Source organism: Chiloscyllium plagiosum, unplaced genomic scaffold (genome assembly GCF_037043375.1).
Source record: "Chiloscyllium plagiosum isolate Xiang-an unplaced genomic scaffold, Cpla_swu_hap1 HiC_scaffold_19, whole genome shotgun sequence".
NCBI classification, from domain to species: Eukaryota; Metazoa; Chordata; class Chondrichthyes; order Orectolobiformes; family Hemiscylliidae; genus Chiloscyllium; species Chiloscyllium plagiosum.
In genome coordinates this window covers 19,921,719-20,065,897 of record NW_028270157.1, presented here as the reverse complement: position 1 = coordinate 20,065,897, position 144,179 = coordinate 19,921,719, and the positions used below count along the sequence as shown (strand labels likewise).

The 144,179-nt window shown below is 44.1% G+C and overlaps 1 protein-coding gene across 2 annotated transcripts; it reads right to left on the bottom strand.

The window, feature by feature from the left end:
• Positions 1–51,345: 51,345 nt before the first annotated feature.
• syt10 (synaptotagmin X) lies at positions 51,346–129,766 on the bottom strand. Of its 2 annotated transcripts, none has more exons than XM_087997094.1 (7): positions 129,182–129,766; positions 89,058–89,433; positions 82,713–83,286; positions 79,366–79,486; positions 73,189–73,360; positions 70,102–70,231; positions 51,346–54,733 (listed from the first exon to the last, which is right to left on the bottom strand). In XM_087997094.1, exons 1-7 carry the CDS (start codon positions 129,327–129,329, stop codon positions 54,602–54,604), a joined length of 1,653 nt encoding a protein of 550 aa, XP_087853220.1. In that variant the 5' UTR covers positions 129,330–129,766; the 3' UTR covers positions 51,346–54,601. The 2 variants fall into 2 exon arrangements, with proteins under 2 accessions (XP_087853220.1, XP_043565740.1); XM_043709805.2 differs by having other exon boundaries at positions 51,346–54,673; positions 129,182–129,764.
• Positions 129,767–144,179: the final 14,413 nt, after the last annotated feature.

Below are 144,179 nucleotides of genomic sequence, written 5' to 3'. Positions count from 1 at the left end.
CTTCCTTTTAAGGATTTCCTGATATCTCCCTGATATACAGACTAAATCTGAATTTAACATTTTGCCATCTTGTTCGGAAATATAGCCAGCCAAGGAATTCTCTGCATTTACCTGCTCAACTCCATCAATCGCTTAAATATATGCAAACATATTATCATATCATTCAGAGCAGGAGTAGGCTACTCAGTTGCTTGAGTCTACTTACCATTAAATATGATCATGACTGATCTGATTACTGTAATTTTCCGCCTATGCCTAATCATCTTCCACCCCTTTGCTTATCAAGAATCTATTCAATTTTGCCTTAAAAGTACTCAAAAGCTCTGCTTCCAACACCTTTTCAGGAAGAAAGTTTAAAAGTTAAAACCTGGCTGTTCAATCAGCATCAAGAGTTTGGTGCTGGAAAAGCACAGCAGGTCAGGCAGCACCCAGGAGCAGGAGAATCGACATTAGCCCTCCTATACCCGAAACATTGACTCTCCTGCTTCTCGGATGCTGCCTCTCCTGCTGTGCTTTTCCAGCACCACACTCGCGACTCTGATCTCCAGCACCTGCAGTCCTCACTTTCTCCCTGTTCAATCAGCATTGTTGACAATGCCACTGCGATCAGAGTCAATTGCCAAACAAACTGCACTCTTCTCTCACGCAATATAAATGCTGGTTTCCCACTTGAATCGGTATTCTTGAAAATGATTTCTCCTTACCTCTGTTCCTAACATCTCATTTAGATGTTTCCTGAATAATCTACAATCAAAAGAACAGGAGACTAGTCTCTGCGAGTTATACATTCAGCCTTTTAGCCTCGTCCTAGTGAATCAGTGCTGCACCTGCCACAGGGCCAATCGCTACATGGTACATTATCAGTTTCCAGAATCTCTCGGATTTGGATGATACATACCTCCCAGTAATCAGCCTACACCTCGTATAGTTCCTCTGCAGCTTAATTCAGTAGGCAGGACATGAGAAGGCAATTTCTGCTCTGACATTTGCAGTCTTACTGAGGATTGTAAGGGTCAGCTCTTCATCATCTGCTTTAGGGATGTCTACCAGGAGTTTACTTTGATTTTTCCAACAGCATTCATGATGCTGTACGAATCAGCTGATTGGGTTTTTAAATGTTGCTTATATAGTATCTGATCGGTTTTGTGAGGGCTTGATTCAACAAATTGCTTGCTGTGGTTTTGATTAGCTGACACCCATTCTCTGTTTCAATGTTTGTATCCAAGCAGTTCGACTATGCAGTTAAATGTGTTCTCTGACTTCCTTTTGTGGACAGAGGAGGGAAAAGAGGTAAGAGGGAAGGGAGACAATATTGGGGAGAAGGGAGGGTTGGAGGTTACAAAGGAGAGGAAGAGAAGGTTAGAGACAGGAGAGAGGAGAGGAGGACAAGAGAGAGTGTTGGAGACAAAGGTGAGAAGACAAATGGTGGAAGAAGGGAGGGGAGCTGGGGCAAACAGTAAGGAAAAGAATCATACAAGTGTGGAAGCAAACCATTCAGCCCATCAAGTCCACACCAACCCTCCAAAGAGCATCCTACCTAGACCTGTAACCCTGCATTTACCATGGCTAATCCACCTGACCTGTGCATCCCTGGACGTTGTGGACAATTTAGCTTGGCCAATCCACCTAATCTGCACATCTTTGGACAGTGGGAGGAAACCAGAGCACCTGGAGGAAACCCACGCAGACACAGGGTTTCTTGTCGGAAAAAGTAAGGTTGTGCACCTTTGTAGGAAGAATCAAAATGCAGACTACGATGTACGTGGAGAGAGATTCCAGCACAGAGGGATCTGAGTATTCTTGCACATGAAACACAAAACTTTTAGCATCTAGGTGCGACGAATAATTAGGAAGGCAAATGAAATTTTGGTCTTTTTTTGCTGAGGTTGAACTTCAGAAAGTCCTATTACAACTGTGCAGAGTTTTGTTGAGGCTTCAGCTGGAATACAGTGGACAGTTTGGTTCCCATTTTTAAGAAGGAATATACTGACACTGGAGGCAATTCAAAAGCGGGTTCATTATGTTGATTCCTGGAATGAAAAGATTGACTTATTGAGAATGGCTAAGCAGGTTATGTTTCTATTCGTTAGAGTTTAGAGAGGTGGGTGGTGATCTTGTTGACAGTTTCAAGATTCTGAGCAGGTTTTACAGGGTAAACATTGAGAGATGTTTCTACCAGTGAGGAAGTCTTGAACTAGGGGACATAGTTATAGAGGAATGGGGCACTCGTTTAAAATTGAGATGCAAAGGAAGCAATTTCTTTTCTGAGAAGGTAGCGAAATTTAGGAATTTTCTACCCCAGAGAGTTGTGGGGCATAGTTCACTGAAAGTATTTAAAAAGGGAGTTGGATAGTTTTTGAAATATCAGGGAGTAAAGGGCTATGAGTTGGTACAAAAGTGGAATTGAGGCCTGGGTACAGTTAATCATGATTTTTATAGAATAACAATACAGGCTAGAGGGACAGAGTGGCCTAATCCTATTGTTTCTCATAGATCATAGAGTCATAGAGATGTGTAGCACAGAAACAGACCTTTCGCTCCAACTCATCCATGCCGACCAGATATCCCAACCCAATCTAGTCCCACCTGACAGCACCCAGCCCATATCCCTCCAAACACTTCCTATTCAAATACCCATCCAGATGCCCTTTAAATGTTGCAATTGTACCAGCCTCTACCACTTCCTCTGGCAGCCCACTTCACACACGCACCACCCTCTGTGTGAAAATGTTGCCCCTTAGGTCTCTTTTATGTCTTTCCCCTCTCACACTAAACCTATGCCCTCTAGTTCTGGACTCCCCCACTCCAGGGAAAAGACCTTATTGATTTACTCTATTCATGCCCCTCATGATTTTATAAACCTCTATAAGATCACCCCTCAGCCTCTGACACTCCAGGGAAAACAGCCCCAGCCTGTTCAGCCTCTCCCTATAGCTCAAATCCTTCAACCCTGACAATATCCTTGTAAATCTTTTCTGAACCATTTCAAGTTTCACAACATCATTCTGAATTGCAGGCAATATTCCAAAAGTGGCCTAATCAATGTCTGTACAGCTGCAACATGACCTCCCAACTCATGTATTCAATTCTCTGACCAATAAAGGAAAGCATACCAAACGCCTTCTTCACTACCCTATCTACCTGCAACTCCATTTCAAGGAGCTATGAACTTGCACTCCAAGGTCTCTTTGATCTGCAACACTCCCTCGGACCTTACTTTTAAATGTGTAAGTCCTGCTAAGGTTTGCTTTCCCAAAATGCAGCACCTCGCATTTATCTGAATTAAACTTCATCTGCCACTTCTCAGCCCATTGGCCCATCTGATCAAGATCACATTGCAATCCGAGATAATCTTCTTCCCTATCCACTACACATGACCTTATAAGAAGGGAGAGAATGGAAGGGAGAATAAATGGAGATGGCAGGGCAGGAAGGTAGAGAGATGGAGAGTTTTAGCACATGTTATAAGGTTGCCAATTCCCCATTGCTGATACTTTAGCCATGTGATTCTGTGCTCTAGTTATGGCACTAGACTATTCAGGGTGATATGTTGTCATTCTGCTGGATCTGGCATTAGCACAGTCTAGAGCAGCAGTATTGACTGCAATAGCTGTCCAGTTCTCCCAAGGACAGTCTTGGCACCTGCATTTCAACTGTTCTATAAGTGACCCCAGGTTCACAAACAGTTAAAAAAAGTCCTTGCTTGAGAAAAGCAATGGAATTCTGCTTTGTCTAATATTAATTCCTTAAATGACATTATAAAATGGATGATCTTGGTCTCAATGACATTTTTTGTAGGAGCTTTCTGGGCACAATTATCTGCTGCTTTTCCTACTGAACAACAGCAACTACACTTCTAAAGCTCTCTGTCAGGCTGTGAAGTGGTTTAAGATGCCTTGACGTTGTGACAGGAGCTATAAAAATGCAAGTTCCTTATTTTCTGAGTCAGATAATTGTTGGTACTCAGAGTAAGTCTGTTCAATTCTAATGCTTTGAAGCAAATAACATCTTTTGACAACATCCTTATGCGATTACTCGAGATGGTCAGTGTTGATATTACGGATTGCTGTAAATATTCGTGTCAACACCTGCATTTACTTTCCAGTGCCTTTGCAGATTGCTAGGCAACGGAATAGCAGAGAACATCGCACTGTGGCATTTTAATTCTGGTTGAAAAGTGAGAAAGTTTTCGACTTTCCAAATGGCAGGTGATTATTCACGTACTGGATGGACTTGGGCAAACATATCTGAATCAAAATAATGTGCTGACAACTGTCACAAAACGTTTAACTCTTTGAAAACAGCAAACATCATCCCACTTCACCATCATAGAGCCTGCAGCACCCTGTCAGGAAGGAAATAGAACATTATCGAGAGTAATTTTATTTCAAGCCTTGTAAGTTGGAAATGAAATGCAATTTTGTGCTGTGTTCTGTGATCCCAGTGATTGGTCCGAGAAGGAATTGATACTAAATTATGGAGAACTTAAATAAAAACCTCCACTTTTAAATGGCCCTGAACAGTATATACCCTCACAATCAACGAGGTGACTGATGTGATGATTTAAACTGCCTAAAGGTATCTTTGATGCTATCTGCATTAGCAATGGTTTATCTAAGATTGCAGAACAGGGGAATCGTTTGGGCAAAATAAATCCGTCTAATGCACCATCCTGGTGTTGCAACGTTAACGGAATTATTCACCAATTACAGTGGTTGTCTTCCTGATGCCCTGGCCATTGTTTATCCCTCAGCCAATGCACTTCTGCCTAGGTTCTCTGCCAAAAAGCTCATAGTACTGTGGTTGGGCACAGATTGGGCAAGGAGGCAGATTCCAAATCCACCCCCAGGACTGGGCACGGGTAGTAGGCACCAATCTGATCCATGTTTAAACTATACAGGGCATTGGTCAGGAACATGGTGAACAATTATAGTCTCCTAACATAAGGACCGATAACACACCCATTGGATACAGTCCAGATAAGGTTCTCTAGGTTGATAACAGGAATGGGGGATGGTCTTATGAGGAGAGAGTAAGTGGGTTGGACTTGTATCCATTGGAGTTTAGAAAAATGAAAGGTGACTTGATTGAAATCTGTAAGATTCTTAGGGAGCTTGACATGGTAGATGCAGAAAGATCTTTCCCTTTGTGCGAGAATCCTGGACCAAAGGGAATAATCTTGGAATAAGAGGTTGAACATTTAAGACAGAGATGAGGAGGAATTTCTTCTCTCAGATGGGAATGAATCTATGGAATTATTTTTTACAGAGGCTGTCAAGGCTGGGCCATTAAAAATATTCAAGGCTGAGACATATTTCTAATCAATAAGGGAATCAAGGATTCTGGGGTAAAGGCAGGAATGGGAATGGAGGATTAGTGTGTTTACACAAGAGGTGGGGATAAGTCCCTGTGATGGAGAGCTTCAGAAATCAGGATTCTGTAAGAAAAGGTTACCTCTAATACAAAAACCTGCAGTTTTGCGTAATTAGTTATGAATGATGTAGGCAGTATCTTAAGTTAATTGATCAGCAACTTTATTGAAGCTTCATTATCTCATTCTGCATTTCACTTCAGAATGCTTTCAGAGCATTAATAGCAAGCTGTAAAGATTCTAATTGAATCAAGTTAGTTGGAAAAGTGGCCTTGTTAAAGGTATTAATTTGCTCAACAGGAAATCAGGGTCTCAGAATTAATATTCATGTCATGCTTTAGTTGGTGTCCTCGGTTAACTTAAAAATTCATGCAGTTTGCTGCACTGTGGTACTTTATGATGTTAGTATCCAGCAGTACGATCTCACTGTGGAGGTCCTGTTGAAAGCACTTCCATTCTCTAGACCACTTCTCACAACCTCATGGTCAATTCTTGACCTGAAGAAAATAGGTCAGTTTGTACATGGCAAAGGTGATCCAATAAGATTAATTTGAGATGTTCTTATGTTGTAGTGAGTAATGTCCCTGCCTCAGATCCAGAAACTCTGGGTTCAAGTCCCACTGCAAGACTTGATGTGTGAGGAAGAGGCAATGCCCACAAAGTGGGCAAACAGGTTACATGTCAGCCTGTAAGTCCTACCAACATGTGCCAAATGTAATGGGAGGAAAGATTCTTGGTCAGCCATGTGATGGAAAGGAAATTGAGGCCTCTCCAATCCAAATCCTTAGAACTGGGCTACAACATGGGCATAAAAGTGTATGTTGCCGTGGCAGTCTGGGTTCTGGTGGTTGGATGAGATTGGTGGATAAGATTGGAACCTACAATACAGGGTTCAATCCCCGACCAATCTGGGTGGATTTAGGATCCGTCTCCTTGGTCTATGTGTGGTGGAGGTCATGGTACTGCGAGTCTTTGGGCAGTGAACTCAAGAACTTGGTCTGGCCTACAAGTGTCTTCAGACCCACAGCAGCCATGGTTGACTCGTAACTGGCCTCTGGGCCCTTAGGGATGGTTAATAAATGCTGGTTTAGCCAGTGATACCACATACCACGAATAAAAGGAACTAGGGATAAATGGTAATCAGGCTGTCATGAATAATGTCCCTCCTTTTCTTTAAATTACACTTTAGATCTTTATGCATGCAACTGAACAAGCAGATACTAAGCTGGGTGGCAGGGTGAAATGTGATGAGGATGTTAGGAGATTACAGGGTGACCTGGACAGGTTAGGTGAGTGGTCAGATGCATGGCAGATGCAGTTTAATGTGGATAAATGTATGGTTATCCACTTTGGTGGCAAGAACAGGAAGGCAGATTACTACCTCAATGGAATCAATTTAGGTAAAGGGGCAGTACAGAGAGATCTGGGTGTTCTTGTACACCAGTCAATGAAGGTAAGCATGCAGGTACAGCAGGTAGTGAAGAAGGCTAATAGCATGCTGGCCTTCATAACAAGAGGGATTGAGTATAGAAGCAAAGAGGTTCTTCTGCAGCTGTACAGGGCCCTGGTGAGACCACACCTGGAGTACTATGTGCAGTTCTGGTCTCCAGATTTGAGGAAAGACATTCTGGCTATTGAGGGAGTGCAGCGTAGGTTCACGAGGTCAATTCCTGGAATGGCGGGATTACCTTACACTGAAAGACTGGAGCGACTGGGCTTGTATACCCTTGAGTTTAGAAGACTGAGAGGGGATCTGATTGAGACATATAAGATTATTAAAGGATTGGATACTCTGGAGGCAGGAAACATGTTTCTGCTGATGGGTGAGTGCCGAACCAGAGGACACAGCTTAAAAATACGGGGTAGACCATTTAGGACAGAGATGAGGAGAAACTTCTTCACCCAGAGAGTGGTGGCTGTGTGGAATGCTCTGCCCCAGAGGGCAGAGGAGGCCCAGTCTCTGGATTCATTTAAGAAAGAGTTGGATAGAGCTCTCAAGGATTGTGGAATCAAGGGTTATGGAGATAAGGCAGGAACAGGATACTGATTAAGGATGATCAGCCATGATCATATTGAATGGTAGTGCAGGCTCGAAGGGCAGAATGGCCTACTCCTGCACTTATTGGCTATTGTCTATTGTCAGACAAAACCAGGGTTCAAGGTCTCTCCTGAGGCACAGCAACTCCAACAGTGCAGCTATCTCTGAGAAACCATCAGGAACACCAGGTGGCACGGTGACTCAGTGGTTCGCAATGCTACCTCACAGTGCCAGGGATTAGGTTCGATTCCAGCATCGGGCGACTGTCTGTGTGGAGTTTGCACATTCTCCCCGTGTCTGCGTGGGTTTCCTCTGGGTGCTCCAGTTTCTCCCACAGTCCAAAGATGTGCAGGTTAGGTGAATCGGCCATGCTAAATTGCCCATAGTGTTAAGGTGCATTACTCAGAGGGAAATGGGTCAGGGTGGGTTACTCTTTGGAGGGTCGCTGTGGATCTGCTGGGCCAAGGGCCTGTTTCCACACTGTAGGGAATCTAATCTAATCTTCGATTATGGGCTCAGGTACAGTTAAACAGAAAACATTATAACACAAAGAATGTGTTACCACTGAGTCAAGCTGACCTTGCAAGATCCACATGTTAGAGAATATGTGCAGAAAGTAGCAGATGCAGCATGTCTGCACTACTTCCTGGATTTATTTGGCATCAGCATCATCCAATATCTTCATGATGAGGATCAATCCAAGATCCCAACACCAGCAATCATTCAACACGCACATTAATTGAATTTCTATTTTATGTGAAGCTCAGTTGGAACATGTCAAAGGCTGAAAAATATACAATTTAATATATTAATAACCATCTGCTTTATTTCACTACACAAAGGTGGATCATTCAAAACCTAGAACAGGCCCCTGGAAACTCACAATTCAGAGGGAATCTTTGAAGTGAATATAATTTGGGGAATGGTGTTGACATTTAAGGTGAATTATCTTCAGCGATAGGAAAAACTACCTTTGCCTTTCACTCTCCACGGTTACCCCTGACCTGCCCCTGTTTCCAGCTTTTCTTTAGTTCTTTCAGGTTTGCAATGATCCAAAACTTGAAGCACTGGTGAAGAAAACTATCATTTGTTAGAGGCAAGGTGTGAGCATGGAGGGAAGATTGGATGTCTGGCCAAAAATACAGAGTTGGGATAAAGGGGTCCTTCTCAGGATGACACAAGTGGTGTTCCGCAAGGGTCAGTGTTGGGAACCACAACTTTTCTCTTCATACACTAACGATCCAGATGACGGAACTGAGGGCATTCTAGCTAAGTTTGTAGACGATACAAAGATAGGTAGAGGGACAAGTAGCATTGAGGAGGCGGGAAGGCTGCAGAAGAACTTGAACAGGTCAGGAGAGAGGGCAAAGGAGTGGCAAATGGAGCACAACATGGAAAAGTGTGAGGTCATGCACTTTGGTAGGAAGAATAGAGGCATAAATTATTTTCAAAATGGGGGAGAAAATTCAAAAGTCTGAAGTGCAAAGATACTTGGGAGTTCTAGTCCATGATTCTCTCAAGGTTAACTTGCAGGTTGAGCCTCTCCATTATCCACAAGGCACAAGACCCTTTCCATGCATCTGGTTGGGAGCAGCTCCAACAACACTCAAGAAACTTGACATCGTCCAGTTTGCTACTTGTCCACCAAATTCAACATTCACTCCCCTTGCTGCCAAAGCATCATGGCCATAGCATGTACCATCTACAAGATGCACTGCAATAACTGACCAAGGTTCCTTCAATAGCACCTTTGAAATCGGTGAGCTTTATCACCTGAAAGGACAAGGTAAGCAGATACCTGGGAATGCAACCATTTGCAAGTTCCCTCCCAATTCACTGACTAGAAATTATATCATCTTTCCTTCACTGTCACTGGGTCAAAATCCCAGAATTCCCTCCATAACCTCCCCATGAGTGTACCTCCACCACATGCCCTGCAGTTGTTCAAGAAGATTCCCCTCCACCACCATCTAGACAAAGGCAATATCCTTTAGTCTTATTCATACACAGGCTGTGGCTGCCACTGACTAGACCAGCATCTACTGCCTATCCTTAATTGCCCAGAGTCAACCACATTGCTGTTTGGAGTGACATACAGTCCAGATGCAGTACGAAAGCAGATTTCCTTCCCTAAAGGGCAGTAGTGATTAAGATGGGTTTTTATTATATTTGGCAATTTTTACCATCAGGCTAGCTTTCAATTCTAGATTTTACTGACATCAAATTTCACCATCTGCCATAGTAGGAGTTGAACCCTGGCCCCAGAATATTAGCCTGGATTACCAATCCAGCGATACATCACTCAGCCACTGCTTCCTCTATTTGGGGATGAACAATAAATGCTGACCAAGCCACAGCATCCACAACGCATAAATTAATAATTAAAATAAAAAGAAAACTGTGCCATTTATCCTGAGCCAAAACAATCTCCAAACAAACTCTCAAATAATAGCAAAATATTGTGGGGTCTGGAGATCTGACATTAAAAAAAAAGGAACAGAAGATGCTTGGTTAACTCAGCGGGTCTGGTAGCATCTGTGGAGACAGAAACGGAGTTAATGTTTCGAGTTCAATGAGCTGTGTTCACGCTGAAGAGAGCTGGTAAACAGATGGTTTTATGCTGTTGACAAATTAGAAGAGGAGCAAGTGGAACAGATGATGAAAGCACCTCACAACAAAAGACACAGGGAGTGTAAATGGGCACGACCATTTGTATTTTGCTCTGGGGCATCTTTATCATCTGTTCCACTTGGTTCTCCAGCTTTTTCAACAGAATGGAAACCACCATTTTACCAGTCTCCATCATTGGACTCGAAATATTAACTGTTTCTCTCTCCACAGATTCTACCAGAACTGCTGAGTTTCTCTAGCATTCTCTGTGTTTATCCAAATTGCGAAGCAAACATGGTCTTGTCACCCGGACTCTGGGGCAGGTCTCAGTACGTCTTGTAACACTGAGCTTGGAGGTGTGCAATGTTTCCTTTTCCAGTCCTACTCCTCTGCTGGTCATGATAAATTTGAAATGTTGGTTGTCTAGCTAATTATATAGGTCAGTGCAAAATTCATTGTTAAGAACAACTCACCCAGGTTTCATTCATCAACAGCTAGTAAATATTTTATTGCCCAAAATAAATTCTCTCAAACAAAGATGCAAAGTTTAATGACAAAAGGTTTGGATAAAGCACATACATAAATATAAATTAATTATACACATCAGAAACAGACTTTCACACAGACACTCATACTCATATGCACACACACATAAGCACACAAACACACACATTCTCCTTTACACACACACTACCAATCACTCACACACACACACACCCATTCATTACCAACACAATTACTCACTCACACCCACACACACTGACTCACGGACATACAATCACTCATGCACACACAGTCACACATGCATTCATTCACTCATACAATCAGACACACAATCACTCACACACTCACAGAATCAATTACACAATCACACACTTACACACAGACTCACACACCATCAGTCACTGACACATGCAAGCACACACACACTCACAATCACACACAATCACAATCACACATACACAATCACTCACACAATCACGTACTCACACACAATCACTCATACATCAAGCACTGACACACACTCACTCATACACACGATCTCTCACTCACACAATCACACACCGTCATACACACTGACACAATCACACATTCACACAATCATGCATTCTCACACACACACTCACTCACACAATCACTCACTCACAATCAAGCACTCACACACACAATTGCACTCACTCACAATCAAGCACTCACACACGCAATCACTCACTCACACGATCACACTCACCCTCATTCATAATCACTCACACAATCACACACAAATGCATTCACACTGTCACACAATCATGCATTCACGCACACAATCACTCACACACACACACTTACTCATTCACACTCATTCACTCACACTGTAATTCACACACTCTATCACTCTCACACACCCATATTTATACACTCACATTCACAGACATGCATACTCTCTCTCATTTACATATGAGAAGAAGGTTGAGGGGTGACTTAATAGAGACATATAAAATAATCAGAAGGTTAGATAGGGTGGACAGGGAGAGCCTTTTTCCAAGTATGGTGATGGCGAGCACGAGGGGGCATAGCTTTAAATTGAGGGGTGATAGATATAGGACAGATGTCAGAGTAGTTTCTTTACTCAGAGAGTAGTAAGGGTATGGAATGCTTTGCCTGCAACTAGATTCGCCACATTTAAGTGCATTTAGCCATCATTGGACAAACATATGGACGTACATGGAATAGTGTAGGTTAGATGGGCTTCAGATTGGTATGACTGGTCAACGCAACGTCGAGGGCTGAAGGGCCTGTATTGCGCTGTAATGTTCTATGTTCTATGTTCTATGTTCTATATACACAAACAAAACTGAGGAGGAAAAATAAAATGAAAATTCCGCATGCTCTTAACTTCAACTTTATAGTAATAATGGCCGAGTAGTTGTTAAATTCATTAAATTTAAACAAAGGATAAGTCATGTATTATCCCAAATAATGTTCTGATTCTGAAGTTATTCTGCACACACAAACTGCTGCCACCGGGGTGCCTTCCTGTACCAATTGTAGTGAGTGAATTCCACTTCCTGTAGATGATGGGGTAGATTCCAACAAACCCTCTCCAGGATTCCTCCTATAGTGGTAAAGATAATCTCTGGTGGGTTCTTAGTTCATATACTTTACAGAGGAGTTTGCAAAGGAGGACAGAGGGATCAATGAGATGCTGTCCTTCAGATGGGTCTCGAACCCTCTCTATCTCTCTCCCTCAGATCGAAAATACAATCATTGTAATCCAGCCACAAACTGGGCTGTGTAACCATGTTCCCAAAGTTCTCAAGACTGTGACTCCACCAGAACTCCCTTCTCACAGGTGCAACATTGTTTTAAAGTTCAAGATATGTTTATACAGGGCATGTACTCTTAAAAATAATTTGGACAATGCCATAGTAACAATACGAAGAAACTAAATAGGAAACAAAATCCATTTAGGGGCCACCAGCAAGCAACCTCTTCCCCTGTAAAGCTTTAATAACGAATAATCTTTTTTCTCAATTTTCGCTCTTCAGAATTTTTTAGATGTAGAGTCTGTTTCTGACAACTGTGACATCCTAAGCCCCAGGAAAAGATTGAAATACTCTCATATAATGTGAAGGCTTGACAGCTGTTAGTCATTCTACCCACAGCAGGGTCCTGAACCCCATCATCTGACTCAACAGCGCAAAGCTAACAGTCAATGATCGAGTTTACTTTCTGATTCAAGCATTGCTGTTTTTTTCCCAATTAGGCTGCGCTCAGAGCATTGAAGTACCTTTCAAAAATCACCAGGATACCAGCCCATCTACAAATGTGACTTTCCAAAACCCTGGCTACAGGTAATAATGAAGAGCGAAGAAGGTTAGTGCCCCTATTGAATCATCTTTAATTGTGAGGGCATGACTGAGGAATAGCGTACATTTAACACTGAGCTGTGAACTGTGGCTATTGCTGGAGTCCTGCACTAATGAAACACTTTCCCTCCCGAGTATTTAAATTGATTTGAAACAATAGTAGAACAGATATCTACGAACAGGCTCAATCAACACTTTAGGGAATTATTCATCTCACACTTCCCAAAGCATGTCACCTTGACCCTGAGAATATTCAAACTCTTGGAAAATTTGGCACTGAGGCATCTGAATTTCCACCCCTTGAGGGTGGCAGGCAAGGAAAATAATTGAGCGAGTTGGTTCTGGAGAGAAACGATCCTCCTACTTACTCCCTGAGTAACTCATTTCCGGTTGAGGATTTCTATGAGGCACCTTCTTGATCCAGCACCAGCTGAAGCCTTTGAATTTAAAAAGTGGCTGCTCCACATCCCAAGCCACTGCCTCCTTGGCACGAGAGAAAGATGACCAGCTCTCTGCTGAGGAAATCAAGGTGGCCAGCCCATGCATTAGGAGGTTGGTTATGTCTAGTTCCCCAATTTGCTCTCCTTGCAGAGTTCAGACATGGTGATGGCAAGGGAGCCCAGCGTGAACACAAACTGAGCCCAGCACAGCCTCAAACTGAGCCCAACGCAGACTCAAACCCATCCCAGCACAGACTCGCGCTGAGCCCAGCACAGACTCAAACTCAACCCAGCACAGACTCGCACTGAACCCAGCACAGACTCAAACTGAGCCCAGCACAGACTCAAACTGAGCCCAGCAGACTCAAACTGAGCCCAGCACAGACTCACACTGAGCCCAGCACAGACTCAAACTGAGCCCAGCACAGACTCGCACTGAGCCCAGCACAGACTCAAAGTGTGCCCAGCGCAGACTCAAACAGCCCAGCACAGACTCAAACTGAGCCCAGCACAGACTCAAACTGAATCCAGCACAGACTCAAACTGAGCCCAGTGCAGACTCAAACTGAGCCCAGCACAGACTCAAACTGAGCCCAGTGCAGACTCAAACTGAGCCCAGTGCAGACTCAAACTGAACCCAGCGCAGACTCAAACTGAACCCAGCGCAGACTCAAACTGAGCCCAGCACAGACTCACACTGAGCCCAGCACAGACTCAAAGTGTGCCCAGCGCAGACTCAAACAGTCCAGCACAGACTCAAACTGAGCCCAGCACAGACTCAAACTGAACCCAGCGCAGACTCAAACTGAGCCCAGCACAGACTCAAACTGAGCCCAGCACAGGCTCAAAGTGTGCCCAGCGCAGACTCAAACAGTCCAGCACAGACTCAAACTGAGCCCAGCACAGACTCAAACTGAATCCAGCACAGACTCAAACTGAGCCCAGCGCAGACTCAAACTAGGCCCAGCACAGACTCAAACTGAGCCCAGCACAGACTCAAACTGAGCCCAGCGCAGACTCAAACTGAGCCCAGCACAAACTCAAACTGAGCCCAGCACAGACTCAAACTGAGCCCAGCGCAGACTCAAACTGGGCCCAGCACAGACTCAAAGTGTGCCCAGCGCAGACTCAAACTGAGCCCAGTGCTTCTGCATTGATCCTGTGGTCCTTGCGCCAACTCCTGGCTGCTGCAGCGGAAGCAAGGTTGGGTACTCAACTGTGTCTGTATCAGGGGCAGCTTTATGAAGATACCCAGCATTATCAGCAGCTGCATTGGTGAGGGTGGGCTCGCAGCATGTCATATGGTGGTGGTAGTGGAGTTGAGTTTGGGCCGGTGCTGTACCTAGCAACAACGATGGCTCCTGCATTGGTGAGGTCTAGCGAGAACTCATCCTGGCAAGACGGCACCAAAGAGTGAGACCCTTCCTTCCAGCAGCAACGGCACCATGAAGGAGACTCATGCCTGGCCACCAGCCCCACGGTCCATGGCAGAGCACTTCACACTAAGCACTGTCAAGGGGAACACCATTTGCCTTTGTGTTCCATGTTTTGGTTTATTTTTCTGTGTTTTAAGATGGTGCTGGAGAGGACCGACACTGTACAACACCTTTCACTGTATTTTGTAACAAAACATATGTGGCAATAAATAAATAACATAAAACAAAAATTTGGAGCTGTCTGAGGCATGGATGCTGTCAAGAGTTTTAACTCTGAGGTCAGCACCTGCCAATCTACCTACCCTGTGGCTCCCATCTCATGAGACGAGTGTGAAAAGTACTTACCTTTTGAAAACACATGCCTGGAAGCCACCACCTCAGTGAAGACTCACAGCAAGATTCATAGTGACCTGCTACCTTCGTGGAAGAGAGCCCACCGATATGTCAGACAGGAAGGAGTTTCCAATGGGACCAACTCAAACACGTGGATTATAGCAGATAATATCATTTCTCAGATGGATACAACTAGATAGAGAGTAAATACTGTATGAACTTGGAAAATGCTCATATGGTGTTTTTAAGAAGGAATATTTTGTGAATAAAATTGACTTGAATTGCAAAACCAAATTTTTGCAAAGCCAAAGTCAAAGGCAAATACATGTCCCTTTGTCCACCTCACCAACAAGAGAGCTTGGGTAAAGTATTTTTAATACATCAGCTGGTCAATGTGTCCAAAGCACAGATAACGACCCTAAGGTCTAGTTGGATATCAAACCAGATAATCCTTTGTGCTACAAATGCAGGTGGTAAAGGGTTCAGCAAATCAAGCATAAACTTAGCTCAAAATAGGGGTTGTAGTCTCCAGAATCAATGTAGATCAAAGGAAGACATTTGAGCAGGTATAGGATTTAGAAAATCCTATACTAGTTGTTCTTCAGCATGAGGAAACTGATGCCTTTTATAACTAAAAGAGAGAGAGACAGAGGTATTTTCTCTCTTACCAGATATTTTTAACTGCCCATAGCTTCCAAGACAGTGGCAACTCAGAAACCAGAGTCTGTTGTTAGACAATCTTCAGCACTACTCCCCTTCCAAAAGTCAATGCGTTGGTCTAGCAATTAACTTCATAAGACAACCTCTTGTCTCTTGTTTAATAGCTTTTTTCCAGAGGCCACTTTGCTTTTTGTAAACAGCAGATAATTCTTAGTTCTTTAGCCCTTTTGACATCTGTCTTCCAAAAAGTCACATCGTAATTCCTGTGCAACCCAGGAATTACCTAAACCTAACATTTTCCAGTTTTCACAAAACATAAATATATTTGGTCTTCAAAGTTAATATGCACATGCAGCAAATAATTAGGGAAACTAATAGAATGTAATTGTTTGTTATGAAGGGAATTGAATGCAAAAATAGGAAAGTTATGCTTCAATTATACAGGCCATTGTGGAGGCTACATCTGAAATACTCTTTACAGTTTTGGATACCTTGTTTAAGGAAAGATATAAATTGGAAACAGTTATTAGAAGGTTTAATAAACTAATGGGTGGGTTCTCTTATGAGAAATAGTTGGATTGACCAGGCTTGTATCTGCCAGCATTTAGGAGGCAAATTAGTTAAAACATATGAAATCATGGAAAGATTTGACAAGATAGAAATGGAAAAGATAATTTCTCTTGTAGGAGAATCTAGAACCAGGGACCGATGATTAAAAACAAGAGATTGCAAATTTAAGGAAGAAATGAGGAGACATCTATTTCTCACGGGGATTGTGAGTCTTTAGAATGCTCTTTCTGAAAAGATGATGGAAGCATAGCCTTCAACTTTTCTTTTAAGACAGATGTAGGTAGATTCATGTTAAGCCCTGGGGTGAAAGGTTATTGGAAATAGGCAGGAATGTGTATTCAGGTCAGTCATGATCTTACTGAATGGTGGATCAGGCTCAAGGATTTATATGGCCTACTCCTGTTCCTTGTTTGTACATAGGTGCCTAGTTGATTCCATTCCTGAAGCAGTCAGATAAACACCAGAACAATACAGATAGAGTCATAGAGTCATAGAGATGTACAGTATGGAAACAGACCCTTTGGTCCAATCCGTCCACGCCAACCAGATATCCCAACCCAATTTAGAACCACTTGCCAGCACCTGACCCATTTCCCTCCAAATCTTTCCTATTCATATACCCATCCAGATGCCTTTTAAATGTTACAATTGTATCAGCCTCCACCACTTCCTCTGGCAGCTCATTCCATACACGTACCACCCTCTGTGTGTAAATGTTGCCCCTTAGGTCCCTTTTATATCTTTCCCCTCTCACCTTAAATCTATGCCCTCTAATTCTGGACACCCCCACCCCAGGAAAAAGATTTTGTCTATTTATCCTATCCATGCCCCTCATGATTTTGTAAACCTCTATAAGGTTACCCCTCAACCTCCGATACTCCGGGGAAAACAGCCCCAGCCTGTTCAGCCTCTCCCTATAACCCAAATCCTCCAACCCTGGCAACATCCTTGTAAATCTTTTCTGAACCCTTTCAAGTTCCACAACATCTTTCCGATAGGAAGGAAACCAGAATTGCATACAATATTCCAGCAGTGGCCTAACCAACGTCCTGTACAGCCACAACATGACCTCCCAACTCCTGTACTCAATACTCTGACCAATAAAAGAAAGCATACCAAACGCCTTCTTCACTATCCTGTCTACCTGCAACTCCACTTTCAAGGAGCTATGAACCTGCATTCCCAGGTCTCTTTGTTCAACAACACTCCCTTGGACCTTATTATTACATGTATAAGTCCTGCTAAGATTTGCTTTCCCAAAATGCAGCAGCTCACATTTATCTGAATTAAACTCCATCTGCCACTTTTCAGCCCATTGGCCCATCTGGTCCAGATCCTGTTGTAATCTGAGGTAACCCTCTTTGTTGTCCACTACACCTCCAATTTTGATGTCATCTGCAAACTTACTAACTGTACCTCTTATGCTCGCATCCAAATCATTTATGTAAATGACAAAAAGTAGAGGACCCAGCACCGATCCTTGTGGCACTCCACTGGTCACAGGCCTCCAGTCTGAAAAACAACTCTCCACCACCACACTCATTATTCTACCTTTGAGCCAGTTCTGTATCCAAATGGCTAGTTTTCCCTGTATTCTGTGTGATCTAACCTTGCTAATCAGTCTCCCATGGGGAACCCTGTTGAATGCCTTAATGAAGTCCATACAGATCACATCTACCACTCTGCCCTCATCAATCCTCTTTGTTACTTCGTCAAAAAACTCAATCAAGTTTGTGAGACCGGATTTCCCACGCACAAAGACATGTTGACTATCCCTAATCAGTCCTTGCCTTTTCAAATACATGTACATCCTGTCCCTCAGAATTCCCTCCAACAACTTGCCCACCACTGATGTCAGGCTCACTGGTCTATAGTTCCCTGGCTTGTCCTTCCCACCCTTCGGAAACAGTGGCACTATGTTAGCCAACCTCCAGTCTTCTGGCACCTCACCTGTGAATATAGATGATACAAATATTTCAGCAAGAGGCCCAGCAATCACTTCTCTAGCTTCCCACAGAGTTCTAGGGTACACCTGATCAGGTACTGGGGATTTATCCACCTTTATGCATTTCAAAACATCCAGCACTTCTTCCTCTGTAATATGGACATTTTTCAAGATATCACCATCTATTTCCCGACAGTCTATATCTTCCATATCCTTTTCCACGGATGCAAATACTCATTTAGTATCTCCCCCATTTTCTGTGGCTCCACACAAAGGCCGCCTTGTTGATCTTTGAGGGGCCCTATTCTCTCCCTAGTTACCCTTTTGTCCTTAATGTATTTGTAAAAACCCTTTGGATTCTCCTTAATTCTATTTGCCAAAGCTATCTCATGTCCCCTTTTTGCCCTCCTGATTTCCCTCTTGAGTATATGCCTACTGCCTTTATACTCTTCTAAGGATGCACTCGATCTATCCTATCTATACCTTACATATGCTTCCTTCTTTTTCTTAACTAAACCCTCAATTTCTTTAGTCATCCAGCATTCCCTAAACCTACCAGCCTTCCCTTTCACCCTGACAGGAATACACTTTCTCTGGATTCTCATTATCTCATTTCTGAAGACTTCCCATTTTCCAGTCGTCCCTTTACCCGCGAACATCTGCCCCCAATCAGCTTTTGAAAGTTCTTGCCTTTGAGTGCGAGCAGCAGCTAAGGTAAGACAGTTTGTTTTAAAATTACTTACCGGTAGCGGGCAGCGGTGTTTTTTTCTCTCTTTACAGAAAGAGCGGGAGCAGCAGGGGGAAGTGACGAAGACCAGAGGAGCAGCCGGGTAGGTTATTTTTCCCTTTAAAAGCACGCATGTGTCCCCGTTACTCAGAAGGGAAGGGTGGAGAAAAGCAGAGCAATAGTAATTGGGGACTCGCTAGTTTGGGACACAGATAGGCGGTTTTGTGGGAACGAGAGAGACTCACGTTTGGTATGTTGCCTCCCAGGTGCAAGGGTACGTGATGTCTCTGATCGTGTTTTCCGGGTCCTTAAGGGGGAGGGGGAGCAGCCCGAAGTCGTGGTCCACATTGGCACCAATGACATAGGTAGGAGGAGCACTGAGGATGTTAGGCAGGCTTTCAGGGAGCTAGGTTGGAAGCTCAAAGTTAGAACGAACAGAGTTGTTGTCTCTGGTTTGTTACCCATGCCACATGATAGAGAGTCGAGGAATAGGGAGAGAGAACAGTTAAATGCGTGGCTACAGGGATGGTGCAGGAGGGAGGGATTCCGGTATTTGGATAACTGGGGTTCTTTCTGGGGAAGGTGGGACCTCTATAAACAGGATGGTCTGCACCTGAACCTGAGGGGCACCAGTATCCTTGGTGGGAGGTTTGCTAGTGCTCTTGGGGGGGGGTTTAAACTAACTCTGCAGGGGCATGGGAACCTAGACTGTAGCTTTAGGGTGCAGGACCTAGAGTGTAGGGAGGTTAGGAACATGGCATCAATTTCAAAGGAGGGTGCCTGTAAACAGGAAAGTGGCTTGAAGTGTGTATACTTCAATGCAAGAAGTATACGAAATAAGCTGGTTCTGGGTAATGAACCAGGCCAGGTGTTAGAATTAGAGGTAGGTGAGCACTTTGGGGACAGTGACCACAATTCGGTGACTTTTACTCTAGTGATGGAGAGGGATAAGTGTGCACTACAGGGCAAGAGTTATAGCTGGGGGCAGGGAAATTATGATGCGGTGAGGCATGACTTAGGATGCGTGGCTTGGAAAAGTAAGCTTCAAGGCATGGGCACAATTGATATGTGGAAATTGTTCAAGGAGCAACTATTGAGTGTCCTTGATAAGTATGTACCCGTCAGGCAGGGAGGAAAGGGTCATTGGATAGGCATATGGAGGATAGTGGGCTAATGTAGGTTAGGTGGGCTTGGATCGGCGCAACATCGAGGGCCGAAGGGCCTGTACTGCGCTGTATTCTTCTATGTTCTATGTTCTATGTTCTAATACCGTCAAAATCAGCCTTTCTCCAATTTAGAACTTCAACTACTAGATCTGGTCTATCCTTTTCCATCACCATTTTAAAACGAATAGAATTATGGTCGCTGGCCCCAAAGTGCTCCCCCACTGACACCTCAGTCACCTGCCCTGCCTTATTTCCCAAGAGTAGGTCAAGTTTTGCACCTTCTCTAGTAGGTCCATCCACATACTGAATCAGAAAATTTTCTTGTACATACTTAACAAATTCCTCTCCATCTAACTCCCTAACACTATGTGAGTCCCAGTCCATGTTTGGAAAGTTAAAATCCCCCACCATAACCACACTGAAATCTAAACCAAACCAGCTGGAAGCACTCAGCCTCAGCGAAGAAGGTTACCTCAGAGTACAACGGGATCTTGATCAGATGGGCCAATGGGCTGAGGAGTAGCAGATGGAGTTTAATTTAGATAAATGTGAGGTGCTGTTTTTTGACAAAGCAAATGAGAGCAGGACTTATACACTTAATGGTAAGGTCCTGGGGATTGTTGTTGAATAAAGAGACCTTGGAGTGCAGGTTCATAGTTCCTTGAAAGTGGAGTCACAGGTTCACAGGATAGTGAAGAAGGTGTTTGGTATGCTTTCCTTTATTGGTCAGAGTACTGAGTATAGGAGTTGGGAGGTCATGTTGTGGCTGTTCAAGACATTGGTTAGGGCACTTTTGGAATATTGAATGCAGTTCTGGTCTCCCTACTATTCAAAGGATGCTGTGAAACTTGAAAGGGTTCAGAAAAGATTTACAAGGATGTTGCCAGGGTTGGAGGAATTGAGCTATTGGGAGAGGCTGAACAGGCTGGGGCTGTTTTCCCTGGAGTGTCGGATGCTGATGGGTGACCTTACAAAGGCTTATAAAATCATGAGGGGCATTGGTAGGATAAATAGAGAAAATCTTTTCCCTGGAATCAAGAAGTCTCAAACTACAGGGCATAGGTTTAGGGGGAGAGGGGAAAGATTTAGAAGGGACCTAAAGGGCAACTTTTTCACACATAGGGTGGTGCGTGTATGGTATGAGTTGCCAGAGGAAGTGGTGGAGACTGGTATAATTGCAGCATTTAAAAGCATCTGGATGGGTATATGAATAGGAAAGGTTTAGAGGGATGTGGGCCAAGTGCTGGCATACAGGACTAGATTAGGTTAGGATATCTGGGCGGCATGGACGAGATGGACTGAAGGGTCTGTTTCCATACTGTACATCTCTATGACTCGATGACTCTATAACATCTGAGGCAAGAGAAACAGAGTTAATATCATGGCAATGAGCAGAATCTATAACTTATTTGCTAAAAGTACATTAATATTCAAACTTCTATCAATTGTAACAGAAGCTTATCAACAAGAGACATTCATCTACTTCGTCCCCCTCATTACAGTCTGCCCTCTTGAGCAATTGCCAACATTATCTCCTTTATTACATCAGGCTCTTGGTTCAACACTCTGAGAATGATGTACATATAATGAAGGGAAAGTTCCTTGGGTAGTGATGCTGACTTTGTATACCAGGTTTGTGGCCAGTATGCCCTCCAGCACTGAAATGTCCTGCCAGAGTTCTTGGGTATTGGTGGGGGAGCACCTCATTTGTAATGGGACATGTAGACTACAAGTGCCACTAGGAGCAAATCTTTGGAGTCCATGTGCTCTCAAAGGCCTGCAATATGTAGGATTACCCTCTCCTATCGTTCAGGACAACGGCCCTGGTAGATATTTTCTAGTCTTTTCACTGTCCTTTGCAGCTGTGCCTCACGGAACCTCCCCTTGATGGTGATGCCAATGCTCACTTTTGAAAGGTATCTTACCTTAATAAGAGGCATGTCCATTGTGTCAGAGGTAGTCCATGTACATAGATGGATGATTAACTAGCTAATGGAAGACAGAGAATTGGGATAAGAGAAACACTTTCTGGATAACAACCTGTAACTGCAGGAATCAGTTTAATTATTTACAACGTACATTAATGTGCAGTTTTGGGCCCCATATCTCAGAAAAGATATACTGGCCCTGGAGCATGTTCAGAACAGATTCAGGAGTATGGTCCCAGGAATGAAAAGCTTAACACAAGAGGACTCTGGTTCTGTACTTGATGGAGATTAGAAGGATGAGGGGGATATAATTATAATTTACAGAATACTGAATGGCCTGGACAGAGTGGACGCTAGGAAGATGTGTCCATTGGGAGGAGAGACCAGGACCCAAGGGCAGAGCCTTAGAATAAAGGGAAGACCTTTTAGAATGGAGATAAGGAGAAACTTCTTCAGCCAGAAAGTGGTGAATCTGTGGAATTCATTGCCACAGAAGGTTGTGGAGGCCACATCATTGAGTGTATTTAAGACTGAGATAGATAGTGTCAAGGGGATCAAGGGGAGAAAACGGGAAAGTGGTGTTGAGAAAATTATCAGCCATGATTGAATGGCGGAACAGGCTCGATGGGCTGAATGGCCCAATTTTTGCTCCTATGTCTTGTGGTCATTTGGTCTTAATTACTTAGATGCAGAAAGTGCATGTACAAGTTTACAGATGACAGGAAAATAGGCAAGTGTTGAGGATGACACAAAGAATCTGCACATGTTAAGTGAGTGAATAAATAACTTGACAATTGGAAAACAGTCACTGTATACCCATGACTGCAATAGCAAAACCAGACTAATGCCATTTACAAGCTCGCTGATGACACCACCATAGTCAGTTGAATCTCAGGTCGTGACAAAACAGACTACAGACGAGAGGTGGAAGACCTGGAAAAACGGTGCACTGGGAACAACCTAGCTCCCAATGCCGACAAAAACAAGGAACTCATTATTGACTTTCGGCAGGATGTTACTCATGCCCCCCTACACAGCACAGAGGTGGAATGAGTGGAGAGTGTCAAGGTCCTTGGACTGATCATCCACAACAAACTTTCTTGGACTCTTCATGTGGATGCGCTGGTTACAAAGGCCCAACAACGTCTTTTCTTCCTCAGGCAGCTGAGGAAATTTGGCATGATGGTGAATACCCTTGCCAACTTTTATAGGTGCGCCATCAAGAGCATTCTGTCTGGATTATCACTACCTGGTATGGCAACTGTACCATTCAAGATCAGAGATGGTTACAGAGAGTGGTGAACTCGGTCTGGACAATCACAAAGGCCAAACTCCCATCTATAGAATCCATCTACCAGGCTCGCTAGCAAGGAAAGGCCGTCAGCATTCTCAAAGGTGAGAACTTTGGGGACAGTGACCACAATTCGGTGACTTTTACTCTAGTGATGGAGAGGGATAAGTGTGCAATGCAGGGCAAGAGTTATAGCTGGGGGCCGGGAAATTATGATGCGGTGAGGCATGACTTAGGATGTGTGGCTTGGAAAAGTAAGCTTCAAGGCAAGGGCGTAATTGATATGTGGAGCTTGTTCAAGGAGCAACTATTGAGTGTCCTTGATAAGTATGTACCCGTCAGGCAGGGAGGAAAGGGTCGTGTGAGGGAGCCGTGGTTTAATAAGGAATTGGAATCCCTTGTTAAATGGAAGAGGGCGGCCTATGTAAAGATGAGGCGTGAAGGTTCAATTGGAGCGATTGAGAGTTATAAGGTAGCCAGAAAGGACCTGAAGAGAGAGCTAAGAGCAGCAAGGAGGGGACATGAAAGGTCCTTAGTTGGTAGGATTATGGAAAACCCTAAGGCTTTCTATAGGTATGTCAGGAATAAAAGAATGACTAGGGTAGGAATAGGTCCAGTCAAGGATAGTGGTGGGAAGTTGCGTGTGGAGGCTGAAGAGATTGGGGAGACACTGAATGAATACTTTTCGTCAGTATTCAATCAGGAACAGGGCATTGTTGTCAATGTGAGTACTGAGTCACAATTAAGTAGAATGGATGGCTTTGAGGTATGTAGAGAAGAGGTGTTGGAAATTCTGGAAAGGGTGAAAATAGATAAGTCCCCTGGGCCTGATGGCATTTATCCTAGGATTCTTTGGGAAGCAAGGGAGGAGATTGCAGAGCCATTGGCCTTGATTTTTATGTCCTCGTTGTCTACAGGAGTAATGCCAGAAGATTGGAGGCTAGCAAATGTGGTTCCCTTGTTCAAGAAGGGGAGTAGGGATAACCCTAGTAACTATAGGCCGGTGAGTCTCACTTCTGTTGTGGGCAAAATCTTAGAGAGAATTGTAAGGGATAGGATTTATGAACATCTGGATAGGAATAATGTGATCAAGGATAGTCAGCATGGTTTTGTGAAGGGCAGGTCGTGCCTCACAAACCTTATTGAATTCTTTGAGAAGGTGACTAAGGAAGTGGACGAGGGGAAAGCGGTAGATGTGGTGTATATGGATTTTAGTAAGGCGTTTGATAAGGTTCCCCATGGTAGACTACTGCAAGAAATACGGAGGTATGGCATTGAGGGTGAGTTGGAGGTTTGGATTAGGAGTTGGCTGGCTGGAAGAAGACAGAGGGTAGTAGTTGATGGCAAAGGTTCATCTTGGAGTGCCGTCACTAGCGGTGTTCCGCAAGGATCTGTTTTGGGACCATTGCTGTTTGTCATTTTTATAAATGACCTGGAGGAGGGGTTAGAAGGTTGGGTGAGCAAGTTTGCGGATGATACGAACGTTGGAGGAGTTGTAGACAGTGAGGAAGGATGTGGCAGGTTACAGCGGGATATAGATAAGCTGCAGAACTGGGCAGAAAGGTGGCAAATGGAGTTCAATGTAGCTAAGTGTGAGGTGATTCACTTTGGTAAGAGTAATAAAAAGATGGGGTACTGGGCTAATGGTCGGATACTTGGTAGTGTGGATGAGCAGAGGGATCTTGGTGTCCATGTACACAGATCTTTGAAAGTTGCCAGCCAGGTAAATAGTGCGGTGAAGAAGGCATATGGCGTACTGGCTTTTATTGGTAGAGGAATTGAGTTCCAGAGTACTGAGGTCATGTTGCAGTTGTATAAGACTCTGGTGCGGCCGCATCTGGAGTATTGTGTGCAGTTTTGGTCGCCATACTATAGGAAGGATGTGGAGGCACTGGAACGGGTACAGAGGAGGTTTACCAGGATGTTGCCTGGTATGGTAGAAAGATCGTATGAGGATAGGCTGAAGCACTTGGGGTTGTTTTCATTGGAGAAAAGAAGGTTTAGGGGTGACTTGATAGAGGTGTACAAGATGATTAGGGGTTTAGATAGGGTCGACAGTGAGAATCTTTTTCCACGTATGGAGTCAGCTATTACAAGGGGGCATAGCTTTAAATTAAGGTGGGGTAGGTATAGGACAGATGTTAGGGGTAGGTTCTTTACTCAGCGAGTCGTGAGTTCATGGAATGCCCTGCCAGTAGCAGTGGTGGACTCTCCCTCATTATGGCCATTTAAGCGGGCATTGGATAGGCATATGGAGGATAGTGGGCTAGTGTAGGTTAGGTGGGCTTGGATCGGCGCAACATCGAGGGCCGAAGGGCCTGTACTGCGCTGTATTCTTCTATGTTCTATGTTCTAAAGGTCCATCCCACCCTGGCAATGTTTTTCTACAACCTCTACCATCGGGGAGAAGGTACAGAAGCCTGAACACACACACCAGCCGGTTTCGAAACAGTTTCTACCCTACTGTTGTTAGAATACTGAATGGACTCACAAACTCTTAACATTCACCTGTACCTTTGATTTTGTTTTTGCCACTGTTTACTTATTATTTACTTATCCATGCTACTTAACTATGTAATCTGCCTCTATTGCTCACAAGACAAAGCTTTTAACTTTGCCTCGGTACACGTGACAATAAATTCAGTTCAATTCAAATCAATTTAATGTGGGAAAATGTGAAGTTATCCAACATTGGCAGGAAGAATAGAGGAGCTGAATATTATTTAAGCAGAATAAGACTTCAGAAAGCTACAGAACAAACAGATTTGAGACTCCTCTTACTCATAAACAATTTCAACAGTTGATAGGGAAAGCGAATGGAATGGTAACCTTTATTTCAAAGGGAGTGGAGTGTAAAAATAGAGAAAGTGAGGACTGCAGATGCTGCAGATCAGAGTCGAGAGTATGGTGCTGGAAAAGCACAGCAGGTCAGGCAGCATCCAAGGAGCAGGAGAATCGACGTTTCTGGCAAAAGCCCTTCATCAAGAATGAGGCTGGGAGCCTCCGGGGTGGAGAGATAAATGGGAGGGGGTGGGGTTGAGGGAGAAGGTAGCTGAGAGTGCAATGGGTGGATGGAGGTGGGGGTAATGGTGATAGGTCAGAGGGAAGGGTGGAATGGATAGGTGGGAAGGAAAATGGACAGGTAGGACAGGTCATGAGGGTGGTGCCGAGTTGGATGGTTGGATCTGGGTCAGGTGGGGGGAGGGGAGATGAGGAAATTGGTGAAATCCACATTGGTGCCATGAGTTTGGAGGGTCCCGAGTTGGGGAAAGTCTTGCTAAAACTATGTAAGACACTCATTAGATCACAGCTGGAATACTGTGAACAGCTTCAATCCCCTTACCACAGGAAAGATACCCGAGCAGAGGAGAAAGCTCTCTAGCTTGATCCCATTTACGTTTGGCCAGTTTTAAAAGGAGAAGTTGAGTAAGCTGGGCCTGTACTCATTGGAGTGTAGATGATTATGAGACCGAGTGGTGACCTTATTGAAACATACATTGATATATGACAGTGCTTGACAGGGTGGATGCAAAAAAGTTGTTTCCTTTGTGAGGGAATCTAGGACCAAAGGGCACAATCTCAAAGAAAGGGGTCTTCTATTTAAGAGAGGAATGAGGAGGAATTTCTTCTCTCTGTGGGTAATTCTTGACCATACGAGCTATTGAAGCTGAGTCATTAAGAATATTCAAGACTGAGATAGACAAGGGTTCAACCAATAGGGGAATCAAGGCTTACGGGGAAAAGGCAAGAAAGTGGAGTTGAGGGTTATCAGATCAGCCGTGATCTTATTAAATGGAGGAAAAGATTCGATGGGCAGAATGGCCTACTTCTGCTCCGACAGCTTAAGGTCCTATATGACCCCTTGCCTTCCTTTTCTTATCAGTGTTTATGAAGTTAGCCCCTTCTCCCCTACAGACACCTGTACTCATTCCTCATTGAGCCTCACTCACTATAAAGCCTCCATCTTTTTCATAGTGGCTGCCCTTTTCTCTGTCACACTGTACTCCCTTCATCTCATAGCAGTGTTGGTGAAAGTTTGTCCTAGGAGTGGTGAATACACCCTATGGCAGCAATTGGGAATAGTACGAAATATGTTTACTAAATTTATTCATGCACAAAATCCTAGCTTGCTTTTGTACATAAACTCTCTTCCTGTCAGTCCCACTTCAACTAAAATCAATGTGAAGTTGTTCATTTTGGTGGAAGAACTAAAAATATGATCCTTACTCAAACAGAGAATGACTTTAGAATCTGAGATGCAGCAAGATTTAAATGTTCTGGTGCTTAATTCACAAAATGTCAGCATGCAGATACAATATGTCATCAAGGAGGTTTATGGGATGCTATTTTTTATAATGAGAGGAATTGAATATGAAAGTGAGGATCCATAAAGCAAAAGACTGTGGATGCTGGAGAGCTGAAATAAAAACAGAAAGTGCTGGAGAAACTCAGCAGGTCTGGCAGCATCTGTGGGAGAGAAACAGAGTTAATGTTTCAAGTCATACAGTCATAGAGATGTATAGGATGGAAACAGACACTCGTCCAACCTGTCCATGCCGCCAAGATATCCCAACCCAATCCAGTCCAACCTGCCAGCACCCGGCCCATTTCCCTCCAAACCCTTCCTATTCATATACCCATCCAGATGTCTTTTAAATGTTGGAATTGTACCAGCCTCCACCACTTCATCTGGCAGCTCATTCCATACATGCACCATCTTCTGCATGAAAAACTTGCCACTTAGGTCCCTTTTAAATTTTTCCCCTCTCACCCTAAACCTATGCCCTCTAGTTCTGGACTCCCGCACCCCAGGGAAAAGACTTTGTCTATTTATCCTATCCATGCCCCTCATGATTTTATAAACCTCTACAAGGTCACCCCTCAGCCTCCGATGCTCCAGGGAAAACAGCCCCAGCCTATTCAGCCTCTCCCTATAGCTCAAATCCTCCAACCCTGGCAACATCCTTATAAATCTTTTCTGAACCAATTCACAACATCCTTCCTATAGGAGGGAGACCAGAATTGCACACAATATTCCAAAAGTGACCTGACCAATGTCCTATACAGCCGCAACATGACCTCCCCCCCACTCACTCTTATCCTCAATGCTCTGACTAATAAAGGAAAGCACACCAAATGCCGCCTTCACTATCCTAGCTACCTGTGACTCCACTTTCAAGGAACTATGAACCCGCACTCCAAAGTCTCTTTGTTTAGCAACACTCCCCATTAAGTGTATAAGTCCTGCTAAGATTTGCCTTTCCAAAATGCAGCACCTCACATTTATCTAAATCAAACTCCATCTGCCACTCCACAGCCCATTGGCCCATCTGATCAAGATCCCATTGTACTCTCGAGGTAGCCTTCTTCGCTGTCCACTACGTCTCCAATTTTGGTGTCATCTGCAAACTTACTATGTTCACATCCAAATCATTTATATAAATGACGAAAAGTAGAGGACCCAGTAATGATCCTTTTGGCACTCCACTGGTCACAGGCCCCTAGTTTGAAAAGCAACCCTCCATCACCACCCTCTGTTTTCTACCCTCAAGCCAGTTCTGTATCCAAATGGCTAGTTCTCCCTGTATTCCATAAGATCTAACCTTGCTAATCATTCTACCAAGAGGAACCTTGTCAAACACCTTACTGAAGTCCATATAGATCACATCCACTGCTCTGTCCTCATCAATGCTCTTTGTTACTTCTTCAAATAACTCATCCAAGTTTATGAGACATGATTTCCCACGCACAAAGCCATGTTGACTATCCCTAATCAGTCCTTGCCTTTCCAAATAACTTTCCACTTACTGAAAATCCACGAACCTGACTCCCCAGGCTGACCTATTGACTCCACCTGCTCCTGCCACACCGAACCTATCTCCTCATACCTTGACACCGTACTGTCCTCCTTGGTTCAGGATCCTCTTCGGGACACCACCCACGCTGTCACTTCCTCCATAACTTTCAGTTCCCCGACCACCAATGCCTCATCTTCACCATGGACATCCAGTCTCTGTACACATCCATCCGTAATGACAAAGGCCTCCAAGCCCTCCGTTTCTTCCTCTAGCACCCACCCAACCAATACCCCTCCAACGACACATTCATTTGATTGGTGAAACTGGTCGTCACCCTCAAACAACTCCTTTGAATCCTCCCACTTTGTTCAGACCAAAGGGGTAGCCATGGGCACCTGCATGGACCCCAACTATGCCTGCCTCTTTGTCAGGTACATGGAACAGTCCACCTTCCGCAGTTACACCTGCACCATCCCCCACTCCTTTCCTTGACTACATTGATGATTGCATCGACTGTATCCCCACAAGGAGGTTGAACAGTTCATCAACCTCACAAACACCTTCCGCCCTGACTTTAAGATCACACAGACCATCTCTGACATCTACTTCCCCTTCCTGGACCTCTCTGGTGAACAACTCAACACGAGCATCTATTTCAAACCCACCTAGTTCCATAGCTACCTTGACTACATCTCCTCCCACTCCCCCCACCCCTGTACAAATGCTATCCCTTACTCCCAATTCTTCTGTCTCCACTGTATCTGCTCCCAGAAAGAACAATGCTACTCCCACACATCCCAGAGGCCTCCTATTTCACGTACCGCAATTTCCCCTCCCAGGTGATCAACCACGCCCACCAGTGCATCACTTCCACTGCCTGCACCTTCACCCTGGAATATCACCCCTCCCAGCACAACCAGTATAGAACCCCCTGGTTCTCACCTTCACCCCACTAATCTCCAGATACAATGCATTATTCTCCACCATTTCAGCCACCTATGATCAGATCCCACCACCAAATATATATTTCCCTCCCTACCCCTACCTGCATTCCACAGCGACTATTCCCTCCATGACTCCTTCATTAGGTCCACAACCCCGCCCCCCCCACAACCAAACCACCCTCCACACTTGGCACCTTCCTTTGCTGCCGCAGGAGGTGTAAAACCTTTGCTCACACCTCCCCCCTCACCTCCCTCCAAGGCTCCAACGAATCTTTTCACATCTGGCAGAGATTTTCCTGCACATTCACCCACCTCATCTACTGTGTCCATTGCTCTCAATGTGGTCTCCTCTACATTAGGGAGACAGGACTCCAACTTGTGGAGCATTTCAGGGAACATCTCTGGGACACATGCAGCAAACAACCCCATTGCCCTGTGGCTGACCACTTCAACTCCCCCTCCCACTCCCCCAACTCCCCCTCTTCCGCCTCGGCATCCTTCAACCACACGCCATCAACATTGACTTCACCAGTTTCCACATCTCTCCTCCCCCCCACCTCATTCCTCATCGAACATTCTAACTCGGCACTGCCTTCTTGACCTGTCCTTCCTATCCATCTTCATTCCCACCTATCCGTTCCACCCTCCCCACCAACCTATCACCATTAATCACCCCACCTGCATCCACCTATCGCCTTCTAAGCTAACTCTGCCCCAGCTCCACCCCCACCCTCCTATTTATCTCTCAGCCCCCTTCCTCTTCCACATTCCTGTTGAAGGGCTTATGCCCAAAACATCAACTCTTCTGCTCCTTGGTTCTTGCCCGACCTGCTGCGCTTCTCCAGCACTGCACTCTTCGGCTCTGTATAGAACAGTGCTCCGTCCTGAATTGGATACATATTGCCATTCCTTCGGGGTGAAAATCCTGGAACTGTAGTGATTCATGAGGCAGTTCACAACCACCTTCTCAAGGACACCACATATCTGTTCCAGCTCGAGGGACTGTACTTTAGAACAGCACTTGCTGTTTTTGTTACAAAAGTAAAGATATTATACTTCCATTTTACAGGGCATTGGTGAGACCATATCTCAAATATTTTGATGTCCTTATATAAGGAAGGATGTCAGTGCGCTGGAGACAGTTCATTGGGGTTTAACTTGGCACCTCAGATAAGGGAGGGTTGGACAAGGCTGGTCTAGTTCCCACTGGAGTTTAGAAGAGTGAGGAGTGACTTGGTTGAAGTTTATAAAACCTTGAATGGTGTTGACAAGATGGACATAGAAAGGATGTTCGCTCTTGCAGGTCAGTCCTGACGTGGGGAACACTGTGAAAATTAGACGTGTCTTTTCAGGACAGAGATAAGAAGAATACTTTTCTTTCGGAAGGTAAAGCAACTTCGGAATTCTTCACCTTGGAAAGCAGCAGAGGCGGGATCATCAGATATTTTTAAGGCAGGGATGGTTGGTTGTGAGGGAGGGGAATTAAGGTTTATTGAGAATAGATGGAAATGTGGAAACTGAAACACAAAAAGATCACCCATGATCTCATTGAATGGCAGAGGGACTAAATGGTTTACTACTGCTGCTATTTCACATGTTTGTATGTACCTTTCATTTGGAAAGTGATTTCAGGCAGACTGTACAGCAGGGAGTTAATTCCTTAGTGCCAGTGTTACCTCATTGTCTAAGGTTAACATGACCACGATACAGTGACTGAGTTATCAATGTAGGTCGCATTTAATCAAGAGAGTGATGATTATTTTCATGCAGTTAACAGAATCATAGATTCTCCACAGAGTGGAATCAGGCTATTTGGCCTATCAATTCCACACTGAACCTCCAAAGAGGAGCAATCCATAAAGACCCACCCCATCCCTCTAACCCTGCACTTCACATGGCTAACCCACCTAGTCTGCACGCCACTGCACACCATGGCCAATTTCCCATGGCCAATCCACCTAAGCTGCACATCTTTGGACTGTGGGAGGAAACTGGAGTACCCAGAGGAAACCCATGCAGACACAGGGAGAATATGCAAACTCCTCATAGACAGTTGCCCAAGGCTGGAGTCAGCCCGTGTCCCTGAGCTGTGATGCAGCAATGTTAACCACTGAGCTACCATGTCGCCCATCAAAGGCACCCATCTTTATGTCAAAGCATCACTACTTTCAGCATCTTAAACATTATGACAGCATTATTACTCTATCATGCCAATACTTGCTCAAAGACATTTGTATAGTACGTTCAACATTGCAAAACAAGTCAAGGTTAGCACTGCTGCCTCACAGCACCAAGGACCCGGGTTCGATTCCAGCCTCGAGCGACTGTCTGAATGGAGTTTGTGCACTCTCCCCGTGTCTGTTTGGGTTTCCTCCAGGTGTTCTGGTTTCCTCCCACAGTCCAAAGATGTGTAGGTTAGATGAATTGGCCATGCTAAATTGCCCATAGTGTTCAGGGATATGTAGGTTAGGTGCAATAGTTAGGGGTAAATGTAGAGTAATAGAGGAATGGGTCTGGGTGGGTTACACTTTGGAGGGTCAGTGTGGACTTGCTGGGCCAAAGGACCTGTTTCCAAACTGTAGAAATTCTAATTCTAATATCAACCAGAAATTGACTCTGAGGCACGAAAGGAGATCAGAAGCTTTAGGCTTTCAGGGACACCTAAAAGAGGATGAGGGAGAGAGGGAGTTGGATTCCTTTTATTTACAGAGGATCCCTGAGTATGAATGAATGCTACTTCAAGGAGAAAGTGAGGACTGCAGATGCTGGAGATCAGAGTTGAAGAGTGTGGTGCTGGAAAAGCACAACCGGTCAGGCAGCATCTGAGGGGCAGGAGAGTTGACATATGCCTGATTCTCCTGCTCCTCAAATGCTGCCTGACCAGCTGTGCTTTTCCAGCACCACATTCTTTAACTCTATGCCACTTCAAATCAGTATGAATTTATTGGGGGAATATGGTCAATCCTTGCACCTTTTTTAAAAAATTATTTGAGAAATTGTAGAGCCAATAGTTCATTTTTCTCTCTGTGGCAATACCTTGACTAATCAGAGCTCACTTACTAACCAACTGGCTCCCATTCCCTCTTGTCATGGAACATGTTGCCAGGGTTGGAGGATTTGAGTGATAGGGAGAGATTGGGGCTGTTTTCCCTGGAGCATTAGAGGCTGAGGGGTGACCTTATAGAGGTTTATAAAATTATGAGGACATTGATAGGGTAAATAGGCAAAGTCTTTTCTCTGTGATGGGTGAGTCCAGAACTAGAGGGCATAGGTTTAGGGTGAGAGGGGAAGATATAAAAGAGACCTAAGGGGCAACTTTTTCACACAGAGGGTTCTGCGTGTATGGAATGAGCTGCCAGGGGAAGTGATGGAGATTGGTACAATTACAGCATTTGTAAGGCTTCTAGATGGGTATATGAATAGGAAGGGTTTAGAGGGATGTGGGCCAAGTGCTAGCAAATGGGACTAGACCAGGTTAGGATATCTCGTCAGCATGAACTAGTTGGACCGAAGGGTCTGGTTCCGTGTTGTACATCTCTATGACTCTATGTTGTGATCCTTTAAAATCTGGTATCTTGTGTTTGTCCTGATGAGTACAAAAGGGGAAATAAAAACCTCTTTTCAGCAATTTATTTCAATGACCACATTTCATTCTTAGGTGGATTTGTTTCTTGTATGGGAAGAGAGAGCACTAAGAATTCCAGCCTAGGTTTTTGCCACAAAACCTTTGACAGTATTTCAGGATTGGAGAGCTGTCTGTTTAATTTCTATTTGGTATTTGAGGAGCCCTTGTTGCTGCTGTTTCACTCATAAGTATATATCATAATCAAGAAAGACAGTGCACATACCCAACCTTAAGGCACTCGTTAGAAGCCACTGTCGCTTCTTTCAGTTTGAAAACATCCCTTGTTTTTATTATGCTTCTACTTATAGTTAATATAATTCTCAAGATCATTGAGATCAAAATTCTATTCAGTGAATAAATTGATTCAATTCAGCACTGTTCAATTTTCAGAAGATTATCCCATTAAATTATTAACCTCCTCCCCTTTCTGATAGAACAATCTTCAATCTGATCACACAGTGTTAAATTGGTTTTCTGTAAGGTTCTGTGAACAACATTACTTGTACTGTGAACATTTATTATGCTCTGAAAATGGGACACTTACATATTTGTTCCTATTCAACGGCACACAAGCCAACCTTCAAATCATTGGTGATAAAGAGAGACACAAGGAAACCTAACAAGAAAAGACTCAAGCAGAAATTGCTGAGGATATTGTGGGGAAGGAGACAGAATGAACAAGTGAGGTGTTTTACAAGAGCAATCATCAAATAATGACAGATTAAGAAATATTCGGACGACGAGCAAAAGTGTTGTCAAAGAGATAGGTTTTAAAAGTCAGCTCAAAGGAAGGGTGGGGAGGTAACTCTAACATTCTATCAATATTAAACTAATCTCTTCTCATGGCTAAGTGATCTATTTGGAAAGGTAGTATCTAGTGACAATAACTGCTGGAATAAAGAATCCTGGGAGCTGATAGGTCCTCCGATTTGGTTAAGGGACGTAAAGGATCAGCAGGTCCAACATTCAGCTAGTGATTATGATCTATGTTTCGACAATAGTGGGAAGCCAGAGGATTGGGATGCCTTCAAAAACTAACAGAGGATAACTAAAAAATTAATAATGATGGAGAAGGTGAAATATGAGTGTAAGTGAGCTAGTTATATAAAAGAACATTTCCAGAGTGGCACGGTGGCACAGTGGTTAGCACTGCTGCCTCACAGTGCCAGAGACCCGGGTTCAATTCCCGCCTCAGGCGACTGACTGTGTGGAGTTTGCACGTTCTCCCCGTGTCTGCGTGGATTTCCTTCGGGTGCTCCGGTTTCCTCCCACAGTCCAAAGATGTGCAGGTCAGGTGAATTGGCCATACTAAATTGCCCATAGTGTTAGGTAAGGGGTAAATGTAGGGGAATGGGTGGGTTGTGCTTCGGCGGGTCGGTGTGGACTTGTTGGGCCAAAGGGCTTATTTCCACGCTGTAATGTAATCTAATCTAAAAAAAAAGAGCTTTTTTTAAGGTAGGAGAGAGGCATTGGACATTGGATCGCTGGAAAATGAGGTTGGAGAAATAGTAATGGGCAACAAAGTAATGGTGAGGAACAGAATGGGTACTTTGCATCAGTCTTCACAGTGGAAGATACCAGAACTTCATGAAATTCAGAAGCAGAGGTGAATGTAATGACAATCACTAACAAGAAGGTGCTGGGGAAGCAGAAATGTGTGAAGGTGGATACATCACCGGGACCAGAAGGACTACACCTCAGGATTCTGAAGGAGGTAGCTGAAGAGATTGTAGAGGCATTGGCAGGGATCTATCAGGAATCACTGGAGACAGGGAGGGTCCCAGAGCACTGGAAAATATATAACACCCCTGTTTAAGAAGGGAAGCAGAAGGTGGGCAATTGTAGGTTGGTTAGTCCAACCTCAGTTGTTGGTAAGATTTTAAAATCCACTATTAAGGATGAGATTGTGATGCACTTGGGAGTGCATGGTGAAGTAGGGCTGAGTCATCATGGTTTTGTCAAAGGGAGCTCATGCCTGACAAATCTGTTAGACTTCTTTGAGAAGGTAACAAGCAAGTTAGACAAAGGAGATCCAGTGGACCTGATTTCAAGAAGACTTTTGACGAGGTTCCATTCAGGAGGCAAGTAAGGTACTTTTCAGAATGGCAGCCAGTGACTAGTGAAGTTCCACAGGGGTCACTTTTGGGCCGACAGCTCTTCACATTGTATATTACGGATATGCATGAAGGAACAGAGGGAATTGCTGCTGAGTTTCCAAACAAAGATAGTTGGAGGGGCAGGTAGTGTTGAGGAAGCAGGGAGGCTACAGAAGGACTTGGACACGCTATGTGAGTGGGCAAAGAAGTGGCAGATGGAATACAATGTGGCAAATTGTGAGGTTACACATTTTGTTAAGAAGAATGGAGCCGTGGACTATTTTCTAAATGGAGCAAGGCTTCAGAAATCTGAAGCAAAAAGGGACTAAGGATTCTCTTAAAGTTAACAGGAAGGTTCAGTTGGCAAATGCAATTCACTTCAAGAGAGCCAGAATACAATTGCAATGAAATACTGCTGAGGCTGTATAATGCTCTGGTCAGACTTCATTTGGAATATAGTGAGCAGTTTTGGGCCCAATAGCTAAGGAAGGATGCACTGGCTTTAGCAGGTACCAAAGAAGTTTACAAGAGTAATCCTGGGGATGAAGGACTCGCCAGATGAGGAGCAGTTAAGGACTTTAGGTTTGTACTCGATAGAGTTTAGAAGGATGAGGGGAGAGCTCATTGAAACTTACAGAACACTGATTGAGTGGACAAGGAGAAGATGCTTCCACTAGTAGGAGAAATGAGGTGCCGGGGGCGCAGCCTCAGAGTGAAGGGACAACCCTTTAGAACTGAGATAAGGAGGATTTTTTCAGCCAGAGGGTGGTGAATCCATAGACCTCATTGCCACCGAAGGCTATGGCAATCAGGTCTATGTGTGTATTTAAGATGGAATAGATCAATTCTTGATTAGTAAGGGGATTAATGTTTAAGGGGACATTTCAGGGGAATGGGGTTGGGAAACATATCAGCCATGCTCAAACTGTGGAGCAGACTCAATGGGCTGAATGGCCTAATTCTGCTCCTATATCTTATGGTCTGATTAATCAAGATTCTTAAGGAACTGTGCTGAAGAAATGTTACTGGACTTAACATGTTCATTCTGTTTTCTCTCTACTGGTGCTGCTGAGTTCCTCCAGAAATTTCTAGTTTTGTTTATTTCCAATGCCCGGCATCACAATTCTCTGTTTAATATTACTTTATTCAATTGCCTGATCTGATTTTAGCAGCTGAGTGTAAGATGGCCTACATGTGGGGTTATACCAAATCTGAAAAATGTGTTGCTGGAAAAGCGCAGCAGGTCAGGCAGCATCCAAGGAGCAAGAGAATCAACGTTTCGGGCACAAGCCCTTCTTCAGGAATGAGGAAGGTGTGCCAAGCAGGCTAAGATAAAAGGTAGGGAGGAGGGACTTGGGGGAGGGGCGTTGGGAATGCGATAGGTGGAAGGAGATTAAGGTGAGGGTGATAGGCCGGAGAGGGGGTGAGGGCAGAGAGGTCGGGAAGAAGATTGCAGGTCAAGAAGGCGGTGCTGAGTTCGAGGGTTGGGACTGAGATAAGGTGGAGGGAGGGGAAATGAGAAAGCTGGAGAAATCTGCATTCATCCCTTGTGGTTGGAGGGTTCCTAGGCGGAAGATGAGGCGCTCTTCCTCCAGGTGTCGTGTTGCCATGGTCTGGCGATGGAGGAGGCCAAGGACCTGCATGTCCTGGTGGAGTGGGAGGGGGTGTTAAAGTGTTCAGCCATGGGACGGTTAGGTTGGTTAGTGCGGTTGTCCCAGAGATGTTCCCTGAAACGTTCCGCAAGTAGGCGACCTGTCTCCCCAATATAGAGGAGACCACATCGGGTGCAGCGGATGCAGTAAATGATGTGTGTGGAGGTGCAGGTGAATTTGTGACGGATATGGAAGGATCCCTTGGGGCCTTGGAGGGAAGTGAGGGGGTAGGTGTGGGCGCAAGTTTTGCATTTCTTGCGGTTGCACGGGAAGGTGCCGGGAGTGGAGGTTGGGTTGGTGGGGGGTGTGGACCTGACGAGGGAGTCACGGAGGGAGCGGGCTTTCCGGAACGCTGATAGGGGTGGGGAGGGAAATATATCCTTGGTGGTGGGGTCCGTTTGGAGGTGGTGGAAATGACCAACGATGATCCGATGTATCTGGAGGTTGGTGGGGTGGTAGGTGAGGACCAGTGGGGTTCTGTCCTGGTGGCAATTGGAGGGGCGGGGCTCAAGGGCGGAGGAACGGGAAGTGGAGGAGATGCGGTGGAGAGCATCGTCAACCACGTCTGAGGGGAAATTGCGGTCTTTGAAGAAGGAGGCCATCTGGGTTGTTCGGTATTGGAATTGGTCCTCCTGGGAGCAGATGCGGCGGAGACGAAGGAATTGGGAGTATGGGATGGCGTTTTTACAGGGGGCAGGGTGGGAGGAGGTGTAGTCTAGGTAGCTGTGGGAGTCGGTCGGTTTATAGTAAATGTCCGTGTTGAGTTGGTTGCCCGAGATAGAAATGGAGAGGTCTAGGAAGGGGAGGGAGGAGCCTGAGATGGTCCAGGTAAATTTGAGGTTGGGGTGGAAGGTGTTAGTAAAGTGGATGAACTGTTCAACCTCCTCGTGGGAGCATGAGGTAGCACCGATACAGTCATCGATGTAGCAGAGGAAAAGGTGGGGAGTGGTGCCAGTGTAGCTGCGGAAGATGGACTGTTCCATATATCCGACGAAGAGGCAGGTATAGCTGGGGCCCATGCGGGTGCCCATAGCTACTCCTTTGGTTTGGAGGAAGTGGGAGGATTGGAAAGAGAAATTGTTCAGAGTGTGGACCAGTTCAGTCAGTCGAAGGAGGGTGTCAGTGGAAGGGTACTGGTTGGGTCGGCAGGAAAGGAAGAAGCAGAGGTCTTTGAGGCCTTTGTGATGGGGGAATGGAGGTGTATAGGGACTGGATGTCCACGGTGAAGATAAGGTGTTGGGGGCCGGGGAAGTGAAAATCATCGAAGAGGTGGAGGGTGTGGATGGTGTCCCGAACGTAGGTGGGGAGTTCTTGGACTAAGGGGGACAGGATCGTGTCGAGGTATGCAGAGCTCAGTTCGGTGGCGCAGGAGCAGGCTGAGACAATGGGTCGGCCGGGGCAGTCAGGTTTGTGGATTTTGGGCAGGAGGTAGAAACGGGCGGTGCGGGGTTGTGGGACTATGAGGTTGGAGCCGGTGGATATCAAATCACAATTTCATCCCCTTCACACAGATGTCATGCTGTCTCTCTCAAGTAGCACGTTCAATCACCTCCTCCCAGTGGCTGACAAGCCCTTTCCAAAGTCACAGTGTAATTCTTGCCAAGCCGAGTCATGATCACTACGGCGTAAAAAATTTCTTGCATGGATCAGCACTCACAGCTGCCCGTGACCTTCTTCACCCTCAGCAAAGTCTTCAACACCATCGGCCTGAAAAGCTAATGAAGTATCTTCCTCAACCCGAGACTGCCATCAGATATTTATCACCATCCTCTGCCTACTCAAGGCTGTGGGGTAGGCTGGCTTCAGATAATGATGGGCATTATTCTCATTCCTGATGAAGGGCTCTTGCCCGAAATGTTGATTCTCCTGCTCCTCGAATGCTGCCTGACCTGCTGTGTTTTTCCAGCAACACACTCTCGACTCTAATCTCCAGCATCTGCAGTCCTCACTTTCACCCTTTTAGGTAATGATGCTGGTTTGAATTGCTAGTGCAGACATGATGGGTTGAATGGCCTCTTTCTGAGTTGTTAGGCCTCTGTGATACTCCATGATGACTGTAGACCGTGATCCTCAGCAACAGAACCACCATAGACGCAACTTCAGTGAAGACCCTATCTCAGTGGGTTACTGACAAGATTGTGTCAATGCAGAAAGCCTTGCCCCTGCAAATTTCACTCTGCAATACTGACTACTAATTGAGATATTACCACAATGCCATTGTATCCTGTATGTGCAGACAGCAAAAAATGAAATGGATGTTAAATTGACCATAATTCTTGATAATGGCTCACTAATGTTCAACCCATTTCTTCTTAATTAAAGAGCAAGAGTTCTTAGTGCTTCAAATGGGTAACCTGGAGAACTCAGAACATCAGCCTCTGAGAACAATCATGATGTGATTGGATATCATTAATCACAACATGGACAGATCCAATCACTGCTGCAAATAGCTGCTGCTACTCTCATCAGGGATAAAGCCATGCTATTAAACTAAAAATTAGCTAAAGAGTTTGGATTTCTGTTCACCTACAGATGCATTCTGTAAACGCTGAACTGGAGGGAAATATCCATCTACTCTTTGACATGTCCTTTAGATGGGTGAGAATTTACACATGCTGATGATATCTAATGAGACGGTTTGTTGACATATCTTTATTGCAACTTCCCCTAGGGATCAGCATTTATATTGCTGATCTGTTGACCCTCTGTTGGGCAACAGCTCAGAAGATCCAGGAGCAGTCTGAGCAGTTTCACCCCAAGAGATACTTGTTGATGTTGGTTTTTGCCAATGTTGTGTTGAAGTGTAAAGCTTGGCTTCCAATTAATAATAATTCATGTTGACATTTTGAGGCTATGCCGATTGGTGGAGCCTCTGTGTATCATCCTTGATGAAGGATGCAACACCTGAGGTGATTATGTCGAGAAGAGAACTAGTACCTCCAAACAAATCATTATATTATAATCCTGCTTTCACATGGTGACAAGAAAAACACACACAGATTAGGAAGGCACCTCAAAAATCCTTGTCAACTCACACCATCCACCCAGAAAGATCACACAATCTCTTTCTGACATTGCAATATCGAACTAAATCTTAAATTAACTTCTTTTATTCTGCTTTCAAGACATTCCTATCTATTGATTTTTTTTTTACTCACCTTTGAGAGGTGGGCATTGCTGGCTGCCTGTCCCTAGCTGCCCTTGAGAAAATGGTGGTGAGCTGCCTTTTGAACCGTTGCAGTCCATGGTTGACTCATAATTCCCTAAGGGAGCGAATTCCAGGATTTTGACTGAGAAGCAATGGCAATATATTTCCAAGTCGGGATGGTGAATGGTTTGGAGGGGAATTTGCAGGTGGTTATGTATCTGCTGCCCTTGTCCTTCTGTATTGAAATGATCGTGGATTTGGAAGTTGCTGGATTTTTGGTGAATTTCTGCTCTTTCCATAACATTACTTGACTCTGTCCCTGTCTCAGTTTGTCAGTTTGTCAATCACAGTTTTCATGAGACTGACCTAGTTAATCCTTAAACCCATTCACAAAAATAAACTAGTGCCCTATATCACTCGTTTAAAATCCAAATTCAATATATACTAGATATGTCACAAATGTTTAATTACACCATCCTAGTTTTCAAATCCATTCATTTCTCTCCAACCTTATTTCTTTGATTTCCTCTAGCATTTAATCCTCAAAATCTCCGCACTCTTATTCTGGCCTCCGTAATTTTCAGTATTGCCCATGGGTGGCCATGCCATTTGCAAGCACTTGGCCCTTATCACTCTAAACCCTTCCTATTCATATACCCATCCAGGTGCCTTTTAAATGTTGTAACTGTACCAGCCTCCAGCACTTTCTCTGGCAGCTCATTCCATATGTGCACCACCCTTTAGGTCCCCTTTATATCTTTCCCCTCTCACCCTAAACCTATGCCCTCTAGTTCTGGACCCTCCCACCCCAAGGAAAAGACTTTGTCTATTTGCCCTATTCATGCCCCTCAAAATTTTATAAACCTTTTTCAGATTCTTCAGCCTCCGATGTTCCAGGGAAAACAGCCCCAGTCTACTCAGCCTCTCCTTATAGCTCAAACTCTCCAACCCTGGCAACATCCTTGTAAATGATTCCTGATGAAGGGCTTATGCCTGAAACGTTGGTTCTCCTGCTCCTCGGATGCTACCTGACCTGCTGTGCTTTTCAGGACCACACTCTTGATTCCATCATTCTTGTGAATATTAATTTAGGATATCTGGTCAGCAAGGACGAGTTGGACCGAAGGCTCTGTTTCTGGGTTGTACATCTCTATGACTCTATGTCTTCAGCTGCCAAGGCCATAACTCCTGCAGATCCCTCCTTCAACTTTTCCACTTTTTCACCTCTCTTTTCTCCTTTATAACACACCTTGAAACCTTCATTGCTTAGTCATCTGCCCTAATATCATATTTTGTGCCTTAGTATCACATTTTGATAGATAATTGCTCCTGTAAAAAGCCACGGGACATTTTGTTGCATTATCAGCACCATACGTATTTGTACAACTTATATGTGCAAGTAATTATACAGATATTTTATGTGTACAACTTATTATTATAAATGATCGGCTCGCCAACTACACCCAGATCCCATGAATGAATAAAAACAAGCTGAGTGAAGAACTTCCAGGTCTGAAACTTTTGTTTCACTAATTTGGTCAGAGAACCTCTACAATGCACAAAGAGGCCATTCAGCCCATCAAACCTGTACCAACCCTCCGAGGAGCATCCCATCCATGGCCAGTCCACCTAAGCTGCACTATGGGAGGAAAGCAGAGCACCCAGCGGAAATCCACACAGACACAGAATGTGCAAACCCCATACAGTCGCCCAATGGTGTGATCAAACCTGGATCCTGGTGCTGTAAGGTAGCAGTGCTAATCATTGAGCCACCATGCCTCCCAATGCCCTTTTATTGGACACTCTTGTTAATCTAAAAAATCATCCCTCGGTCACTGGAAAACCCATGCCCCCATATCCACATGTGGGACCTGCTGGCCCAGTGTGAATGTCACTGGACTAGGAATCTAGTGAACCCAGGTTAATGTCCTGGAGGAAATGGGCTCAAATCCAACTGCAGCAGTTGGTGAAATTTGAACTCAATTTTTTTAAAACGTAAGCATTGGTGATTGTCATAAAAACACATCTGGTTTACTAATGTTCTTCCAGGAAGTAAATCTGCCATCCTTACCTGGTCTGGTCTACATGTGACTCCAGACCCACAACAATGTGGTCGACTCTTAACTGCCCTGTGAAATGGCCAAGCAAGCCAGAGATGGGCAATAGAAAAATGTCTTGCTAAAGACAGCCGCATCCACTGAAGGGTTAACAAAGCATGCTGATGTTGCTAAATTAACACCTTTCGCTTAAGATAAAGACCAGGTTCAAGTCCCACCTGCTCTAGAAGTGTGTAACAATATCGCTGAGTAGGTTGATTAGAAAATAACTACAAGGATGTTCTTGTCCCTTTGAAGATCAATCTAACACCATTTGTATCATTTATCTTTTCAACCCAAAATGGACAATTTCGTACATATCGATGTTACGTGCATTTGCCATGTAGCTGCTTACTCAAGTTGTCTTAATCACCCTGAACCCTTTCATACCCTTCTCAGAAGTCCCAATCCTCCCTAGCTTTGTACCATCTGCAAACATGGCATAGTACATTTGATACTTTCATCCAAGTTGTTGGTATGTACAAAGTGGGTGGCTGTAACATGGTAAGATCTGGGACTAGGCTCAATAACTTGATTTTGACTGGAAAGGATATGATCGGCTGAATGTCCTCTTTCTGACTCATAATCGCACATATGTTTCTATGTCTTTTCTATGTGAGAAATGGTGTAAATCAGGGACAGCGTTCAGCAGCATACTTGACATTTCTCCTCAAGTTTTAATTCGATTGAAGTTATTGCTGCAGAAAATTATGATTGACCCCACCAGCAATTCTCCAGGTGGTCCTTCTGGAGGGTGGTGTCACAGATACCCTGTGTGGAGGCTCAATGCTGAATCAGAAAGACACATACAGTCTCGTGAGCAATGCCAAGGTTATACTGTGACTTAACATGGCAAGAAGAGACATTGTAACATCTGATTTATATAGCACTTGTCAATTTTCACAGGGCTTTTAACCTAGTGTGTCATGCAGTTTTTACAATGAAGATGGAAGATGAGATGTACTTAGTGAAATATTGGATTGCATTAGCATTGTATGAAAGGGTAACTGCTAGACTCAATGAAAACCTTTCTCTGAAAAAGACAGTGAGAAAAGACTGCCCACTTAATTTCCATCAACAATCTTCAATCATATTTTTGAGGGGCAATCTCAAAAAGGCATAATTTCTCAATGCAATGAAGCAATAACCTCGGATAGAGGGTGGGAAGAAGACACAGAGACACTGAGCTCCAGTTCTTCCTCAAACCTTTGTGCATTTTTCTGCAGGGACAACAATTGGCAAAGTCACCCTGCTCCAGGCACCCTGCTGATGGATGGACGTCTGCTGAGGAATTAGTTCATCACCTTGAACACACCAAGGGAATATATTGAAGGATGTCCAGTTTGTCATATGAGGAGAGATTGGGTCAAGTGGGCCTGCATTCACTGGAGTTTAAAAGAATGAGAGAGGATCTAATTAAAACGTATAAAATTCTGACAGAGCTGGATAGACTGGATGTAGGGAGAATGCTTTGCTTGTTTCCCAGTTCTAGAACAAGGGGTCATGATCTCAGGATACAGTGTGGGCTGAGATGAGGAAAGAACCCTTCACAAGTTTTGATTTGACTTAAGCTTTATTGTCATGTGTACTCAAGTACAGAAGTAAAGGAATCCATTGAAAAGTATGGCACTATCTTAGATTCAATGGTACCGGGTACAAAACTTTGGAACAAATAGTATCAGAGAGAGACAAAGTTAAAAGTAATGTATAACCGTTGTTCTTATATAAGTAGAAAAATAAAGAAATAAAGTTAAATGTTAATATTACAGAACTTCCTAGTATTAAAGTGGTGAACCTGTGGAAATCCCAGCACCACTAAAGAATATGGAGGCCAAGTTAATGAATAGTCTTAAGAAAGAAGTAGGTTCATAGTGGCTAAAGTTGTCAAGGGAATATGGAGAGAGAGTGGGAGCATGCCACTGAGACTAGAAGATCTGATCATTTCTATGTTTTCTACTTTCTAAATGCTAATCCCACCTAGAAGGCTAAGTACAATGGATGCACAGAAACACCACCTCCAGCATGATCCCCTCCATATCATCTTCATTTGGAACTCCAGGCTGGGTTCCAAATGAATTCTGGATTAGTGGTGCTGGAAGTGCACAGCAGTTCAGGCAGCTTCCAAGGAGCAGTGAAATCGACGTTTCGGGCAAAAGCCCTTCATCAGGAATAAAGGCAGTGAGCCTGAAGCGTGGAGAGATAAGCTAGAGGAGGGTGGGGGTGGGGAGAAAGTAGCATAGAGTACAATGGGTGAGTGGGGGAGGGGATAAGGTGATAGGTCAGGGAGGAGAGGGTGGAGTGGATAGGTGGAAAAGGAGATAGGCAGGTATGACAAGTCCGGACAAGTCATGGGCACAGTGCTGAGCTGGAAGTTTGGAACTAGGGTGAGGTGGGGAAGGGGAAATGAGGAAACTGTTGAAGTCCACATTGATGCCCTGGGGTTGAAGTGTTCCGAGGCGAAAGATGAGGTGTTCTTCCTCCAGGCGTCTGGTGGTGAGGGACCGGCGGTGAAGGAGGCCCAGGACCTCAATGTCCTCGGCAGAGTGGGAGGGGGAGTTGAAATGTTGGGCCACGGGGCGGCGTGGTTGATTGGTGCGGGTGTCCCGGAGATGTTCCCTAAAGCGCTCTGCTAGGAGGCGCCCAGTCTCCCCAATGTAGAGGAGACCGCATCGGGAGCAACGGATACAATAAATGATATTAGTGGATGTGCAAGTAAAACTTTGATGGATGTGGAAGGCTCCTTTAGGGCCTTGGATAGAGGTGAGGGAGGAGGTGTGGGCGCAGGTTTTACAGTTCCTGCGGTGGCAGGGGAAAGTGCCAGGATGGGAGGGTGGGTTGTAGGGGAGCGTAGACCTGACCAGGTAGTCACGGAGGGAATGGTCTTTGTGGAAGGCGGAAAGGGGTGGGGAGCGAAATATATCCCTGGTGGTGGGGTCTGTTTGGAGGTGGCGGAAATGTCGGCGGATGATTTGGTTTATGTGAAGGTTGGTAGGGTGGAAGGTGAGCACCAGGGGCGTTCTGTCCTTGTTACGGTTGGAGGGGTGGGGTCTGAGGGCGGAGGTGCGGGACGTGGACGAGATGCGTTGGAGGGCATCTTTAACCACGTGGGAAGGGAAATTGCGGTCTCTAAAGAAGGAGGCCATCTGGTGTGTTTTGTGGTGGAACTGGTCCTCCTGGGAGCCGATACGGCGAAGGCGGAGGAATTGGGAATACGGGATGGCATTTTTGGAAGAGGTAGGGTGGGAAGAGATGTAATCCAGGTAGCTGTGGGAGTCAGTGGGTTTATAAAAAATGTCAGTGTCAAGTCGGTCGTCATTAATGGAGATGGAGAGGTCCAGGAAGGGGAAGGAGGTGTCAGAGATGGTCCAGGTAAATTTAAGGTCAGGGTGGAATGTGTTGGTGAAGTTGATGAATTGCTCAATCTCCTCGCCGGAGCACGAGGTAGCGCCAATGCAGTCATCAATGTAGCGGAGGAAGAGGTGGGGAGTGGTGCCGGTGTAATTACGGAAGATCAATTGCTCTACGTAGCCAACAAAGAGACAGGCATAGCTGGGGCCCATACGTGTGCCCATGGCTACCCCTTTGGTCTGGAGGAAGTGGGAGGATTCAAAGGAGAAATTGTTAAGGGTGAGGACCAGTTCAGCCAAACGAATGAGTGTGTCGGTTGAAGGGTATTGTTGGGGACGTCTGGAGAGGAAAAAACGGAGGGCTCGGAGGCCCTGGTCATGGCGGATGGAGGTGTAGAGGGATTGGATACCCATGGTGAAGATGAGGCGTTGGGGGCCGGTGAAACGGATGTCTTGGAGGAGGTGGAGGGCGTGGGTGGTGTCTCGAACGTATGTGGGAAGTTCCTGGACTAGGGGGGATAGGACAGTGTCGAGGTAGGTAGAGATGAGTTCAGTGGGGCAGGAGCATGCTGAGACAATGGATCGGCCAGGGTGGTCAGGCTTGTGGATCGTGGGAAGGAGGTAGAACCGGGCAGTGCGGGGTTCCCGGACTGTGAGGTTGGAAGCTGTGGGTGAGAGATCTCCTGAGGCGATGAGGTTCTGTATGGTCTGGGAGATGATGGTTTGGTGATGGGGGGTGGGGTCATGGTCGAGGGGGCAGTAGGAAGAGGTGTCCTCGAGTTGGCGTTTGGCTTCAGTGGTGTAGAGGTCAGTGCGCCAGACTACCACTGTGCCCCCTTTATCTGCTGGCTTGATGGTGAGGTTGGGATTGGAGCAGAGGGATTGGAGGGCTGCGCGTTGTGAGGGTGAGAGGTTGGAGTGGGGGCAGACAGGTTGAGGCGGTTAATGTCCCGGTGGCAGTTGGAAATGAAGAGGTCGAGGGCAGGTAATAGGCCAGCGCAGGGTGTCCAGGTGGATGCAATGTGTTGGAGGTGGGTGAAGGGGTCCTCAGAAGGTGGGTTCCAAATGGGTTCCATTCAGGAGTCTACTCGCGAATCCATTCATATGTACGTCAGGACATAATGTGTGATCTCATACATGATCGCAAAGACTTGAAATATGAATACTTCCTGTACTTAGGAACAGTTCCTTCCATTGTATTGCATTGTGGTCTGACTTGTGACCCAGTCCACCTGCAACCTGGGCACTGCCTGTAACCAAATCTTCCCTCAACCTACTTTGCTCTAAGGTAAACAACCCCACCCCATTCAATCACTCCTCATTGTCACTAATCTCCATTCCTGACAATAATCTTTTTCATCTGATCAGATCCTTTCAGACCTGCATTGAGAGCACGAACTCTGGCCTAATTAGTGTTTCAAACTCGGTTCAAAGGGAATGGGCAGAAAGTGGGAAAAGAGTACTGAGCTGGATGGTCAGTGGTGATCATATTGAATGGTAAATCAGGCTTGAAGGGCTGTGTGGCCTATTCCTGCTCCTATTCTCTATGTTTCTGTATTGTTCTAAAGAATCATCCTTGCTCTTCAACTCTATATCTCAGCCAATAAAACAAGACCCAATGTACCTACTAAATTACTTTATCCACCGTTCCTGCTCCTTTCAGGGGTCTGTGAATATGCTGCCTAAGGCGTTTCAACATTTCTCAGAATTCTATTTATTGCCCATTCCTTTGTCCTGTATGAGTTCCCATTGCATCCCTTTGCACGCCTTGGCATTAAGATCCATTTGCCACTTGTCTGCCTGGCTGACGGCTAATTTCAAAGGAACTCCCCTAGTTTTTTGTGGCCATATTGGGCTCTCAATGCTTTCTTCACCTGACCGGAGACATACGACAGAGTTAGAAAGTGATGTCAGTGTCTCACTAATGAGTTGAATGTTAATGGGACAATTGGACAGGATTTAATGCCCTCCCATGGTGATTTCATTTTGGGGCATGTGCATTTTAGTTTGGCAGGAGGGCGTCCCACAGAGCTACAGTTTCCACCTCTCGGCATAATTTTACCACAGCACAATCTGTTCCTGTATAACACTTATTGCCATTCAGTTCTCACAGCTGGAGATCCTTTTAACATTAGTCAAATGTACCGTCAGGAAAATGAGCACAATTAATTGACCAAGCAAAGTGCTGTTCATTAGCAAATGCAGTGACCACACTGTCTCAGAGCAGAAAGACATTACATGGAACTCATTTCTGGAGCTACTTTGACTATTACTTTTGATAAAAGAAGAAACGATTAATCACCATTTAGAATGATTTAGGAGACATCAAGAATTATGCCGAAAGTTTGAGCCCAGAATACTGGACTAAATGAGTGCGGACCCTGAAAACTGTGGTGCTGGAAAAGCACAGCCGGTCAGGCAGCATCCGAGGAGGAGGAGAGTCGATGTTTCAAGCATGGGTTCTTCATCAGGAAAAAAGAGTTTATGCTGTGACCAGCACCACAGTCTCGACTCTGATCCCCAGCATCTGCAGTCCTCACTTTCTCATAGCGCACTTTGATAATGACTGCTGTTAAATGTAGGATTAGAATCACCAAATCAGAATGTTACAGCACAAGAGGCCATTCTGCCCATCATGCTCATACCTGCTTATCCTATTCCTTTGCTCTTTCCTCAACTTAGGGGGTTGTTTAGCTTAGTTTGTGATGCAGAGTGACACCACCAGCATGAGGTGAAGTTACCATAAAGGACTCTCTTCAAACTCTCCCCTTGCCTAAGGTGTGGTAACCCTCAGGTTAAGGCACGACCAGTCATCTCTCTCTCTCTTTCTCTCATGAGATAGTGGGACTACGGTGACTTTAACTTTTACCTTCAATCCCCTGCAATTTGTTTTTGTTTTCTTTTTTTAAGAAGAGATCCAATGACTATCTAATTTCTTAAGAATTTTGCCTATTTCAAATTTGAAACAATTGGATGATATTTCAATGTCATAGATCTGCTGCTTTGTGATGTCCTTCAAGTACGCTTTCCAATGCAGCCGCCCCATGTGCGAGGGTTTAACAATCCTGTGGTTTTCCAATGGTGTTTAATTACAGTGCAGACACATTCTCACACGCTCTTTTATTTTTGGTACATTGCTTTGTCATCAGGTACAGTCAAGCACGATTAATGACTCCTGATGGCTCTGGCCTCTCTGGAGTTGGACAATTGTTAGCTGCTTGGGAACTTATTCGTGATGCTCCACGTTCTACTTGTCATGCACGTGAAACCTTTGATGTAATTTATTGCATTTAATCACAATCTGACAGGTGTACATGCCGTAAGGGATTTGGGGCATTTAGTTCTACTAAAGCATTCACACATTACTGCTGTTGCACAAACTTGATGCAAGAAGTTCATTCACTGGTATTATCCTTAGTATTGAGGAATGGAAAGCAATTAATTGCAATGCCTTCTGCAGCCTCATGACAATACTAAAGTGTTTTATGATAAATCACATCGGTGTTCCTTCACTGTCACTGGGTTCAAGTCCGGGCACTCCCTCTGTGGCTCATCCCAAAGTAGGCCATTCAGCCCAGCAAGTCTGCTCTGCTAATCAATTAGATCGGGGCTGATTTGCTAACCTTCAGTACCTTTTCCCCATTACCTTTCATTTTCTTATTGATTAAAATTCACCAATCGCAGCTTTGAATATTCTTAACTACGCAGCCTATACATACCTCTGTAACACAGAATTCCACACATTCATCTACCCTCCGTGAGAAGAAATATTTCCTCATCTTAGTCTTAAATGGGAAATCCTTGTGTTGGCCATAGACTCTCTCACAAAGCTAAACAACCTCCTGGCATCTACACCGTCAAGTCCTTGAGGAATCTTATATGTTTTGATAAGATCTCCTCTAGCTCTTTTAAATGCCAATGAGACCGAAGGGTCTCTTTCCATGCTGTCTAACTCTATGAGTGCTGACTCAACCTCTCCTCATTAAGAAAATCCCCCCATACCCAGAATCAATCTACTGTCTCAAATGCCAGAGTATCTTTCCTTAAAATAAGTGTGCCAAAATGGCTCAGATTGTTCCAGGCATGGTCTAAAGTAGACTCTTGTACAATTTTGACCATATCTCTGTACATTTGTACTTGATTCCTTTGAAATCAAAGCTAACATTCAATTTGCCATCCCTATTAGCCGCTGAACTGGGATGTAGGCTTTTTGTGATTTAGTAATGAGGACCACCAAATCCCTCTGGACTGCAACTTGCTGCAGTCTTTTTTCTAAGGACAGTGGCTATTCAAAATGGCACCTCACCACCAACTTCACAAGGGCATTAAGGGTTGAGCGACAAAGTCTGATTCGGCCAGTAACCTCTACATCCCATGAAGAAACAATGTTAAAGTGTACTTCTGTAATGTATGAAACATAGTGGTCAGTTAGCATACAGCAAGTTCCCGCCAATGACGATTACACAACTGACAAGAGAGGAGGCCCAACACCTAACCACTGAGTCCTGCAGGCCAGATTTGTGAAGCTTAGCACTAATTGTGGTGAATTTGGCTGTCAATATTCTAAGTGCAGCTCAAGGCACCTCTTGTGGCATGGTGGTAGCAACCCTACCCATAGCTGGGAGGCTTGGGTTCAAGTCCCACCTGCTCTGGAGGAGAAAGTGAGTACTGCAGATGCTGGAGATCAGAGCTGAAAATGTGTTGTTGGAAAAGCGCAGCAGGTCAGGCAGCATCCAAGGAGCAGGAGAATCGACTTTCGAATTGACAAATCTGCCTTCCTGAAGAAGGGCTCATGCCCGAAACATCGATTCTCCTGCTCCTTGGATGCTGCCTGACCTGCTGCGCTTTTCCAGCAACACATTTTCACCACCTGCTCTGGAGGTGTGTAATAAAACCTCTGAACAGGTTGATTAGAAAAATAGGTTAATTTTTTTTAAAAATGTAAGTGCAGCTCAAGGGGTCTTGAGGCACAGTGGTAGTGTTCCTATCTGAGAGTCAAGAGGCCCAGGTTCAAGTCCCATCTGCTCCAGCATTGTGTAACAGCATCTCCAAACAGGTTGATTAGAAAATATTTAACGATGATTCAAACAATTTTCTATAAAGTGTTAAAATAATCTCTACCAATAGCTTTAAGACTCATCCTATTGCCCCATTAATTTGGCTAACAACCACTGATTAATTTTATTGATGACTTTGAATTGGGCAGATTTGTCTGGAGACTTGTTGACCCTCTAGAGCATTGGTGAAACAAAGAGCTTCTATGACCATATTAAAATAATTACAAGTTTATTTATTTGTTTATATTCAAAATACATATTAAACATATATTTGTTGTATAATTTTAATGTAATTATGATTTTACAAAATATATCACAAACTGTACACTTCATCACATATTAATCCATATATTCTCCATCTGTAAGTGTTACACATGATTGTTCAGACTCACAACAGGAAGTTCACACCACTTAACCCCATCAACAGTGCGTCAATTACAACGGGATAAGACAGCAGCAGAATGAACCAGAACGCTTCAATTTTAACATTTTAGCTCACATATACTTCAAAATAGTTACACATTGCTAATCAGCAGCATACGAGTAACGCACAGTCTTTACTCTGTTACAATATTTACTATTGATGTTGGTATGTCTATCTGCATTACCACTAGATTATAGACACAAGAATGTATTGAAGCACACTGCAAGGGTGTTAAGGAACTGTCATTAAATGGCGTCTCCTTTTTATTCAGTCCAAACATGATTTTTACTTCTCCCAAAGTGTTTTAATAATAACAACTATTTCTTGCCAACAGCATTGAGTGTTAGAAAGTTCCCTGCAAACAGGGGCACCATTTTTGCTTATAAAAATGCTCTGGAAAAATCTTATACAGATTTTAACAGCAATAAATTTGCAACAGAATAGTTTGTCACATGTACATCATTGGTATGTGAAAATGCGAGGTTGAAACACACCACTAAAACTGCATTCCTCCTTCCTGGCACATCCAATCCTCACTGGTCATTGTATCAGAATGGCCCAATGGGTTTTTCTGGGCTACTTTGCAATTGTATCTTTTTTTGGCAATTTTATTTTGTGGCATTAAAGTCAGGTGTAGATTAGATTTTAAAACAGTTTGCAATTTTAACACGTCCATTTTCAAAAGAACGGTAAAAGGAATGGTTGATGCTAGTGTGAAAGGAATCCCCCCAATTTTGCCTTAAAATTAAATAAAGCAATGTGAGATTATAACTTTATAGCCCATGACTTTATTTCTTTACAGCTGTAGTTTCTGTCCATTCTTGGCCAGATTAGGATTAGAACCATCTTTAACCAAAGTCTTCAGAGAATTAATCAATTGTCAAGGCCTGGTCTGGACAATTAATTCATAGAATCTCTATAATGTGGAAACAGGTCATTTGGTCCAACAAGTCGGCACCAACCCTCCGAAGAGTATCCCATCCAGACCTAGTCCCCTACCCCATTATTGTAAATTTCCCCTGACTAATGCACCTAACCTACACATCCTTGAACACTATGGGCAATTTAGCATGGCCAATTCACCCAACCTGCACATCATTGGATTGTGGGAGGAAACCATAGCAAACCCACGCAGACACAGGGAGAATGTGGAAACTTCACACAGACACAAGGCTGGAATCAAACCCGGGTCCCTGATGCTGTGAGGCATCAGTGCTAACCACTGAGCCACAGTGCCACCCAAAACAGGAACCAAAATGTTTTAATTAAAGCAGGAGTATCTGTGTAATTTAATAAACATTAGAAATGCTCAGGTTTAGGGTGCATAGCTCAAAGATACTGGGGTGAAAGCTCTTATTGATTGTTTTTAGGAGTTTTTACACCAATGACAGACAAGTTGGATTCATGAGGTATTGTCCATGTCTTTTAACATATACAGCTTCATAGCGAAGAGAAAGCAGCTGTTTCTATCGTCATTAAATAAACCAAGCCTGAAAGTGTGGCAGAGATGGGTTCAATTGAAATATTCAGAGGGCATTAGATGATTCAGAGGGAAACAACATGCAGGGTTGCAGGGAAGGAGAATGGCACTAAGTCACGATGCACATTTGGGGAGCCAATGAAGATATGACGAACCAAATGCCTTCCTTCTGTGATTCCGTGAAACATTTAAGATGCTGCAAGCTTTGAAAATGGCAATAATGTAAAAGGCTAATGGACTGCATTTACTGGCTGTCATTACTGATGGGCTACTCCTAACGTGGGCGTTGTAATTGGTGATCGGTTAGTGACAGGACCTCAGAAGTCTGCTGCAAGAGAGATCCACCACGGGGCTGGTGTACAATCCTCAAAGATACTTCCTACCCACCAGCGTGCAGAATACTCCAGAGAAATGCCGAGGGACATCAGATGAGGAGGAGTGGGCTGTAGGCTTTCCGGATTTTAAGGTGCATCTTAAACACAGCGGTTGCAAACTGCCAGTTTCCAATGCCAGATATAAAGGACACTCCACTGGTTCCCAGGTAACTGCCTGCGTCATGGCAACAGACTTTGTAGCTTATGTTTGTCATCAAGTATCTCAATTGCAGTACAGCCCTGGCTGTTCTCTTTTCATATGAATATTTCAAAATCGTTCACATCTGAGTGTCAACTTCTAAGGGTTACCCGACAGGTTTCATTCTCGACAAAGTACAAAGTCTGCCTTTTCCCAGCGGATTCTTAAAAGGACCTCATCATAATGAGGACAGGCTTAGGCCGCTCTTCCAACAAGAAAGAAAGATCAAGGAGTGAACTAGTCAAGAGGTTTAAAATGATTAATGAAGTTAATACGGCAGATTGAGAGAAACTCTATTCCACCAGCTCTGCTTGGGAGGGCGCGCGGGGAGACTCACAAATCAACAGGCCAGGGACTTAAAGTTCCAGGCCATTCAGCGTTAATGTAATGAAATACTTCTTCACACGAAGAGGGGTGGAATTTGGAACTCTGTCCCCCTCTGTAAACTTGTAGGGCTGGGTATCAATTTTAAAAAAACTTCAAGACTGGGATTGATGCATTGTTTACGAAAGGGAACTATCCTGGACGCTGAAAGTTTGAAATAAGTGCTCAAATATTCAGCAGGTCAGGGCAATATCTTTGGGAAAAGATCATTTCAGATTTGTAGCCGTATGACATAACCAGTTGATCAGAATTCTTCACCAAGGTAGGGAAATAGTGTAAGGTACACGGGTCAACCACTATTGAATGAAATGTGCTAGATGAGCAAGTGAGGTTGACTGGGCTCCTTCTGTTCCCATTTTCCTAATCAAAGGATTTAAAATTTTCAATAAAGAGTAATCTCCGTCACCGACATTTTCACATGCTAGTGATCCCTTGTAGTTCTTTGCAGAGTATCTGGACCCATCACCTCTGTCCACTCATGAAACAGTGTTGTGGGCTTCACCCACACTCACACTATTGCACTGCTTCACTCCTGTTCTATCAATAAGACAGACATTTCCAGATGCTCTCCAGTAACAACTCAGAGGTGTTCAGCCTTGGGCAAGCAGCAGCTCTACGGTGTGGGTGGCAGCTTTGGAGAAGGGCAGGATCCTTGACTGTCAAAGCTGGTCGCTCGACCTGGTGCCTGCAACAGAATCATTTCAGATTTACTCCACAGACCAACCCCAGCGAATTCTGCTTTTATCTGTAAAAAATTTGTAATTGTATAAATTATCATGACACATTTCACATTATTTTACTTTAAAAGTCTCATCACTGTTTTTAGAAAAGGGAAGCATGGCAGCCAGTTTTCACCCAGGAAGATCCCACAGACTGGGGCAAACCAATGAGGGGATTACTGGTGTCTTTGATGACGTTGACCCATCACCTGAGAGCGCAAATCAGGCTCCGATTTATTTCACTCAAAACAGGCACTCTCCAAAGTACAGCACTCCCTCAGTACTGACCCTCCCGACAGTGCAGCACTCCCTCAGTACTGACCCTCCGACAGTGCGGCACTCCCTCAGTACTGACCCTCCCGACAGTGCAGCACTCCCTCAGTACTGACCGTCCCGACAATGCAGCACTCCCTCAGCACTTACCCTCCAACAGTGCGGCACTCCCTCAGTACTGACCTTCCGACAGTGCAGCACTCCCTCAGCACTGACCCTCCCGACAGTGCAGCGCTTCCTCAGTACTGACCCTCCGACAGTGCGGCACTCCCTCAGTACTGACCCTCTGACCGTGTGACGCTCCCTCAGCACTGACCCTCTGACAGTGCGACGCTCCCTCAGCACAGACCCTCCGACAGTGCGACGCTCCCTCAGCATTGACTCTTTGACAGTGCAGCACTCCCTCAGCAATGACTGTCTAACAGAGCGGCAATCCCTCAGTACTGACCTTTCGACAGTACAGCACTCCCTCAGTACTGACCCTCTGACAGTGCGGCACTCCCTCAGTACTGACCCTCCGACAGTGCAGCACTCCCTCAGTACTGACCTTCCAACAGTGCGACGCTCCCTCAGCACTGACCCTCCGACAGTGCGACGCTCCCTCAGCACTGACCCTCTGACAGTGTGGTGGTCCCTCAGCACTGACCCTCCGACAGTGCGACACTCCCTCAGCACTGACTCTTAGACACTGCAGCACTCCCTCAGTACTGACCCTCTGACAGTGCAGCACTCCCTCAGTACTGACCCTCTGACAGTGCAGCACTCCTTCAGCACCGACCCTCCGACAGTGCGGCACTCCCCCAGCACTGGCACAGTGTTATGCTATCATTGGGTCAGTACAGAGGAAGCATTACATGGTCGGAAGGTTTTCAAAAAGACTTAATGGAATTCATGTGTCTTAAGGTGTGTAAAAAGCCAAGGGGAGAGACAGTGAAAGTTACAAGCATGAGTTTATAGCTGTCAGGAGTTGTAGCTATTTGATATTGTTTTGGAGTGGAGCTGGGGTATCGAATGTGCAGAGATAAGATGCATTGTTCAGCCATTGGCAGCTCCCTGCAAAGCCCCTGTAGGGTGAGTGAAAGCTGCAAAAAACAGAAAGAAAGGCTGCTGCAACATTTCCTCTCACCAGCTCCTGAACTTATTGCTTTTGAAGAAATCCTGGTGGCAGTGTCATCTACCTCGTGATGCCCGTTTACCCGAGCCAGACTGAAAGCAATCTAGAGCATTTCAAAGTTAAAAATCACACAACACCAGGTTATAGTCCAACAATAGAACATCCCATATCTTCTCCTTTCATTTTCAGAGAATTGACTAGTGTTTAGCCAAATATGGGCAAAAATAACCAAGTGTATATATTAATATTTTCATATTTCAAAACTGCATTAATCTGTCCTTCAGCTGATGAATCATTGGGCTTTTATAACAAATCAATAATTTTGTTATTGAAGAAATATAGTTGACAGATCTTGTTATTTTAAACCTAATGCAGATGAAATGTTTAACTGGCCATATCGGCAACGGGATAAAACATATGGAATAGTGGGACTAGAGAGATGCTGTGCATTCATCTTCATCTCAGTCATAATATTTTTATACTTTTTGTAAAGTCTAACTCGTTTACCAACATTTGAGGAAGAAAGATATTATGTCTTTACCGAGCCTGGCCTTTGCAGAACTCCAGACCCATAACATGGTACGGTAGCTCAGTGGTTAGCACTGCTGCCTTACAGCACCAGGGTCCCAGGTTTGATTCCAGCCTTGGATGACTGTCTGTGTAGAGTTTGCACATTCTCCCCATGTCTGCGTGGGTTTCCTCCCACAATCCAAAGATGTGCAGCTCAGGTGAATTGGCTATGCTAAATTGCCTATAGTGGTAGGTGTATTAGTCAGAGGGAAATGGGTCTGGGGTGGGTTACTCTTCGGAGGGTTGGTGTGGACTGGTTGGGTCGAAGGGTCTGTTTCCACACTGTAAGGAATCTAATCAAAAAAATAAACCTTCACTGCTCTGTGAGATACCCAGAACGATACTGAGTTGTCAGGATGTTGGTGCCTGGTTATCTTCTGAAGGGTAATTTGTCATTTTGCAGAATTATTTGGAGAGGAGTACCAGGAGTACATTGGGGATCAGTTAGTTCAGTTGGCTGGACTGGTGGTTGAAATGCAGAGTGACACCAACAGTGTGAATCCAATTGCCCCACCAGCTGAGGTTACCATGAAGACCACATCTTCTCAACCTCATGTCTTGCCCAAAGTCAAACTCACCACCAGTCCGCTGGTCCAGTAGGACAAGGTGAGTTTACTTACCAGTAAAGCATAACCTCCTGAACCTGTACTAATGACGTTGATTGATTTAATTTTGTTTTGAGATGTTGTGCATCCCTAAATGCCCTTTAACTGAGTGGCTCATAGAATCCCTACAGTGCAGAAACAGACCCTTCAGCCCAACAAGTCTGCACCGACCTTCCAAAGAATATCCCACACAAACCCATTCCCTTAACTAACACATCCCTGAACACTATGGGCAATTCACCTAATCTGCACATCTTTGGACTGTGGGAGGAAACTGGAGCATCCGGGGGAAACCCACACAGACAGTTGCCTGAGGCTGGAATCAAACCCAGATCCCTGGCGCTGTGAGCTAGCAGTGCTAACCACTGAGCCACCGTGATGCCAAGCTGTTTTAGTGGGCATGTTGAATTCAATCTCTGGGTCGTTCGCTAGGTGTAGCCAGCTCAGGTAAAACCAGCAGATTCCCTTCCCTTCCCTAAAGGACAACAGCGAAGCAGACAGAAACTAGCAGAACTGTAGATGCTGTAAATCAGAACCAAAACCAGAAATTGCTGGAAAAGCTCTAGCAGCATCTGTGAAGAGAGATCAGCGTTAACATTATGGGTTGAGTGACTCTTCCTCAGAAGAGTTCTGTGATCGCTCTCCACAGATGCTGCCAGACCTGCCGAGAGATATTTTTTTATTAATGGTTTTACAGCCACAATTACTAAGACTAGCTTCAAATTTCAGATTTTATTAATTGCACTTAAATTCCCAAATACTGCCATAATGGGATTTGAACCATGTCTCTATAGCATTAGCCTGGGCTTATGGATTACAGGTCCATTGATATTCCCAATGTTCCATCTTCTCCCCCAACTATTGGTCACTAGTTAGCTCTCAACTGCTCTTCAAACAGTAAATTGCAAATATCTGAGGGAGCTGATGGAGCCTTATTTAATACTGTTCCTGAAAGATGACAGAAAATCCTTTCCTTGGTCCTGCACACCAATTATCAGTCTAGATTATATTTTTAAATCTCTCGAAAGGGTCTTAAGCCTCCATGACCCTGAGACACAAATTTGAGAGTGTGAGCCATGGCTGACTCTGTAAAAAGGATTTTTCCTGTGCGACCATTCCTCTGTCACACAGAGTAAGGGTTGAACAGAGGGAAGTTTGAACCGGGAGCTAAGTGTGTTAGAATCTTTAAAGTTTTCTGTAGTTCTGTTACTGAGCCGGTGGGTGGTGAAATGTACAACTTCACCTGAAGCCATTACTTCTAGTAGCAGAGAAGTTGTTGGAGGTTTGGTGTGACCATGCACTACCAGCAGCACATTTCCCAGCATGGGATTCATTGTAATATGGTCTGTGATATCATTGAGAGGGGAACAATTTTGAGAAGGTAAGTTTTATTTTTATAAAAATGTATAAGGGCAGTAATCCAACATGGCAATGGAATAGTAGGAGGCCATTCAGCGTTTAGATCAGAGTGGTGCTGGGAAAGCGCAGCAGGTCAGGCAGGACCATTCAGCCCCTTGAGACTGTTCCAGCATTCAGTCAGATCAATGCCACTGTACATCTTCATATTATCACCCAGCCAAATGCCAACCATCTTAGTCTTGAAAGTTCTGATTCTTCCCATTATCCACACCTTTTTTTGGGAGAGAGAATTCCTGGCGTCAGTGTGCACAGTGCTCCTGATTTCACTTGTGAACAGCCAGGCTGTATTTGAAATGTTGTTATCTATTTTGCTGCCCTGTTCTGCTCCAGAGGCAATAGTTTCTCTCTATCTACCCAATCACATCCGTTTATCATTTCAAACACCTTGGGTTGGTTGCCTTTTATTCTTCCAAATTCAAGGGAATACAAGTTAGGTTTCCGTAGGCTGTCCTCCTTATTGAACCGTTTAAGCTACAGTATCGGTATCTCTTATGGCTATAAGTGCTTTTGCAGTAATTATAACAAGGGGCAGAACTGGGAGATTTAAAATTTGGTTGGCACTGGTTTAACGTTCTATTCTTGATTGTTATGAAATTATTTTTCATTTGCGATGCAACATCAGAGAAGGTAACCTATATTTCTAAATTCTTTCACCATTCAAATATTGGCCAGAGTGAAGGGGTGAATTTCCCTGCTGTTCTTTGACGTAACGCCTTGGCACCTTTTGCATGCCCCAGGCCTCGTAGACAGTGCCCAGTCTAAGATCTTGTGAGAAAGCTGGCACCTCTATTAATGCGGCACTCCCTGGTGGTCCACTGGGAGTCGATATGGATTTAGGTTGAGATCAGCAATTTGTGAGTGTTCACTCCAAAGGAATTAAGGGAGATGGGGGCTGGGTTGGAAAATTCAGTCTTGTTATTTAAATATTGTGGGCCTTTTGTAGAGGGTTAGCTGTGTCTCAGTCATCCCGAGGGGCAAAACCAAAACAGCAGCTCTGCCAACTTCTGCCTCTCTTCTGTGTTTATATTTATGCCCGAGCATGTAGAGCACGTAGTGTCCATCAATGCTCTTGATGCTATTAGGTGGGCAGCATGGGGGACACAATGCTTTATTTCCTTTCCAACTCCATGTTGATTTAGTGCCCCCCTACCTCCCCCTCACTTTTGACAGTTCATATTGCCCTTAAGAGGCTTTGAGTGTAAATATTGAATTGGCTACTCAGATGGTTAGCCGTTTAACAAAAAATAACGGCAAAAACAAGCCCCTAATCTAAATGTCACCTGTAGACTTGTTTATGTAGGGGTGGCATCTTGGAGGGATCTTGGTGGTGCCGTGGGAGTGTCCCTACCTCTGAGGTAGGAGGAGGTGAGGACTGCAGATGTTGGAGATCAGAGCTTAAAAATGTGTTGCTGGAAAAGCGCAGCAGGTCAGGCAGCATCAAAGGAGAAGGATGCTGTCTGACCTGCTGCGCTTTTCCAGCAACACATTTTAAAGTTCTGAGGTAGGAGGCCCAGGTTTAAGCCCACCTGCTCCAGAGATGTGCAATAATATCAAAAAAGAGAAAATGCTGGAAAATCTCAGCAAGTCTGGCAGCATCTGTAAGGAGAGAAAAGAGCTGACGTTTCAAGTCTAACTGACCCTTTGTCAAAGCTTTTATGCAGTGTGTAATAATATCGCCAGACAGACTGCTCAGAAAATGTCCGAAGAAAGCAACCTTTAATTTCCAAAGGATAGTGGAATTTTGACAAGTCTAGCAGCTTCATGGTCGCTTGTAATGAAACCAGTTTTCTTTTAGATATGGAATTTTTTTAAGAAAAACTGGAATCCTTGTACTGCCAAATTCTTCGACCGCTAAAGTTGAGATTTAAACTTGGTTTTTAAGAAGAGCATAGGAAAAAGGAACAGGAGTGGACCATACACAAAAGAAATTGGGTTTTTTTAAACAGAATCCAAGTCCACACTTCTTGTAACAGTTTTATTTCAGTTAACTACAGTTCCTCCCCCTACTGATTACTAGCTTCCAATATATATACAACTAATTCTCACCCAATGAACCTTAAATTAATATATCCATCAGCTTTTCCCTTGTTCCATTATTTCTTAGGCATCTTGTCCGAATTTGGTGAAGAACAATACAGACCCTTAAGCCTGCTCTGCCATTCAATACAATTATTAGTCATCTACTTTACCACCTAACTCCCATTTCCCTTAATTCCCTTAATCTTAGTGATGAATATATTCAACAATAGACCACAGTAGCTCCTTGGGGTAGCGAGTTCCAAAGATTCACAATTTGTTAAGTGAAGGAAGGAACCAGAGAATGTTGAAGTCAAAATGTTCAATCTGGGAGAATGAACTTTAGTGATTTAGAAAAGACCTAGCCCAGGGTGTTACTGGGTCAAACTTCAGTGTTACTGGAACCCAGACCTTGGAGTGCAGGTTCATAGCTCCTTGAAAGTGGAGTCGCAGGTAGATAGGATAGGGAAGGAAGCATTTGGTATGATTTCCTTTATTGGTCAGAGTATTGAGTACAAGATTTGGGGCTGTACAGGACATTGGTTAGGCCACTGTTGGAATATTGCATGCAATTCTGGTCTCCTTCCTATAGGAAAGATGTTGTGAAACTTGAAAGGGTGCAGAAAAGATTTACAAGGATGTTGCCAGGGTTGGAGGATTTGAGCTATAGGGAGAGACTGAACAGGCTGGGGCTGTTTTCCCTGGAGCATCAGAGGCTGAGGGGTGACCTTACAGAGGTTTACAAAATTATGAGGGGCATGGATAGGATAAATAGATAAAGTCTTTTCCCTGGTGTCGGGGAGTCCAGAACTAGAGGGCATAGGTTTAGGGTGAGAGGGGAAAGATATAAAATAGACCTAAGGAGCAACTTTTTCACACAGAGGGTGGTATGTGTATGGAATGAGCTGCCAGAGGAAGTGGTGGAGGCTGGTACAATTGCAACATTTAAGAGGCATTTGGATGGGTATATGAATAGGAAGGGTTTGGAGGGATATGGGCCAGGTGCTGGCAGGTGGGACTAGATTGGGTTGGGATATCTGATCGGCATGGGCAGGTTGGACCGAAGGGTCTGTTTCCATGCTCTACATCTCTATGACTCTATCTATGACTCTATGACAGCATTGTCAGTCTATCTACAGAACATGGACTGCTGCAGTTCAGGAAAGCAGTTCATCACTACCTTCGCAAGGGCAACTAGGAATGGCAATAAAAGCTGTCCCAGCCAGCATACACCATGAATGAATAAAAAATACGCAAGGACACATTAGTATCATCGTGCTGAAATTAAAGAATGAATATTGAGTAAGTACTCAGCTAAAAAAAGAGATGGGCCTATTTAAAATCCAAAGTGAAATCCTCATGTCAGGCATTGGTCTTTTGGTATTATCACTAGACCATTAATCCAGAGGTCCAGATAATGTTCTGGGGACCTAGGTTTGAATCCTATCTTGGCAGATGGTGCAATTTGAATCCAATAAAAATCTGGAATTAAGAATCTTATGATAACCATGAATCCATTGCCAATTGTCAGGAAACATGTGTGGTTCACTAATATCCTTTAGGGAAGGAAACTGCCATCCTTACCTGGTCTGACTTGCATGTGACTCCAGACCCACAGCAATATGGTTGACACTCAACTGCCCTCTGAGTAATTGGGGATGGACGATAGATACTGGCCTAGCCAGCAATACCATATCCCATGAACACAAATGGTGGTCTCTTAAAATAAGTCAAAGTAGAAATAGTTGGAAGTATTAGTAACAGTAAGTATGTGAAGTTAGCTCGCTGAGCTGGAAGGTTTGTTTTCAGATGTTTCGTCACCATACTAGGTAACATCATCAGTGAGAGTCTCCAGTGAAGCATTGCTGCTATGCCCCACCTCTCTATTTATAGGTTTTGGTTTCTTAAGGTGGGTGATGTCACTTCCAGTTCTTTTTTCCAAGGATCAGTCTTCCAACACATTGAACACAGGGGTGGTGATAGAGGACTGGAGCTTTACTCATGTTATACATTACACAACAAAGAGGAGAGGGAGAAACCACAAAGCTACAGGCCAGTCAGCCATCAGTGATGGTGATGTTAATGCAAACCACTGCCAGCAACAAAATAAATGCAACTGGAAAGGCATGGGCTACTCAAAACAAAACAAATTTGTTAATAGTTCCTTATATCTAATTCTTACATAACATTACAGGGAAGGTTGATCACAGTAACACAGTGGATGGTGCATACATGGACTTTTAGAATGCCACATTATTAAGTTAAAAACTCATACAATTAAGGGGAAGTGATAGAATGAAGACAGAATTTGACTTAGGAAGCAAAGGAAAGTGGTAACGGATGGGTTTCAGGTAACAGTAAAGCTTTGTAATGGTTACTCCACCCACCTCACCTTAACGGTCTGCTTTCAGCCTCTTTCTCCCAACAATGTTTGTAAATGAGCGACAATCAGATAGGGGGAGCAGCATGATAAGGTTCACAGATGATGTAAAATATGGGGAAGTCATGGATCAGATGATAGATGTAATATGCTAAGGGCAGCATGCTAATGGTCAGAAGTATTGCAGGCGAATTTTTACACGGAGGGGTATGAGGTGATGCACTTTGAGAAGATGAGTGTGGAGACACAACACGTGAGAAATGGCATGACTTTGTAAAGTGATGATGAGACCGAGACCTCGGTAACCATACATATGAGCTCTCTCAAAGTAATTGTAAGACAAGGTTCCCCAGTCCACAGTTCTACAAGAAGCCTCCGAAAATCAGGATTTTCTTTGAAACATCCTGTTGAGGAAGGTGTGCAAATTTCAGACGTCTGTTGTTCAATTACGCCAGTGTGCACATACCAGACAGAGATTTGATTGCAGAGGACACCACCAGTGGGGCCCAGAGAGTCTGAATACTTTGTCAAGTCTGCCCCGTGAAGTCCCATTGTTGCCTGAAGTGCAGATTACTGCTGTTGTGATGGTCTCGGAAATTGCAGGCTGCTTGGATCTTGAGACCTTTGACTGGGGCTTGCTTGGTAATCTATCTTAATTAAGAGCATTATAGATTGTTCTGTTAATCATTAACCTCAAATGCTAACTCACAGTAATGCTGCCCAAAATCAATCTTAGTGTTAAAATTGTGCATTGATTGCCACTATAATCACAATAGTATTTTTGAACAGATAGTTGTTGCTTTTTAACCTCAATTTAAAACTGTGACATTTACAAATACAGTTAGCAAGTTGCAATTTTTAGTACAAATTAGTCACTTGCGGATATTTCAATGCCTTCATCACTACAGTGATTCACAGCTTCTCGGATCGTGCCACTGCCACACAGGAAGGACAGGCAGCTTCATCAAGCAGACTGCATCCACAAGCCTGGTATCTTACTCAGACAACTGCTCAAATTTTAATCCTGCGCACACCTACAGCAGGACTGAGCCCTCTCTGCAGTCTGACTACTTTGGGCAAAGAGCCATCAGTCAGATGGGATACCCTCTGACCACTTGGCTCACTCACTAACGTCACAAACCAAGGATCCCAGGCTGATAAAGCTGAACTCCTGGGCTGGTGGGGCTGAATACACCACCACAAACGCCTGTAGATGTTGGTGATCTGAAATAAAAGCAAAACGTGCTGGAGAAACTCAGCAGGTCTGGCAGCCTCTGTGCAGAGAGAAACAGAGTAATGTGAGTCCAATATGACTGTAACAGTAATTAAGTATGATTTTAAAAAGCAGACTTCTATAGCAAAAAGGCAAGCTCCTGCAATAAGGCGCATTTTAGAAGCATGAACCTTGAACACTCTAAGTGACCATCTCAGCAGAAAAGATTGGAACCTTATCCATCCTAAAGCCTGTACCAGCCTTGAACATAAACTAGAGGATAGGCTGATTCCTGCAGACAGGCCAGCAGAAGGACCTAGGTGGAAACCTTCTGTCTATTGTGGAAGAATGAAATGTAAACAATGTATGCTTTGAAAATATATTGGAAAGATGTCAGAAATTGCTGGAAAAGCTCAGCAGGTCTGGCAGCATGTATGGAGAGAAATCAGAGTTAACATTTCAGGTCACTTCACCTGAAACGTTAACTCTGATTTCTCTACAGATGATGCCAGACCTGCTGAGCTTTTCCAGCAATTTCTGATTTTGTTTCTGATTTACAGCATCTGCAGTTTTCAGATTTCATTGGATAGATGTCAGACTAAGTGATGAAACACAGCCACGTCAGAGCATTAGAGAGAACTCTGTTTAGCCACTGTAAGTTAGTTGCATACTCGAGTCCTCCTATGGTATGGATAAAGAGAATAACCATAACATGGCTAAGTTATTACTTCCTTAATTCTGGGTTCCAGCATTTTCTCAACAGCTGTTTTCAGGCTAACTGTTGGGAAGCTCCCTGTTTTCTCCCTCCTTCCCTTCCTCCTTCCTCCTTCCATGGCTGCATTATATTTGCTAGGAGATAGTGAGGCCAGCAGACGCTGGAGAGCCAGAGTTGATAAAGCGTGGCACTGGAAAAGCACAGCAGGTCAGGCAGCATCTGAGGAGTAAGAGAGTCAATGTTTTGGGCAGGACCTTTCTTCAGGACTGGGTTATATTTGCTACCTTTCCACCCACTGGGACTGTTTCAGAATCTAGGGAAATTAGAAAGATCATAACCAGCACATAACACTATTACTCCAGCATCTGCAGTCCTCACTTTCTCCTCGAAGATTTTAACCTACTGTGAATCCTCTTGCAAGGATGCCTCCCTTGAAGAAGCTCTCTTCCTCCCTCTACAAGGATTGAAGGGCTCATGCCCGAAACGTCGATTCTCCTGCTCCTTTGATGCTGCCTGACCTGCTGCGCTTTTCCAGCAACACATTTTCAGCTCTGATCTCCAGCATCTGCAGTCCTCATTTTCTCCCCATAACACTATTACTGCAACATCTTCCTTAGAAATTTGTTTTCCCGTGCTTATGTCTCTCCAACCACTACATTTGCGTCAAACTATCTGTCTTTTGTTCGTCTTATGTGTGAATGACTGAGTCTGTGCATTTGGTGTTTAAGGGTTATATTTTAAGTTGCATAATTAGTAATCATTTCCTTTCCCTGCTATTTGTTAAAGAATGTTTGTTTACAATAGAGTCATTTTCCTGTGAATAATGAAACCTGGCATAAATCAGTTTTGTCCTGAATAGCAGTCAGTCACACAACTGGTCACCTTGTTATTTTAATTAGATATTTACACAGTTGTAAAGGCTTTTTCAACAACAGGGCCTCAAGTGACAGCAAATTCTTCCCAATGCAGTCATAATATCTTTTCTTGTATGGGTTACTAACGGCAACACAACTCTCCACTCCACGTTCTGCTTTTGAAATGATAATGCTGTGTTAACCAGTTATTTTATCTTCCTACAACTTGGGAAAATAAAACACTTCATATTATAGCTCAGAAACGGCAGGTTTAGTCAGACTATGTAGCTCTCGTCCCCCTGATCTCTGGGGTTTTCTTAAACGTCCTTTAATTGGCAATCATTTACAGATTCCAATGGTATTTGAACAGATTGGGCCTCCATTTGATGCTACAGATAGAAAATGAAATTGAAATTGTACATTCAATGAATGTTTAACAACCTGAACACACATTAGGTTCAGAAAGGATTGTTAAGGGACACAGGCTTCAAAGTCTCCCTGCTCTATTTCAGGCTGTTATGTCACATAGCAGTAATCACTGCTCCTTTTAATATTTGGGAACTGAAATTGCAGTGAGAATTTCTGATCCTTCCTCGATGCATTGACATTTCCTTTTCCACTCATCTCCAGGTGAGCAAAATCTACTTAGGTGATCGCTTCCAGTATCTACAAAACATACCTGAAACCATGAATCCTCACATTTTTTGTAATAGAGTTCCAAAATAATTGTCTAGTTAGCACATTCCAGGATCAAAATTAGAGAGCAAATTCAGGCATAAAGCTAATAAGTTCAGCAACCATCAATTTATAAACTGGAAATGTAATTTCTGATAATGAGAAATCACTTTGTCCCAGTGTGCGAGTTCCATACTAGTAGACAGACCACCCTTCCCAATTTATAGTCATGAGCAAAGGCATCAGTCTAGGCAGCAATTGAAGGCAAGTGGATCAGGGTGCTGAGACTACAAGCATGAAAAGGAAAATTTCCCTGTCTGCAAAGTCAAGAACCAGGGGGCACTATTTTAAAAAAACAAAGGGAGTTCCACTAATTCTAAGATAAGGAGAAATTGTCTTGTTCAGATGGTTGTGAACCTTTGGCATTTTCCACCAAGAGGCTGTGGAAGCTCAGTCTCTGAGTGTGTTTAAAGTAGAGATCCATAGATTTCTGAACATCAGTGAGATACAGAGTTAGGGGATGGGGCGAGTAAAAGGCATTGAAGTTTTGATCAGCCATGATCGTACTGAATGGTGGGGCAGACTTGTTAGGCTGAATGGCCTACTACTATTGCTATGAGAAAGTGAGACGCTGGAGATCAGAGTCGGAAGTGTGATGCTGGAAGAGCACAGCCGGTCAGGCAGCATCTGAGGAGCAGGAGAATCGACATTTTGGGCATAAGCCCTTCATCAGGAATGCGTCAGGAACTCCTGCTGCTATGTTCAATTCACCCTCAAATTCTTTAAATATTTCACTTTCCTCAAAGGATGTGTCTTTTCCTGACTGGCTTATTCCTTTGATGAAAGCTGTGAATGGAGGCTGTCAATGATATGGTGTCATTTTGTTCTGATCCTATTCTCTCTTTCAGTGTGGGGGGCAAATGTATTACAGACTTGTTCGGGGGGCATTAAGAGCAAGTTGCACAAACAAAGCCAGTGATGTCAAAACCTCTGACAACATACCAAAATTGCTAAATGCTTTTAAAATTAAAATGCTGTCACCAAGTGGTATAGTGGTAAAATCATGGCACTGAAAACACAAAGGCCCAGGCTAATGCTCAGAGGACATCAGTTCAAATCTCACCTTGGCAGCTCATGGAAATTAAGCTCAATGAATAAATCTGGCTTTGAAAATTAGTCTCAGTGATGTTGACCTTAAAACGATCATCAATTGTCATTAAAAGAAAACACTGCATCCGTTTCAGGAGAATAATCTGCTACCCTTAACAGGTCTGGTCTACATTTGACTGGATATCTACAATGAAAGGTTGACTCTCAGTCAAGAGGAATTATGGTGTAGCAGCAAACGCTGGGCTTGCCAACAACTCCTACATCCCAAGAACAGTACATTAAATTAGTGACAGTGATCCTGTTGGATAGATTTTTAATCAGTAAGTGAATAAAGGATTATGGGGAAATGGCAGGAAAGTGGAATTGAGGATTATCAGATCAGCCATGACCTCATTCCTGAAGAAGGGCTTATGCCCGAAACGTTGATTCTCCTGCTCCTCGGATGCTGCCTGACCTGCTGTGCTTTTCCAGCACCACTCTCTTGACTCTGATCTCCAGCATCTGCAGTCCTCACTTTCTCCTCCTTGATGAGGTGAACACTCAACTTCTGCTGTTACATTTCATTGTCTCTTCCAGTCCAGACACTGAAGTCCTTTAATGCCGATCAGCTGTGGGCTTTAACACTCTAATCTGAAGTGTAAAACTCAATTCGTGCGCACACACAAGTGTCTGCAGTTTGCACCATATTTCCATGCCCTCTGTGACCCAGATGTCAATCTCTTTGTCATAGACAGAATTAATCATGTACCTCATTTTCCACTTGATGAGATTTGTACAAAGTATGCAAATTAGGTGTCATGGCCTGCCATTCTTTGCGGAAGACATTATCAATCCTAGTATCACCAACGTGGGTGTCTTGATTTGATTGTGTTTTCCATCCCTGGGGCGAATGTTAAATCTAATAAACCAAGCATGAATATTTATCCCTTAACTAACATCAGAAAAACACATTACCTGCTCAACACCACATTATATTTGTAGGAGCTTGCTGTGCTTACATTAGCTGCCAGATTTCCAACAGTATAACAGTGATTACACTTCAAAACGTTCGTACCTAATTGGCTGTGGGTGCTTCTGAAAAGGCACTAGGGAAATGCAAATATTTCTTTCTGAATTTTACCCCTCCACACTCCACAAAATCTGCCCTCCAATTGTTTAAAAAAGAAGTAATACCAGTTGAGAAGCACTCAATCCCATTAGCTTCAGCACACAAAAATACAATTCAGTACAGCAGAGGAACAGGCTCTTCGGCCCAATAAGCCTGCGCCGATTCTAATCCTTATTTAGACACTCTACTTAGTGCCCATGCGTGATTTCTATCCCCCTGTTTGCCTCCCACTCATGTGTCTATCAAGATACTCCTTACATGTTGCTAATGTGCCTTTTTCCACTACCTCCACCGATAGTGTGTTCCAGGCACCCACTACCCTCTGGGTGAAAAGTTCTCCCTGCACTTCTCCCCCAAACTTTCCCCCTTTCACCTTGAACCGGTGCTTTGTTACATTTGCCCTTTCCACCCCGGGGTAAAAGCCTCTGGTTATCCACCCTATCTATGCCTCTCATAATTTTGTAGACTTCTATCAGGTCACCCCTCAGTCTCTGTCGTTCCAGTGAAAACAATCTGAGTTTATCCAACCTCGCCTCACAACTAAAATCCTCTAGACTAGGCAACGTCCTTTAAACCCTCTCTGCACGTTCTTCAAAGCACAGAGTCACATAGTCATAGAGCAGTAACAGCACAGAAACAGACCCTTCAGTCCAATGTGTCCATGTTCATCAGATATCCTAAATTAATCTAGTTTCAGTTGGACCATAAATCTTTCCTATTCATATACCCTTCCAGATGTCTTTTAAACGTTGCAATTGTGCCAGCCTCCACCACTTCCTCTGGCAGCTCATTCCACACACACACAACCCACAGCATGAAAAAGTTGTTTCTGAAGTCCCTCTTAAACTTTTCTCCTCTAACCTCAAACCTCTAGTTTTGGACTCCCCTACTCTGGGGTAAAGACCTTGCTATTCATCCTATCCATGCCCCTCATGATTTTATTAACCTCTATTAGATCACCCCTCAGTCTCTGACACTCCAGGGAAAACAGCCCCAGCCTATTCAACCTCTCGCTATAGCACAAACTCTCCAACATCCTGATAAATCTTTTCTGCACCCTTTTAAGTTTCACAACACCCTTCCTATAGAAAGGAAGCTAGAATTGCCTGCAGTATTCCAAAGGTGGCAGAACCATCCACATCCTTCCAGTAGTGTGGTGACCAGAACTGCTCGCTATATTCCAAATGTAGCCTAACTACAGTGTTATACAGCTGGAAGCTAACTTGCCAGCTTGTTATGTTACAGCTGTATTAAACAGGTGGAGGCTACATTCAGGTAACTCCCTGTTTAACCAGTGAGGCATGAGCCTGAGCCAGATGAAAGCTCCAGCTGCCAGTCTTACCTCTGCCAATGGGTGCCAGTGGGCAATCGGTTTGCGAGGGTATGCTAGCATTTCATTCCAGTGATCACGTCCAAGGCCTTCAGCATCTTGTCCTACACGACAAACCCCAATGACTTCATTATGACCGACGCTGTGGGCGAGGAGCAAGAAACTCATTGTTATTCTGACACAAAAGCAGCAGCGAGGGGCAAGACGGGGAGCAGGTAGAACCACCCCGTGGCCAAACACTTCAACTCTCCCTCCCACTCTGCCAAGGACATGCAGGTCCTGGGCCTCCTCCATCGCCACACCCTAACCACCCAATGCCTGGAGGAAGAACGCCTCAACTTCTGCCTCGGAAACCTCCAACCCCATGGTATCAATGTGGATTTCACTAGTTTCCTCATTTCCCTCCCCCCACCTTATCCCAGTTCCAACATCCCAACTTGGCACCGCCCTCATAACCTGTCCATCTTCCTTCCCACCTATCCGCTCCACCCTGCCTTCTGACCTATCACTATTACCCCCAATTCCATCTACCTATCGCACTCTTAGCTACCTCCCCCCCCAGCCCCAACCCCTTCCCATTTATCTCTCAGCACCCCCCACCAGCCCACAAGCCTCATTCCTGATGAAGGGCTCTTGTCCGAAACATTGATTCTCCTGCTCCTCGGGTGCTGCATGACCTGCTGTGCTTTTCCAGCATCACAATCTCGACTCTGATCTCCAGCATCTGCAGCCCATACTTACTCACAGAACAGAATTCACACACTACCCAGGGTTAAACAAAAAACACCCTCCTTAAATGTATATGTTTTAGGTGAACCCCTGTGTCTTTTCGACCTCAAACAGACATATTGCACCAGCGTAACTACCTTTCTTGCAGATTTATGTCAAACACGGTGTTATGAGAACCTGCGCTTGCCATTTAAAGTTTCCCCAATCTTTTTCACTTTATCTCGCACGGACCAGGGTATCGTGGGCAAAGCTAGCATTTGTAGCCACCCCTAGCTGCCCATGAATTGATTAGCTCTCCGGAGCCATTTCAGAGGGCAGTTAAAAATCACACACATTGCTGCGAGTCTGGAGTCGCATGTAAGGCAGACTGGGTGATTTCCCTCCCTAAACGGGCATGAAAATGAATGGGTTTTGTTCAGTCTCAACTAATGAGAGCTGAGAGCTATCTGATTGCCATTTAAAAAAGTACCAATTTCAGATTTTGTATTCAATTTAAATCTCACCATCAATCGTGGTGAGATTAAAACTCAAGCTCTGGATTACTAACCAGGATCACTCTGCCATTGCCTGCCCAGCTACTGGACAGAAAGGGTGGCATTTAAAACTCAGGAACCTCACGCTATTCACCTGGACGTTTACACCTGCCCACAACATGTAGCTACCCTCAATGTCAGTTCCACAAAGAACAGCCCAACCCAGTAAGGGACCTTGACCAACACTAGGACATTTGATGCACATCTTGTGAAGGCACAGACTGAAATTAATGGTACTTTATAAAGAGGTAGTGGTGTAGCAGAACTATTATTTGACTAAGAATTTTACCAGGCTAATGAGCTGGGAAAACATGCTCAAATCCCACTCTAACTGGATTTAACTTGTTTCTTTTATAAATCTGGATATTAAAAATAGTCTCAGTAATTGTGTCCATAATATTGTCAGTGATTGTTCTCAAAAACCCATCTGGATCACATGTCCTTCAGGGTAGGAAAATATCAAACTAGCAGCCATTCAGCCCCTCAAGCCTGCACCACCATTCCACATGACCATAGTTGGTGCTCTATCTCAATCCCATACCTATTGATGCCTTTAAAACCCAGAAATATGTCTCTTTCTCTAATATACTTGGCCTCCACAGCCTTCTGTGGTACAGAATTGCACAGAAAATCTGCCATCCTTACTTTGACCAAATGTGAGACTTTGAGAGAAAGCGAGGACTGCAGATGCTGGATAGTCAGGGTCTAAAAGTGTGGTACTGGAAAAGCACGGCAGGTCAGGCAGCATCTGAGGAGCAGCAGTTTTGGGCGTAAACCCTTTGACTGGAATGTCGGGGGTTGGGGGGTGGGGGGGAGAAGGGTGCTGACAGATTAATAGGATGTTGGGGTGGGGGTAGAGAGAGAGGTAGCTGGGAAGGCAATAGATGGATGCAGGTAGGGGGTGATTGTGATAGGTCAGCGGGGAGGGTGCAGCATGTAGGTGGGAAGGAAGATGGACAGGTAGGACAGTTCATGAGGGTGCTGCTGAGTTGGAGGGTTGGATCTGGGATGAGGTGAGGGGGGAGGGGAAATAAGGAAACTGGTGAAGTTGATGCTAATGCCATGTGGTTGAGGGTCCCAAGATGAGGTGTTCTTCCTCCAGTCTTCAGGTGGCTTGGATTTGGCGGTGGAGGAGGCCCAGGACTTACATGCCTTGGCAGAGTGGGAGGGGGAGTTGAGGTGATCAGCCACAAGGCAGTGGGGTTGTTGGGTGCGTGTTTCCCAGAGATGTTCCCTGAAATGCTCCACGAGTTGGCATTCTATGTACATGTGAGCCCAGACCCACAGTAATGTGATTGACTCCTAACATCACTCTAAAATGACCTATCAAGATGTTGGCATCGTCAGCGATGCCCAGATTCCATGAAAGAATAGAAAAAAATACCTATTTCAAATGAAGCAATCTCCATTTGATAGAGTCATAGAGCCTTACAGCATGGACAGATGCCCTTTGAGCTCTAAATATTTGTTAAATGTTGTAACGGTTCCTGCCTCAACCACCCTTTCAGGCAATGAGTTCAAGATACCCTGCATTCTCTACGTGAAAACACTGTTCCTTAAATTCTCTTTAAACCTTCTGCCTCTTCTCTTAAATCTATACGTTCTAGTAATTCACCCCTCTACTTTGGAGCCCTGTCTATGCCCCTCATAATTTTGTAGTCCTCAGTCAAGTTTTGCTTCAGCCTTCTTTACTCCAAGGAAACTATCCCAACTATCCAGCCTCTCTCCACAACTGAAACCTTCTGCATCCTCTAATATATTGTTGCGAATCTCCCTTTTGCAAATGGTTTATTGAAGCATTGGTATAAATGAGAAAACAACAGGAAGAGAAACTCACCGATCATAGTCCATGACTGTAATCGAGAGACTGACTTGCTCCATACTCTCTGGAGGAATATCAAAGATGATAGCCTCATTGTAAACTGGGTTCAGAGTGTTCTTCTTTGTCGTGGTTTTTCGCTTTTTCAGTCTTCGTCCCTCACAAATTAGAGAAACCTTTACATATGGGTCTGAGAAACAAACATGTATTTTTACTGCGGGCGAGCAACTCACCTCCAGACTCCCCAAATCCTTACTCCACCACTTACAAGTCAGATGAAATAATTGCCCTGTCTGGCCTTTCATCCTCATATTTGAATCGCTCCATGGACGAACCCCACTGCATCTCTGCAATCTCCACTAGTCCCAGAACCCTCAGATCTCAGTCTTCCTCCAATTCAGATCTCTTGCACCCCCCGATCTTAATCACTGTCCCATTAACAGCAATGCCTTCAGCTGCCTAAGATTTAAACTCTGGGTTGTCCTTCCCAGCACGGTGGCTCAGTGGTTAGCACCTGCTGCCTCACAGCACCAGGGACGCAGGTTTGATTCCAGCCTTGGGCGACTGTCTATGTGGAATTTGCACATTCTCCCTGTGTCTGCGTGGGTTTGCTCCGGTTTCGTCCCACAGTCCAAAGATGTGCATGTTAGGGTGGATTGGCCATGCTCACTTGCCTGTGGTGTTAGGTGCATAAGTCAGAGGGCAATGGGTCTGGGTGGGTTACTCTTCAGAGGGTTGGTGTGGACTTGTTGGGCCAAAGGACCTGTTTCCATACTGTAGAGGAATCTAATCTCTACACCCCACTTTCCTTCTTCACCATGTGACCAAATTGGTTTATTTGCTTCACTCCGCATTTTGCGCATTAACATTCTTGTGAAGTGTCTTGGGATCTGTTTGTACATTGAAGATTCTATTTAAATATAAAGTTTTGTTGTTGTAGGATAAGTGTGACTGCAACAATATTCATGTATTCTGTTTGATTTGGACACAAGCCACCAGCTAAAATACTTGTTGGCTTACAATGTTGGCAGAGGTAAGACTGAGGATTAGCAGCAATTAGAATTGAGCAAAGGATGATTCAGAAACTGGGAAACAAATAGTAAACAGAATATGAACGCCAGGTGGTGGGAAACATAAAAGTATACTGTAAAAGCTTCCTTAAGAATGTGAGAATAAAAGATTACCAAGGATACAATGGGTCCATCACAGGCAGAGATTTGAGAATTTATAAAGGATATCAGGGAAATAATACAGAATGTAAATAATTATTTTGTGCTTGTCATCATAGTGGAAGGTACAATAAATCTCCTAGATATTCAAGAGAACTGAGGGACTTGTGAAAACGAGAAACTGAAAGAAGTCCAGACTAATAAAGTGCTAGTACTGTATTGAAAGCTGCCAAACCCCCGAGATTAGATGAATTATATCTGAGTGTTGAAGGAGATGACAGTAGAAATAATGGATGAACTGGCAGCTACATTTCATTATTCTTTGTACTCTGGAAAGATGCTTGCAGCCTGGAAAGTAGTGACTATAATGGGTGTAGGTTTGTTCGGTGAGCTGGAAGGTTCATTTCCAGACGTTCCGTCACCCTACTAGGTAATATCTTCAATATTGCAAAAAAAGGAGGGAGAAAAATAATGAACTATAGATATATTAATTTGAGATTAGTAGAAGAGGTTACAAAGGATGTGATAGCCAGCTGCCCAGAAAATAATGATACTATTGTGCAGATACAACAGGGATTTACAAAAGGGAAATCAAGTTTGACAAACCCACTAGGGCATTTTGAAAATGTTATTTGTAACAAAGATAAAGGAGAATCAGCGAGCAAGGTGCACTTGGATTTTAAGAAGGCTTTTGATAAAGTTGCACTAATCTCTGCTGTGTAAATAAAATTAAAATGTGTGGTATTTTGGAGAAAATACTAATATGGATTGAGAACTGGTTAACAGACAGAAAAGAGATAGTAAAAATGAATGGGAATTCTCAGTATGGCAGGATGTGGAGTATTGTCATGAAAACAGTTCATGCCTTCAGCAAGTCACAGATGTATTGAACTTTTAAGAACATATAAAAGCTGGACATCTGAAAGAAATTCTTTCAGTTTCTCGAACAATGACCAAGATTCATAGAGGATCTGCTCAAGGTTAGAGTAAATCTCAGGATTCATAGACTTGAATTTATGTCCTACAGGCAATAAGCAAGTGAAACAATGGAATAGTTTGCTGCCAGACAGTGCTACAAAATGTGAGGTTAGAGAAATGGAGAACGACTCATGATATTGGTTACAACACCAATTAATCATTTCAAGAAACTCTCTCTTAGACAAAGCTGAAGGACACATTATTGGAAGACAGATGAAAGTTCAAAGCCATTGTTGCAAGACAGCAATATGTTCAAGCATTGACTAAGTCAATAGTCCCCTATTCATACACAAAAGGAACTGACCAGTGTTCTACAACACAAGCCCATGATACACTATAAAGCTCAACTACAACACAAAACAATGGTTGAGATAAAGTTCAACATCAAGAGCATTCCCAAAATTACACCCAAATGCAAACATGTGGATGAAGGTCAGGAAATACCTGTAACACAGCAAATTCTGATCAGAACCATCCAGCGGTAAGTTGGATACATCACATTGACAATATTAGACTAGCTGAAGCATACATTATGATAAAGACAATGAATCTCAGGAAAAATGGTCAGCATGAACTGCAAGCTAAAATCCACACAGTACAGATGCGAGTGCTAACATTACCCTGTTACCTATCCTAGATGAGGTATATGCAAGCAAATAGTGAAAAATTTGCATCACAAACTCACTTCCTATAATGGATCTGAGGTCACTGAATCCTTACAGTGTGGGAGCAGGCCATTTGGCCCATCAAGTCCTTGCCAATCCTCTGAAGAGCAGCACACCCTACCTTATCCCCGTAACCCTGCATTTGCCATGGCTAATCCACCTAACCTGCACATCTTTGAACTATGAGAGGAAACTGGAGCACCAGAGGAAACCCACACAGTCAGAGGGAGGATGTACAAACACCACACAGTCAGACAGTCACCCAAGGTGGAATCAAACCTGGGTCCTGGCACTGTGAGGCAACAGTGCCAACTACTGAGCCACCATGCCATCCTGTTAGAGACAGTGAAAGTCTGTGAGACTCTGTTGATCTCAAAAGTTAAGATGTGAAAGTACTAGTGTTGGACTGGAGTGGGCAAAGTCCAAAGTCACACGACATCAGGTTATAGTCCAACAGGTTCATTTGAAATCACAAGCTTTTGGAGCACTGCTCCTTTGTCAGGTGAAGTGCCTCAGAAGTCAAGATAGCTCTTCAGGATGAAGACCACAAATGTTCTACATTGCTAAAACAAGTGGTCCATTGAGGCCTGGTTTGCCATTGTGTAGAACATTGAACAATACAGCACAGAACAGGCCCTTCGGCTGACCAGAAATGCATGCAATATTCCCAAAGTGGCCTAACCATTGTCCTGTACACCGCAACATGACCTCCCAACTCCTGTACTCAATACTCTGACCAATAATGGAAAGCATACCAAATGTCTTCTTCATAGAACATAGAACATTGAACAATACAATGCAGAACATGTTGCACTGACCTGTGAATTAATCTAAGCTCATCCCCCTACACTATCCCATCATCATCCATGTGCTTATCCAAGGATTGTTTAAATCGCCGAATGTGACTGAGTCTTTGGACTGTGGGAGGAAACCGGAGCACCAGGAGGAAACCCACGCAGACACAGGGAGAATGTGCAAACTCCACATGGATAGTCGCTCAAGGCTGGAGTCAAATCCGGATCCCTGGTGCTGTGAGGCAGCAGTGCTAACCACTGAGCCCACAGCAGCACGATTAAAAAGTGTGTAGACAGTTACCGCAGCCTCATTCTGTTCAAAATGTAAGAGTACCTGACACTAACTCCAATACTTCAATGTATAGAACAATACAGAGCCCAAAAGAGATCACAAAACTGCTACGACCAAGGACCATGTTCTAAGATGGAACAGAAAGCACATTTCCATTGCATTTGATAACCCACAGATAATCTAACACGATCCTGACACTGAAAGTTTTGTGCTAACACTGGATAATAACACATCCAGAGTAAACAATTCACACCAATCTACAAAAGCTGACAACCCATTATAGTATGAAATTGTTTAAATATCCTGACAACAGTACAAGAACTCAATCTGGTCGTTGTATAAGGCCACCAAAACCTTCTCTCAATGTGGAAAGAAATTGTGTAAAAAAAGTTGTTTTTTAAAAAATCTCTATTCTCATAAATATTTTTCATGGGAGAAGTTGTATTCTTTGTAGGAAAGTGATACCTAAAATCAGATAAGCACATCCCTTTAACAGAGTGATATCATTATGCTAAGCGATATTCTTGCATTAAAATATAAACTCCATCTGGACTAGAGACTCATTTTGTTATTAATCCATCAGGTAGGTTGATTACCCAGTGGGAAAAACCAGCAAAAACCAGTAATACTTGGAAATGAATGAATTGGACATACTGGAGCTTCATTTTGAGGGATACAAAACATAACACATACTCGGCCAAAATTTTCCAGTTTTACTCTTTTTCTCCTTCCGCATGGTCAAACAGCTTGAGCCCAAGCTCTGAATATCTGTGATAAAATCACAATGAGTTTAGTTGCTCAAAAATAAATCTTCTGATACTTGTTCTCAGTGAAAAGCCAGTCTCAGTGTTCAGACTGAGACTTAGCATAATACTAAATCCCCAAAAATGCATCAAAACTGACTCTGCAGGGGGACAACATGGATCTGATGGGCTGAAAGGCTTTCTGTACTGGGAATATTGACTCTCTGGGCAGATCTAGAAACTTTGGGAGTTTTGTCAGCCAGCACTGCCTCTGCACTTATGGGCGTTTGGCTGGAGTCAATACATCAGGAGAGAGGTAGAGGCCATCAGAGGCTGACAGCTCTTGTGCTCAGTGGTGCCACAGAGGAAGTAGTGGCTGCTGGAGGAAGAGCACTCCCCAGAGTCTCAAGATTATGAAGGATTCTGTCATAACATCCTCCTTTTCCTTCAAAGAATAGGATTTCTCGTATGAAAAACAGGTACAAGGGTTTATTTAAAAGTTGCTCTTAAACATTTTCTCTACACATTGAGATAAAGTTTTGGCATGGCAGACATAATATGATGGTTTGAGCACTTGTACTCTGGTCAAGATGTTGTCGAACAATTTCACATTATTGTGGGTTATCAGCCACTGCAGTTTGGTGTGAACTCTTTACTGTGGATGTGCTGTTATCTGGTGTTAACACAAAATGTTCAGTGTCTAACTCATGTTGGATTACCTGTGGATTATCAAATGCAATTCCTGAAAAGGGGATCAGGGCTATTGGAAACAAAAACAAGATAATGGCTCCCAGCAGATATACCCCTTCCTGCCTGATGACCAGCAGCTCAATCACCCCAACTTTGATTGAGATCTTACCCCACCTCCATTATGAAGTAGCAAGCTGGCCTGCAATGTGGAAGCTACGGGTGGCACAGTGGTTAGCACTGCTGCCTCGCAGCGCCAAAGACCCGGGTTCAATTCTCGCCTTAGGCTACTGTCCGTGTAGAGTTTGCACATTCTCCCTGTGTCTGTGTGGGTGCTCCAGTTTCCTCCCACAGTCCAAAAATGTGCAGGTTAGATGAATTGGCCATGCCAAATTGCCCGTAGTGTTAGGTAAAGGGGTAAATGTAGGGGAATGGGTCTGGGAGGGTTGCTCTTCAGAGGGTCGGTGTGGACTTGTTGGGCCAAAGGGCCTGTTTCCACACTGTAAGTAATCTACCAAAAGGACCACATAGTGATAGATCTGACTGTTGTGTGGGTAATTCCAGTGGCAATAGGATGACATCCTCCAAACACCTTAAGGCCTTCAATGGTCTGCAGGCAGGAAGATTGACCAGCGAGCTTACCATCCAAAACCGGACACCAGAGGGAGCGAGGTAGTGGTGGGATTTGGGTATGTCACCCCGAGGACCCAACTCAAAAGTCTCCTGACCGCCCCAAGCTCACCATCCCTGGAACAGACAATCCCACCCAATGACTCTGTCACATTTCTGCCAGGTCACGGTTTTCCACATATTCAGCACTCCCTGAATGAATCTGCTCTGTGCCACTCTGATCCTTCTGAGACGTACCAGAGAATCCGGTGATGTCCATGGCTTTAAGGTTCCTGCACTTGATGACTGTCAGTGTCATCCGACCAGCTGTTGGAAGGTAGCAAAGAGAAAACATAATCTCCCCTAAATCCACGCTTTCCTGGAGGAGGAATAAGAACATTTAAAGTTACACTTCTAACATTACAAAGGCGGTTCCATTTTGATCCCTCCAAGGAGAACGCACCTCAAATCGATGATTTAAAATGGAGAATGGGATTATGCAGCAAGCAAAGTGTTTGCCTCATCACGCTGACTGTCTTAAAACCTAAAATAAATAGAGAACACTATGGATACCGGAAAGCTGAACTCATTACAAAATTGCTGGAAATACCCCACAGGCCTTGGCAGCATCGGGCAGGAAAAATCAAATGTTCCATTTCTTGGCAAAGTGAGAGAGCCAGAATACAAACCAAGGGCTCAATTTCCTCCTGCCCACAACTGTTTCTGCAACGACCCATCAGTGCCTGATTATTGTCAATTAACTTGACCATTTGTGAGAAAAGGCAATGGCCTAGTGGTATTATCACTAGACTATTAACCCAGAAACTCAGCTAAAGTTCTGGGAGCCGAGGTTCTAATCTTGCCATGGCAGATGGTAGAATTTTGAATTCAACAAAGAATCTGGAATTAAGGGTCTCATGATGACCATGAAACAATTAGCAATTATTGTAAAAATTTCATCTGATTCACCAATGTCCTTGAAGGAAGGAAATTGCCATCATTATCTGGTTTGGCCTACATGTGACTCCAGACCCACAGCAATGGGCAATTAGGGATGGACAATAAATGCTGGCCCAGCCAGAATTGTCCACATCCTGAGAGTGAATAAATAAAAAATAGTGGCCAACTGGTGTAAAAGAGACCAATTATAGATTCAAAGGGGAGCTAACTCCCTCTTTGTATTAGCACAGTCTTTAAAAAAGGATTGGTGACTACTACTTGCATGTTTCTTTCCAAACCACTCACCATCCTGACTTGGAACCGTAGCACTGTATCTTCAGTGTCATTGAGCTAAACACTTGGAGTTCTGTCTCCAGGAGCAACAGGAATGCAGAGTACTGGGCTAATGGTAAGATTCTTGGCAGTGTAGATGAGCAGAGAGATCTTGGTGTCCATGTACATAGATTCAAGAAAGTTGCCACCCAGGTTGATAGGGTTGTTAAGAAGGCACACGGTGTGTTAGCTTTTATTGGAGCCATGACGTCATGTTGCAGTTGTACAAAACTCTGGTGCGGCTGTACTTGGAGTACTGCGTACAGTTCCGGTCGCCACATTATAGGAATATCGTGGAAGCATTGGAAAGGGTTCAGAGGAGATTTACTAGCATGTTGCCTGGTATGCAGCGAAGGTCTGATAAGGAAAGGCTGAGGGACTTGAGGCTGTTTTCATTTGCGAATAGGAGGTTGAGAGGTGACTTAATTGAGACTTATGAGATAATCAGAGGGTCAGATATGGTGGACAGTGAGAGCCTTTTTCCTTGAATGGTGATGGCTAGTACAGGGGGACATAACTTTAAATTGAGGGGTGATAGATGTAGGACGGATGTCAGAGGTAGTTTCCTAACTCAGAGAGTAAGTGAGGTCTGCAGATGCTGGAGATCAGAGATGGAAATGTGTTGCTGGAAAAGCGCAGCAGGTCAGGCAGCATCCAGGGAACAGGAGAATCGACGTTTCGGGCATTAGCCCTTCTTCAGGAAACTGAAGAAAATGCCCGAAACGTCGATTCTCCTGTTCCCTGGATGCTGCCTGACCTGCTGCGCTTTTCCAGCAACACATTTCCATCTCTAACTCAGAGAGTAGTAAGGGCATCGAATGACCTGCCTGCAAATGTAGTAGACTCGCTAACCTTTCGGGTATTTAAATGGTCATTGGATAAACATATGGATGAAAATGAAATAGTGTAGGAAAGATGGGCTTCAGATTGGTTCCACAGGTCGGCACAACATCGAGGGCCGAAGGTCCTTTACTGTGCTGTAATATTCTATGTTCTAGCACTATAGATGATCCAACAGCACATGGACTTCAGGCAGCTCACCACCATCTTCTCAAGAGCATTGAGGGATGGGAAATAAATGCTAGCACAGCCAGTGACATCCACATCCCATGAGCGAATAAAATCAGGTAGGAAAATCATGTGACAGAGAGATAACATCACAACAGGAAATCAGTCACAACTTCTCTTTTCGAAAATGGTGGACAAGAGTAGCATAGATCTTGCAGCTATTCCTGAGATTTAGGCGTATTTCTAGATTCCTTACAGTTATTCCAGGTGTAGAACATTTTTATTTTGATTCATTTTTAGTTTGTTATAGTATAAGGACATTAATAAGAAATATTTGGAAGGATATGGGCCAAGCACAGGCAGTTGGAACTAAATTAGTTTGGGATTATGGTCGGCATGGACTGGTTCGACCGAAGGGTCTGTTTCTGTGCGATATGACTCTATAACTAGAAATTGTAAAGGGCCTCCATTCCCAAAATGAGTTTTTATTTGGCATTGAAGGCTCAAAAAAAGATTTCTAAAAATGTCATGAGAGAAAACACATCACCTTGCCCAACAGCATCTGCGACTCTAGTCAGCCATGGTCCTGGGAGCACTTTCTTCCATCTTTGTGCTTTATTCCAGCTGCCTTAAAGGAAGCCTAAACCTTTCCTCATCCAACACCCAAAAAAGAATTAGTGGGCAACACAAAAACTGGCAACAAAATAAAATTTAAAAACAGAGACCTGTCCGAATTTGTAAAATGAAATCCAGGCCTGAGTTAGTTTCAAATCAAATATGACCTTTCTCCAGAAGAAGTCTTTGATTTCCTTTTCCTCACTCTCTCTCTACAGATCAGTATGGCTCAACCTCCCAGGTATTTCATCCTTAAAAGCATCAGTCTCGATAGTTCCTTACGATACCCACTCCTGCACAGCACATTGTGATTTTCTCTACATTAATGATTAAGGGAGGGAGAATGGCTCCAGAACTTAATGCCATGCAGTGTTCTATATACAGCTGAGCAGGCATAATGGTACAATGCTCAACATTTCCCATAAGAGAAATCGGGGTAAAGTTGATCCCAAACAGCTGGAATCATACTATTTGCAAAATGGTCAAAGATCAATCTCAGTGTCAATGTTGCACTCCCATTGTAGGGGAGCTATATTATCAGGCTGGATTACATGTCAAATCCTGAATCTTACAACCTTTGGTTTAAGAAGTAAGCATTTTACCAAGGGTGGAGCTTGGGGAAGTGGCGGGGCAGGGGTGGGAAGGTGGAATGTTTGGCCCCTGGGAACATTGTAAAAGCGGCTGAGATTTCTGACAGCAATCAAACTCACGGTCTTGACACAAATGATGTCCCTCCAGATGGTATCTTCCCTTGGAGGTTCCAACAGCTCAAACAGGTTATCCACAATTACCTCCCCAATCATGTCATGTCTCGAAAATCGGTCAAAGTCATAAACACTGAAATGCAGCTTCCTGTTGCTGAGCTGGTCCAAGGGCACTGGGAACTGAAAGGTTTCATTAAAGATGGGATTGAGTGTCTTTCTGTGAACTCGAGTCTGGAATTTCTTTTTCCGATCCGGAAGGAGGTAAATTTTAACGTAAGGGTCCGAGGTTCCAGAAAAGTCTTTTGCTGGCAAGTCCAAGGATTTGAGAATGGTTACGATCAAATGCTGATTCTCGTAATCATACTTAAGGGTAAGGTTTAATTTTCCACTCGTTTTCACATCCTCTTGCTCACCATCCTGAGAGTCGACAGACTTCTGTTTATACAGCTCCGGTTTAATTCGTCCAATACTGGTGGTTGTCTCCCCTCTCTGCAGGCTGTCTCTTTGCATGCTGTCCATACTGAAATCCACACTCGACACATGCATTTGTCTTGGTAAGTGCCTTTTGAAGGAATTATGCCTACAAAAGGAAAACAGTCCGGTCTCTTATGAATCAATTTTAATATCACCGCTACCAGTTTGGATCAAATAAAAATTAGACGCGACTTTAAACCATTTCCTTCCTCATGCCCCCCCCATCCCAGAAGATGTGGAAAAGATCTGATATCAGCATCCAACGCACTGCTCAGAAGATGAAACACTACCGATGTTCTGAATTCGGACAATCAGCTACAGCACTATTTGTGACCTACATCCCAAAGTGTTCTTCAGCCATTGAATTATTTTTGCAGTGCTGTCATTATCCCAGAGTAGGAAATGTGCCCATTAATTTGCCAAAGACGCTGACAAAGAGCAATAGCAGTTTGAACAGGTAAGCTACTCCATGGGCCTCCCCTGCTTTTCCACAAAATAAAACTACAAGAAACACCTCAGAGGGTTGGTGGAGTGATGGTTTAACATCGCAAAAACATCACCTCCAACACTGCCTCTGTACAGCACTAGCTTCAACTTTCATCCCCACACCACTGGAGTGGAACCAGGATGCACCATCACCTGACGAAGTGGAGAGAAAGCTGCTCTGAGGGAATGCCACACTTGTAGATCAACAAAGATTTGGTCTGTCCACTCTGACAGACTCATGGTAAAACATTATCGGAGTTATTGATTCACTTCAGCGATCAATCTATAGCAATGGGCAAGATTATTCTTCACAAAAGTAACTGCCTAGGACTCAGCTGAATAAACAGGCTTGGCTTGCAGTCAGGCATGTAGACTGGAGAGGTGTCCATGGGAACAGGCAGGGAAGCTGCAGGAACAGGTGTGTAAGGGAACAGGCAGGGAGGCTGCAGGAACAGGCGTGTGGTGGGACAGGCAGGAACAGGCATGTGGGGGAACAGGCAGGGAGACTACAGGAACGGGTGTGTGGGGGAACAGGCAGGGAGGCTGCAGGAACAGGCATGTGAGGGAATATTCAGGGAGACTACAGGAACAGGCGTGTGGGGGGAAAGGCAGAGAGGCTACAGGAACAGGCGTGTGGGGGAACAGGCAGGGAGGTTGCAGGAACAGGCGTGTGGAGGTACAGGCAGGGAGGTTGCAGGAACAGGCGTGTGGGGGAACAGGCAGGGAGACTGCAGAACAGGCGTGTGGGGGAACAGGCAGGGAGACTGCAGAACAAGCGTGTGGGGGAACAGGCAGGGAGACTGCAGAACAGGCGTGTGGGGGAACAGGCAGGGAGACTGCAGAACAGGCGTGTGGGGGGACTGGCAGAGAGGCTACAGGAACAGGCGTGTGTGGGAACAGGCAGGGAGACTAGAGGAACAGGCGTGTGGGGGGAAAGGCAGAGAGGCTACAGGAACAGGCATGTGGGGGAACAGGCAGGGAAACTGCAGAACAGGCGTGTGGGGGGACAGGCAGGAAGACTGCAGAACAGGCAGAAAAGTTCTAGCCAGCAGTAGAATTTGAGGATGGGTATGAACTACATATGGGGAGACAGCTGTTGGCTCTTTAGAGTGAAGATTTCCTGATCCTCTTGGCCCACAGACAATGCTGAAAAGGTGCTTACCGGCTGTGTGAACTTGCCCTCACCTCCCTACAGTTGCCAATTTTCCTGATGGCTGGATACTATTATCTCTGGCCAATGTAAAGCAGTTCGATCTTGGGCCTACCTCGATAAAACACTACAATTGGCAGCCTGGATTGGGTCAGTACCTATTCCTCATGCTACCTCTAATTATCCCTCAAATGGGTGGGTTGGGGTTGATGTTAACACCTCACCTGACCCTGCTCAAGAGAGTTATGAGTCAACTCTTTGTTTCTCTGGGTTAGTTTTATAATTTCTCTCCTTCATGTCCTCTGGAACTAGGGTGGCACAGTGCCTCAGTGGTTAGCACTGCTACCTCACAGCACCCAGAACCCACATTTGATTCCAAACTCAGGTGACTGCCTGTGTGGAGTTTGCACACTCTCCCCATGTCTGCGTGGGGTTTCCTCTGGGTGCTCCGGTTTCTTCCCACAGTCCAAAAGATGTCCAGGTCAGGTGAATTGGCCATGCTAAACTGCCTATAGTGTTAGGTGCATTAGTCAGGGATAAATATGGGGTAGGGGAATGGGTCTGGGTGGGTTACTCTTCAGAGGGTTGGTGTGGACCTGTTGGGCCGAAGGACCTGTTTCCATACTGTAGGGAATTTAATCTAATCTAATAAATTGCCCTTGGTATTCAGGGATGTGCAGGCTAGGCGGGTTAGCCATGGGAAATGTGGATTTACAGGGATAGGATTGGGGTTGGGCCTGGGTGGGATACTCTTTGAGGAGAAAGTGAGGTCTGCAGATGCTGGAGATCAGAGCTGAAAATGTGTTGCTGGAAAAGCGCAGCAGGTCAGGCAGCATCCAGGGAACAGGAGAATCGACGTTTCGGGCATAAGCCTGAAGAAGGGCTTATGCCCGAAACGTCGATTCTCCTGTTCCCTGGATGCTGCCTGACTGCTGCGCTTTTCCAGCAACACATTTTCAGCTGGGATACTCTTTGGAAAGTCGGTGTGGAATCGATGGACCATATGGCCTGCTTCCACACTGTGGAAATGTTATCATTCACTATGAGGTCTGGCAGCATCTGTGAGAGGAAAGCAGAGTTAACGTTGTGAGCATGTGACTCTTCATCAGAACTGTTAGTAGCTCAGGAAAGGTGATATTTATACTGAAGCTGAAGTAGGGGAAGGCAGCTGGGAGGAAAAGGGAAGAGGTCAGCAGATATGAAGTGGAGATGGAGCCCAGAGAGAGAGAGAGAGAGAGGGAGATATGAAAAGGATAGGTGAACATGATAATTCAGGATAGCAGGCCAGGACAGAAGAAAAGCTGAATATTTGATAATGAAGAGGTTAAAGTGAGAAAATGGGTTCGCTGTGCTGAACACAACTCATGTCACATCATAATGGGCTTGTGTTTACATGCAAATCATCCCTCAGCAAACATGCCTAAAGCAGCCCAAATCATGACAGAACTGAGTAAAACAACACGAAGGATGGAATCAGGCTCTCAAGTTATTGAACTCGATGTTGAGTCCCAGACACTGCAGGGTCCCCAGGTGGAACAATACTATTCAATCCACTGCTGGAATACCATTAAGTTTGACCATGAGTCTAGGCATAATGTCAAAATTAGATATTTAAGATGGAGATGAGGAGGGTAATGAATCTATGGCATTATTTACTGCAGGGGTTGTAAAGACTGGTTCATTAAGTATGTTCAAGGCTGAGATAGCCAGATTTTTTTAAAGCAAGATAAAGTTTATGGGGAACGACAGGAAAGTAGAGTTGAGGATTTTCCGATCAGCCACGATTTCACTGAATGTCGGAGCAGACTTGATGGGCTGAATGGCCTATTTCTGCTCCTATGTCTTATGGTGTTATAGCACTAATAACATTGCTGGGACACGGGAACAAATAAAAAGGTGAGTGGAGAAGGGGTGTTAATGGAACGGCAGAATCACCAGGAGCAGCTACTGTCTGAATAAGTGGATCGAGGTTACACTCTGAAATTTTTCAATTTTGCTTTGAACCTAGAAAGTGCCTGATTAAAAGATGAGTTGCTGGTTCTTGAGTTGGTGTTGAAATATATTTGTTTAAATATTGCAGGAGGTTAAAACTGAGTGGACAGTGGCTGTGCGAAATGGCAGACAAAGATGAGAAGCCATTGGATACTTGAGTCTATGCTTATGGCGTATAAGGAAGGCTTTGTTCTGCAAAGCAGTTGGCCAATCCATGCTTGACTTTTCCCAAAGGAGATTAGATTGTAAAACATCAAACTCAAATATCGAAGGAAGTAAAATAAATTGTTTCTTCACCTCTAGGGAGTGTTTGGGACCTACAATGGTGAGAATAATAGAGGAGGTGAAAGATCTGAGATAGCAACTCCTATGTTTGTTTTGGAAGGTGTCAGGGGGAGAGGAAGAGGTGGACAGGACATCCTGAAGGAAAGATCCCAGTAGAATGTTGGGAGGCGGGGAGAAGGTGTCATATTGGAGCAGGTCTGAAGAATGATCCATTAGTTATGGAGATAAGGACAAGGAGAGCTCTATTGTAGCTCGTAGAGGGAGAGGTGAGAGCAGGTATATGGCAAATGGGACAGACGTGGTGGAGACCCCCTTCCCTGCAGTGGGGATGATGTGCTGTCTAGATTGACAATGAAGGAAGATTAGGTAGACAGGCAGGGGGCTGAAAGAACACAGCACACCAGGCAGCATCAGGAGGTGGAGAAGTTGATGTTTCAGATGTAACCCTTCTTGGGGGAGACTGTGTGGCTCTGGGGGCCAGGGAGTTAGGCTGGGGTGGGGGAGGTGGGGGAAGTGGTGCCTGAGACTGATGGAGCCTGACACAGGGGTGCTGCCTGATATTGGCGGTCCATAGTGGGCCAAGCCATAGTATTAAAACACTAACTCAATTCAATCTTCAGTTTAGTTATGGATGAGCTGTTTAATGGAGCTGTCATGTGTTATTTCACTTTCAAAAGCACAGAATCATTCTGTATCACTTTATCTGTAAAATTTCCTTAAAGGCCTTCTTTTTTGGGTTTTCCAATAAATGAAAAACGTGGATAATGTTGATGAGTTGTTTCACTTTGTTCAGGTAGCAGAATCATATAATCCCTACCGTGTGGAATTAGGCCTATTGGCCCAATTCCACACCAACCCTCCAAAGAGTATCCACCCAGACCCATTCTCCTACCCCTAATGCTCTACATTTCCCATGACTAATGCACGTAGCCTACACATCCCTGAAGCAGCTGGTGGAAACCCATACAGACTGGGGCAGAATGTGAAAACTCCACACAGACAGAACCCTGGACCCTGGTGTTGTGAGGCAGCAGTGCTAACCACTGAGCCACTATGCTAACTTTCTGAGTTTTACTAGCAATGTCTATTTTCATTCCAGATCTCCAGCATCCGCAGTTCTTTGTTTTATTTTAATTGTCACACTGGGGCTCTATTTGGAAGCATACGAGACAAGTCAGATCAGTCCAGGTAATTCTGCTATAATGGGATGGTTGTGTTCTTGTGCAACCCCGTGTTATAGAAGAATCAGGCTTTAGAAACAACGCTTAAAGCGTTGGTGATGTAATCAGATTACAGCCAACACACTTTTTAAATGTTCACGCTTTAGAAGCAATTTTCGCAATTTGTCAATCGTATTAGAGTGAATTCATGTTAATGAACATGCATTAAAGCAGAACGACCTGTATGTCTTATTTGCCAGTTTTACTGGTATTTCCCTTCTGGACATATTAATCCCATCGCACTCTCTGCATGTATTGCCAGACCATACTAGTTCTCCCATTGCCCTCATTGCTTGGAGATTCATCCAGTTAAGCTAAATGCTATGGGAGGTGAAGGCCTGGTGGTATTATTGCAGGATGGTTAATCCAAGGACCCCAGATAATGGGTATCCGGGTTCACATCCCGCCATGGCAGATGTGGAATTTGAATTCAATAAAAAGAGAAATCTGGAATTAAGAGTCTAATGATGAATCAGTTGTTAGACAAACCCATCTGGTTCACTAATCCCCTTTAGGGAAGGAAACTGGGAAGGCCTATCCTTACTGGGCCTGGCTTACATGTGTCGCCAAACCCGTTAAGGATACCCCTTCCTTTCCCAGTTTGGGAGTGTGGTTGCCTCTTAACTGCTCACTGGGCAATAAACGAGGGCGTGTGACACCGTCAACCCATGAATTAACAAAGGAGAAAAAAAGTTGTACGCCTCCTGCGAACCACATAGCAATCCCACTTGGGCTGGTACTCACCTGGAGGAGGATGTCGGTTCAGTCGTCTGGCGTTGCACGCGCGTGTGTTTGAGAAGATGCTCCTTGAGAGCTGCTTGGACCTCAGCAGGGATATCGGGGGAGGTCTGGCTGATCTTCATGGCGGTCGCCAGTTGTGTGACTGGATTCTTCCCATTCTCTTTAATCTCTTTAATCTCCTTGATCTCCTTTTTCTCTGGAGTCTCCACAGGTTCTGGAACTTCGCTCGATGTTTGCTGAGGGACGTTATTTGCATTAGAGGTGAGATCTTTATTCCTCCAGTATGGCCAGCAAAGCTTCCAAAACACAAACAGAGACACTACCAACAAGGCAAGCCCACAGAAACAGACGACTACAGCAAGGAGACTGACTGAAATGTCTAGGAGCGGGCAGAGAGGTGGAATCAAGCAAACAACATGGCAGACAAACAGGGAGGAGAGAAAACAGGAAAAGATTGAGAAAGGAACTGGTCTCAGCATACCCACTTCCAAATATCTTTACAATATCTTCTCTCAATAATCAGCAAAATGTTCAGACCTAATCAGGATACAGAGAGGAGCAAGACCTCACCTGGAAATAGTGCAGCTTTGTTCTCCTTATTCAAGAAAGGATAGATCCACCATGGAAGGAGTGCAGTGGAGGTTCACCCAATTATTCCCTCAAAAGTCAGGACTACCTTAATTTTTTTATTTTGTCAACTTGTTTTTCTAATCAATGTGTTCAGAGATGTTATTACACACCTCTGGAGCAGGTGGGGCTTAAACTCAGGCCTTCCTGATGAAGGGCTTTTGCCCGACATGTTGATTTTCCTGCTCCTCAGATGCTGCCTGACCTGCTGTGCTTTTCCAGCCCCACCCTAATCTTGACCTTGAACTCAGGCCTCCTGGCCCAGGGGCAGGGACATTACCACTGCATCATAAGATGACTCTGCCTCTACATAGAGAGATTAAGGGCAGGTCTGTATTCTCTGGAGTCTCAAGGAATGAGAGGTGATCTAAAATTCTTCGAACGTTCTTGCAGACCATGAGAGGCTGGACATAGTTAGGAGACTCCTCCAAGCTGGATTTCACTGGTAATGTCAGTGCGCTGTTATTCCAGAGACCTGGGTTAATGTCCTGGGTAGACAGGAGTTCAAATCCTATGATGACAGTGGCGAAATTCAAATTCAATATAACCTGGAATTAAAAGCTAATCTAATGTCAACCCACCTGGTTCACCAATGTCCTTTAGGGAAGGGAATATGAAATCCTCAGCTGACTTGGTCCACATGTGACTCCCAACCCACTTGGTCAACTCTCGCATGCCATTTGAAATGACCCAGGAAGCCAATCAGAGATCAAGAGCAACAAGGGATGAGGCAATAAATGCAAGGCTTGTCAACAAAACCTATAACCCATCATCTTAATTGCCTTTATCTAAAGTCAATTTCTCAGAACTCACTGCAGTCAAATTGGGGTTGGCATGTGTCTGGAGTCATGCTCTTTACCCCAGTCCTGCAACCTTTGGTCTCAAAACTTATTTCATTGACTTTACAAGGCAATACTTTTGCTGCGATTTGCCCTCAGTTGTTTCCTAAGACACAATGGAGCTGCTGCAGCAGTCTATGGAATTCTTACAGGGCATGTTGAGGTAATGGAAACATTGTTTCTTAAATAAAGTCATTCTTCTGTCATTTCATCTCACTACGAGGCTGCAAACTAAGAGCAAGATCATGTGATATCGTGTCCCTTCTGATGATGATGTCTACTTTGCTGTATTAGCATAGCACAAGTCAAACTTAAACCATTATTCTACATCTCCTCCCAAGTCTCTGATTCTAGCAATTACACCAAACTGCTAAGGAAATAATGGAGCCACAGAAGGGATTCTGGAATTGTCCCTTCCTGAGGATTCCGGTGTCTCTGAAGCAAAGTACTGAGCTCATTGTCTGCACTGGCAGAATAACCGTCTTACAAGAAGTGAGAAAAAGGAAAATGCATTCTTGCATTTATACAGAACTTTTAATGACTTAGGAACAAATTGCATCTAGCCAGACAAGTACTTTTTTTTCAAAGTGGATGCAGTCACTGTTTCATGGGAAGTGTGCAGTGGCCAATTTATGCCCAGTAAGCTCTCACAAACATTAGCAGGGCAATGACTGGGCACTTTTTTTTGGGAAATGCTTTCATTTGCATGGGCCTCATTGGTGGAATTCTTCCATGAAAACTCTCCATTTCTCTCTTCTTTGAGAGACCCCATTTGTTTTTCCATGAGATGGGAGTGTTGGTGGCTAGGCCAGCATTTGTTGCTCACCTCTCATTGCTCTGGATCTGAGTGGCTTGTTCAGTTACTTCAGTGGACAGTTAAGAGCCAGTCACGTGACTGTGGGTCAAAAGGGCACATAGGCCTGATCATGCAAGGCCAGCAGATTTCCCTTTCCTCAAGAACATTAGAGCACAGATGGGTTTTTACAAGACTCAACAATAGATTCATGGTCACTACACTGAGACTAGTTCTGAATATAAATTCTACCAGCTGCCATATGATGGGATTTGAACCCATATCTCACCTCCACCTTCCAACCTGTTTCTTTTGACCAACTGCATTCGTGTGTGGTTGATTGAAGGATCAATCTATATCAGGAGACTGGGGAGATCTCCCTTAGACTTCTCTGAAGCACTGCAATTGGATCTTGTATGTCCCTCTGAGGAGGACACATGGGATTTGGGTTTATAGAACATAGAAGAATACAGCGCAGTACAGGCCCTTCGGCCCTCGATGTTGCGCCGATCCAAGCCCACCTAACCTACATTAGCCCACTATCCTCCATATGCCTATCCAATGCCTGCTTAAATGCCCATAATGAGGGAGAGTCCACCACTGCTACTGGCAGGGCATTCCATGAACTCACGACTCGCTGAGTAAAGAACCTACCCCTAACATCTGTCCTATACCTACCCCTCCTTAATTTAAAGCTATGCCCCCTTGTAATAGCTGATTCCATACGTGGAAAAAGATTCTCACTGTCGACCCTATCTAAACCCCTAATCATCTTGTACACCTCTATCAAGTCACCCCTAAACCTTCTTTTCTCCAATGAAAACAACCCCAAGTGCCTCAGCCTTTCCTCATACGATCTTTCTACCATACCAGGCAACATCCTGGTAAACCTCCTCTGCACCCGTTCCAGTGCCTCCACATCCTTCTTATAGTATGGCGACCAAAATTGCACACAATATTCCAGATGCAGCCGCATCAGAGTCTTATACAACTGCAACATGACCTCAGTACTCCGGAACTCAATTCCTCTACCAATAAAAGCCAGTACGCCATATGCCTTCTTCACCGCACTATTTACCTGGGTGGCAACTTTCAAAGATCTGTGTACATGGACACCAAGATCCCTCTGCTCATCCACACTACCAAGTATCCGTCCATTAGCCCAGTACCCCATCTTTTTATTACTCTTACCAAAGTGAATCACCTCACACTTAGCTACATTGAACTCCATTTGCCACCTTTCTGCCCAGTTCTGCAGCTTATCTATATCCCGCTGTAACCTGCCACATCCTTCCTCACTGTCTACAACTCCTCCGACTTTCGTATCATCCGCAAACTTGCTCACCCAACCTTCTAACCCCTCCTCCAGGTCATTTATAAAAATGACAAACAGCAATGGTCCCAAAACAGATCCTTGCGGAACACTGCTAGTGACGGCACTCCAAGATGAACCTTTGCCATCAACTACCCTCTGTCTTCTTCCAGCCAGCCAACTCCTAATCCAAACCTCCAACTCACCCTCAATGCCATACCTCCGTATTTTTTGCAGTAGTCTACCATGGGGAACCTTATCAAACGCCTTGCTAAAATCCATATACACCACATCTACCGCTTTCCCCTCGTCCACCTCCTTAGTCACCTTCTCAAAGAATTCAATAAGGTTTGTGAGGCACGATCTGCCCTTCACAAAACCATGCTGACTATCCTTGATCACATTATTCCTATCCAGATGTTCACAAATCCTATCCCTTACAATTCTCTCTAAGACTTTGCCCACAACAGAAGAGAGACTCACCGGCCTATAGTTACTAGGGTTATCCCTACTCCCCTTCTTGAACAAGGAAACCACATTTGCTAGCCTCCAATCTTCTGGCACTACTCCTGTAGACAACGAGGACATAAAAATCAAGGCCAATGGCTCTGCAATCTCCTCCCTTGCTTCCCAGAGAATCCTACGATAAATGCCATCAGGCCCAGGGGACTTATCTATTTTCACCCTTTCCAGAATTTCCAACACCTCCTCTCTACATACCTCAAAGCCATCCATTCTACTTAATTGTGACTCAGTACTCACATTGACAACAATATCCTGTTCCTGATTGAATACTGACGAAAAGTATTAATTCAATGTCTCCCCAATCTCTTCAGCCTCCACACGCAACTTCCCACTACTATCCTTGACTGGACCTATTCCTACCCTAGTCATTCTTTTATTCCTGACATACCTATAGAAAGCCTTAGGGTTTTCCCTAATCCTACCAACTAAGGGCCTTTCATGTCCCCTCCTTGCTGCTCTTAGCTCTCTCTTCAGGTCCTTCCTGGCTACCTTATAACTCTCAATTGCCCCAATTGAACCTTCACGCCTCATCTTTACATAGGCTGCCCTCTTCCATTTAACAAGGGATTCCTTAAACAAGGGTTTAACATCCTGAAAGATACCAATCGACCAGAGGAACTTGAACAGAACAGAAAGTTGATATTTTTGACAATTTCTGAATATTTGTTGTATAATGTTAGGGTTTTTACTGTTTCCTGATTGGTTTTAGCACCCATTCTACGCAACCTGACTCGTTGGCCATTTACACTGCAGAGAGGCAAGACCACACTGGAGCTTAAGGGGTTAAATTACAAATTGTACATTCCCTCGAATTTAGGAAGTTGACGACTGACCTCATCAAGGTGTTTGTTATGTTATTGGCAAAAAAGGCCAAGGTAGACAAGCAGGAGGCTGGAAGAACGCAGCAAGCCAGGCAGCAACAGGAGGTGAAAAAGTCAACAGTTAGAGTGTAAGTCTTCTTCAGGACCTGCCAATGTCAGGACATACTGTTCATCCCTAATTGCCCCTGAGAAGATGGTGGGGAGCTGTCCTCCTGAATAGTTGCAGTCCTTTGAGTTGCAGGAACACCCATTATGCTGCTAGAAAGGGATTTTGATCCAGTCACACTGAAGGAATGGCATATTATTTCCAATTCAAGAAGGTAAGTGGCTGAGATGGGAATTTGTAGGTTGTGGTGTTCCCATGTATCTGCTGCCTTTGTCCTTCTCAGTGGCTGAGGTTTTGGGTTTGGAACAGTATAGGCTTGAGGGACTGATAGAAACAGGAAGATGCCACTGAACTGAAAGAAAGAACGTAGCTCAGGCATTTTCACACCAGAGAGAAACTTTAGTGTTCCAGGGAGTTGTCACTGCATCTCCACTGAAGTATGATCACCAGGGACTGTTTCCTTCATTGCTAGGCAGCCCCTGTATAGACTTTAGATGTGTCTACACTGGTAATAAAAGAAAGTTTACACAGTAAAAATTAAATTCCCAGCTTTAGTTCTGCCAGTATAATGCTTCAATCTTTTATGAGCACTGACCCACCGTATAATCCCAGCCTAACTTGAACGTCTAACTTGACCCCTTACCCTGAGGGGATGCACTCTGGTACCCTAGTTTCCCAGCAGGAGAAACACCCTGCTAAATCTACTTGTGTCAAGCCACCAAAGAACCTTATATAGAGTCATACAGCACAGAAACAGACCCTTTGGTCCAACCAGTCCACCCCGAACGTAATCCCAAACTAAACTAGTCCCATCTGCCTGCTCCTCGCCCATATCCCTCCAAACCTTTCCTATTCACATATCCATCCAAATGTCTTTTAAACATTGTAATTTTACCTGCATTCACCATTTTCTCAGGAAGTTCATTCCACACATGAATCGCCTCTGAAGAAGTGTCCTGACTGAAATGTTGACCCTCTTGCTCCTCGGATGCTGCCTGACCTGCTGTCTTTAACAGTGCCACACTTAGTCTACACTCTACCTGTTGTACAAGCCTGCCTGAATCATTTGAGTTATCACAATATTTTGTTAAATCCTCTTATGTTGTCTATTCTCAGCATTTATTGTCAGCCTTTAGTGGCCCTCAGCAAGTTTGTGAAACATTAAGTTAAACTTGCTCAGCCACTTCAAGAGTCAGACTGTCAGGATTAGGTCTGACTATTTGACCTGCTAATGAGCAGTATAAGGCAAAATAGCCATAGTCCTAGACAATCGTATTTCTTAATAGAGACATGACTGGTAGTGAGTTTAACCTGAGGGACATCATGATTCAGGCGAGGGGGTGAGGTTGAGAAGGCAAGACCTCACCATGAGTTCAGTTAGTACAGGAATTGAACTCGTTGTTGGCATCCAGCCAACTGAGCTACCCAACCCGAAGGAAACATCACAGAAAATGACGTGATCTTGGTCTCTCTCAGGCATCCTTGTGGCAAGGTGAAACTACAGTATTTTTTTTATTCTTAATGAGGTTAGTGCTTTTCTTAGATCACAGAAATGTAAAGAATCTTTGGCAGCGCATGACCTAGAATGTTATCAGACTCTGCTCATCTTCTAGCACAGGTCTCACATTGGACACCTATGATTGGGATGTGTTGGTCCCTTTGCTGGAGGATTATCATATGGTTTGGTTTTGTTCGGGACAAAGCTGATGGAAACATTCAACAGAACAGACAGTATCTGGGAGAAAGAGAGAAATCAGCTCAATGTGTCACATTGATGACTGTCCAGCAGTATCTTGCTTTCGGTTTGTTTCTGTCTCGAAAGAAATTCGCCTGTTGTCTGTAGCCCATGGGAAAATATTTGTGAAAAAGCCATTAATTCAGCACCTCTAAATTATCCTAAAGGAAGAATGTTGTAGGGCTGTAGAGAAAAAGCCATGGAATGGGACGAGCTGTGTTGCTCTTACATAGGACTAGCACTGACATAGCAGGCAGAATGGCCTCTTTCAGTGCAGTACCTATAATAAAATGACAATAGATATCTTAAATGAGATGGTGGTTACATCATAATGTAAAAATCACATGCAAGAGCATTTGAAGAAGGGTTGGGATTGTTTGCACTAGAGAGAGATGTGATTAAGCCAGAGATGTGATTATAGACAACAGTAGGTTGTACAATACTGTAAATAAAACAGTTTGCAAAAACTGACCATGGTTAGTACATAAATATTGATAGAAGAGACGTTACAGCTGTTAGAGGAGACAATGGTAGCCTTTGTTCCAATGTGGAGTTTAGAACCTCAAGCCACTGGCCTCAGTGCAATACAAACCAGTAACAATTTCCTGATTCCAACTTAGAATCTTCTTGTCATTGTGAGAATGTTATGAACTTATGCAAGACTTTCCCTCTGGGCCTGCAGGTTGAATCTGGGACTGAGGGGTGGTAACTTTGACCTCTGTATTGTTTATCAATTGTTTTTTGTATTGTATTGTTTTTTTAATCTCCTTCATTGACCAAGGGAAATTGATATAACAAGCAATCAAAACGCTTCAATTAATCTTTGACGTCTGGCAGTTGACAGCTGAGTTTCTTGTATTCAGTAATTTTGCTGTCTGTGCTTTGACATGTTATTTTCCTTCAATATGGTTCCTTCATTTCCCATCTCACAGGGATAGTGTGATGTAGGCTTTGTAATTTATATATCTTGTTGATACAATTTTGTGTTAATTTTGAATTCTGAAGTTGTGCCAAATGGGCTTTTGTGTGTTTGTGAAGGAAATGAACAGTTACCTGGAGTACTTCTCTCGCCATGGTGGACTTTATTTTAAAAACAATTTCTGAGGGCTAATTTTCATAATAATATGTAAGAGAACTTCTCCATTTTAGTTTCAGTTTTGAGTAGTTTTGCAGAGGTTTTCATAAGTAAAGTTGCTCCTGAGAAAGGAGGAGATTGAGTTGTTAACAATAGATTATCTTAGAATAAGAAGTTAGTGATAGTCCCAGACCAACAATGTTTGGATAACATGCTGAAGAATTAGTTAAGGTCATGTATACAACAGGGCCAAAAAGATTAGATTAGATTCCCTACAGTATGGAAACAGGCCATTGGGCCCAACAAGTCCACACCAACCCTCCAAAGAGTAACCCATTCAGACACCCCCGGCTAATGCACCTAACACTATGGGCAATTTTAGCAGGGCCAATTCACCTGACCTGTACATCTTTAGTCTGTGGGAGGAAACCGGAGCAGCTGGAGGAAACTCACGCAGACACAGGAGAATGTGCAAACTCCACACAGACAATCACCCAAGGCAGGGATTGAACCCGGGTCCCTAGCAGTATGAGGCAGCAGTGCGAACCACTGAGCCACCATCCCGCCCCTCAAAGATTTTCCAGACCAAGAGTTGAAGTCAAATTAAATCCATCCAGACATTAGAGAAAAGGATCTTCTGGAGTGAGTGCTGTGCAGGATTGTTTTGGGTTTTGTAAAGGAGCATTGCGGGGATTATATTCCAGTATGATTCAAAATCTCAATATTTATATTGTCTGCAAAAAGTCTAGTTTCTTTTATTTTATCATCTTCCCTTTTGCTTGCTAGTACCCAGCATAGCTTCCATCAAGCCAATCAGCTCCTGACCTCATTAGTCTTGATTCAAAAGGGATAGAATCTCAGGACGCCAGGCAGGCCACTTAAAAATGGAGATGAGGAGAAATTTCTTCATTCAGAGGGTAGTAGTCGTGAGGCTCAGTCACTGAGCATATCCAAGTCAGAAATTGAAAGATTTGTGGAGCTTAATGATATAACAAAATAGCAAGATAGCTCTGGGATATGACATAAATGATCAGCCAAGGTCAATTCAACTGGGAGAGCAGATGTGACAAGCTGAATGGACTACTGCTGTTCCTACAAGGAGGTTGAATTTCCCACTGCAGTACTGGAAGAGTGCTGCACTCTCTGAAAAGTTTACCCTCTCAATTGGATATAGATGATATAATGGCACTGTTTTTGAACAAGAGCAGGAGAGTGCTCCCATGGTCATGTTGATCACTAAACTATGATCGTTAACATTCCCTCATTGCTGCTTGTGGGAGATTGCTGTGCACACATTGTCCATTGAGTATCCTGCATCCACTTCAAAAGTACTGCATTGGCTGCAGTGCAATCCTGAGATCGCGAAAGGTGCTTTAGGAATGAAAGTCTTTATTCTTTGAACATGTTTCTTTATGAAATAAATTTATAATGAAACTCAATACTTTTTTTGCAAGAGAAATACAAGATGCAAATTAATAAACAATTCCTGCTTCTTGTGAACTGGTTTTATATCAAAACAGTTATGATGATAAATGTTCTGCTATTTTACAGAGCAAGAGGAATATGATCAATAACCACAACAATATTGTTAAAGCAGTGAGGTTAAATTATTAACTCGCTAAAATTGAACAACAGCACTTGGATGTAGCAAAAATATTGCATTAAGCACTATAACATTAAGCAGGGCTCACTCAATCAGAAAACCTAACCGTTTGATTCCATACACCAGTGAAAAGCAGCAATATAGAGACAGAGAAAATAAAAGTTGGAGAAGGCCTTTTGGCCCATCAACCCCATTCCAACATTCAACATGATCATGACTGATCTTCTGTCTCAATGCCTTACTTCAGACAACTTTCAACTTGTAGAAGTCTACTTCTTTCTTAAATACGCTAATGACTTTACCTCCAACCTTATCAATGGTGTAAAGTGAGGCTCACATTCCAACCAGCTCTACATTCAGTCGAGCTCAGTAGAGATATTGGTAGGTTAGAAAAGTGCACAAAAATATAAATGGAGTATAATATAGGAAAATGTGAAGTTGTTCATTTTGGAAGGGAGAACAAAGGATCAGCATATTATTTAAATTGAGAAAAACTGCAGAAAGCTGCAACAGAACGGAACTTGGGGGTACTTGTACATGACACACAGACAGCTAGCACACAGGTGCATCAGGTAATCAGGAAGGCAAATGGAATATTGGCCCCTTATTTCAAGGGGATTGGAGTATATGAGTAGAGAAGTCTTACTGCAACTGTGCAAAGTGCTGGTGAGACCATAACTGGAGTACAAGTGAGCAGTTTTGGTTCCCTTAAGAAAATATATAATTTCACTGGAGACAGTTCAGAGAAGGTACACTAGGATGATCCCTGGTATGATGAGATTGTCTTACAAACAAAGGTTAAACAGACTGGGACTCTACTCACTGCAGTTCCAAAGAATGAGAGATGACCTCACTGCAACATATCAGATTCTTAAGGGGCTTGACAGGGTAAGTGCTGAGAGGAAGTTTCCACTTATGGAAAGAGTCTGAGACCAGAAGGCACACTCTCTGAATACAGGAGCACAAATTTAAAACGGAGGCGAGGAGTACCTCCTTTTCTCAGAGGGTTGAGAATGTTTGGAACTCCATTCCACAGAGTTGGGTGCAGAGTCGTTTTATGTACTTAAGGCTAAGAGGGATAAATTCTTGATTAGTCAGAGAATCAAGGGTTATGGGGAAATGAAAGAAAGTTGTTATGAGGAATGTTGAATTAGCTATGATGTTATTGAATGGCAGAGGAGCTGAATGGCCTACGTTTGTTCCCATTTATTATGGTCTCATGGTCTTAAACATGATGCTGAGCATAAAGCTAGGATGACTATTGTATGTTAGGCTACAGCTGGCGCATTGTGTTCAGTCTTGGACTACTAGCTACAGGGAAAAGCATTAGAAGCCCAGAAATGGAAAGGATTAAAATTCTGTAGTCAATGGGGAGGTGATAGGCTCAAAAATCATAGAGAAGGACAGCACAAAAGGAGACCATGTAACCCACTGAGTATGCATTGCTCCTTCAGAAAGCAATCAATTAGTGTCAATCCCCAGACCTTTCTGCATTTGTTTCCTCGGGATATTTTAAGAAAATGTCAAGAGGAAATCAAAATGAGTAAGTGGTCAAAGGCTGTTTACTTTGGATGCAAATTAGTCTCAAACACACAGCACGGAGGAAGAAGACACAGGAAGAACAAAAGGGGAAGTTTGAAGGAATGTTTTTGCATAGTGGGTTATCAGAATTGATCAAAATGCACCAAAAATAAACAGGCTATTTGGCCTGTCCAGGTATTTGTGCTACACTGGGGCCTCTTCCAACTGCTCATCATTTCAACCAAACAATCAATGTCTTTCTATTCCATTCTCCTTCATGATATAAGGGAAAGGTGGGTAGACACACCTGTACTATTCCCCATCTATAATATCACTGTTTGCTGACTTCCCTATTGGATTTATTAGTGACTATGCTATATCTGTGGCCACTAGTTCCAGACTTCTCCACATCCAGCCAAACAAACCTCTTCACAAATTTGAACACCTCAATCAGGTCAACCCTCAGTCCCTTTTCTAGAGAACAGTCCCAGCCTGTTCAATCTTCCCTGATAGTTCTAACCTGTCAGTTCTGGTATTAACTTTGCAAATCATTTTTGTACTTTCTCCCCCACCATCACTACTATTTTATAGCATGGGGACCAAAACTATGCATACATTCATAAGAACATAAAAGGACATAAGAACAAGGAGTAGGAGTAGACTATATAGACCCTTGAACAGACTCCATTTTTAAAAACAGTCACAGCTGATCTCATCTAGGTCTCAACTCCACATACCTGCCCATTATCCACTACCCTTCAAATCATGTCTGACTATGTCCTCCTTTTTAACATGAAAGCTGAGCAGTAGTGGTCACCGCAACCCCGTCCTCACCTGATTAGCTCATTTTAACCCAACACTTCTCTATCCATTTTGCGACCAATTCTGCTTGTTGTTTCTTAAGCACCAATAGCATCAAGGGATATGGGGATAACATGGAAAAAAGGAATTGTTGCCCATCCCTATTTCACCTTGAAATCTAAATAACTTTTTACTCCAAATGTGTCTCTAAGCCATATATTAGACGTAGAGCAGATCTAGGGCAATCTAGAATGAAAGGCCATTGGCCAAGGGATGGCAGATGTAAAACAGCCAAGAAATGATATCTCATGAAGGAAATCAATCAATCAGCCATGATCATATGAAATGGCAAAGCATGATCAATGGGCTGAATGGCCTACCCTTGCTACCATGTTCAAACTTACCACCTGTTATCAAAGGTTATTTAGAAATCTAAATATATCACCTGAACTACATTATCCTCATCCCTCCTTCATTAAAACATCATAGAATTCAATTTGATTGGTCAAGTCTAAATTTATCTTTGAAATCTGTGCTGACAGCTCTTTATTAGAAACAATCATACGACACGGAAACAGACCCTTCAGTCCAACTCGTCCGCAGCAACCAAATGTCCCAATCTGACCTCATCCCATTTGCCAGCATTTGGCCCATATCCCTCTAAATCCTTCCTATTCATATACTCATCCAGATGTTGTAATTGTAGCAGACTCCACCACCTCCTCTGGCAGCTTATTCCACACACACACCATCCTCTGCTCAAAAAAGTTACCCCTCAGCCTTTTTTAAAATCTTTCCCCTCTCACCTTAAACTCATGCTGCTTAGCTTCTGACTCCCCTATGCTAGGAAAAAGATCTTGGCTATTCATCTCCTCCTTTGTACATCTAGCTAAAAGGTGCTATCTAAATACAAATTACACTTAATGCCAACAATACCTTTATACTAAAATGTTGCACTACAGAAATCTACTCTAAATAAACCATTGAATACTTTGGAGGTGAAATAGTACTTCAGTGGAGCCACAGATTGGATGGCAGCTTTCCAAAGAGGATACATAGACAAAGTGGGACTTCAGTTGAAAGAAAATATAGTTACATTAGAACAATTTAGTCACTGTTCAATAAAACTGCTTGAGTTATAAAGTACCACAGTTTCAGCTACTTGGTAAAATGGTTTTAGATAGAAGAAATCAAACTAAACGCATATTCCTTTTGACCTCAATAAGTCTATCTTCAACCTTCAACTGTTCACCAGTTACAGCTTGGTTCTCTTGCTCCCATTTTCTTGAGGCCTGGTTTTCTTCACTAGGCTACCTTGCAAACCCTGCACATTTAGTCTTTTCCTTCCTGTCTCTGCTTGAGCGCTTCATAGTTTTTCTTCATCATCTTTAATTCCCAACCTTCAGTTTCTGGATGGTTTTCTAATTTATCTTGGAGCAACAATCACACAATCTTTCCTATAATCAATTGGTAATTGTTTAATTGTGTTAGCTCATTTAGTTTAATTAAAGCTCCCCGGACTTGGTCAATCTCCCTTTTTAAATAAACATTAACTGCCCTCCAATGCCCAGCCACTATTCACATTCCTATTGATGACTCTGCTATCTCTTCCCGAACTTCTTTGAATATAAGTGGGTGCCAGACAGCTGGACTGGGGATCTCATCTTCAAAGTTTATCAATTTTCTCCCTTCAACTTTCTAACATAAAATGTCATTATACCATGCTCTAATATCAAGTTCCTTTTTTTAGTCTTTGTGATAAATATTGATACTAATTAAGTCATCCATTCTCGTTATGTGAATTTGTCCCTTTGGTGGTGCAACCCCTTATGTTGCCTTGTCTTGTGATATTTAATGTTTTAGTTAAGCGCTTAAAAGTTTCTTTTCATATTCCTGGGCAGGATTATTATGTAGGGTCTCCATCTTCTCAGTACTTTACTTTTTATGACATCTTTCCTTTTCATTTTCATCATGCTTTTCATTTGTCATCCTGTGCTTCACTAGGAGAAAGTGAGGACCACAGATGCTGGAGACCAAAGTCGGGAGTGTGGTGCTGGAAAAGCACAGCAGGTCAGGCAGCATCAGAGGAGCAGGAGAATCGACCTCCAGAACAGCTTATGCCTGAGACGCTGACTCTCCTGCTCCTCAGATGCTGCCTCACCTGCTGTGCCTTTCCAGCACCACAATCTCGATTCATCCTCTGCTTCACTGTCTACATATTGTTTGTGAGCCTCCCCCTTTATTTTCAATGTAACTTGTGTCTTGTTATTTATCTTGAACATTTTATTGTTGGTTCCCTTTCGTAAGCTGAAAATGGCGTAAAGTGAAGGTGCATGATTTGTGTGGGAAAAATTTCGCCGTTTCTCGTAAAAGTAAAAATTCCCTTCGGATTCACGAAAGCAGGTACTAATATAGGTCTTTTGTAAAAGCGAAGTGGCATTAAGCAAACGTTTGAAAAGCAGGTGATACCTGTGTATGTGTCTCCTGAGCTCCACTAATCACTTTTTTAAATACTTCCCATCTCGTTTTATGAACATACAAGTTACGTTCAGGAGTAAGGTCCCCAAGCCTGCACGGCCATTCAATAAGACCAAGACTGACTGTGGCCTTAACTCAACATTTCCACCTATCCCTGATAACCTTTGGTTTCTTTTGGATTAGTCGGGAATCTGTCAACCCTTACAATATTCAACTGCTCTGACTCCGCTGCTTTCAGAGTGAGTTTCAAAGACTCACAGCCCTCTGTGATTTAAAAGAAACTCCTCATCTCTGTTTTAAATCCTCTTATTTTTAAACAGTAATCGCTAGTTTAGGATCGTCGATAAGAGGAAACATCCTTTCTATATCCAGCCTGTCAAGACCCCTCTGGAGCTTATATGTTTTAATCAAGCCACCTCTTACGTTTCTAAACTCCAGCAGATATGCACAGTGTGTTCAACCTTTCCTCATAAGGCAAGCAATCCCTTCCAGGTATTAGTCTGGTAAACCTTCTCTGAACTGCTTCCAATGCATTTATATCTTACCTTAAATAAGGAGACTAATACTGTACAGAGTACTGCAGATGGTCAATATCTGTTCTTGCCTTGTCACTAATTGATACATTGGTAACTCGCAACACATGAAACAAGGTTTGATGTCCCACTAAAGAAACACCCATTTGCACAGATTCCTGATACATTATTCATGGCTGAATAGGCTGGGGCTGTTTTTCCTGGAGCATTGGAGGCTGAGGGGTGACTATAGCGGTTTATAAAATCATGAGGGGCATGGATAGGGTAAATAGACAAAGTCTTTTCCCTGGGGTGGGCGAGTCCAGAACTAGAGGGCATAGGTTTAAGGTGAAAGGGGTAAGATATAAAAGGGACCAACGGGGCAAGTGAGCTGCCAGAGGAAGTGGTGGAGGCTGGTACAATTGCAACATTTAAAAGGCATCTGGATGGGTATATGAATAAGAAGCATTTAGAGGGATATGGACCAAGTGCTGGCAAATGGGACTAGATTAATTCAGGATATCTGGTCGGCATGGATGAATTGGAGTGAACTGTCTGTCTCCGTGCTGTACATCTCTTTGACTCCATTATGATAGACAGCTCTCAGTAGCACTTTCACATTCAAGTTAATTTTATGAACCAATTACCAATTTGGAGTATTCGTCACTAATGTTTGCTTTCAAGTGGGTCAATTATCGTTCAGTTGTAATGGAGAAGGTGCTCTGAATAATGTTTTGTGATTGTTACATCACTCAGCTTCTTAAATTATCCACTTAATCAATTAAGTAATGATCAGAGGATGCCAGTTCCGATCCCTGGTTTTGCTAACAGTTATTATCCTTCCCTGGCAGATGGTGAAACTTAAATATAAAGGCTCTTGTGGTGCAGTGATAGTGTCCCTATCCCTGAGCCAGATGGTCTGAGTTGCACCCCCACCTGCCCCAAGATATGTAATAATAGGTTGAAAAAAAAACTGGTATATTTGGAGGGGGGGGGGGGGGGCGTGGAGGGAAGAAGTAATTAAGCAATCAGAAGGAATTTCTCACCACTGGAAGTGTGACAAAAAAAATCTGGAATAAAGAATCTGCTGATGGCTGTGAAACCATCATCAATTGTTGGAAAACCCCATCTGATTTTGGTCTGGCCTACATGTGACTCCAGAGCCACAGCAACATAGTTGACTCTAAACTGCCCTCTGAAGTGGCCAAGCCAGCCACTCAGTTGTACCAATCACTACAAAGTCTCAAAGCAATTAAACCAGATGGATCGCCCGGCATTGACCTCGGCACCAGATAAGACAACAGCAGAAACAGCCCTGTTGGTCCGGCAAAGTCCTCCTCACTAATATCTGGGGGCTAGTGTCAAAATTGGGAGAGCTGTCTCATAGTCTAGTCAAGCAACAGCCTGACACTATCTGTAAGGTATGATTCCATGAGCATGACTATGTCCCAGACACCACCATCACCATCCCTGGATACCTCCCATCCCACAGGGAGGACAGACGCAGCAAAGATGGTAGCACAGCGGTATAGAGTCAGGAGGGAGTTGCTATGGGAGTAGTCAACATTGACTCTGGACCCCATGAAGTCTCAGGCCTTCATGTTAAACATGGACAAAGAATCCACCTGCTGATAACCATGTAAAATCCTCCTCCACCTTGTACAACTCTTGGAGTAAGTACTGAGGGTGGTGGGGACACAAAATGTACTCTGGGTGGGGGATTTCCATGTCCACCACCAAGAGTGGCCCAGCAGCAGTCATTACTGATCCATCTTTCAGGTCCTAAAGCCCAAAGTCGCCAGACTGGGTCTGTGGCAGGTGGTGAGGGATCCAACAAGAGGGAAAACATACTTGACCTCATCCTCACCAGTCTGCTGGCTGCAGATGGTATTTGTCTATGACAATATCACTAAGAGTGACCACTGCACAGACCTTGAGGAGACGAAGTCCCACCTTCACATTGAGAATAATCTCCATTATGTTGTGTGGCACTATCACCGTGCACATGGGTCAGACTTCGGACAAATCTAGCAACTCAAGACTGGGCATCCAGGAGGTGCTGTAGCCCATCAACAGCAGCAGAATTGTACTCCAGCACAATCTGCAACCTCATGACCCGACATATCTCCCACACAACCAATACCATCAAGCCAGAGGATCAACTCTGTTTCAGTGGAGAGTGCAGGAGGGTATTGCCATGAGTAGCAATAGACAAGCCACAAAACAGGATCACTTGTCACCCCAATCTGTCCTATCACCCTCACCTTGACCTTTTTCCACCTATCACATTTCCGACGCCCCTCCTCCAAGTCCCTCCTCCCTATCTTTTATCTTAGCCTGCTGGACAAACTTTCCTCATTCCTGAAGAAGGGCTAATGCCCGAAACGTCGATTCTCCTGTTCCCTAGATGCTGCCTGACCTGCTGCGCTTCTCCAGCAACACATTTCCATCCCAGGATCACTTGTGTGCCAAACAGCATAAGCAGCAAGTGATAGACAGAGCTAAGTGATCCCACATTTCTCTCTCAGCCCCCAGCCCACAAGCCTTATTCATGATGATGGGCTTATGCCCAAAACATTGATTCTCCTCCTCCTCGGATGCTGCCTGACCTGCTCTGCTTTCCCAGCAACACACTCTCGATAAGTGATCCCGCAACCAATGGACCAGATCCAAGCTCTGCAGTCTTTCCACATCCAGTCGGGAATGGTGGTGGTTAATTAAACAAGAGGTGGAGGAGGCTCCACAAATATCTCCATCCTCAGTGATGGAAAAGCCCAGCACATCAGTGCAAAAGGATGAAGCTTTTGGTGCAATCTTCAGCCAGAACTGCCAAGTGGATGATCCATCTGGGCCTCCCAGTGGTCCCCAGCATTACATAGTCTAGATCAGAGTGGTGCTGGAAAAGCACAGCAGGTCAGGCAGCATCCAAGGAGCAGGAGAATCGACATTTCAGGCAAAAGCTCCTCGGATGCTGCCACTCTAATCTAGACTCTGGTTTCCAGCATCTGCAGTCCTCACTTTTGCCCAGCATTACAGATATCATTCTTCAGCCAATTCAATGCACTCCACATGATATCAAGAAACAATTGGAGGCCCTGGGTACTGCAAAACCCCTATCAACATTTCAGCAATAGAACTGAAGACTTGTGCTCCAGAATTTGCAATTGCAGCAGTCAAGCTGTTCCAATACAGTTACAACATTGGCATCTACCCAACAATGTAGATGGTGGACAATTGCTCCTGTACATGAAAAGCAGGACAAAACCAACCCAGTTAATTACTGCCCTGTCAGTCTACTCTTGATCTATCAGTAAAGGGATGGAAGATGTCATCAACTGTGCTAACAAGCAGCACCTACTCAGCAATAACCTCCTCAGTGATGCCCAGTTTGGGTTTCACCAGGGTCACTCAGCTCCTGACCTTAATACAGCCTTGGTTCAAATATAGACAAAAGAGCTGAATTCCAGAGGTGAGGTGAGAGTGGCAGCTCTTGACATCAAAGTTGCATCAAGGAGCCCGAGCAAGACTGGCATCAGTGGCTATCGGGGGAAAGCTCTCTAGTAGTTGGAGTCACGCTAGGCACTGAGGAAAATGGCTGTGGCTGTTGGAGGTCTGCCATTTCAGCTCGAGGATGTCTCTACAGCAATTCCTCAGAGTAGTGTCCTCAGCCCAACCATCTTCAGCTCCTTCAACAATGACATTCCCTCCATCATGAGGTCAGAAATGGGAATATTTCCTGATGATTGCACAAAGTTCAGCACCATTCACAATTCTTTCAATACCGAAGCACTGTGTCTTCAAATGCAACAAGGTTTGGACAATATCCAGGTTTGGGCTGTCAAGTGTCAAGTAACATTCTTGCCACAAAAATGCCAGGCGATGACTATCACCAATAAGAAACAACATAACCCAGCCCTTTGACATTCAATAGTGTTACCATCACTGCATCTCCCGCTATTGACATCTTGGGGTTACCATTGGCAAGAAACTCAACTTGATCCACCACATAAACACAGGGGCTTCAAGAGCACATCAGAGGCTAGGAATACTGCAGCGAGTAACTCACCCCCTGACTCTCCAAAGTTTGTCCACCATCTACAAGGCACAAGTCAGGAATATTGCCTACCTACTCAGATGCGTGCAGCCCTAACAACTCTCATGAAACTGACACCATCCAGAACAAAGCAGCCCACTTGATTGGTACCACATCCACAAATGTTCAGTCACTCTGCCACCTATGCTCAGTCGAAGCAATGTGTGTTGTCTACAAGATGCACTGCAGATGTTTACTGAGGCTCTTTAGACAGCACTGTCCAAACTCTTGACCATTTCCATCTGGAAGGGCCAGGGCAGCAGACACATGGGAACATAATCAGCTGAAAGGTTCCTCCAAACCCACTCCAACTTGGAAATATATCTCCATTCCATCAGTATTGCTGGGTCAAAATCCAAACTTCCCTTCCTAATAGCATTTAAGTCTACCTAAACCAAATGGGTTACAGCAGTTCAAGAAGGTGCTCAACATCCTAAATCTAACCTTCTCAAGGTCGACATGGGATTGTCAATAAATGCTGGCCCAGCTAACAATGCCCAAATCCTATATAAAAAAATGTTATTCCTCATTTCAGCTCACAATTTTAAAAGAAACAAAAATAACAAATTGAGATGATCTTTACATTACTCTGCTTTTTCAAAGAGATAAAATGCCATTTCAAAAAATCTGTTTTATTATAAAATACGTGTGGTAAACAAACAACAAGATTCAAGAGTTACATCCATTTATTCTTCCTCCATTCTTATTCAACCTTACACAGTCTTGGTATTTCATACATTTTGCCTTATTTCAACATTCTACATTTGTTTCAAAAAGCATCTGCAGTTACATTTTCAATAACATGAACAATCTTTACATTAAATGGTTGCTACAAAAGATCTGAATTGCCTCACATTCCAATTTTACAAATTATTCAATGAATGCTATGCATTATGCTCAGTGTAATTAATACTTTTTTTTGTTTCTTTTTCAAATCCAACAATCTCAAATTCTCTTTTACCACGGGTAGGTCCTTCACCTGATACCAGTTTAGTTTCTTAAAGAAGTACTCCACTTGTTTCTTTGATCTCAACGCATTATTGAGTAGCTGATAGCATCACCTTCAAGTCAATAGCATCAATTGCTATTTTGAAAAAATTAGGAGTGGTCTCCACAAGGTCATGTAGCAGAACTGTCTTCAGTTTCTCAAAGGCTGTTTGCCATTCTGACAACTAAAGCACTTTGCTTGTTTGTTTAACAAATTTATTAAAGGGACAGCTATCATACTGAGATTATGCACAAATATCCTGTAAAAGCACACATTCCTAAAAAATGTCATGATTTCCTATTAGTTTCATCAATATGAAACTTTTGTTGTCCTGAACATCATTTGTCATTACCCAACAGTATTTTCAAAGTAAGTTACTTTGGAATTCACTTTTGGCTAAAACTTGTTATTGAACCAAACAGGTCTCTGACAAGTCTCTCATGTTCTAACAAAGACTTTTTTTTAAACTTCCTTCACAGGGTGTGGGTGTCACTAGCCGGACCAGCATTTATTGCTCATCCTTAATTGCACAGAAGGTAGTTAATGATTACAGATTACATTAAAGTGTGGAAACAGGCCCTTCGGCCCAACAAGTCCACACCGACCCGCCGAAGCCCACCCATACCCCTACATTTACCCCTTACCTAACACTACGGGCAATTTAGCATGGCCAATTCACCTAAGCTGCACATCTTTGGACTGTGGGAGGAAACCGGAGCACCCGGAGGAAACCCACGCAGACACTGGGAGAACGTGCAAACTCCACACAGTCAGTCGCCTGAGGCGGGAATTGAACCCAGGTCTCTGGCGCTGTGAGGCAGCAGTGCTAACCACTGTGCCACCGTGCCACCCAGTTAAGAGTCAACCACATTACTGTGAGGCTGGAGTCACTTGTGGGCCACACCATGTGGGCCACACCAGGTGAAGATGGTAGATTTTCTTCCCTAAAGCACATTAATGAGCCCGATGGGGTTTTCTGACAATCGTCACAAGTTTCATGGTCATCTTTAGATTCTTAATTCCAGAAATTTTTAATAGATTTAAATTCCACCACCTGACATGGTATGATTCAAACCTGGTTCCCCAGGATGTTATCTGGATTTCTGAATTAATACTCTAGTGGTAATACCAGGAAAAAGTGAGGACTGCAGATGCCAGAGCTCAGAGTCAAGAGTGTAGTCCTGGAAAAGCACAGCTCAGGCAACATCTGAGGAGCAGGAGAATTGATGTCTCGGGCATAAGCCCTTCATCAGAAAGGACTTATGCCTGAAACGTTGATTCTTCTGCTCCTCGGATGCTGCCTGACCTGCTATGCTTTACCAGCACCACACTCTTGACTCTACTGGTAATACCATCAGGCCATCACCTCTCTATTGCTACCATATACATATCTTCATCCAAATACACAATACAGTTAGGAATATCAGCTACAGCTTAATTCATACACTTCTGAATGTAGCAAGGGCATTCTTTAACCCAAATGGCATCACTCGACATTGGTATAACCAATTCGTAGAATTTTAAAAAGTAGAATCCCTACCATGTGGAAGAGGCCATCCAACCTATCGAGTCTGCACTGACCCACCAATGAGTATCCCACCTAGACCTAGCCCCTGACCCTATTCCCGTAACCCCACATTTACATGGCTAATCCACCGAGCGAACTCATCCCTGAACACTATGGGGCAATTTAGCATAGCTAATCCATCTAACCTGCACATCTTGAGACTGTACATTTGGTGTAACAAAAGCAGATATTTCTTTAGCCCTTAATGTTAATGACACTTGCTTTTATCCCTCCAACAGATCGACCCTAGAAAGGCATGAGAAACTGCCAACCCTATCAATGCAGTTTTCCAACTGTGGGATTGGGTACAAATTTGTTTTTGACCATATTCTCCTTTCTATATTAATGCAAAGTTAGTTGATCCATCCAGTTTAGGAACGAACATCAGTGGTGAACTGCAGCTGCTTTGAGTAGGTACAATCAAGTGGTTCTCTAGCACGTACTGAACCTGTCTTTCCAGCTGCGTTTATGTTTCTGGGCTCAATCAATACAGATATTGTTTTATCAGTCCTAACTCTCTACATCATGTCCAGCTAATGTAATACAACCAGGTGTATCTCTTCAGATGACCACATCGTTCCTCAGTAGTCTTACAGAATCATCCTCTCAGGATATGAGGATACAGTGCCAACCTGTCCCAGTACTTTTGTGTTAGCTAGTCCAAGTTTAGATTTGTTGTGAGAGCTGTCTATCTCTCCTTCTACCTCACTCGGATTTACTCAGATATCTTCCACAGCTCCTTCCATCTGACACACTTATTTCTTCCTATCCTCTTCCCTACAATGATACCTTTTCAGCATGTTTATGTGACATAACTGATTCTTCTTCCTATGTCAGATGAGTGACTTTACTAGCCCTTCTAGCTATTACATAGGGACCACTAAATTTTGCTTTCAGATTTTCACTTTGTGAAGGCAACAATACCAAGACTTCATCCCCCCCTTGAAACACTCAAGTTCTAAATGCTAATCTTCCCATTCTTTCATTTTCACCTCTGAAACTATCAAATGTTCTTGATATTACATACCCTATAGTATGGAAACAGGCCCTTTGGCCCAACAAGTCCACACCAACTTTCCGAAGAGTATACAAGATAATGAGAGGCATAGATAGAGTAGATAGCCAGAGACTATTTCCCAGGGCAGAAATGACTAACACAAGGGGTCATAGTTTTAAGCTGGTTGGAGGAAAGTATAGAGAGGCTGTCAGAGGCGGGTTCTTTACACTGAGAGTTGTGAGACCATGGAATGCGTTGCCAGCAGCAGTTGTGGAAGCAAGGTCATTGGGGACATTTAAGAGACTACTGGACATGCATATGGTCACAGAAATTTGAGGGTGCATACATGAGGATCAGTGGTCAGCACAACGTCGTGGGCTGAAGGGCCTGTTCTGTGCTGTACTGTTCTATGTTCTATGTAACCCATCCCTCTACTCTATATTTACCCTGACCAATGCATCTATCACTATGGGTAATTTACCATGGCCAATTCACTTAACCTGGGAAGTTGTTTCTGTTAGGTGGGGAATCTAGGACCCGTGGGCACAGCCTTAAAATTAGAGGGGGTCAATTTATAACGGAAATGAAGAGACATTTCTTCAGTCAGAGAATGGTGGGCCTGTGGAATTCATTGCCATGTAGCACAGTGGAGGCCAGGCTTTTGGGTGTCTTCAAGGCAGAGATTAATAAATTCTTGATCTCGCAAGGAATTAAGGGCTACTGGGAGAGTGCGGGTAAGTGGAACTGAAATGCCCATTAGCCATGATTAAATGGCGGAGTGGTCTCAATGGGTCAGAAGATTGGGAAAACTCCAAAAACAAACAGAGGACAATAACGAGAGCAGTAAGGAAGGAGAGGATCAAATATGAAGGTAAGCTAGCCAGTACATCATTGGATTGTGGGAGGAAACACATGCAAACACTGGGAGAATGTACAAACTCCACACAGTCACCCGAGGTGGGAACCAAACCCAGGTCCCTGGTGCTGTGAGGCAGCAGTGCTAACCACTGAGCCACCATTCTTGTGGTACCCTGTCAGACTTTCTAGAAACATAGACACATAATCCAACATGTCTGTTTCCATGCTGTACATCTCTATGACTCTAAACAACGTAAATGGACCTCTAATCTCATGATCATAAACCAATTAAAATGAGTTAAATCTAATAGATTCATTCAGGAAATCTCTGATAGCAAACAATAAGAAATCAGATCCTTTATCCCAATCCTGTGGATATTCCTTGCAGTATACCTTAACCATGGTTTTGAGAGTCTGGCAGTACTTCTCCAAAGCTTCCTGTGTTTACGGATGATACATAATGAGCAAAAAAAACTGTATTCACTTTTCCAATATTATCCAGCTGTAATTGTCCTTAAAGGAAAAGCCTTTGGGAATCAGGTTATCCTATATAACTGGAAGATTACACTAATGTCTTGCTCTTGGTTTTGGCAATGATTCTACACAATCCATTAACATTCAACTGAAAGAATCTTCAAACATTGTCAAGATGCCTTAGATGCTTCATTTGAAGGAAAAGGAAGATAGACAAAAACTTTCATATCTCCCCATATACTTCTTCTATCTCTGATCTCTTAGTTGTAATTAAAGCTACAATCTGATCCATGGACTTTTCAATCTGGGTATTATTTTAGACCATAAGACATAGCAGTGGAAGCAAGGCCATTCGACCCATTGAGACCACTCCGCCAGTTAATCATGGCTAATGGGCGTTTCAATTCCACTTACCCGCACTCTCCCAGTAGCCCTTAATTCCTTGTGAGATCAAGAATTTATCAATCTCTGCCTTGAAGACACCCAAAAGCCTGGCCTCCACTGCGCTCTGTGGCAATGAATTCCACAGGCCCACCATTCTCTGACTGAAGAAATGTCTCCTCATTTCCGTTATAAATTGACCCCCTCTAATTTTAAGGCTGTGCCCACGGGTCCTAGTTTCCCCACCTAACAGAAACAACTTCCCAGCATTCACCCTTTCTAAGCCATGCATTATCTTGTAAGTTTCTATTAGATCTCCCTTCAACCATCTAAACCCTAATGAATACAATCCCAAGATCCTCAGCCGATCATCGTATGTTAGGCCTACCATTCCAGGGATCATTCATGTGAATCTCCACTGGACAAGCTCCAGTGCCAGTATGTCCTTCCTGAGGTGTGGGGCCCAAGCTTGGACACAGTATTCTAAAGTCTCAGAAGCACGTTGCACTTTCATATTCCAACCCTCTTGAAATAAATGACAACATTACATTTGCTTTCTTAATCACGGACTCAACCTGCAAATCAACCTTTAGAGAATCCTGGACTAGCACTCCCAGATCCCTTTATACTTTGGCTTTATGAATTTTCTCACCGTTTAAAAAATAGTCCATTATTGTATTTTTTTTTCCAAAGTGCAAGACCTCACATTTGCTCACATTGAATTTCATCAGCCATTTCTTGGACCACTCTCCTAAACTGTCTAAATCTTTCTGCAGCCTCCCGAACTACCTGCCTGTCCGCCTAACTTCATATCATTCGTGAACTTTGCCAGAATGCCCCCAGTCCCTTCATCCAGATCATTAATATATAAAGTGAACAGCTGTGGCCCCAACACTGAACCCTGCGGGACACCACTTATCACCAGCTGCCATTCTGAAAAAGAACCTTTTATCCCAACTCTCTGCCTTCTGTCAGACAGCCAATCCTCAAACCATGCCAGTAGCTCACCTCGAACATTATGGGCCCTCACCTTACTCAGCAGCCTCCCGTGAGGCACCTTATCAAAGGCCTTTTGAAAGTCTAGATAGATAACATCAACTGGGTTTCCCTAGTCTAACTCTTCAAAGAAATCTAACAGGTTTGTCAGGCACGACCTCCCCTTACTAAATCCATGCTGACTTGTTCTAATCTAACCCTGCACTTCCAAGAATTTAGAAATCTCATCCTTAACAACAGATTCTAGAATTTTACCTCCAACTGAAGTTAGGCTAATTGGCCTATAATTTTCCATCTTTTGTCTTGATCCTTTCTTGAGCAAGGGGGTTACAACAGCGATTTTCCAATCATCTGGGACTTTCCCTGACTCCAGTGATTTTTGAAAGATCACAGTCAGCGCCTCTGCTATTTCTTCAGCCACCTCTCTCTGAACTCTAGGATGTAGCCCATCGGGGCCAGGGGATTTAATGAATTTTTAGACCTTTTATTTTTTTTAGCACTTTCGCTTTTGTAATGGCTATCATACTCAACTCTGCCCCTTGAGTCTCATTAATTATTGTGACTCATTACTCATGTCTTCCAATGTGAAGACTGACACAAAGTACTTATTAAGTTCTTCAGCTATTTCCTTATCTCCCAGCTCTAACTTTCCAGCATCAATACTTTTGCCTCTTGTTTATTTCTTATGTATTGAAACAAACTTCTACTATCATTTCTAATATTACTGGCTAGCTTACCTTCATATTTGATCCTTTCCTTCCTTATTGCTCTCGTTATTGTCCTCTGTTTGTTTTTGGAGTTTTCCCAATCTTCTGATTTCCCAGTGCTCTGGGCCACTTTATAGGCTCTCTCTTTTTCTTTGATACATTTCCTGACTTCCTTTGTTAGCCATGGCTGTCGAACCTCCTCCCCCCCACCACCATCAGATAATCTGTCTTTTCTTTGGGGTGAACCTCTGTACTGTGTCCTCAATTACACACAGAAACTCCTGCCATTGTTGCTCTACTGTCTTCCCCACTCGGCTCTGCTTCCAGTCGATTTTCATCAGTTCCTCTCTCATGCCCCAGTAATTACCTTTATTTAACTGTAACACCATTACATCCGATTTTGCCTTCTCTTTTTCAAACTGCAGACTGAACTCTACCATATTATGATCGCTGCCTCCTAAGTGCTCCCTTACTTTAAAATCTTTTATAAAGTCTGGCTCATTATACAGCACTAAGTTCAGAACAGCCTGCCTTCTTGTGGGCTCCATCACAAGCTGTTCCAAAATGCCATCCTGTAAGCATTCCATGAATTATCTTTCTTTGGATCCATCAGCAACATTATTCACCCAGTCCATTTGCATATTGAAGTCCCCCATGATCACCATGACCTTGCCTTTCTGACATGCCCTATCTATTTCCTGGTACATCTTGCGCCTCTGGTCTCGACCACTGTTAGGAGGTCTATACATAACTCCCAGTATGGTTTATTTGCCTTTGTGGTTCCTCAACTCCACTCACACAGACTCGGCATCCTCTGACCCTATGTCATTCAGTGCCATAGATTTAATCTCATTCTTAACCCTCAAGGCAACCCGACCCCCTCTGCCCACCACCCTGTCTTTTTGATTTTATGAAATCTAACAAGTCTCATGGGTTTCCCACTCAACTTCTAACATTTTGAATGAATGTGTCCCACCTTCTAACTATAGAAGCACTTTGGCTTCAGATTTTCAGCTCCACCTTCAGTACTTCTCAATTCTGATCTGATTCAGAATAGAATGCCATTCCCACCAACCATTCTTTAGCTTGGCAACCAGCCTTCCTTTCATGCTCTCTTTATTTATCTTTCTCAAACTAATGAAGGTGATGGAAAAATATGTTTAGTCTTTTCGATCAACTCATAATTATATCAGCCATTATTGTTCCCTGTCTCACAGGTGTCAACCCTTTGGTCCTCAATAGAAGGCTGCATGACAGAAGCTTGCCAGTTTTAATTTGTCTACGAGAATAACTTCTCTAAAAGCATCACATGTGATTTGAATTTCTAATGCTCTTATCCACCTGTCAAAATGATTGCCTGGTCTTCTCAAACTTGTTATAGGTTTGCCGATGCTAATACCTCAAATAACAAGATCCCTTGCATAAACGCCTCAGGCACTCCCTCAGCACAGCAGTCCATGTGTCAGCATGGATCACGCACTAGAGTCTCCAGAGGGAGAAAGTGAGGACTGCAGATGCTGGAGATCAGAGCCAAAGAGTGTGGTACTGGAAAAGCACAGCAGGTCAGGTTGCATCCGAGGAGGAGGGGGGGTGAAATCAACATTTTGAGCATAAGGTCTTCATCAGGAATGAGGTTTGTGACCCAAGGGTGCTGAGAGATAAATGGGAGGGGGAGTGGGGCTGGGGGGAAGGTAACTGGGAATGTGACAGGTAGATGGTTAGGGTTTGGCGGTAGCCCTAACCATCTGATGCCTGGAGGAAGAATGCCTCATCTTCAACCTTGGGACCGTTTAACCACATGGAATCAATTTGGATTTCACCAGTTTCCCCATTACCCCTCCCCACACCTTATCCCAAATCTAACCTTCCAACTCAGCACTGCTCTCTTGAACTATCCTACCTGTCCATCTTCCTTCCCAACTATCCGCTCCACCCTCCTCTCCGACCTATCACCATCAGCCCCCCACCTTCATCTACCTATCGCATTCAGAGCTACCTTTGACAACCTCCCCCAGCCTCACCCCCTCCTATTTATCTCTCTGCCCCCTTGGGACACCCCTACACATTCCTGATGAAGGGCTTATGCTCGAAACGTCGATTCTCCTCTTGCTCCTCGGATGCTGCCTGACCGGCTGTGCTTTTCCAGCACCACACTCTTTGACTCTAGAGTATCCAGAGTCAGACTTGAACATTCGAACTACAGAGGCTAGTGTGCTCCACGTTGACGTGTGATTGAGGTGGAATCAATAATCACTTAAAGACAGATTAGCTGAGAGCTTACTATTTTACTTTTTATTAGTTACATGTTCTCATTTACCAGATTTAAAACATTACAAACTCTGCTCAACTCCCCTCTGCTCCCAAAATTAAAATGCACCTTGGCACTATATCTATCGACTCTTAAGGTTTTCATTTACATGGGAAGTGAGGAGAGTGAGATCTGCTTTGAGCCATTCAATAATACCAGTACAGGCACAGGACTGAATGGCCACCTTCTGTGCCACAACCTTCTATGGCTGTAATACAGTTTTATAGCTATTAGTCCTCAGTTAAACTGCCTCAACATTAAGTATTTGGAAATATTTGAGGTCCATTCTGCGTCTGGCGTGCACTAGTGCTTATTCTAATATGGACGTGAACAGAATTGGTTACACACCTCAAATAGTCCTTCAAATAAGTGGCCATTTCCAAAGGCAATTATGAGTAAACCACTTTGCTATGGGTCTGGCCAGTCCGAGTAAGGATGGCAGATTTCCCTCCTTAAAGAACATGAGTGAACCAGATCAGTTTCTGCAATAATCACGTGCAGGTTCAGAGTTCCTTGAAAGTGGAGTCGCAGGTAGATAGAATAGTGAAGGCGGCACTTGGTATGCTTTCCTTTATTGGTCAGTGCATTGAGTATAGGAGTTGGGAGGTCAATTTGCAGCTATACAGGACATTGGTTAGACCACTTTTGGAATACTGTGTGCAGTTCTGGTCTCCTCCCATCGCAAGATTTACAAGGATGTTGCCAGGATTGGAGGGTTTGTGCTATAGGGAGAGGCTGAATAGGCTGGGGCTGTTTTCCCTGGAGCGTTGGCAGTTGAAGGGTGACCTTTTAGAGGTTTATAAAATCACAAGGTCTTTTCCCTGGGGTGGGGGAATCCAGAACTAGAGGCTATAAGTTTAAGGTGGGAAGGGAAAGATATAAAAGAGAACTTATATATCAGTTCTGTTCACGTCCATATAGCAAACTTTTCACACAGAGGGTGGTGCATATATGGAATGAGCTGCCAGAAGAAGTGGTGGAGGCTGGTACAATTACAACATTTAAAAGACATCTGGAAGGATTTAGAGAGATAGGGACCAGGTGCTGGAAAATAGGAAGAGATTAGGTTAGGATATCTGGTTGGCATGGACGAGTTGAATTGAAGGGTCTGTTTCCGTGCTGTACATCTCTATGACTCTATGACTTACCATCACTGAGCCCAGCTTTCATTCCAGATTTATATATTACAATACTAGTGCACGTCAGTCACAGAATGGACCTCAAATATTTCTAAATACTTAACACCGAGGCAGTTTCACAACCGAATTTAAATTCCACCAGCTGCCACAGCAGGGTTTCCAAAACCAGGGGTCACTGGCTGAGGCCAAAAAGGACCGAGATTTCTTCATTCAGAGGGGGTTAGCCCTGTGGAACTCTCTGCCATGGAAAGTGGCTGTGGCCAAATCTTTGAGTGTTTTCAAGAAGGAGTTTGATATAGTTCCTAGAACCATAAGGATCAAAGATTATGGGAAGAAAGTTGGATGATTGGCCATAATCAGAACGAATGGTGGAACAGGGCCGAATGGCCTGCTGCTTCTTCTATTTTCTATGTTTCTACGTTTGAATTGGTTTCTCTGGAGCATTAGCATGTGCCTCTGGATTATTTGTTCAGTGAAATTACCACTTCTGCCTAAATGGAATATACTGTTCAGCACCTAAACAGACCACAGGCAATGCTCATTTTATTATTCTCTTAAGCTTAAGCTAATGGTTACAATATAGCTTTGTACACTGACTCCACTTCTTTCAGCAGTCATCCCACAAAAATTGCGATACAAATTCATAGAATCAAATTTACTGTTCCAAGTCCATTACACAGTCAGTGCTACAATTATCAATTTGCTCTGATATAGTAAGCCAGGCTAAGTGCACAGTCCAACAGAATCCTCCAAAAAATTTTCAGGAACAATGGCTTAATAATTGATAGATCTATCAGGAGTTTCCAAATGTTAAATTTGCAGCAATCCATAATTTAACATTCTGAGGTTAAGCAGAAATGTTTTCACATGGAGAGCTGCTGGAGTGCAGATTACATTGCCACAATGGGTAGTTGAGACAGCAACCACTGCATCACTCATAACAAATAAATATTTGAAGGTACTGCAGAACAAGGAGGCAGTAGTGTGGCAACAGGATTAGTTTTGCATTTCTCTCTGGTCCAGACACCACGGGCTAAATGGCTTCTGCTGCAAAATGCACAGGTCCCAAATGTAATTTTAACAAAAATAAACTAAATTTGTTCAGTAAGAATTTGACATCAGTGGCTAAAATGAACAGGAGCGTGTGGAAAATGCATCTCAGATATACATTAGAGAATCTCACAGCACTGTCGGATGCCATTCAGTGCACTGTCTGTGATAGATCAATATTTAAATTATACAGCTCTGAGCATACACACACTATGTCTGATATGGTATAACTTCGGACAAAGTGAGGACTGCAGATGCTGGAGATCAGAGTCGAGACTGTGTTGCTGGAAAAGCACAGCAGGTCAGGCAGCATTCAAGGAGCAGGAGAATCGACATTCCGGGCATAAGCCCTTCATCAGGTTCTCCTGAGTATAGTGAAAATATCTAATGAAGGTTGCTGATACTCACTGATATGTAGATGTGTGTGTGAATGTGGGTGTGTGAGTGCGTGTGAGAGTGCGTGTGCGCGCAAATGTGGGTGTGTGAATGTGGGTGTGTGGGTGCGTGTGAGAATGTGTGTGTGCGCAAATGTGGGTGTGTGAATGTGGGTGTGTGAGTGCGTGTGAGAGTGTGTGTGTGAATGTGGGTGTGTGAATGTGGGTGTGAGAGAGTGTGTGTGCGCAAATGTGTGTGTGTGAATGTGGGTGTGTGAGTGCGTGTGAGAGAGTGTGTGTTCGCAAATGTGGGTGTGTGAATGTGAGTGTGTGTGTGAATGTGGGTGTGTGAGTGCGCGTGAGAGAGTGTGTGTGCGCAAATGTGGGTGTGTGAATGCGGGTGTGTTAGAAATGCAGTTCCCTTTAAGGTCCAACCAGAATAGCCCCAGAGTTCTCAGAGCAGATGATGTTCATTGGTCTTTGAATTGAACAGCTGGGCTCTGGAGGTATTGGTTAGCTCAGCTGACTGGCCAGCTGGTTTATGATGTTGAGTGGTACCAACTGCATGGGTTCAATTCCTGGACTGGCTGATGATACTATGAAAGTCTTGCTTTCTCAACCTTGCCCTATAACTGAGGTGATTTTCTGGTTAAATAATCGCCAGTTGTCTCTTGCATAACAGAGTGAGATGATGTCACCTTTACTGAGATACTCTGTGTATCATCCACTGCACTTGCCTTCCCATCTTTTTTTGTGCCCAGTAGATAGAGCTTATGGTGCTCACCAAAGGTATCACTGCTTTTCAAGAAAGGTGGGCACCATAGAAGATGGAGTGCCTTATCTCCCCTTCCAACTCCATTTTGATTTAGTCCCCTCCCCCTCTTCCTACCTCTCCCACACCTTTATGAGGCATTGCATATAATTTGATTAATCAGAAACACGGGGTTTTTTTAAACTCACTTCTGGGCCATGGACATCGCTGGCTGGCCAGCATTTTGTTTCTTGTCTTCTAGTTGCCCTTGAGAAGGTGGTGGTGAGCTGCCTTCTTAAACCACTGCAGTTCGTGTGTTGTATGTTGACCCACAATGCACTAAGGGATGGAATTCCAGGATATTGACCCAGCGACAGTGAAAGAACAGCGATATATTTCCAAATCAGGGTGGTGATGGCTTGGAGAGGGACTTGCAGGTGGTGGTTTTCCCATCTATCGGCTGCCCTTGACATTCTACATGGAAGTGGTCATGGGTTTGGAAGATGCTAGCTAAAGACCTTTGGTAAATTTGTACCGTACACCTTGTAGATAGTACACACTGCTGCTACGGAGTGTCAGTGGTGGATGGAGTGGATGTTTGTGGATATGATGCCAATCAAGAGGCTGCTCTGTCCTGGATAGTATCAAGCTTCATGAGTATTATTGGGGCAGAACCCATCCAGGAAAGTGGGGAGCATTCCATCACACTCCTAACTTATGCCTTGTAGATGGTGGACAGGCTTTGGGGAGTCAGGAGCTGACTTAATTGCCTCAGTATTCACAGCCTCTGACTTGCTATTGTAACCACTGTGTTGATGTGATGAGTCCAGTTGAGTTTCTGGTCAGTGTTAACCCCAAGGATGCTGATAGTGGGGGATTTAGTAATGGTAATACTGTTGAGTGTCAAGGGATGGTGGTTAGATTGTCTGTTATTGGAGATGGTCATTACCTGGCATTAGTGTGGCATGAATGGTACTTGTCACTTGTTAACCCAAACCTAGATAGCGTCTAAACCTTGTTGTATTTGAACATGAACTGTTCAGTATTGGAGGAGTCACAAATGGTGCTGAGGGTATTGGTTAGCTCAGTTGGCTGGATGGCTGGTTTGAGATGCAGACAGATAATTGAACAGCACGAGTTCAATTGTCACAGCAGCCAAAGTCACTATGAAGGCCCTGCCTTCTCAATCTCTCCTGAGGTTTTGATTGAACCCTTCCTCTTTCCCTATCAACACTGCCCCCCCTCCCCCACTGGGCTGTCAGATTGCCCCACTGGGCAGTGTTTGTCATTTGTTAATTGGGTGTTTAGATAAATTGGCGCTGAATCTATTTAAAAAGAGCTAGATTGTTTTTCCCTCGCGGGCAGTGTTCATAAGTTAGAGTTGGGTGAATTAATAAATTGTTTTCCTAATGACAGAATGGTCCCGCTGGGACTTCACTGATGATATTGTACGTAAAACAAGATCTGGGATCGTTCACTGTTGGGTGGGTCCTGAACACCAAGACAGAGTTCTTACGCTCTGAAACAAGTTTGGAAATAAAGAATATTGGGGCAGAGAATGGACCTTGTAGAACAGACAAATCAAGAACAATTTTAAAACTTTTACCAAGAGGAAATTGGAAATGTATCTGGTTCCATGTTGGGAGATTTATCAGGTGTCAATGGTTGTGGTACAATGCTTAGCCTTTCTTAGGTCCTTTCCAAGTTATGGTCATGGAACTTCACAGCACAGGAAGAGGCCACTGTAGTAAGATCATGTAAGGATTTGGTAATGGAAGGCAGTCATTACTGTTTACCAGGCGAAAGTGAGGACTGCAGATGCTGGAGATCAGAGTCAAGAGTGTGATGCTGGAAAAGCACAGCAGGTCAGACAGCATCCGAGGAGCAGGAGAATTGACATTGATTCTCCTGCTCCTCGGATGCTGCCTGACTTGCTGTGCTTTTCCAGCACCACACTCTCAATTACTGTTTACCAGACTGATACTCATATATTGAATTAAGCAGCAAAATATCTTTGGAAAATTTACAAGTGTTTTATTGTCTGTCTCTGATTTAGCACAAGCCCCAGTTTCCATCTTTCCCTTCTGTACTCCTTCCTGTCCAGAAGCCTATCCTCCACTGAGGAAGAACACATCCATCAACAGTTTATTAATTCACCCAACTCTGTAATTTATGAACACTGCCCGCGAGGGAAAAAGAGTCTAGCTCTTTTTAAATAGACTCAGCACCAATTAAACTAAACACCCAATTAACAAATGACAAACACTACACAGCGGGGCAATCCGACAGCACAGTGAGGGAGAGGAGGGGCAGTGTTGATAGGGAAAGAGGGAAGGCTTCAATCAAAATGGTGCTGGAGGGAGAAATATGTACTCCATCTCCCACGGTGCCCACCTCTCTTGAAAGGCTTTAAGGGTGACAATGGATATTGCACATTCTCTCTTCGGGACACTCAGGCACAAATGAAGCAGGGGGAAGAGGAGGAATTACAACTCCCTCTACAGCCCGCTGCATTGAACCTATTCATAGCTACTTTAGTCAGGCTCAGGAGCAGCCACCCATTGAGGTCCTCCATACTGCCCAAAGACAGAAGCATGGGGCTGGTGTGTAACCAAAAGAACCAAAAAATATTTTTCAGAAAATTAAACAGGGACACCACCACCCACAACTAACATGGTCCATGGATTCCTCCACACTGCAAAATAAACAGCTGGGTTTGGAGTCAGTGAGCCACCTTAACTACATTGCAAAGGATTGCTACATGTAACACCTTCCACCCCAGGACCCCAGTGGAAAGCAGGAGGACCCCTGTGTGGTCAGCCCACCACTGTCCAGCACCCGATGATACAATGGAATGCCAGGGCATGTCTAAGGAGGATACAGCCCTTCAGGGGAGGCGATTACCTAGTCGTATTATCACTGGACTGTGAATTCAGAGATCCAGGTCATGTTCTGGGAACCTGGGTTCAAATCCCGTCACAACAGATGGTGGAATTTGAATTCAATAAATATCTGAAATTAAGAGTCTAATGATGACCGTGAATCAATTGTCGGAAAAACCTGGGAAGGGAACTGCATCCTCATCTGTTCTGGCCTACATGTGACTCCAGACCCACAGCAATGTGGTTGATTTTTAACTGCCCTCTGGGCAATTAGGGATGGGTAATAAATGCTGGCCCAGCCAGCGGCATCCTCATCCTGTGAATGAATAAAGGAATCAAAGTCTAATCAACATCATCTCCTCTCAAAGAACTCTGGAATTGTTCTGGTTGACTCGGAAAGGGATCTGCATTACATTTAAACACACACATCAGTGATTTTCAATGACATTCATTAAGTACCTACACTACTTACAGGAGAAGATTCAAAGAGGAAATCTCCCTCCATACTTGGATCCCACCTTAATGAGATCTTACATGATGATATAGCTCTTTATGTATGTGTTTGGTAGCTATCTCCAGAATAAAAATATAGCTAACCTTTTACTCTATCGTCATTGGTCCATTCTGTCTGGTCACCGCTTTGAAAAAGCTGCTACCTAAATTAATCCCACTCTCGCTTCTTTCCTCTTAGTCCAGCTATATTCTTCACTTCTTGCATTTCTCTAATTTCCATTTTAAAAGTTCTTTTTAAATCTCCTTCCATGTACTCTTTCAGCAGTGTATCCTAGATCATAACAACCTGTTCACCATAAATCTGTGTCCCTCTGATTATCATCCTTCCTGTCTTTGGAAACAGTTCCCCCTTCTTCACTCTGTCCGAACCTTTCATTTTGATCATCTCCATTCTCTTCCCTGCCCTCAAGATTCACAGATTCAGCAGTTGAAGAAACTTAGTCACTCCTCCCTGATACCAGTCTAGTAAATCTCTTCTGCACACCCTGTAAGGCTATGGTGATTCTCTCTGGCTCTCACTCTCTCTGGTGCCCTTTCCAGTGGACAGTGATCACCTTCCCTCTAGCTGCCTGGACTTCCTGAAGGACCTTAGTAAGAATGCATGATGGACAAGAGAGTGGATGGGGTTAGACTGGCACCAAGATGCATTAGTCTCAGAGCTCAGAGTGTGTCGCTTGGAAAGTGAAGTAGGTCAGGCAGCATCCGAGGAGCAGGAGAATCAATGTTTCGGGCATAAGCCCTTCCTCAGGAATGACTTATGCCCGAAACATCGATTCTCCTGCTCCTCAGATGCTGCCTGATTTGCTGTGCTTTCCCAGCAACACACTCTCGACTTCGATCTCCAGCACCTGCAGTTCTCACTTTCTCCTAAGCCTCAGAGCTCGACAGGTCAAGAACATTGAGAAGCATTTCCTCACACAGAGGGTGAAACAGAAATTCTTCCCCTCTGTCCAAAATAGCTGCTGACATTGTAGGTCAATGGTGCCCTTGACAATGGAGATAGATTGTTAATAAGAACAAAATATTGTGGATGTTGGAAATCTGAAATAAAAACAGAAAATGATGGGGGAAACTCAGCAAGTCTGGCAGCATCTGTGGACAGAGAAACAGAGTTAATGTTTCAAGTTGATTCTTTTCGAAAAGTGGATGGAAAGGCAAGGGGGTTAACCGGTATGCAGCTAAGTGGAGTTAAGGTACAGATCAACTGTGACCTTACTGAATGTGCGAAAGACTAAATATCTTCTCCTATTCTTATGTTTCACGTGTTTGCAAAGTAATTATACCTGCATTCTATAAGAGACATTTCCTGCTGAAATAAGTACCTGAATCTGAAACATCACCACCGGCACAACATTAGCCAATTGTACAATGATCTGCAGACTAGTCAGCCCAGTTTGAGACCAGATCTTTATCATTCTGCCATGAAATGTCGGTGTTGCTGGCTGGACCAGCTCTTATTGCCCATTCCTAATTACCATTCAGAAAGTGGTAGTGAAAGCTCTTCTTAAACACTTCAGTCTATTTGCTGTAGGTACACATACATAGGGATGGAATTCCAAGACTTGAACCCTGTGACAATGAAGGAATGATATAGAGTCATAGAGTCAAAGAGATATACAGCACAGAAACAGACCCTTTGACCCAACTCATATCCTACCAGATATCCTAAATTAATCTAGTTCCATTTGCCAGCACTTGGCCCATATCCCTCTAAACCTTCCTATTCATATACCTATCAAGATGCCTTTTAAATGCTGTAATTGCATCGGCCTCCACCACTTGCTCTGGCAGCTCATTCCATACACACACCATCCTCTGCATGAAAATGTTGCCCCTTAGATCCCTTTTAAATCATTCTCTTCTCACCTTAAACCTTCGCCGTCTAGTTCTGGACACCCCCACCCCAATGAAAAGACCTTGACTATTTATCCTATCCATGCTCCTCATGATTTTATAAACCTCTATAAGGTCACCCCTCAATCCCCGCGCTCCAGGGAAAACAGCCCTCAGCCTCTCGCTATGAAGCAATAGACTTCCAAGTCAGGATAGTGCAGAGGAGATTTTACAAATGGGAGTGTTCCTATGCATCCTTGTCTTTCTGGAGCTGGAGGTAATCAGTTTGGAAATTGCTACTGAAGGTGAATTTCTGTGGCGTATCTTGTATATGAGCATCGGTGAGGGAGGTAGTGAGTGTTGAAAGTGATGTATGAGGGGCCAATCAAGAGGTTGCTCTGTCCTGGATAGTATTTAGCTTCATCACTCTGGTTGGGCTGCAGTCATCCAGGCAAGTGGAGAGTATTCCATCACACTTTCCTGACCTGTGCCGTGCCAACAGTGGACAGGCTTTGAGAAGACAGAAGGTGAGTTACTTGCTGTAGAATTGTCAGCTGATTTGTTTCTGTTGCCATAGTATTTGGGCCAGTTTTTGTTATACACAACAAACCATTAAATGCTATTCAGTTAATTCTGAATAAAATAACTGGTGAATTCATCTCAATTTTAAAATCATGACTTCTCGGAAGAAATCTTTTTAAAAATATGACATTGTTAAAGTACTAATGCAGCAAAAGTCATGAGGCAGCAAACAGTCTCTGTCTTAGTGAGTAGCACTCTCATTTCCAAGTAAGAAGATCAAAAGGGGGCGGCACAGTGGCTCAGTGGTTAGCACTGTGGCCTCACAACACCAGGGACCAGGATTTGATCCCAGCCTTGGGTGACGTTCTGTCTGGAGTTTGCACATTCCCCTATGTCTGTGTGAGTTTCCTCCCACAATCCAAAGATGTGCAGATTAGGTGAATTGGCTATGCTAAATTGCCCATTGTTCAGGGATGTATAGGTAAGGTGCAGTAGTCAGGGGCTAAATTTAGGGGAATGGATCTGGGTGGGCTATCCTTTGAAGTGTCGGTGTGGACCTGTTGGGCTGAAGGGCCTGTTTCCACACTATAAGGATACTAATTCTAAAAGAAGTTTATGTCCTAGAGATTTCTGACAACAATCTAGGCCGAGACTCCAATGCAGGGCTGAGAGGCTGCTGCACTGACAGGGGGGCTGTCTATTGGACTTAGTGGTATATCACAGCCCTTTTACTGCATTATCAGGTGGGTGTAACTATTCTGTGGTACTATTCGAAGAAAAGGCTGCAGGATTTATTCCTGGAAATGGCCGTCAGTCAGGATCATTGAAACAGATTATCTGGTCATTATCTACTTTTTGTTTGTGAGATCCAGTATCCAATCAACACTTGCTGCATAATAAAAACAACAGCAATAACTGATGCAGAATGTGTTTGGACATCTTGAGGGTATGGACGTTGCATATAACTTATCGGCTATTCAGTCCAATGGATTGATGCTAGCATTTTTGAGTCACAAAGTGCTATATCAAACCAAATTCTTCCTTTCTATCTAATGACTGACTGCTTTCAAATAACGCTAATCTTCCTAGACTTTCTAGGAGTGTATTCAACCACAACCCTGCAGCATTCTAAGTAATACCATAACATTTAAATGTACCAGAAAGACACAGCATGTGCAGATTCTGAGCTACAGAAATAACAATTAGAAAATCATTGAAATGGTAATTATGCGCAACTTTGGATCAATTTATTGAATAAAGATGTTTACAATTTATGATTGTTTGTGTCCTACTAAATGAGTTTTTAACATATACATAACTGTTAAAATAAAGTGAAAAAATCCAGAAATTATGATTATTAATACTTTGTCTATGATTCAATGACTATTCCAGTCATATCTCACAGTTGATGTGATTAAGGTGACTGAGATGCATTTAACAACATTTTCACAAGGAATATCGGAAATATCACACAGAGATAAAGTTTAAACAATAATGAGAGAGACACATAGAGAAATGAAATAAAATTCAAAGAGAGTGCGATGAATAAACAGGAGAGAAAGAAGTTATAGAGGGATGAAAATTAGGCGAGCGCTCGGAACTAAAACAATGAATGAAATTCTCTCAGACTGATTTGTGAATGAGAACCAGGCAAGAAGTTGGGAGCAAAGGAGGCAGCTAGAGGAGTCAGGGTTAGAAATTCCAGGATAGCTTCAACGACAGATATCTGGGAAAGAGACTGTGTTCCGCAGTTGACACGTGCTAGCAGCCCAGTGGAATCAAAAGATATTCAATCCAGATTCAGTGGTTAATATATTATTTCTGGTTAGCACTTCACAACCACCTGCACTTGGTGTATTTGATATTTTTATCTTTATCCGAATCTACAAATGCACTTTAATTATTAATTCTCCTTCACGTACACGCCCAAAACCCCATGCAACATTCGCAGCAAGTTGTTTTCTGTTCTGAATGTTTACCTTACTTAGGCTGCCTATTTCAGGAGCGTATTCCTGGACTGAGCTTTTGCAAATCCTGCGGAGGGGTCCCAGAGAAGCAGCTCCCTAACCTTGCTCATTCCAGCCCGAGCAACAAGTGTACTGCTCCAGCACACTCTGCCGGCATTCCCCCCATCCCACCTAACCATTCTCATCCTCAATGCTCGGACTGAGCTCCCGGTTCATCTTTTTCCACAATCTACCCCCATTCGCCAACTCACTGTTCCTCCCCATGCCATCTCCCCCCCGGCCCATCTCCCCTCTTTCCTGTCCAACTCAGTGTACTCATCTCTGTCTTGATCTTACCCTGGTGCCTCCTTCCCTTCCTCTTTCCCACACTCTTCCCTATCTCTTCCTCTCCTGATATTCCCTCCCCCAATCTTGTTCTCTTCCCTCTCTCCCCTTCCTCATTGTCTCTCCCTTCCCTCTCTCCCCACACCTCTTCTCCTCTCCCTCCCCTCATCCCTTCTCCCCACACTCTTCCCCTCTCTCCCTCTCCCCTCCTCTCTTCCTCCATTCTTCCCCTATCCCTCCTTCCCCACATTCTCTCCTCCTCTCCCTCTCCCCACACTCTTCCCCTCTCCCTACATTCTTTCCCCCCCCCCACATTCTTCCCCCCTCTCCCTCTCTCCCCCATCCCTCTTTCCCCACATTCTCCCCCTACTCTTCCCCCCTCTCCCTCTCTCTCCCCCATCCCTCCTTCCCCACATTCTCCCCCATCCCTCCTTCCCCACATTCTCCCCCTCTCTCCCCATCCCTCCTTCCCCACATTCTCCCCCTCTCTCCCCATCCCTCCTTCCCCACATTCTCCCCCTCTCTCCCCATCCCTCCTTCCCCACATTCTCCCCCTCTCTCCCCATCCCTCCTTCCCCACATTCTCCCCCTCTCCCTACATTCTCCCCCTCTCCCCCTCTCTCCCCTATCCCTCTCCCCCCCTCACTCCGGTTACCTGCTCCGCTGATTCCGCTCTTCCTGCGCTCTCCGCTGAAGATAAATTCGTAACATTTCTTCTGCTCCACCAGCCCCCTGAAGCAGAGCTCGGTCACGATGTGGAGAGCTTTCTCGCACAGGCTGATGCCGTCCTGTTGGCCGCTCATCTCTGCTGAGCCATTCTCGGGGTGCGGGGCTGGAGCGGGCTCGGTTCTCCCCCCCTGCTCGCCGCCCTCCCTGCGCCCAGGAGCCGGGGCGCTCTGCGCTCTCAGGCCGCTGCACAGTGAGGGAGAAGCGGCAGCTGGGCGCTGGGGGCGGCGCTGCTCTGTACGGCTGGGATCCCTCTGTCACTCACTCAGACTCGCCGCCTGTCCAACAGGTAGCCGGACGAGGCGAGCTAACAGTCCCCAGCTATCAGACTGCAGTAGGCATCACACCACAGCAGGAGCTGGAATCAGGCGACAAGTTTCCAGTTCCCAGTCACACTGATCCCCTCACCTAAATTATTCAAGTTTCCAAATTATAGCTGCTCCTTTCCAGCCTCTCCTTTCCCTTCACGCTATTTTGGCTCCGCAAGCATTCCTCCTCAGAACTCAAACCCCGTTCCAGCATCCTGTATCCTCCTTCATCTGTAATTCTGTCATCTGAAGCTGGAACGTGCATTTGTGTAACGCCTTTCCCGTCCACATGGCGCCCCAAAGGCGTCATACAAATGAAAACCTCGTCATTATGTGGGACTGTGGGAAACGTGGCGGTCAATTTAAGCAGTAACAAACTGCCGAGTTTGAGCAGAGTCTATTGATAACTATTGATCACACATAGAGGAGATCACCCTTGTTACGCTTACAGGTATTGTCCATTGGTATTTTTAAATGTCTAATTAAGAGGGCAGAGGGACTTTAGTTAAACATGCCAACTGAAAGACAGTACTTCTGACAGTGCAGCACTCCCTCAGTATGACCCTCCAACAGTATACCATTCCTTTGATTATAACCCTCTGACAGTGCAGCGCTCACTCAGTACTGACCCTCTGACAGTGGGGCACTCCCTAAGTACTGACCCTCTGACAGTGCCACGCTTCCTCAGTACTGACCCTCTGACAGTGCAGCGTTCCCTCAGTACTGACCCTCTGATAGTGCTGCTCTCCCTCAGTACTGACCCTCCGACAATGCAGCACTCCCTCAGTACTGACCCTCTGACAGTGCAGCGTTGCCTCAGTACTGACCCTCTGACAGTGTCCACTCCCTCAGTACTGACCCTCCAACAGTGCGGCACTCCCTCAGTGCTGACCCTCCAAGTGTCCATCCCCTCAGTACTGACCCTCTGACAGTATGCTAATCCCTCAGTTCTGACCCTCTGACAATGCAGCACTCCCTCAGCACTGACTCTCCAACAGCGTGGCACTCCCTCAGCATTGATCCTCTGACAGTGCAGCACTCCCCCAGCACTGACCCTCCAGCAATGCAGCACTCCCTCAGTACTGCATTAGATAGTCACCCTACAGTGGGAAATGAAGAAGAGCCAGGAGTTTGCAGTTCCTTGGGAACCATCTGTCCCTCAACCAAGCTGCCAAAATTGACATCCTCTGCAGGATGCTAGTGTGTGTAAATTAGCTGCTGCATTTACAAACAAATGAACAATAACCACTTTAAAAAGTTTGAAAATTGAGGACATAAATTGCTGAAAAATCTCAGCAGGTCTGTGGAGAGAAATCAGAACGAACATTTCATGTCCAGTGACCCTTGTTTCAGATTTCCAGCATCCTCAGTTCTTTTGTTTTTTTGGAAAATTGAGGAGGTCTACAGTGTAAGGAAAAGGCCTCACATCACCTTCTCAATGTAAACCACAGATGGGCATTAAAGTCCAGCTTTGTCTGAGATGCCAACATCCCAAGAATAGAGAAAGGACAAGCCTTTTTACCTCCTCCCACCTCATCATCCAAGGTTCCAAACCGTCTTTCCAAGTGAACTTTTCAATTTAGTGAACTAATTCAGTGCTCATGATGCACCCCCTCTACACTGGGGAGATCAAATATAGATTTGATGGCTGCTTTGAGGAGTAATTTTGTTCATGCATGTGACTGAGATTCCAGTTGCTTGTCATTTTAATTCCCAACTTTAGCTCTCTCTCTGACCCATTACACCCACCCAGACTTAACAGTGACTTCAGCAGTTTCAGACTGGATGATCCAGTTGCAGCCATTCACACCTCCTCTAGACCCATCTGTTTTTTTACTTTGCCTGTCCCATTGCCATCTCTTTGCACCATCATCCTTTTCACCATTTAATCGATCTTGTCTTCCACTCACTCACAGAACTTCCTGTTTTTCTTCCTCTACTTTCTCCTAATTTCCCAGCCTCTCTACTTGTTTAAAACTGTTACATCTCAAAGCTCTTTCCAATTCTGAGAAAGATCGTCGACCTGAAACATTAACTCTATTCCTCTGCTTAGATGATGCCTGACTTGCTCAGTGATTCTAGCATTTCCTTGGTTTATATTTAATAAAAAGTACAACATATCAACTACAATACATGGATTGCAGCAGTTCACGAAGATAGCTTACCACCACCTCAAGAGCAACTAAAGATGGTCAATAAATACTGGTCAGCCAGCACACACACATCCTACAATTTAATTTTTAAAATGCTTGATTATTTTCCTTTCTTGTGCATGAATATTATTAATGCATGTTTGTGTTGAAGACAGACCATCTATGAGGGTTCAATGTAGAAATTATTTATGCAATGTAATCACGTAAATGCTTCATGCTTTTATCAAACTCCTGTCCTCTTGCTATCAATAGAGAGAGGAACTTGTTATGAGAACAATGGTCAAATTAGTTTTACCATGAAGGGTTTTAATGGTATCACATTTATGGCTATCCTTTAAGAGTACATGACGTTTAGATTTTCTATTCATTATGTACGTTTTAATCAAATAGCACGACAGCACAGAACCACATAAGTGTTATGGTGTAGAAACAGGCCAATCGGCCCATCATGGCTAGCTGAATGAACTTAGAATTTAGTGCCTTCTGCTGCTTTTCCCCTTCTCTTTATACATTGACTGATTATTTAAATAAAAACAATATCCTCTTGAATGACTCAATTGAACCTACTCCACCAAAGTTCAATTTGCATTCCAGACCCGAAATACTTCTGTGAAAAAGTAATTTTCTCATCCCATATTTGTTATGTTTGCAAACCACTTTAAATCGCTGTCTTCTCATTCCCAGGGTAGACAAGTAGGAGGCTAGAAGAACACAGCAAGCCAGGCAGCAAAAGGAGGTGGAGAAGTCAACATTTCAGGTGGAACCATGCCCAACCCTTTTACCAGACTGAACAGTTTCTCCTCGATTACTTTATCTAGACCACTCGTGACTTTGAAAATTTCTATCAGATCTCCTCTTAGCCCTCTCCTATCCAAGGAGAACAGTCACAATCTCTCCAGTCTATATTCTTCCCTGGAACCATTCTTATAAACCACTTCAGTGTATTCCTATCCTTTCGTATAGAATAGCACCCAGAACTGAACACAGTACTCCAGTTGAGATCCAACAAGTGTCATGCCCATGGGTCAGAACCCCAAAGTATTACAAACAAATTTAACTCATCAGTTCAAAACGTGTATGTGTCTTTAACAGAAGGCTGATACAGCCACAATAACTGAGGATGTAAATTAAGAGGCTGGAGAGAGAGAGAGAGTGAGAGAGAGAGACCCATAAAATATCACTCATATGGAAGCAAAAGGAACTTTGAACAAAAACCCCTCAGAGGTGGGAAGAGGCAAATCAAACCAGACTGGACTGTGATCTCTTCTAACTAAAGAGATAATTAGGTTCTGATGACTACCTGCTCAACTTCAAGCCACATCCTGAAGATTATATCCCAAACTGCAGATATATTTTCTGTTTTGACCTATGAAGAATATGCAAGGAGAATGGGTAAAAATACAGTCTTAACTCTACTGGAGTGTACTGGTAGGGCTGAATCTTCTCATGTATACCAACCTGGATTGAAGCATCATCATGTGTGAAAGACACGATTATCCCTGTGTTCTAATACCTTCGCTCACTCCAAATGCTCAAACCAGTTAGAAAGGAAACCAGACGACAGAAGAACACGCTCCTGCCCTGAATGTTGAAATACAATCATGGTTGAAAAGAATCAGAACTGCAGAATTGTATTGAACCCACAAATCCCCAAGGATTCTGAATGAACCATTTGTTCATCTACTGACATTAACACTGCTGCTAATCTTCACTGCAAGATGCAACTATTTGTTCTTTGTGAACAATTCAAACACTGATCTGTAAATGTGTTTTATACTTTTGGACTCATATCTTATTCCTAATCTGTGTGAAATGTGTGTTGCATTACTAATTCTGCTCATGTTTAGCAATTACAAAACTTAGTAATTTCTATGCTTTGTTAACTCCAAAAAGCTGATTAATTTGGCTCCTTTAAAAACAGAAGTTCATTTGGGTCTGAGAAATGATATGGACAAGGAAAGGGATCATTTAAAAATTAATATGATTGCATCCAACCAAGGGGGTGGGTGGATGAAAATGGGAGCCAATACATCTCTCCTGACCAGAGAGATAAACATTGGATTTCATTTCTCTGGGTCATTTAAATCAGAATTTCAGAAGCTCAATTTGGTTCTGATCTATGATCCTGTATTGCTATGTTCAAAAATGAAATTTATTCATTGATGACACAATGGGACCAGAAACCATTTCCATGCCAATCAAACTATAACACTTTCAAATACTTATTCCCAGGAAATGGGTATCAATAGCTAGACATCTTCCTAATTGCCCATAGGGCAGTTGAGAGTCAACCACATTGGCTTCAAATGTAAGTCCGCCCAGATAAGGACTGCAGATTTTGTTCCCTAAAAGTCATTGGCACCAATCAGCAGTCACTATTTGGCTAGCTTTTCTTTTGATTCCAGATGAATACTGAATACAAATTTCATCATCAGCCATGGTGGATTCAAACCGATAGGCCCCAGAACATTGACCTGGGTTCTGGATTGTTAAGCCACTCAACCTCCAGCTCTCCAAATACAGAAATTGCAAAAGATTGATATACAGGTGTCGCACGTAATCAGGGAAACGTGTTGCAGACAGAATGGAATATTAACATCAGAAAGTTTTACCACAGCTGCACAGGACCTTGGTGAGCTCACATCACAAATAATAGAGTCATAGAGATATACAGCATGGAAACAGACCCTTCGGTCCAACCCATCCATGCCGACCAGATATCCCAACCCAATCTAGTCCCATCTGCCAGCACCCGGCCCATATCCCTCCAAACCCTTCCTATTCATATACCCATTCAAATACCTCTTAAATGTTGCAATCGTACCAGCCTCCACCACTTCCTCTGGCAGCTCATTCCATACATGTACCACCCTCTGTGTGAAAATGTTGCCCCGAAGGTCTCTCTTATATCTTTCCCCTCTCACTCTAAACCTATGCCCTCTAGTTCTGGACTCCCCCACTCCAGGGAAAAGACTTTGCCTATTTACCCTATCCATGCCCCTCATAATTTTGTAAACCTCTATATGGTCACCCCTCAGCCTCCGACGCTCCAGGGAAAACAGCCCCAGCCTGTTCGGCCTCTCCCTTTAGCTCAAATCCTCCAACCCTGGCAACATCCTTGTAAATCTTTTCTGAACCCTTTTAAATTTCACAACATCTTTCCGATAGGAAGGAGTCAGTGCAAATGTTTTCCTTCTACAAGACTGCCGTCCAAAATGAACGGTCTGTTGTGAAATTATCCAAAGTACTTCCATTTGAGTGTCATTCAATATGGCCAAACAATGAGGAGCTCTCTCTCCTCCCAAGGTAATCACAAAGTCATAGTATCATAGAGATGTACAACACAGAAACAGACCCTTCAGTCCAATTTATCCAAAGTGTCCAGATATCCTAAATTAATCTAGTGCCATTTGTCAGCATTTTGCCCCTATCCTTTCAAACTCTTCCTATTCATACACCCATCAGATGTCTTTTTTAAAAATGTAGTAATTGTACCAGCCTCAACCATTTCCTCTGGCAGCTCATTCCATACAAACACCACCCTTTGCGTGAAAAAGTTGCTCTTAGGTCCCTTCTGTATCTTTCCCCTCTCACCTTAAGCCTATTCCCTCTAGTTTTGGAATCAGAGCCCACTGGCTACTGGCCTGACTCCTGTTGGTAGTTGACAGGCAGGTGAATGTTTCTGGGAGGTATATTGAAGTCATCCTCGATGAAGCAAGATGCAATGGAAAGCGGGTGGATCCGAAAACGGCAACAACAGATCTAAAATGTTATACAGCAGCTTCAACATGAAGTAGCCCCTTAATAACCGTGCAACATGACAGCAGATTGCTGATCCCTTAGTACTAGGAGAATGTACTTCAATTCATTACATTATTAGACATACTAGACTGTCTTTTGGCTAAACAGTGTGTCAAAAGCAAGACAGTGTTTTCAAATGTCATACAACTAAACCTTTTATCCTTATTTTAAAAAACTACAGTTGCTTGAAGCAGTTCAAAGGGAATTGATTCGATTCAAGTAGTTTGGGTCTTTACCAATTAGAGTTTAGATCAAGGAGGGGTGATCTTAATGAAATGTAGAAGATACTGAGGGGGTTGGATAGGATAGGTACGAGGAGGATACTTTCTCTTGTGGGGAAGACTGAAACAAAGCGACTTAGCTGAAGAATCAGACGTCTCTCTTTTGAACTAGAAATAAGGAGAATATTTTTTATATTCATTAGTCTGTGGAACTTTTTTCCTCAGACAACAGTGGAGACCGTTGCACTGACTTTCTTCAAGGCTGAGTTGGACAGATTTTTGATTGACAAGGGAGTCAAGGGTCATCGGGGGCAGACAAGAACATGGCTGCCTGATCAGCCCCGAGATTCCATTGAATGGTGAGGCATCTCAAGGGGGCTGAATGGCCTCATGCTACTCTAAATCCATCCTTGTCCCAATCAGTGAATGGAAATATAAGCATGGACAACACGGAGCATCCTGGATCAGTGGGTTAAACTGACAGGCCTCAGGGCTAGCAGATAGTTTTGGATGACTGTTTGGCCATTCCAGCACATCATGTTTAGGATGTAATTGTGTTGGAGGCTGTTCAGAGAAGGTTTACTAGACTAATTCCTGGAATGAGTGGGAAGGATTGGGCAGGGTAGGCTTGTAGGATGTTAGAGGAGCAAGAAGCGATTTGAATGAAACATGCAAACTCCTGAGGGAGCTTGAGAACATTGGTGTGGAGAAGTTGCTTCCTCTGATGGGAGAATGTAGAACTATTGGTCATAAGAACATAAAAAATACCAGCTGGAGTCAGTAAATGAGCCTCTCAAGTCTGCTTTGCCATTTAATACAATCATGGCTGACCCCATCTCAGTCCCAACTCCATAATCCTTCAGCCTGTGTCTAATTAAAAAATCTGTGTATCTCCTCCTTAAATTTACTTAAACTCTCGGCCTCCACTGCAGCCTAGGTTAGTCGTGTTGGTCCACACTTACATGATTTGGTGGGCGGCACGGTGGCACAGTGGTTAGCACTGCTGCCTCGCAGCGCCAGAGACCCGGGTTCAATTCCCGCCTCAGGCGACTGACTGTGTGGAGTTTGCACGTTCTTCCCGTGTCTGCGTGGGTTTCCTCCGGGTGTTCCGGTTTCCTCCCACAGTCCAAAGATGTGCAGGTCAGGTGAATTGGCCATGCTAAATTGCCCGTAGTGTTAGGTAAAGGAGTAAATGTAGGGGTATGGGTGTGTTACGCTTCGGCGGGGCGGTGTGGACTTGTTGGGCCGAAGGGCCTGTTTCCACACTGTAAGTAATCTAATCTAATCTAATCTAATCTGATCCTTCGAGAGATATAATTCTCCCACAACTCAGTTTGAAATCTGCTACTCCTTAGCTTAAAGCTATGACCTTTCATTCTAGATTGCCCCACAGGGAAAATATCCCCTCTATGGCATGGCTGAAACTGGAGCAGTGCCCATTTCATATAGTGATTAGGTAAATTTATCTTCCTTTCAGAGGGTTATGAGTCTTTGAAACTCTCTTTACATTGAGGCAGTGGAAGCAGAATCTTTGAATTTTTTAAGACGCAGGAGGATAGGTTCCTGTTAAGTAAGAAAGTGAAAGGTTATCCAGGGTCAGTGGGAATAGAGATTTGAGCTTACAATCAGATCAGCAGCGAGAGCTGAAGGGACCAAGTAGCCTACTCCGGTCCTTTGTTAGTATAAGTCAATTTAACTGAAGAGGTGGCCGAGCTTTCTAAACTTTCAAAGTTAATATTAGATTGTCCAGGGGAAATTGCAGATAAATCAGAGATATGACTACAGCAGCACCATTTTAAATTAAAACAAGAAGATCTTGTATTTATACCACACCTATTATTGCCTCAGGATGACCAAAGTACTTTAAACCTTTTGAAATATGGCTGCTCATACAATCCCTACGGCAGGCCATTTGGATCACTGAGTCTGCACCAATGATGCTCTGAAGAGCATCCTGCCCACCCCATCCCCGCAACCCTGCAGTTGCCATGGCCAATCCATCGGACCTGCATATCTTTGGAGTACGCCTAATGCCCTGGCACTTTCCTGGCAGTGTGTAAAATTGCACAGGTATACCCTGTAAATAGAAAGCAGGACAAAAACAACACAGCCAATTACCACCCCATCCCTCTTACCTAGATCATCAGCAAAGAAATAGATTAGGTCATTGATAGTATTATCAATTGACAGCAACAACCTGCTCAGTGACCCTCACTTTGGGTTCTGCCAGGTCAACTCAGCTCCTGACATCATACCAGTTTTGGGTTCAAACACGAATGGAAGAACTGATCTCCAGAAGTGAGGAGGAAACAATGACCAACCTTGATATCAAAGCTGCATTTGACCAAGGCTGGCACAGTGGCTCAGTGGTTAGCACTGCTGCTTCACAGTGCCAGGGACTCAGGTTCAATTCCACTCTCGGGCAACTGTCTGTGTGGAGTTTGCACATTCTCCCCGTGTCTGCATGGTTTCCTCCGGGTGTTCCAGTTTCATCCCACAGTACAAAGACGTGCGAGTTAGGTGGATCGCCATGTTAAATTGTCCATAGTGTCCAGGGATGTGCAGGCTAGGTAGATTAGCCATCAGTTGTTGAAGCTTTATTGCTGGAACAGCACAGCAGGTCAGGCAGCATCCAGGGAACAGGAGATTCGACGTTTCGGGCACAGGCCCTTCTTCAGGAATGAGCAGAGAGTGTTCAGCAGGAGAAGATAAAAGGTAGGGAGGAGGGACTTGGAGGAGGGGCGTTGGAAATTTGATAGGTGGAAAGAGGTCAAGGTGAGGGTGATAGGTCGGAGTAGGATGGAGGCGGAGAGGTCAAGAAGAAGACTGCAGGTCAGGAAGGCGGTGCCGGGCTGGAGGGATCCGGCTGAGACAAGGTGGGGGGAGGGGGGATGAAGAAACTGGTGAAGTCCAAGTTCATCCCCTGCGGTTGGAGGGTTCCCAGTCAGAAGACGCTCCTCCTCCGACCGTCGGGTTGTTGTGGTTTGGCGGTGGATGAGTCCAATGACCTGCATATCCTCGGTGGAGTGGGAGGGGGAGTTGAAATGCTGTGCTACAGGTTGGTTGGGTTGGTTCGTCCGGGTGGCCCAGAGGTGCTCTCTGAATCGCTCCGCAAGTAGGCGGCCTGTCTCCCCAATATAGAGGAGGCCACACCGGCTGCAGTGGATGCAGTAGATGATGTGGGTGGAGGTGCAGGTGAATCTGTGGCGGATATGGAATTTTCCTTTGGGGCCTTGGAGAGAAGTGAGGGGGGAGGTGTGGGCGCCTCCTGCGGTTGCAAGGGAAGGTGCCGGGAGTGGAGGTTGGGTCGGTGGGGGGTGTGGATCTGACAAGGGAGTCGCGGAGGGAGTGGTCTCTACGGAAAGCTGATAGGGGAGGGGAGGGAAATATATCCTTGGTGCTGGGGTCTGTTTGGAGGTGGCGGAAGTGACGGCGGATGATGCGCTGTACATGGAGATTGGTGGGGTGGTAGGTGAGGACCAGTGGGGTTCTGTCCTGGTGGCGGTTGGAGGGGCGGGGCTCAAGGGCAGAGGAGCGGGAAGTGGAGGAGATGCGGTGGAGGGCACTGTCGACCACGTCGGGGGGGAAATTGCGGTCCTTGAAGAAGGAGGCCATCTGTGTTGTACGTATTTTGAACTGGTCCTCCTGGGAGCAGATGCGGCGGAGACGAAGGAATTGGGAGAATGGGATGGCGTTTTTACAGGGGGCAGGATGGGAGGAGGTGTAGTCCAGGTAGCTGTGGGAGTCGGTTGGTTTGTAGTAGATGTCCGTGTTGATTCGGTCGCCTGAGATAGAAACAGAAAGGTCTAGGAAGGGGAGGGAGGAGTCCGAGACTGTCCAGGTGAATTTGAGGTCGGGGTGGAAGGTGTTAGTGTAGTGGATGAACTGTTCAACCTCCTCGTGGGAGCACGAGGTAGCGCCGATACAGTCATCAATGTAGCGAAGGAAAAGATGGGGGGTGGGGCCAGTGTAGTTGCGGAAGATGGATTGTTCCACATACCCTACGAAGAGGCAGGCATAGCTGGGGCCCATGCGGGTGCCCATGGCTACTCCTTTTGTTTGGAGAAAGTGGGAGGATTGGAAAGAAAAGTTGTTCAGGGTGAGGACCAGTTCGGTCAGTCGAAGGAGGGTGTCGGTGGAAGGGTACTAATCTCCTCGAAGATTAGCCATCAGAAATGCAGAGTTACAGGGATAGCATGGGTCTGGGTGTGACAATCTTAAGAGGGTCAGTGTGGACTCAATGGGCCGAATGGCCTGTTTCTACATTGTAGGAAATCAGTGACGAAAACTGGAGTCAATGTGATTCAGAAAGAGCTCAAGTTGTCATACCTGCTACAATGGAAGATGTCTCTGGTTGTTCCAGGTCAATCTTCTGAGCTCTAGGCTCTCTCTGCATGAATTTCCCAGTGTCCTAGAACCAGCTGCTACATCAATGACCTTTCCCCATCATAAGGCCAAAAGTGGGGATGTTTGAATAACGTTCAGCACGCTTACAAGTTACAGCTCTGAGCTTGTATTTTGTGTCCTCCCCAGCTGGCACAGCACTGAACTGGCATCCTACTTACATGGCATTCTGGCACCCTACCCACATGGCACTCTGCTCACTTGGCAATCTGCCACCTACCCATCTGGCATCTGTCTAGCGCCCTATCCTCTCAGCATCCGAACATCACAAGTACCTTATAGATATTTTCTAATCAACCTGTTCAGACACATTAGTGCACACCGCTGGGCCTGGTGGGACTTGGTCCCGGACCTCCTAGCTCAGAAATAGGGATGAACCTCTACATCATTTGACAGCAGCTGTCACAGTGACTTTCAGCATCATTAGATTTCACAACGCAGCAGATTGGGAGATAGTTTTTCTACTTCTGACTATGAATGAACTGCCAGAATGGAAGTACATTTCCACATATCTGAGGAAGTCCTGAGTGGAATTTCCTCTTAAGAAGGGCCGGACGGCGATCTCCAGGAGATTGTCACTCCTCCAGCCCTCTATTTCACTTGCAAGCCCATCCCATTTCCTTCTGAATCACCTGTCTCCACACTGTAAGGATTCTATGATGAAAACTGGAGTCAAGAGGAGTTGAAATTGTCATACCTGGTACAATGGAAAATGGTTATGGTTGTTCCAGGTCAATCTTCTGAGCTCTACAGTGTCTCTGCAGGGATTTCCCAGCGTCCTAGAACCAGTTATCTTCAGCTGCTACACCGATGACCTTCTCCATTGTAAGATTAAATGTGGGGACATTTGCATAATGTTCAGCTATCTCACAAGTTACAGCTCTTAGTAGGGACCTTACGTGGGAGGAAACCCACACAGACACAGGAAGACCATGCAAACTCCACACAGACAGTTGCTTGAGGCTGGAATTGAACCTGGGTGCCTGATGATGTGAGGCAGCAGGGCTAGCCACTGAGCCATCGTGCCACCCCACTGATGCTGTTGTAACACAAGAAATGTAGAAGCTTATTTCCGTACAGCAAGACCTTACTCACGTCATTTGCTACTGACCAGATCATCTGCCTTTATTCATTATATGATGCATATTCTCCAATTCACCAGGAAGACCTCACCTGCTCTTTAAATAGCAGTGAGATCTATAATGTCCACCTGAAATGGCAGGCAAGTCCTCAGATTAGTGTTTCCATTACATATACTAATTTTGGCAGAAAACGTCTTGCATCAATCCAAGTAAATGTTCCCCAAATGTGGCCATGAATTGAACAAAATCTCTCTCCAAACAGAAATGAAGCATTCAATCAAAAACCACTTACACACTCTGTTGTCTGTCTCACAATTTTATCAACACAACAGCAAGAAGGTTAAAGTTCACACACATGCCGTGAGAAAATGAGTGCTGGATTTATATGACCAACAACTGTGTCTAGTTCTCATTTTTTATTTATGAATTGAAAAGGCAATTAGCCTCGTTTGGATTTCCAATTCACCACATGAGGCTAGTATGGAACCTACCCGAAGGCCAATAGTTTTAATAAATGGTTTTGTTCATTTCTGTGTAGACATTGCAACAAACATGCCTGTGTTTTTCTTGGCCATGTTATAACTGACCTGCAAATGATTTCTTTTGAGAGCAGTACAATCATGCAATAATTTAAATAACGCAGAAGGAACTTTTAAAAAAAACTACCAAAAATGTCACTAATCTATAGACTACAGAAATCTCTGAACAGGAAGAACTCAAGAGTCTAAATATGAAGATAGAAACAGGTTGATGGTAAGTCCATGAGCCTCTTCTGCTGTTCAAACAGATTATGGGTGACCTAATTTCATATTCATTCCATATTTTAGAAGGATAGGAGGTGATCTTAATGACATTTATAAGATTCTGAAAGGGACTTGACAGGGTAAATGCTGCAAAGACAATGGCACCTGACAGCATTCTAGCAACAGCACTGGTGCTCCAGAACTAACCATGTCTCCAGCCAATCTGTTGCAGTACACCTAATGTTCTGGCAGTGTGTAAAATTGCACAGGTATGTCCCACATATAGAAAACAGGACAAATACAACACAGTCCCATCAGTCTCACCTTGACCATCAGCAAATAGATAGAGTGGCATCCTTGCAAGAGGATTCGCCGTAAGGTTAAAATCAACTAGGCAAAAGTGAGGACTGCAGATGCTGGAAACCAGAGCTTAGTTCAGAGTGATGCTAGAAAAGCACAGCAGGTCAGGAAGCATCCAAGGAGCAGGAAAGTCAACGTTTCAGGCAAAAGCCCTTCATCAGGAAACGTCGAGTTTGCCCATTCCCCCTATGTCTGCATGGGTTTCCACTGAGTGCTCCAGTTTCATCCCACAGTCCAAAGATAATAGACAATAGGTGCAGGAGTAGGCCATTCAGCCCTTCGAGCCTGCACCGCCATTCAATATGATCATGGCTGATCATTCCTAATCAGTATCCTCTTCCTGCCTTATCTCCATAACCCTTAATTCCACTATCTTTGAGAGCTCTATCCAACTCTTTCTTAAATTAATCCAGAGACTGGGCCTCCACTGCCCTCTGGGGCAGAGCATTCCACACAGCCACCACTCTCTGGGTGAAGAAGTTTCTCCTCAACTCTGTCCTAAATGGTCTACCCCGTATTTTTAAGCTGTGTCCTCTGGTTCGGCACTCACCCATCAGTGGAAACATGTTTCCTGCTGCCAGAGTGTCCAATCCTTTCATAGTCTTATATGTCTCAATCAGACCCCCTCTCAGTCTTCTAAACTCAAGGGTATACAAGCCCAGTCGCTTCAGTCTTTCAGTGTAAGGTAATCCTGCCATTCCAGGAATTGACCTCGTGAACCTATGCTGCACTCCCTCAATAGCCAGAATGTCTTTCCTCAAATTTGGAGACCAGAACTGCACACAGTACTCCAGGTGTGGTCTCACCAGGGCCCTGTACAGCTGCAGAAGCACCTCTTTGCTTCTATATTCAATTCCTCTTGTTATGAAGGCCAGCATGCTATTAGCCTTCTTCACTACCTGCTGTACCTGCATGCTTGCCTTCATTGACTGGTGTACAAGAACACCCAGATCTCTCTGTACTGCCCCTTTACCTAAATTGATTCCATTGAGGTAGTAATCTGCCTTCCTGTTCTTGCCACCAAAGTGGATAACCATACATTTATCCACATTAAACTGCATCTGCCATGCATCGGCCCACTCACCTAACTTGTCCAGGTCACCCTGTAATCTCCTAACATCCTCATCACATTTCACCCTGCCACCCAGCTTTGTATCATCAGCAAATTTGCTAATGTTATTGCTGATACCATCTTCTATATCATTAACATATATTGTAAAAAGCTGCGGTCCCAGCACTGATCCCTGCAGTACCCCACTGGTCACTGCCTGCCATTTCGAAATGGAGCCATTTATCACTACCCTTTGTTTCCTATCAGCCAACCAATTTTCAATCCAATCTAGTACTTTGCCCCCAATACCATGCCCCCTAATTTTACTCACTAACCTCCTGTGTGGGACTTTATCAAAAGCTTTCTGAAAGTCCAGGTACTACATCTACTGGATCTCCCTTGTCCATCTTCAGAGTTACATCCTCAAAAAATTCAAGAAGATTAGTCAAGCATGATTTTCCTTTCATAAATCCATGCTGACTCGGTCCTATCCTGTTACTACTATCCAGATGTGCCGTAATTTCATCCTTTATAATAAACTCCAGCATCTGTCCCACCACTGAGGTCAGACTAACTGGTCTATAATTTCCTGCTTTCTCTCTCCCACCTTTCTTAAAAAGTGGTATAACATTAGCCACCCTCCAATCCTCAGGAACCGACCCCGAATCTATAGAACTCTGGAAAATAATCACCAACGCATCCACGATTTCCCGAGCCACCTCCTTCAGTACCCTGGGATGTAGACCATCAGGCCCCGGAGATTTATCAACCTTCAGACCTAACAGTCTCTCCAACACCAAATCC

Coding starts and splice junctions, on each gene's coding strand:
- syt10 (XM_087997094.1), bottom strand. CDS start 129,329: ATGAGCGGCCAACAGGACGGCATCAGCCTGTGCGAGAAAGCTCTCCAC. Junction 89,434..129,181: donor GAGCGGAATCAGCGGAGCAG/GTAACCGGAGTG, acceptor GCCCGCTCCTAG/ACATTTCAGTCAGTCTCCTT. Junction 54,734..70,101: donor ACTGGCACCCATTGGCAGAG/GTAAGACTGGCA, acceptor AATTTTTTACAG/ATAAAAGCAGAATTCGCTGG.